Source organism: Camelina sativa, chromosome 15, assembly GCF_030686135.1.
Source record: "Camelina sativa cultivar CO46 ecotype springtype chromosome 15, ASM3068613v1".
NCBI classification, from domain to species: Eukaryota; Viridiplantae; Streptophyta; class Magnoliopsida; order Brassicales; family Brassicaceae; genus Camelina; species Camelina sativa.
In genome coordinates, this window is record NC_141894.1 from 28,394,626 (window position 1) to 28,504,223 (window position 109,598).

The 109,598-nt window shown below is 37.2% G+C and overlaps 11 protein-coding genes and 5 pseudogenes across 22 annotated transcripts; 9 read left to right on the forward strand and 7 right to left on the reverse strand.

Annotated features, from left to right (window-relative positions):
- Positions 1–8,129: 8,129 nt before the first annotated feature.
- LOC104747564 (putative E3 ubiquitin-protein ligase ATL44) lies at positions 8,130–9,246 on the reverse strand. Its single transcript, XM_010469215.3, has one exon. It carries the CDS (start codon positions 8,861–8,863, stop codon positions 8,291–8,293), a length of 573 nt encoding a protein of 190 aa, XP_010467517.1. The 5' UTR covers positions 8,864–9,246; the 3' UTR covers positions 8,130–8,290.
- Positions 9,247–13,381: 4,135 nt separating this feature from the next.
- On the reverse strand, positions 13,382–16,647 carry LOC104747565 (aluminum-activated malate transporter 6). The gene is made up of 6 exons (XM_019236918.2): positions 16,188–16,647; positions 15,175–15,312; positions 14,817–15,086; positions 14,525–14,661; positions 14,302–14,448; positions 13,382–14,182 (listed from the first exon to the last, which is right to left on the reverse strand). Exons 1-6 carry the CDS (start codon positions 16,444–16,446, stop codon positions 13,502–13,504), a joined length of 1,632 nt encoding a protein of 543 aa, XP_019092463.2. The 5' UTR covers positions 16,447–16,647; the 3' UTR covers positions 13,382–13,501.
- A 1,162-nt stretch (positions 16,648–17,809) lies between these two features.
- LOC104747566 (MLO-like protein 8) lies at positions 17,810–22,586 on the reverse strand. The gene is made up of 15 exons (XM_010469218.3): positions 21,767–22,586; positions 21,499–21,556; positions 21,095–21,324; positions 20,892–21,008; positions 20,747–20,807; positions 19,876–19,964; positions 19,665–19,739; positions 19,489–19,577; positions 19,348–19,397; positions 19,230–19,270; positions 18,973–19,146; positions 18,850–18,885; positions 18,692–18,759; positions 18,526–18,586; positions 17,810–18,453 (listed from the first exon to the last, which is right to left on the reverse strand). The coding sequence occupies exons 1-15, from the start codon at positions 21,983–21,985 to the stop codon at positions 18,025–18,027; spliced, it is 1,797 nt and encodes a 598-aa protein (XP_010467520.1). The 5' UTR covers positions 21,986–22,586; the 3' UTR covers positions 17,810–18,024.
- Positions 22,587–36,381: 13,795 nt separating this feature from the next.
- Positions 36,382–41,589, forward strand: LOC104747568 (protein PIN-LIKES 5). Of its 6 annotated transcripts, none has more exons than XM_087488995.1 (10): positions 36,382–36,571; positions 39,274–39,555; positions 39,637–39,716; positions 39,816–39,940; positions 40,060–40,181; positions 40,282–40,536; positions 40,619–40,719; positions 40,797–40,849; positions 40,938–41,123; positions 41,218–41,589. In XM_087488995.1, exons 2-10 carry the CDS (start codon positions 39,421–39,423, stop codon positions 41,340–41,342), a joined length of 1,182 nt encoding a protein of 393 aa, XP_087345121.1. In that variant the 5' UTR covers positions 36,382–36,571; positions 39,274–39,420; the 3' UTR covers positions 41,343–41,589. The 6 variants fall into 6 exon arrangements, with proteins under 6 accessions (XP_087345121.1, XP_087345124.1, XP_010467523.1 ...); XM_087488998.1 differs by having other exon boundaries at positions 36,452–36,571; positions 40,060–40,185; XM_010469221.3 differs by lacking the exon at positions 36,382–36,571 and adding an exon at positions 38,658–39,197.
- A 5-nt stretch (positions 41,590–41,594) lies between these two features.
- LOC104747567 (exosome complex exonuclease RRP44 homolog A) lies at positions 41,595–48,431 on the reverse strand. Its single transcript, XM_010469219.3, has 24 exons — positions 48,084–48,431; positions 47,843–47,974; positions 47,589–47,746; positions 47,363–47,418; positions 47,123–47,245; positions 46,899–47,029; positions 46,557–46,797; positions 46,300–46,459; positions 45,777–46,017; positions 45,458–45,614; positions 45,273–45,341; positions 44,893–45,018; positions 44,766–44,818; positions 44,573–44,679; positions 44,245–44,299; positions 44,045–44,144; positions 43,776–43,887; positions 43,275–43,395; positions 43,034–43,093; positions 42,839–42,944; positions 42,665–42,760; positions 42,355–42,436; positions 42,194–42,259; positions 41,595–41,959 (listed from the first exon to the last, which is right to left on the reverse strand). Exons 1-24 carry the CDS (start codon positions 48,135–48,137, stop codon positions 41,761–41,763), a joined length of 2,805 nt encoding a protein of 934 aa, XP_010467521.1. The 5' UTR covers positions 48,138–48,431; the 3' UTR covers positions 41,595–41,760.
- LOC104747571 (serine/threonine-protein kinase/endoribonuclease IRE1a) lies at positions 48,386–52,612 on the forward strand. Its single transcript, XM_010469222.3, has 8 exons — positions 48,386–48,767; positions 48,887–49,098; positions 49,290–49,569; positions 49,679–50,925; positions 51,131–51,297; positions 51,533–51,779; positions 51,868–52,171; positions 52,262–52,612. Exons 2-8 carry the CDS (start codon positions 48,947–48,949, stop codon positions 52,406–52,408), a joined length of 2,544 nt encoding a protein of 847 aa, XP_010467524.2. The 5' UTR covers positions 48,386–48,767; positions 48,887–48,946; the 3' UTR covers positions 52,409–52,612.
- Positions 52,613–52,656: 44 nt separating this feature from the next.
- Positions 52,657–53,483, reverse strand: LOC147927249 (eukaryotic initiation factor 4A-6 pseudogene; annotated as a pseudogene). The gene has a single exon (XR_015582499.1). The product of XR_015582499.1 is annotated as a eukaryotic initiation factor 4A-6 pseudogene (transcript).
- Positions 52,657–54,368, reverse strand: LOC104747569 (eukaryotic initiation factor 4A-2 pseudogene; annotated as a pseudogene). The gene is made up of 2 exons (XR_015582500.1): positions 53,680–54,368; positions 52,657–53,543 (listed from the first exon to the last, which is right to left on the reverse strand). The product of XR_015582500.1 is annotated as a eukaryotic initiation factor 4A-2 pseudogene (transcript).
- An 821-nt stretch (positions 54,369–55,189) lies between these two features.
- Positions 55,190–56,929, forward strand: LOC109129293 (uncharacterized; annotated as a pseudogene). Its single transcript, XR_015581670.1, has one exon. The product of XR_015581670.1 is annotated as an uncharacterized LOC109129293 (transcript).
- Positions 56,930–62,434: 5,505 nt separating this feature from the next.
- Positions 62,435–64,181, reverse strand: LOC104747572 (eukaryotic initiation factor 4A-6-like). The gene is made up of 2 exons (XM_087486997.1): positions 63,515–64,181; positions 62,435–63,238 (listed from the first exon to the last, which is right to left on the reverse strand). Exons 1-2 carry the CDS (start codon positions 63,737–63,739, stop codon positions 62,591–62,593), a joined length of 873 nt encoding a protein of 290 aa, XP_087343123.1. The 5' UTR covers positions 63,740–64,181; the 3' UTR covers positions 62,435–62,590.
- A 2,997-nt stretch (positions 64,182–67,178) lies between these two features.
- Positions 67,179–80,662, forward strand: LOC109129167 (uncharacterized; annotated as a pseudogene). The gene is made up of 3 exons (XR_015581671.1): positions 67,179–67,836; positions 73,169–74,354; positions 80,287–80,662. The product of XR_015581671.1 is annotated as an uncharacterized LOC109129167 (transcript).
- Positions 80,663–82,639: 1,977 nt separating this feature from the next.
- On the forward strand, positions 82,640–87,283 carry LOC104747573 (uncharacterized). The gene is made up of 4 exons (XM_010469223.3): positions 82,640–85,071; positions 85,731–86,522; positions 86,636–86,683; positions 86,763–87,283. Exons 1-4 carry the CDS (start codon positions 84,889–84,891, stop codon positions 87,051–87,053), a joined length of 1,314 nt encoding a protein of 437 aa, XP_010467525.1. The 5' UTR covers positions 82,640–84,888; the 3' UTR covers positions 87,054–87,283.
- On the forward strand, positions 82,642–84,833 carry LOC104767059 (pentatricopeptide repeat-containing protein At2g17525, mitochondrial). The gene has a single exon (XM_087488999.1). The coding sequence runs from the start codon at positions 82,642–82,644 to the stop codon at positions 84,544–84,546; it is 1,905 nt and encodes a 634-aa protein (XP_087345125.1). The 3' UTR covers positions 84,547–84,833.
- A 1,310-nt stretch (positions 87,284–88,593) lies between the features above and the next one.
- On the forward strand, positions 88,594–90,196 carry LOC147927250 (uncharacterized). 3 transcript variants are annotated; one of them, XM_087489000.1, is made up of 8 exons: positions 88,594–88,866; positions 88,961–89,018; positions 89,098–89,143; positions 89,229–89,292; positions 89,494–89,533; positions 89,626–89,672; positions 89,882–89,935; positions 90,024–90,196. In XM_087489000.1, the coding sequence occupies exons 1-5, from the start codon at positions 88,731–88,733 to the stop codon at positions 89,502–89,504; spliced, it is 315 nt and encodes a 104-aa protein (XP_087345126.1). In that variant the 5' UTR covers positions 88,594–88,730; the 3' UTR covers positions 89,505–89,533; positions 89,626–89,672; positions 89,882–89,935; positions 90,024–90,196. The 3 variants fall into 3 exon arrangements, with proteins under 3 accessions (XP_087345126.1, XP_087345127.1, XP_087345128.1); XM_087489001.1 differs by having other exon boundaries at positions 90,027–90,196; XM_087489002.1 differs by having other exon boundaries at positions 89,104–89,143.
- Positions 90,197–100,890: 10,694 nt separating this feature from the next.
- Positions 100,891–102,056, forward strand: LOC147927251 (uncharacterized; annotated as a pseudogene).
- Positions 102,057–102,490: 434 nt separating this feature from the next.
- LOC104748809 (uncharacterized) lies at positions 102,491–107,766 on the forward strand. The gene is made up of 4 exons (XM_087487370.1): positions 102,491–102,835; positions 103,450–105,835; positions 107,158–107,297; positions 107,704–107,766. Exons 1-4 carry the CDS (start codon positions 102,491–102,493, stop codon positions 107,764–107,766), a joined length of 2,934 nt encoding a protein of 977 aa, XP_087343496.1.
- The last annotated feature ends 1,832 nt before the right edge of the window (positions 107,767–109,598 follow it).

Consider the following 109,598-nt stretch of genomic DNA (forward strand, 5'->3'; position numbering starts at 1 on the left):
GGTCTTTCTCCATTAGTTTCGCTTGAAAGGAAAACATTGAGGTTTGAAAACGCTAGAAAAAGGTATATATATGATAAGAGTAGGGTTAAGAAAAAGAAGGTAAGAGGTAATAAAAACATATATTTACTGCAAAAATATCTACTGCAGTAGAAACAAAAAGATTAGGAGAAGTGAGATAAGATGAAAATAAGATAAGTGAAGGGAATCAGAGAAAGTCAACTCGTTAAAGGAAAAAAAACTGGGTAGATACAAAAAAACGTCTATCAGACCTCTTCCGAAAAATCAAGCTTATAACAAAGTCAAACGTATCAGTCAAAGAGGAACCTATGTATTTTCCCGTTCTTCTAAAGCAAAAAGAGAGTTAAGCCACCTTGGATGACCCATAGCTACATACGATTGGAAAAAACTTTGTTGAGTCGCACTATGGGCAATAAGGGTAGCTCTTTGGTTGGAATGAGAATGTGCATTCTCCATTGTCCACTCTTTTATGAAGCAGAGATCTCTTCTAATTTCTGATGCATAGAATTGGAAAGAAGGCCATTCTTGGGGACAGTTGATTGCATTGATCATTTCAAAGGATTCAGAAGAGAAGATCACCTAATTGATATGATGATTAACCATAATATCAATAGCCCACATGATACTTTGAAACTTGGCTTCTAACAAATTTGTAATGTTAGAAAATAAACGTCGACTATGCAACCTAACTTTGCCATTCCAATCTCTTAAAACCCAAAAAAAAACCCCTGTATTAGTAGTTTTGCACCAAACCATTCCAATATTACATTTCAACCATGATTTAGGAGGAGGAATCCAATCCAGTGAGCCCTTTCCTCGATCAAAAACTTTGGAAATAGCTTGTCGACTTTCTAAACCTTGAGCATTAATCCATAATGTTGCTTCCTCTCTTATTTTGAGAACCAAAACCAGAATATCTTTTGATTTTCCTTCGAAAAAGAACTCATTTCTATGTTTCCAGAGGTAACAAAGTATCCAGGGAGAACTTGTCCTAATATAATGAGGGATGTTCTGATTCTTATCTATAGAAAGCAAATAGGAGATATTAGCATATTTTGAGAACTTAGCAAAATTTTCTTCAGAAGTTGGAATCTCCGACAATGCCCATACTTGTCTGGCAATTGAGCAAGAGAAAAGAACATGATTAATAGATTCTTTTTCCTGTCCGCAAAATTGACATCTCATGTCTTTGCTCAATCCTCTACTTTCCAATCTGTCTGCAACAACAATAGCTCAACTTAAAGCTCTCCAGATGAAGTTTTTAATTTTTGGAGGAGCATGTAGAGAACACACCTGGTTCTTTAGATCATTGATAGAGGGATTCATTTCTGCTTCAGAGATCAGATTCGGTTTAAGCAGTTGACTTGCTAGAGTGTAACCTGTTTTTACTGAATAATCTCCACTCTTAGTATATATCCAACACCAAAAGTCTGACTTTGAAATCACTGGATTATTCTCTAAAATAATAGCCACGTCTCTGGGATAAAATAATTCCTCTAGTGAACTTTGATTCCATATTCTCGTGAACAAGTTAATTAGAGTAGCAACCTTCAAATCCAGATTAATGAAAATATTTTTCATTAAAGGAGTTCTTCTTCTTCCATCCTCTAAGAGCCACAGATCAGCCCAAACATAAGTATTTTGGCCATTGCCAATCATTCTTTTGATCCCTTTCAGAAGGAGTTCTCGGCCATGGAGGATACTTCTCCAAACGTATGATGGTCGGTATCCCATTACTGCTGTTAGAATTTGATAGTTATCAAAATATCTGTTTTTCATAACCCTCGCAAACAAGCACTCCGGGTTTTGTAAAATCCTCCAAGCTTGCATAGCTAATAATGCCTGATTGAAAGCCTGCAAATCCTTAAAGTCTAACCCTCCTTAAACTTTCATTAAGCATAGCTTATCCCAACTTATCCAATGAATCTTTTTCTTGTGTTCCATTGAGTTACACCAAAAAGCAGACATTGCAGAGGTAACTTTTTGACAAGTTGTAATGGGAAGTTTAAAACATGTCATTGCATAAACAGGCAAAGCCAGAGCTACTGCTTTCAAAAGTATTTCTTTGCCTCCTAAAGATAGAGTATGTTCAAACTATCCTGAGAGTCTAGATTTCAGCCGATCAAAGACATAGTCAGCATATCCACCTTTGAACTACTAAAGCATTCTGGAAGACCTAAATAGGATCCTGCTCCTCCTTCGTTGTGAATTCCAGTTAGTGACTTTATAGAGAGCTGAGTTTGCTGATCTACTTTAGAACCAAAAGTTATTGAAGATTTGTTAACATTGATCCGCTGACCAGACATATCACCATAAGACCGCAAGATACTTTGAAGGTTGTTAACTTGATAGATAGAAGCTTTACAGCTAAAGAGACTATCATCGGCAAAAAGGAGATGGTGGAGAGATGGTCCATAATTAGAAAACTTTATTCCTTGAATTGACCCTTCAGACTCAGCTCTATTCAACATGTGGGTAAGACCTTTAGTGCAAAGAACAAAGAGGAAGGGAGAAATAGGATCCCCCTGTCTCAATCCTCTCTGAGGGTTGTTTATGCCATAAGATTGATCGTTTAGCAGAACAGAATAAGTGACTGTGGAAACACAAAACATGATCCACTGAACCCACCTATGATGGAAGCCTAAAGCCAATAATAATCTTTGAAGCCTAAAGCCAACCTGTTGGTTTCTGGTTCGACCGGTTTGATTTAATTATCGATTTGGACCGGTTTGGTTTAGAGAAAACCACTAAACCGAGATATTTAAAGGATTTGTCGACCAGAAGGGTTTTGGGAAATGTTTTGTCGCCGTTTGTTTGTTTTGAGAAGAAAAGAGAGAAAACTTTGTCCTTGAGCTTTTGAGAGAGATTGGTGAGATTCCTTGCTGTTCTTGGGAGATCTAAGGCTAGGAAAGTGATAGAAGCTTGCTAGGAGTGAGGGAATTTGTTCTTATTGGTCAGAATCTTTCTGCAGAGAGGTGAGTGCATGACCATGGCTAATCTAAGCCTTTGATTCCCTTGTTCTTGCTTGTTTGTTGCTTGTTTGTGTGTTTTTCTTGCTGGGATTGGTTGATACAGGTTCCTACGGATGTATAAGGCTTGGGTTTCGAGTATTGGACGATTTGGAGGAGATTTGGGAGCGAGATTCGACTCTCGACTTCGCGCGGATCGCAGTTGCAGAGGGAGTGTCGATCGACACCACTTGGTGTCGGTCGACACCTGCAAATTGGGCATCGATCGACACTGTGGGGTAGTGTCGGTCGACACCAAGGCCAGTGTCGGTCGACACTCGGCTGGTGTCGGTCGACACCTCCCTTCCAGCGAGACGATGTTTGGTTTCCTGGTTTGTTTGTTTTGTTTGTTGTTTGTTTGGGACATTGGAATCACTGTTGCTTGTGTGTATAGCCCAGTAGATGGGAGGATTGCCTCATTGAGTGTTTATCAAATACTCATGCATCTCAATTTGTGTTGTGGTGCAGGTAAAGGCAAAGTGTGATCGTGGAATCAAGGTAATGAAGAGGAGGATGTTCTAGGGACTCGATTGGATGTTGTCTGGCATTGCTGGGTTGCTAGAGTTGAGTCATTAGAAACATTGCTAGGTTGCTGGTTCCTTGTTTCTTGTTGTTTGGTATTTGGATATTGCTTATGCTATGATATTGGATTGTTATTGGATTATTATTGGTTTATTAGTGGATATTGGTTTTGTTATTCCGCTGTTGATTGTGAATGTGGTTAGGTGGCTAGTGGGTATGAGACCACTAGTTGTAGTTTATTTATATATATATTATTTATTAAAATAAAAAAAAGGGTTGGTCCTTTCAGAAGATAAGTCCATTCTAGTATGTCGAAAGCTTTGGACATATCAAATTTTATTGCCAAGTACTCATAAGAAATTGAAGGATGAGTTCTTAACGCATGAACCATATCACGGGCGATTGAAATGTTGTCAGAAATTAGGCGTTTAGAAATAAAAGCTGACTGAGTCAGGGGATACTATTTCAGGTAAAGAGGGTTGCAGTCTTGAGGCTATAATCTTGGATATAATCTTATAAAGGACTGAGCACAAGCTAATTGGCCTAAGATCTGACATTAGATTGAAATTCATGACCTTAGGGATTAGACAGAGCTGAGTGTAGTTCCATTCAGATGGAAAGGATCCAGTTGTAAAAAAATTATGCACTTTCTCTGTAACCTGAGGACCAATGATTTCCCAATAATGTTGAAAGAACAAGCTTGTCATTCCTTCTGTTCCTGGAGTCTTAGTAGGGTTAATTGAAAAAACCGCTTTTTTAATCTCTCTACTAGTCACTTTGCTTATCAAGATTTCATTCATCTGAGCAGAAACTTTAGGTTGAAAATCATGGAATAACCAATCAAAGCTATCAGGACTAGATGATTGGAATAATTCCTTGAAGTAATTGATAGCTACCTCTCTTTTTGAAGCCTCTGATTTGTTCAACCATTAATGGTTGCTACTTGCTAGTTAGTTTGACTAATGGTTGCTACTTGCTAGTTAGTTTGATAGTAAGTAATAACACTACGACTTGTTCAACCATTAATGGTTGCTACTTGCTAGTTAGTTTGACTACCATGTTAGAGTTAGTAATCCTACCAATTGCCAAGCCAAAATCAGTTGTCACGTTATAAAACATTTTTAAAAGTTGATTTTTTCTCTTATATTTTATTTATTTATTTATAGTTACAGTTCACTATTTTAATTATTCAAAAAAAATTATTAGAATTTTAACTTCTTACTCAACACTCTTACCAAAGAGGGAGGAGAGGATCCATTTTATTTGGTTTATTTTACGTATTTGATTTTCTCAAGTTTTATGCATTATTTTATACAGTATTAAGTTACCCGGTTTTGTGACTATTTGACTTATGTAGTATATTTTTTATTGGTTTAATTTTTTTTATGAAAAAATATGTATTTCTATTCAAGAAAAAAAAAAGTGTATAAAATGGAAGAGATGGAGTACAATAATGATATCCTCAATAGTAATTGTTAAAATTATCAGGATGTCAGCACTAAAGAAACACACCTTTGTTCTTATGCAATTGATTGCAAAACCCAACAATTTTATTCAAAAGTAAGAAAGTAAGAAAGTAGAAAACAATCACTTATTTTCCCCTAAAAAGGATTAGTAGTAATTTCGGAGGGAACGAGGAGTGCATAGGTTTTGCCTCAGGTAAGGTCACATGGCCGACTATATTAGACCATGTTTATCGGCAGTCTTTTAGAGGGGTTCATATTGTTTTGGAGGAAAAAAATAATTCAGAACAAAAGAAAAATGCTAAGGGAGGTTGCTATATAATATACTCATCTTTGCTCTAAGAGGCGCTACGTGTCGTTTTTTTGTTGGCCAGAAAACAAATACACAAGAGAATTTTTTTTTTTTGGGAAGCTTGATTTTTATTTACTTTCGTCTCTCTCTCTTTCTCTGGCGATCACAATCCCGAAACGAGAAAAGATGGAATTTGAATGTGTTTGGAATCGAAGGAGAAGGTTCACTTCCTTTGTTTCGAAATTGTAAGGGTTACTTCGATTCACACTTTTCTTCTTCGTCTCCGTCTCCAGGTATGAAAAAATTGGGTTCCGATGTATTTTGATTCGATCTTTACTTTGGGATTTGAATTGGTTTTGTGCTTCCTTTCCTCTTTAGATTTCTTCAATAGGTTTCTTAGGCGTAATCTGATTAGGGATTTACATTATTTCCTCTCGGCATAATATGATTTGTGTTAATATGTATATGCGTCTGATATAATTATGGTGGAAAATTTTGCAGCTTGACAATGCCTCGCTATGATGACCGCTATGGAAACACTTGTCTCTATGTTGGCCGCTTATCATCTAGAACTCGTACCAGGGATCTTGAACATCTTTTTAGCAGATACGGAAGGTAAATTTCTCGATATCCTCCAGGATTTTCTCGGTTTTAACTTTAGTTTGGTTATGATCATGAGTTTTAAAAAGAATTTAAACTTTTTTACCAGTTTAGAGATGGATGTGCAATTACTTACTTATTGAAATGAAAAAAATTGTGTGTTGTGTTGTGTATAGGTGTTGTGTTGTGTTGTGTTGATGTGAACTTTATGTGTTGTACCAGTTTGAACTTTATGTGTTGTGTTGTGTATAGGTGTTGTGTTGTTCTGCAGCTTTGCTAGATGTTAGATATGAATTTTGATCTAATATTTGCTTTCACTTATTGTTCTGCAGCTTTGGAAGTCACATATCGTTTCAATTGATGTGCATCTATGCCATGATGTTTAAAGAAAGTCTTGAACTTGACCTTCGTTTAGGAGAGGTTTTATTTTGTTTGCATTGAGAGAGCCACTTTGACAAAGCTAGATGGTGCTGCTTTGAGTGGTTTAGTTAGTTCATGTATGCTTTTAAAGGATGAGAGAGGGATTTAGTTAGGGATGATTATAATTGGGGGGTGGTTTTAATTGATTGATTGAATGTGGTTTTGTTGTTGTGTTTGATTTTTTGCAGTTGGTGCTGATTACAAAGGACTCTCAGATTGAGCTTTTGTTGAAGGAAGTGAAAGGAAAAGACTTAACTGAGCTAATTGCTGGTGGAAGGGAGAAGCTTGCTTCAGTGCCGTCTGGTGGTCGTGGTGTTGCTATGGCTTCTGCTCCATCCGCTGGAGGAGGAGGCGGTGGTGCCCCTGCAGCTGAGTCCAAGAAAGAAGAGAAGAAGGAAGAAAAGGAAGAATCCGATGATGTAAGTTTTCTTTATATTTCTTTCTTATGAGCGAGCTAGCCTTATTAAAGGTCTCTTGAAATGAGATGAGATGGTGCTTACTTGTGTATATTTTCTTGTGTTTTAACCTTATTAAAGCTGGTAGCAAACGAGTTCCGGTTTTGTTGTACCCTTTTGAAATCTATATGTTGTTGTTTAGTTTTGTATTCCATTAGACCAATGCTGAGATTCTCAAGACGTTTTTGACTCCAAACGTCAGCACCTTATCGGTCTTGCTGAAACTGCTGTTAAGGTGTGTTTGTTACTTCAACCAGATTTGTTATCGGTCTTGTGATCGCCTTATATTATTAGCAAATGATGTTCTCTCTTTGGTGTTGTTGTTGATGGTTCTGTTCTGATATGGGTGTGTGTTAATGTTATGATCTCGTTGTTTTATTTTACTGGACTTACAAAAAGTTTTGATCTTGATGATCTGTTTTTTGTGATCTTATTGGCTAAACATGAACAGCATATTGTCTCGGGCAAAATTTAAACGTCTTCTTTAATCATCATCACCACTTAGCATTTCAAAGGTAGCTCTTTTTATTACTACAATAATGTAACGTCTTCTTTATTCTTTTCATCGTTTTGATTCTGTCTTTCATGTGTGTCGATGCTATCTGATTGATTTATCATCCTCAGGCCACATACTCTTTTAAACTCTTTGCTTATTCTGTTATCAAGTTTGCATATTCTCATTTGTATAAGTTAGAGAAAACAAAAAATGAGAGTAGTCAAAAAAACATAAATGGCCGCCCATACATCTCTCCACCAAAATTTACTTATTTCTTTCTTTACAACAATAGTCAAGAAATCCCAAATATTGCTAAACCATTGTCAATTCGTGGTTTTCTATAAACATTGTCAATGTTGCTGTAATGTTTTCTCACCATTTTGTGTAATATATGTGCTCCATGTTAGTTGCCTATATTTCTCATTTACAAATCTTTAACAAAACAGATGAAGAACCTCTGTTTTTAAAGTTTTTCAGAAACAGAAAATATAATTCTAGTTTTGTATGTTTGAAAATTAATTAAAATACAATATTTTTTAATTTTATAAAATCTTAAATGTTTACACATTTATACTACTTCTATTCTATTTAAAATTTTAAAATTTAAAAAACAATATTTTCAAAAATAAGATACCCAAAATAAGAACCTACCAATAAAAGAGAAAATTTTATCTAAGAGATCATGAGTTCTTATATTCTAAACAGTACACAATTAATTTATAAAAAATTTAAGAACTCCCCTTATATGAACCTCCCAATAAACTTGCTCTTAGCTGTCTAATCAATAATCTAATCTATTTCGATCTTCTTGTAAATTAGATTTTTGGAAGGAAAGAAAAAACAAACAAACCAACATGTTGAAACTTGAACTCCATCTGAGATTTGATTAAGTACAGTGGATTAACAACAACAAGAAAAAGAGATCTCTAATCCTAATCTTAACTCACTTTACACATACTTAATTATGCAACTAGTTATTACCATTATAACAAAAAAAAAAAAAACAAAAATTAGTGTTAAGGAAGAAACGTAGGGATGGTAGTAGAAGAAGAGTGTTGATGATGATGTTGATGTTGATGACGATGAGCTTGATCTTTCACCCCCGCGGTGGAAGCGTGGCCACACCGGTCACATCTCAACGGCGTAAGAATCCGGCGACAAGAAGGACACGAAGACCTAGAAACTAGCCATTTGTCTATACAAGCCACGTGGAAAGAATGACCACAAAGAGGAAGCACTCTTATCTCTTCGCCGTCGGCAAACTCAGTGAGACAAATAGCACATTCCGTCGTGTCTCCGTCGTCACCGCCGCCGGAGTTAGATTCCGCGGCGGTGAAAGTGGATCTTGGTAGTGACTGAAGAGCTTTCTTTTTCAAGCCTTTGTTCGGAGACGGCGAAGAATTTCCTCCACCGCCGGTGAACCTCCGGAGCCAAGCGCAACGCAAGACGGCGGCGAGGCCAGCTACGCATATAAGAGCGCAAAGAAGAGCTGACAAAATCACCACCATGTCGGATTCCGCTGCGATCATCTCCTGAGACGGTTGTGGTGGCGGCGGCGCCGTCTCGAGTAATCTTGACGGTCGAGTCATCTTTTTTGAGCTTTGGAGTTTTTTTTTTCCTTTTTCTTTGTGTGAGTTTGAAGACAAGAAAATGTGTGGAGTGATGAAGATAAGAAAGAATCTTGATCCACGTTATAATAGAGACACACATAAAGGATACATACATACATACATACATATATAATAATAATATATATGTATATAAAAATAAGATATTATTAATATTTAAATCAAAAACTATATGATAATATAATACATGCATGGTTTGGATGAAGAAAAACAAAATTAGTAAAGTACTAATTGTTTACTTGTTTTTTTTTCCTTCGAATTTAATGGCTGAATTAGTGTTTGTTTACATGCAATTTGTGTCTCCTAATTAATGAGAGTATTGTAGTTTCGTGTGGAAACAAATTCAGTTTAGAAACAAACATTTTGCTCTTAAAGGAGATGCATCTATCTATCTCCAACTTCTTAGATCACAAACCCTTTTTTTCTTTTTCTTCCTACACTTCAAAATTGTGTGTGTGTGTGTGTGTGTGTGCATGTTCATTTCTCTTACGACTAAGTCAATTGATGTTGATAGATCATCAAGACTTGTTTATTTTCATTATATGTATAAAAATAATTGTTTTTATATGGTTATGGTATTAAAAATCGGATAGAGAGAGAGGTGAAGGTGACTAATAATTATATTTATTGAAATCTGAAGGAGAATTTGAAGTAAATAGTACTTCTTCTGTTTCAAAATATAGAATATTTTAACTAAAATACGCGTATTAAGAAGTTTTTACTTTTAACAAGTTCAACCAATCAGAAACAATACTGCATAATGTAAAATATTAAACTAATCTAAAAGTTGTATAGAAACTTGAAAATATACTATATTATGAAACAAGAAACTTCTCTAAAACATCTTATATTTTGAAACGGAATGAATAATATATAACAATAAAAGATGGGTAGGTGGGTTGGCTTTATAGGTTCAGTTTTGACGAACACTATATCAAAAGGTATAAGGAAGCTCCTTTCTCACCTAAACGGCTAAACCTACCTTCGATTAGACCTTTTTTATTTTATTTTTAAATTATCTTACATTTAAATATATTTTTCATAATATGTTTTTGTTTCTGTCAAAACCCTAATTAATAAAAAAGGAGGACAAAGACAAATGAGAGATCAATATGTGGAATAGAACATGGCAATTGTAAATAACACCGGCCACTATTGGTTGGTATTTGGTTATTTATTTACTTATTGCATTGTACTTTTATTTTTGTAATAAGAATTTTAGCATCACAAACTTTTTAGTAATGTTTTTGCCAACCAATTAACCGACCATTTGTTTTTGGTACACGAGACAATTTTTGAAGCTCGAAATTCGCATTTTGTTTCTAACATAGTAATTTTTGTGTGTGTGTGTAAATTGTCTTCTACTAATAGATTTTGGATCTTGCAAGTTTTGTATAAGCCTAGGTGAGATCTGGATTTAAATCAATTATTATCGAAAACAGAATCTTTAAAAGTGGATCATCGTGTCAATAAATTTGGTAGGGATATACGCATATATAAATCGAAACAGGATACAATTTGACACGTAATGTGTTGGTGAAATTTTTATACTATGAATTAATAAATAAATAACCCGCAGGTACACGTCTATATACATTTGAGGTTCGTCATTTTATATTTGAAGTTCACACCTTGACCAATGACCACAATAGATAGAGAGTCTATTGTATCCAATATCCATGTAATTTACAACTTTGTTTTTTTCACGTCTAGCAAACCTCAAACCACTTGGACTCTTCTATAGCTGAATCAATCTCCAATTAAACCGTGTCTAAATTCTAAACCAGATATCAAACCAGTCTCAATTAAACCTTTTGTTTATCAAAAAAATTTGACTAGTTGGTCAGCAGAGTTGGGAAGCTCTCCATATCGACGCATGTTCCTTTCTAATCAAAGTGATAATGTCTTAAACTGATAATGTTTTTCTCTTCTTTTAGCATTTAGTGTAACTCATAACACCCAATAGCACAAAAGTAATACAACTTTAACCAACTTAAGTTTGTGACTCTAGCTTTCGATATAGAAACAGTAGAACTTGAAGTATAAAGACATCCGAAAATGGCATCTCTTTAGCTAACTTGCTTTTTATTTTATTTTTTAACGTCTCTTTACATGAATGCAAGACATGTGAATCTTACTAAAATACAAAGCAAAAGACAAATATAAAAGAAAAAGAAAATCAATTATGGATATAGAAAGAAGGGAATATGCACTAGATACCACAATTTTCAAAAGTATTTAAGAAACTACCATAGGACCCACAGTGCATTCTCTATCCTCATATACAATTACTTTTATACCCATTACATATATTACATGTTATTTGTTTAAATATCATGTAAATTTTGTTTTGTGAACGAAATTATATATCGATTTGGGTTCACAAATGAAATGATTAGGATTTAAATTTTACAATTAGAACGAAATTATATGTCGGTTTGGGTTCCTAAATGAGATGATTAGTGTTTAGATTTTACAATTAGAACGAAATTATATGTCGGTTTGGGTCCACAAATGAAATGGTTAGGGTTTATATTTTACAATTAGAACGAAATTATATGTCGGTTTGGATCCACAAATAAGATGGTTAGAGTTTAGATTTTACAATTAGAACGAAATTATATGTCGGTTTGGGTTCACAAATAAGATGGTTAGGGTTTAGATTTTACAATTAAAACGAAATTATATGTCGGTTTGGGTTCACAAATAAGATGGTTAGGGTTTAGATTTTACAATTAAAACAAAATTATATGTCGGTTTTGGTTCACAAATAAGATGGTTAGGGTTTAGATTTTACAATTAAAACGAAATTATATGTCGGTTTGGGTTCACAAATGAGATGGTTAGGGTTTAGATTTTACAATTAAAACGAAATTAGATGGTTATGATTTAGATTTTACAATTAAAACGAGATTATTTGTCGGTTTGGGTTTACAATTAAACGTTATTTAGTTCAATATAACATGTAAAATATAAATATTACATGCTATTTTAAAAAATCACACCAAATATTTCACTCTTTCTATCTAACACTAAAACAGAAAAGGGTGATTAAGTCTTTTCACTCCAAAAAAAACGTGGGCCCTATGGTATTTTCCAATGAAAAAATGTTGTTGTGGTATTCTCTTAAATAACTTTCAAAATTGTGGTATTCTCCTAATTAACCCTAGAAAGAAAGAAAAAACTGTTTAAAACTTTAACCAAAGTTATTGGTTTCAGCTTTGGTCTTGGATTAGTAGAGTTTAGGTAATGTTGTTCCCTTTTCTTATACTTTACAATTAACCTATAATTTTATCAGATTTAATCACGAGAAACACTATATATATCATATCGTTCTTTTTTTTTTTTGGGGGTAGTTTTCACCTTAAAATTAATTTTTAAAAATCGTAAAAGTGGGACTTTCCATTTAGGTGTTGTTTCGAATTCAGAACTTCATCAGTTAAACGCCTATTTTGGGATGGATTTTGAAGTCTAATCTGATACAGTTATAATTTATATCTCAACAAAAAGCCAACTGCAGTATTTGTCTGATGATCACTATAACTCCAAAAGTTATAGAAAACCTACTTATGAAAAATGGGGTGCACATGTGCTTGTCTGTCTCTTCGACTTTATCTTTTTTTGTTGTTCTGTTTAAAGTGAATATGCCTTTTAGTTTTTAAGTTATCTGTGAAGTACCGATCACAGGGATTTTGTAAGGAACCCTTTTATCATCTTTTAGATATGAAATGATATTTTATATCCCATGTGCTCCCCTCTGCGCATAGCTTATCCATCAACTCTCTCTATTATTTAGCATCATTATAATGGCCAGTCCAAAAACATATACAGATGATAAAGCAAACAAAAGCTTTTGTAGTCTTTTCCTATCATACCACTGGAGTTTGAAGTTTCTATATATTCGATAAAGAGTTATTCTGTTTCAATATATCTTATTTTCATGTTCCACCTTCAATTGTACAACTCCTCCCTGAGAATTTCAACAATTCCTAATCAGTGAAAGAAAACAAAATATAAAAGGCCTGCCCGCACTTGAACTCTAATTTTAATTCTAGCGACTACTCAATCATTTGGCCCATCAACTAAACATGTGATTTTTGTCAAACTTATAAAGCTTTGTCCTTTGGTTACACAGCTCCTTTTCAACTCGATTTTGGTTTAGCCGGTTTGGTGGAAAACCGTTGCTATAAAACAATGTGGCATGAGAGGGATTTTGAGTTTTAAACGAAGTTAGGTCTTACTATTTGTGCAACATGTTCTAATTAAGCCACTTCTCTAATGAAGTATCTGGAACAAAACAATTGAAATGGCAAACACAAAACCCTATAATTAATGTACTTAATACAAGGTATTCGATAATTAACTTCTTCACCACGGCATCGATTTATAAAAGCATTACACAAATAAACCCTAAGCTGAGTCTACAACTTTTTTGTTTTGTAATTTGTATTAGAATGGTAATGCTACTATGCACTTATCTATGAAAAAGAGCTGAAGATAACCATTAATTACCAGTCAGATGATCAAATGGAAGATGAAAACAGCAAATGAAATTATGAGAAGACAACATTTTTTACATGATCCTCTCAGGATTTAGTCTTAGCTTCTGCTAAAGTATCTCCTAAGTCTCCTGAGTCTCACGAGTCTGGTCCATAATCCCTCTTGATCAACTACGTTAAAAGGAACGGGGTCTTCGAAATATGCTTTTGTACTTAGCTCCTCAAAGGCGCTTACAAGGTTCTCTAGCCTTGCAACAAACTCTATGAGAAGGGAAGCAAACGTAGCCAAAGACAAAGAACTCGCGCTTTCGTATACTTTATATACGACTATATCATTCACCACAGAACCACCAATGAAGGAAACGCTTGGCCATGTCTCTCGGTTCCTTAGCATCATACTCTCTGTTGACATCCATGTCGGAGATCCATCATTACCACTGGCTGGATTCTGATTGTTGCTGCTGATGCTGTTAGTGTCCCAAATCTGACTTAAGGATTTAATCACTTTGGTCTCGTGAGCTTCTTCTTCTTCTTCTTCTTCTCCTGCTTCAGCTTGCTCTTTAGTAGCCGCCCAGCTTTCTGAGTTGACAAGAAGGTAGGATTTACTGTCTATCTTCATCTGTAGCTCCTCTGCTGCACGTTGAACGTCATTTAGAATCTCTTTGGGGCTTAGCTTCTCCATTTTCTCTACTTTTTCTCCAATCAAACGCATAACTTTTGCTCCCTCATTGCCAACTCTTTGAAGCTCATGACGAAAAGCTTGTCGTTTCTCTGGAGCTGCCTGCCAAATCAAAGAGGTATACGATGTTCTCATATATCATCGAGTTTGTAGCAACTTGTAAGCTATTAAACATCTTACATGGGTTTCATGAAATAGTAATATAATAAGGATTAAGGAACCTGTATCTCTGAAAGTATGCAACCATGTATTGCCATGATGGTGAAAGCACAATGCCTTAATGCACCACTTAGTTTGACATAGTTTTTCCATGGATGGTTAAAAGTTTTGTAAGGTCCATGTGGAGGCTCCCATATGGCAAATTCGAGCTGCATAGAGAAGCAAATTCTTAATGCTTAAAACATCCAAATGTTTATTAGTTGTCTCAACTTCAAACATACATACCAGTGATTCTTCTTGACTTGTAGATTGAATAGCGGACCTGTAGCCACTATATAATGGATCATCAGATGTTTGGTACGTTAAAATCTTCGAGGATACTCTCTCGTATTCCACACATTGCAAGTAGCCATTAACACATCCTAAATATTTTAAAATAAAACAAAACCTGAACTATCAGTTCAAAACCAAAAACTTTACAAGGAGACACTAACATAAATGATATAAAATGACCAACCAAATCATCTGAAAACTTTCATCTTTGTTTTGAAGGACCATTAAATTTATGTTTATTTACCTTCTAGGGAATTAGCCACATGCTTGAAATTATTGGCCACCAGTTTATGGAGATCTTCTCCGGCCCATATTGGAAATATGAATATATTCACAACCAAAGAAGTGGTCGCACCGACAACAATAAACAAAAACCTGTAGTAGGCAGTGCTGAAGAAATCTCCTGTATTGTTCCCCGAAACAAGAACAATACAATATGTCAACAAGAACACCCTGAATGCATATTCATATGGCTTCATGGCCGGGTGGAGTTTCGTATAACTAGCAATGAAACCTGATTGATCAAGGTCAAAAAGAGAATGTTACTAAATCAATCTTCAAAACCCTCATGTAGGAGGAGTACAAGGGAGATGCGGCAAAACCTGCAAGGAAAATGCAGATTATGATGATGGCTTCCTCGAAATCTCCTGATAAAACAGAGAGCTTCGCGATGCCAAGCGCAAGTCCTCCAGCTGATAATGTGCCTATCCCTCTGTTAAATCCTTTGACCAAAGTTGCTCCTACAAATAAACATTTGAATTATATTAGGCGTTAAACGGATAACAACTCATCGGTTATAGCCTAAACTCCATAATCAATGCTTAGTAAGCTGGTCTATTATAACATATGAAATAGCATGATTCTAAATAATAAAATTAAAATATTTCAAACTCATAATGATACTCAAACAACATTAAACATTCATTAATTTATATACATATATATATTATAAACATTGATATTTATATATGAGACTTTTACATATAACAATCATATGAAAAAAATGAAGGATGCTTAATTATGAAAAAAAATATATATATATCCAAAAATATTTAATTCAAAAAGTCAACTATTGAATATATTAATACTTTCAAGTTTCAATCAAGATTAAAAAAAATAAAGTCAAAATTTATAAATTTAATTCTATGTAACTAGAAAATACTCCCTCTGTTACATAATATAAGATGTTTAGAGAAATATTTTTGTTTCAAAATATAGGATGTTTCCAACTTTATATGCAACTTTTAGATTAAATTTATATTTTCTATTATGCAGACTTGTTTATGATTGGTTAAACTTTTTAAAAGTAATTATTTCTTAATATGCGTGTTTCAACTAAAACATCCTATATTTTGAAACGGAAGGAGTATAAAACTATGTTGAAATAAGGAAACAAAAAGTCAAGATAATTAATTAACCGTGGGATGGATTGAATCCAAAAAAAAAAGAAAGAATCAGTAAAGTTCCCGTTAAGCATTAGAATGAACCAACGGCTTAATCTTCCAACGACCGGCGAACATGTGCAAAAAAACTCAAAACCTAGAAGAATATATACAAACAACAAAAGCAAGCTTTCCCAAATCTAATCAAATATTCAAGAATGAAATTCAAATACCTACGGAGTACTCGAAAACCACGACGACAGTAAGGATGCCCCATACAGAGTATTTACTAGCATTATGCAGCGGCTCTTTGAGGAATATGACGACAGAGCAGAGAGAGAGCGCCATTCCCATCTTGACGGCGAAGAAGAGCTTCCGAGGATCAGAGTGTCCCATCTCGTACAACTTGGCGAACCCGCGGAAACACCAGTTGGATTCATTATTCTGCTGCGAGAGAAGCCTCTCTCTGCTTTGCTGATGAACTGGACCCATTTTGTTTCCCTATATTATTCCTAAGATGAACCTTGTTATGTTTAGTCTATATATTAGATAGAAAGAGATTTTTGTCATTACTTTGTATGTACGTTGCAAATGCTTATCTTTCCCATTTATTCCATTAATGCAAATACTTCAACACATCATCACTAACAAAATAACTTTATAAGTTTTTAAATTATACCTTGTTTTTCTTCCATATGTGGACCTGTGAATGGACCCTATTATGAAGCGGTTATTAATTACGCGCGTATCTTATACCTAAACATAGAGATAATTTTAGGAAAATGTCAAAAACAAAAGTTTGGATCTTTTATAGAAAAAAAAAAAGAAAAAAAAAAGTTTTTATGGTTTTGTGTCTCGTGAGTAACGTGACTTGTGACTTTGATATTGGGAAAGCGTCGCAATTTATTACATCTACCGCTCCCTCGCTCACCATTCTTCCTTCCAAGGTCAAAGCCTAGCTACCCGCCCTTCTCTACACTTGAGATGTTTTCTACTAGTTTTTTTTTTTTGTGTAATAAAAAATATATAATCATTTGAATTTTCGCGGAATTTATTTTTCTCTTTTCTTAAATTAGGTTTAGGTTTGATAGACAAGGGAATAAATTGATGTGCTCGTTTTTGCTTGATTAGTGAAATACTTCTCTGCAAGCCTAGCTTGTTTGATAGTGATCGGTATAAAAAGTAGTTGCTGTCTTGTTTAATCTTTCGTCTTATTTCTCTATTCATTCATGCTTTGGTTGCTTCCACATTTTGATTTAAATAAAAAAAATTGTGTCTAAGCAATTTTTCAATATATCAAAACCATTTAGACCGCTAATCAACAAAAAAAAGGTTGAAAGTTTATAGACACTATTGAGAGAAACGAATACATCAAAGCCTTGGAAACTCACTCTTAATGAGATGTGAAAAACTCGAGCCAATGCAGTGATGTTAATTAGACCAGTAGGACGATGAAGAGGCACCTTGTGAGATATATCATTTATGGGTTACAAAACAAAAACAAACCGTCCTCAATCATGTGTTACCACTCATATAACTAAATTGTGGCTCAAGTGTTACCACTCATCTCAACTCGACTTTGGTTTAATCAATTAATTAGAAAACTGAAAACCAAACCAACGTTATAGTTCAATTTGGTTATTTTGTAAGAGAACATCATAACGAAGATTGACAAATCATTAGATAAATAAACCAAGACTTTCTTCTTTGTGTTGTATGGTTTTTGTTTCGAATTAGCTTTGACAAAATTTGAGTAGGCTTTAATGAATTTTACTAAATTGGTTCTTCATATTTGTCCCTCATTTTCTTACGCCGAATCTCTAATTGGCAGAATCTGGACTGTTATAATTGGCAATGGAAGAAGGGCAAATCCTAATTTAATTACTATTGTCATCAATACATTACTTTTTCACCACGGCATTTGATTTACAAAGGTATTAGATTAATAAACCAAAAACAATGCTCCGGGGTGACAGATTCTGATTCTTTTACTGCGATGGTTCTTTACTCGGGGAAGGCTTAACTTTAAAAGAACTTTTTAGAATCAGATTTACCATCACGGCTAGTCTCTCACCGGTCTTGCGATAGTTCTTTACTCGGTGCAGGCTTGACAAAAGAGAACTCTTTAGAATCAGTTTCAGTGTCACGACTAGTCTCACCAGTCTTGATCTCTTTAGAATCTGGTTCAACCTTCACAACAAGCTCGAAGCTTTGAGGAGACCTGGGAGGAGTCAAAGCTTCGTTGTCTGTGTCTAGATCTGATGTTTCAGGGTCAAGTCCTACGTATCTCATCGAATGTGGTGTGGTCTTGAAACGTTGCAATGATCGTACAGATGAAGTAGACCTAACCGTTGATGATGTAGGGCTCGTGCTTCCCTCTCCACCAAGTCTCTTAGTGGTGGCTTTCACACCTTTCTTCTTCTTCACTGCCATTCTCCATTTCTTGAGTGCCTTTGATGTTTGTTCATCAAATACTGATTTTTTCATCCGCGAACCCATCTAAATCACCGAGATCTCTTAGTTTACAGACATGTCCAGTTTAAGTAGCATATATGAACAATGGAAAGTTACCTGAGTTACGAGTGCGTAAAGAGGAAGTGTGATGTAGCTGCAAAGACACAATACTGCTACACTGCAAGAGAAAGAAAAAAGGAAACAAGATTAGTAGTGGTATGATCATGATGTGCATACAAGTTCAATATCTTCTTTTCACACGTCTTTGAGATTAGATACTTACGCGATCCCTACTTTTAGAAGTGCAATCTTGAAATTAGGATGGTAGCATGAATTATCTCCAAATTCATACTGCATTTACATCGAGGGAACAGAGAATTATGTACTCTTGTCAAGAAAGAAAATGCATAAGAAAAGCAACGAAAAAAACGAAGCTGTTACCCATATCCAGAAGAAATACGTGATCTGAAACGCGTTCTGCAAAATGTAAAAGAAACGATTCAAGAAAGTAATGAAAAGGATCTGTGTTTTGCGTTGAGGGATTTCTCTGTTTCTTTTGAGTACCTGAAACAAGGCGAAATGTATGAGATGGAGAATCAAATGGGGACGACCGAACCAGAAATACTCATCGTTGCCTTGTACAAGCGGCATTCCTTGAACTACCGCATGTCTATCGGTGATTCCAAGAGCCATCCTTGTCATAATCGCTTGAAGCTTTGTCCCTACAGCTAAAATTATCTTGAAAAAAAAAAAAAAAAACCAAAACTGTGAGTCCTTAATAATTTGGAAGATCTCAACGAATTAAGTGAATGATATCTTACGATAACCGGCACTGCAGTTCCAATGAACATCATCTTGAAGCCTGAAATACCAAGCAAGAAGATTAGAACACGTCCATGGAACGATATTTTTGTACAGTTAGTGACTTTAGATACTCACCTTCAATATTTAGAAGGAGGAATAACACAAAAGATCCCCACAAGACAGGGCTGCAATAAGACACAATCTTTAGTTATAAACTTGTAACTTATAAGTTATAGGAATGAAAGCCAATGATCGTAGAAAGTGTTATAAGTTTACCTGACTCCAACGACCACCTTGAAATCATCCTCCAACGATCTTTTAATGTATTTTTGGAAGTTGAATTGACTACCCGGAGCTAGATGAACCTTCATAAACCACAACAGAGCGACTCAGCAAGATCAATAATACTACATACTAAATCGAAAATAGAAACCGTACGTCGAAAAACTCACAGAGATGAATCCATTTCTCAATGTCAAGTAGTCAGTTTTCCCAACGGATCTGAAAAACTGTCTGAAAAAGCATCCCTGAAACGCATTGTATTGGCGGCCGAAAGTGAGAATCATATCAAGAATAGTACCGAATAGTCAATTTGGTATGTGTGCTACATTATCTCTGAGCTGACTAAGAATAGAATAGAAGCAAGAGGATGATGGTTCTTACAATATAGAAAAAGATTGGAATCCGAGTCCAGAAACTTGTGTGTGCTCTTACAAAAGATGTTTCATGAGTTAGCCTGAATCTGGAAGTATCTATATAAAGCAAGAACAACAAATCAAAAAGTAACCAACCAGAGCTCAGGACACCGCAAGGATGAAGACAAGAAACTATAAGACTAGAATTGAGATAGAGTAGCCTCAAGTAGGCCTGGGCATTCGGTTAACCATTCGGTTTCGGTTCGGTTGTATTCGGTTTCGGTTATTTTGGATATAGTAATATAGTAACCATTTGGATATTTTTGAAATTTCGGTTCGGTTCGGTTCGGTTTCTTTCGGTTCGGTTTCGGTTTGGTTATTTAAATAAATAACCATAACTAACATAAATTATATTAACATTAACCAAATAAACCAAATATAACCAAAACTAACCGAATATAACCAAAATTAACCAAATATACAATAACAAAAATACAAAAAAGGGAAAAATATGGATTCAATTTTACAAAATAGTATTTAACTTTGTAAATTCAAAATAATAACATTTACATATATTGATTATTTAAAATATTTAATTGTTTTAAATCTAGAAATAATTTATATTTTAAGTTTATTTTATAGTTTTGCATAATATTAAGTATATAATATTTGATATCTTCTAGGTTTTCGGATATTTCGGTTAACCATTTAATTGTCGGTTCGGTTCGGTTCGGTTTCGGTTAGTTTGGATATAGATTTTTACTAACCATTCGGGTATTTGAAAAATTTCGGTTCGGTTCGGTTTGGTTTTTTTCGGTTCGGTTTCGGTCGGTTATTTGGTTATCGGTTATTTTGCCCAGCCCTAGCCTCAAGGTCAGAGAAAGTGCATAAGTGTGTACCTGTTGAAAACTCGTAATTATGGGATGATGTCTCTTTCTCCCAATGCTTCCATCCGCGAATCTGAAAAGACCAACAAATCTTTAATACAACCCAAAAACTTTCTGTAGACGAAACTGAGATGTTGCACGGTTTTCTCTTAAGTACCTTCAACCTTCCAAGCATCATAGTTAAAAAGCTGTACATAACATGGAAAATGGCTAAGAAGAATATAAGGATGTGCAATTGATGAAGTGCCTCAGCAGAGATAAGCTCTTCATGACCCTACACCATCATTTAACATTGACATCCATTAACAATCTTCAAATCAACAAGGCAAATATGTAATGAGATATTTAACACACTCTCACCTCCTTCTTGCATTTTTTGGGAGATGCTTCACCTCCTGATAGGACTCTGTGTGCAAACCACAAGAGTCTCCTGTGACTTTCACCATTATCGTCATCTTCCTCTTTTTTCAAGTGTTTAGGACCAGGACACGGGAGCATCGTATGAGCAACATGTGAAGGGATACAAATCGCCAAAATGTAGCTTTGTCCAAATGTCAGAAGCAATGAGATAAATCCAAGTACCATCAACTCTGCAACAATTCATATCAACAAGTTTATTTTGGAATGAATTTAGATAGAAACAACCAAGAATGTATCTAAAAAAAATCGAAAAATTCTTCCTTGGGGTAAGACTCAGACTTGCAAATTCCAAACAGAACATAACTTGACAAAAAGTAGTAAAAATAAACACTGCGATTTTAGACCTGATTTGATCTTCTCCAAGGCATCGAGAAGAGCTGTCTTGTGCCGATCCCATAGAACCTAAATCAAAATCAAAACAAAGTTCACTTCAAGACAAATTTGCCAATTTTCAAACACAAACATAAACCCAAAATCTCAGACAAAGACAGTTCCTTTTCACAAATCAAAGAGAACCCATCTCCACTAAACCCTCAAGGCTCAAATCTAACAAAAAGTACAAAGATTTAGCATAAACCCCCCAAAAGAAAAAAAAAAAAAGAAAAAACCAACCTTTCCAACTTTGTGAAGTACTTTTTCAAGAAGAACAGAAACAACGATGAAGAAAGTACAAACAGCAGCAACAGCCCAAGTAGGAGTCTGGTTAAGCTGTCTATCTTTCACTTTCCTCTCATCCTCCGCCACAACCACCGTGACTCCTCCATCGATAAGACACCAGAGGCTAAGAAGACAAATCAGCCGCCGAAGCAAAGAACCGTCGATAACTCTCATAACTCCGCGTTTTTTTTTGTTTTTCTTGTTTTTCAGACAAAGTATTTGGTCGTACCTGCTTCGTTAACTTAATATAACTAGTGTTAGAAGTTGTGAGAGTGATGAGCTGTCACATTTGCGGAAACGCTCGCTCGCTAGTAGGTTCACGCGGTTGCAAAGAAAGAAAAAGACTCAAGCTACCTATTTCGAGAAAACCCAAATCAATGAAAGATGCAAAAGTGAAAATTATAGATTCCCACTAGATCGAGCAAGTTTTTAGATTGACGACGGTGATGATGATTCAATCTTTTTTTTTTTTCTCTATTACTTTGTCAGAGTAAGAAAAAAAAATTGATAAGATTTGTTTTTATGTCATTAATGGTTTTTTCAGACAGAGAGAGAAGGGAAGAGAAGAGGAATGAATAAAGCGCGTGAGATGGTTTCTTTTTTTTAAAATAAAATAGGTAAGTTTGAAAGCAGTGAAAGGTGGCTTTGATTGAGAAACTGTGATTGCTCTTCTTGTCTTTGACTTAAGCAAGCAAAGATCAATTTTTTGGCAATTGTAAGAAAAATAAAAGGAGAAGTTTTTTGCGTTCGAATCAATATTTAAACTAAATAAGGTAACATTGGATTCTCAATACTTCCAGTAATTAATATTTTGAAAGAATTTCCTATATATTAATAGGGAAACACTCTCACAAAGAAAAAAAAAAAACTGAAATGTGGCGCTTACAGAGCTCCTATATTTTTTTTGATTAATACATTTTTTACTTGACAACAAAAGATTAGCTCATAAGAGCCAATAGGAAGAAAAATCATTTACAAATAAAACATGATGCGGAGTTGTACGCGCTTGGCGTGCCAAAGAATCCGCATCTACATTAGCATTTCTTGAAACTAAAGATAAAGAGAAAGAATAAAACTCCTCTCTGTCCATCTTGATATCGTCGAGGTAAATCTTGAACGCCAGCCAGTCCTTAGGAGAAGACACCATCTTCACCAAATCTGAGCAATCTGTGTAAAAAGCCAGTCTCGATAGTCATGTCCAATCATACATTTATTTCTTATTGTTATTTACATAAATATACCACTGAAATATTATGAGCTAATATTTTTTTCTATTAATTTATAAAAATGAAAGATTTAGTCAACTATTAAATCTGAAAATATATTTAGTTATCATTTTTATAACCTATTTAATTATTAAAAGTAAATTACATTTTACAAACAAGAAAAAAATCTCCTATATATTAATAGAGAAGCACTCTCACAAAAAAAAAACTGAGGTGTCGCGCTTACAGAGCTCCTATACTTTTTTTGATAAATGCATTTATTTCTTATTGTTATTTTTATAAATATGCCACTGAAATATTATGAGCTAAATTTTTTTTCTATTAGTTTTTTAAAATGAAAGATTTAGTCACCTATTAAATCTGAAAATGTATTTAATTATCATTTTAATAACCTATTTAATTATTAAAAATAAATTACATTTCACAAACAAGAAAAAAATCTCCTATATATTAATAGAAAAGCACTCTCATAAAAAAAAAAACTGAGCTGTCGCGCTTACAGAGCTCCTATACTTTTTTTTTGATAAATGCATTTATTTATTATTGTATTTACATAAATATACCACTGAAATATTATGAGCTAAGTTTATTTTCTATTAGTTATTTAAAATGAAAGATTTAGTCAACTATTAAATCTGAAAATGTATTTAATTATCATTTTTATAATCTATTTAATTATTTAAAATAAATTGCATTTCACAGAAAAAGGAAAAAAAATCTCATATATATTAATAGAGAAGCACTCTTACAAAAAAGTCTGAGGTGTCGCGCTTACATAACTCCTATAATTTTTTTGATAAATGCATTTATTTATTATTGTTATTTACATAAATATGCCACTGAAATATTATGAGCTAAAATTTTTTTCTATTAGGGGGGTGTATTGAACTTGACATTTTAGGAGATTTGTTGAGATTTTAATATTTTAGGATTTTGAGAGATTTGAGTATAATTTTAGGTGATTTGAGTGTAATTTTAGGAGATTTTGGTTTTTGAATTTAGGATTTTAGGGTGTTTGGTGAGATTTGAGATTTGATATTTGGTGAGATTTGGTTATTGAATTTTAGGTGATTTTAGGATATTTATATGGTTAAAAAAAAGAGAGATCATACGCAAAATCACATTAGTTGGCAAAGACAAAGAAAGTTGCACCTCACATTTGTTGGTGTTTCCAGAGCCATGCTGTGATTGCACTTCAGGAGGCTGCGGAAGCAAACCTTGTTGGTCTCTTTGAGGACACTAACCTTTGCCCCTTTCATGCCAAGCGTGGCAAAAGACATTCAACTTGCACGTATGATCAGAGGAGAGCGTGCTTAAGTGTGATGGAGAAGATGGTCGGATTATGTGAATGTAGTTTTTTCTAAATAGATAGTTGGAAATAGATAATGGCTTTAAAAGCTTTCGGTTGTAGGAGACTTGAATAAATACAATGGTGGTTGGCTATTTTTTCTTACTCTATTTCTTACCTTCTCGTTCTTATGATTTGGTGTGTTCTTACTTAGCCTACGTTTTTGGTGTGTGTATTGCTTTCTTCTTTGGCAATATTGAACTGAACACCTTTGTTGTTGAATTTAATCAAAAGGATTCACTTAATTGCAGAAACTCTGAAATAAGAAACCCATGCGTTGTAGAAGAGCGATGCACAAACCCAGATGTGGACATTCTTTGTCGGAGATAATGAGCCTACAACAACTTCTACAAAAGCTAAGTACATCTTTGAAAATAAAATGAAACCTGAGAGTTTTGAGTATGAGCTAGCTCAAACAAAAAGGAAACACTTAAGTACCCCACCCAGCGACTTATCAGACATCCTTGAACACAGGATCCATATTGTTTGTCACTAGTTCCCACTTGAGCACTCAAAGGTATTGACCGTCGCCGTTGACGAAAGCTCTGCTGCGTAGGTGGCTAAGAATACATCTTGAGTTGCTTCAATGATCAACTTGATGGACCGAGACAACATCTTGAGGTATGTATTTGCGAGTAAAGAGAGAGAGAGAAAGGGAGAGAGAGAGAGAGTAGGAGAAGACAAGTTGCAGAGATGGAGGATGTATTTTGAAAGAAAATTGCAATTGGTTTCGAAGAACACTTTTACATGGCTATACCATTCTACATGGGAGGTTACTTAACAATCGACATGTGTGTGGGAAGTCTCATATTGTTCATTTGGAGAAAGCTGTATACTCATCCACCATTGTTTCGGGTTTGTTCTGCGGTGAAGGCATTTGTTTTTATGTGAATTGTTTTTTAAACAATCCTTCTAAATCACACTACTTTCGGTGTGATTTTTTTAACAAGAATTCTATTACAAAAGTGTATACAAAGTCTCCCAAAATCTCTATTATGGTTTTCTTAAAAAAAAAGTTATATTTTGAATAACAGTGGATTGTATATGATTTTTACAAATTGTTAATTGAATAACAGAGATTGTGAGTGATTTATAATGACTTTTTACAAATCTCATATTCAATAACAGTTGATTCTAGAAGTGATTTAAAAATCACTAGTTGAATAACAGGTGATTTTAAAATAAATCACAAATCTTCTAAAATCCTCCAAAATTCTACTTTCAATACACCCCCCTTAGTTTTTTAAAATGAAAGATTTAGTCACCTATTAAATCTGAAAATGTATTTAATTATCATTTTCATAGCCTATTTAATTATTAAAAATAAATTACATTTCACAAACAAGAAAAAAATCTCCTATATATTAATAGAAAAGTACTCTCACAAGAAAAAGAACTGAGGTGTCGCGCTTACAGAGCTCCTATACTTTTTTTGATAAATGCATTTATTTTTTATTGTTATTTACATAAATATACTAATGAAATATTATGAGCTAAAAAATTTTTCTATTAGTTTTTTAAAATAAAAGATTTAGTCAACTATTAAATCTGAAAATATATTTAATTATCATTTTTATAACCTATTTAATTATCAAAAATAAATTACATTTCACAAACAAGAAAAAAATCTTCTATATATTAATAGAGAAGCACTCTTACAAAAAAAAATCTGAGGTGTCGCGCTTACATAGCTCCTATACTTTTTTGACAAATGCATTTATTTCTTATTTTTATTTACATAAATATGCCACTGAAATATTATGAGCTAAAACTTTTTTCTATTAGTTTTTTAAAATGAAAGATTTAGTCAACTATTAAATCTTAAAATGTATTTAATTATCATTTTCATAACCTATTTAATTATCAAAAATAAATTACATGTCACAAACAAGAAAAAAAAATATTCATTTATTTATCATTTTTCTCATTGCATTTTTAAACTTAAGATTAGTTTAAATTAAATCAATTAGTTTAAAAATATTGCTTTATCTATTTAATGGTATAGTGATATAGATAATAATGTGAAATATAAAATATGTGAATTTGATTTTTAGAAACACAAAAAGACATCAAAACATATTTTACTAGATAAAGCATATTTTACTAGAAAATAAACGCATATTTGAATAAACGGAAAAAATTTTACTTACATATTTTGTTTTATATTTTACTCATAATATTTTAGTGGCATATTTATGTAAATAACAATAAGAAATATGCCACTTACAAACGAATCTTGAATCTCAAATAATAATTTTACTCATAATATTTTATTTAAATTGATTTATCCCGAACATAGTGTGGGTTGATACCTAGTTATGATTTTATTTTTCTAGTGATTAGTCACTTTAGTTTATGTTAATTTTGTAGTAATTCTTTTTAGGGAAATAAAGTGTTAATAGTTTGAATTATTAATATTGTTTCCTCTGGTGGTAAAATATTTATATTCCAAAAACGAATTATATTCATTCTGATCTCCGGTGTCTAAATAAATAGAAATTTATTCTAAATTATTGTACATAGTAATTATTGAGAATAGTTAACGGCTATTAAACGTTGTATTTGTTGTAAATAATTTACGGCTACCATAGAAGACAAATCATCAAGATATGTGGACACTTCGTCAATTAGTACTGGATGCTTGGGAAAATCGAGAACACGTTTTTTAAAAGTTCTTCTAGACATATGAGACTAGCTAGCGCTTTGCTAGTCGTTACTGTTTTTGGAGAAGTGAATATGTTTATCATTTCTTCTAGAGTTTTCGAAAACAAGATATAATTTCTCATGCATTTAGATTTCAGGAACTTAGCTCTTAAATCCTCAAACTCTTATTCTAGGCATGCAAATGCAATTTCGTCCCATGCTGCAGGTCCGGCTTGAAATTGTCTCACTTTTGAGCATGCCCAATAACTGTATTTTCTTGCTACTCAAAATAAAAACTATTTGGCTACGTGCAGCATTACTGGCTTACTGCATAAAGGCCGTAGAGAGACTAGTGGTGTTTTCTTTTTAAAACCTTACTTTTGTTTTGCTTTCTATGCTTTAGTATAGTTTATTTTATAATCACTTTCTAATTTGATTTCACATTCTGTCCACAACATACAAATCTTTAGCATATTTTGGCTTTTCTTTATCTTAAACAAAACGTAAAGCCTCTTTATGACAGTAGCGGTTTCCTACTCCGTTTGAACCATATATTACAGAATGATTTTATTCTTAATATATAAATATAAAAGCAGTTACGTACGCATATATGATTATTTTTGCAGCTAGACAAAATTACTGATTCCAGTACACTTTTGGTTTGTCTATGCCGGGTGGATTTGTGGATGTCTTGCCTTTCTTCACCTAACCATATAAAAATAAAATAAAGCATTGCATGATGATAATTACGTCCTCATCATTCAATCAATAATAGTTCCTCATTTCTACCTGCATGCCTACTGATATATGAGAAATATTTATATAGCGTGGGAATTTGATTATTGTGTAAAGAAAACAAGCGAACGTTGAAAGAAGAATAGATAAATGACCAGACAGAAACTGGTAAGGTCCCAATTGGCGTTACACGAACACAACACAAGATATATGTTTGGTAGTTTAGACTACTTTTTTTTTTTGGGTTTTTCATTGATTTATAAAGAGTACTGAAGCAAAGATTCGGGACAATCCATCCCTTGATACATGGAAGCAAATGACGAAATGGAAAAACATAGAAGAAGTATATTCTCCTATTATTCAGCAACAGAAATAAATGAAGATCCTAGACTGTTCGCGAGATCAATCTAGATAACGAGGATTTGGTTTCCTCTGACGAACGGGCCGGACTGCTGTGGTCGAACCTCTCTCACATTCCCTCGGCCCATCTATACCCTCCCCTCAAACAGCAACCTTGTCCTCAAGGTTTGGAGCAAAGTCGAGAAAGCTCTCTGCAATTTGCCTCTCCTCCTCCCACGTAGCATCATCTGCAGACAATCCCCTCCACTTGATTAACAACTCCACCACGTCCTTCTTACCCGAGCGAACCTTACGCTGCTGGAGCACAGAATCCGGCTGCAAGATAAGGTACCCATTCTCCCTCAGCGGCGGCAGCTCCCCCTGCACCGGTGTCTCTCGGCCAATGTGAGGCTTTAGTAATGAGACATGAAAGACAGGGTGTATGCGGGAACTAGCGGGTAACGCCAAACGATATGCAACAGCCCAACACCTTCTCAATGACCTGAAAGGGCCCAAAAAACTTATGGGCAAGCTTCTGCAAAGTTCGACGAAGAACCGACCGTTGGCGATATGGCTGTAGCCTCAGATACACCCAACCTCCACACTCGAGCTCCACATCCCTGCGTTTTGCATCCGCCAGTTGTTTGGTGCGGTTGTTAGCCCGTTGGAGGTGTTGCTTTAGTTCATCGAGAAGTTGGTCACGGGAGGTCAACTGCTCATCCACTTCCGCAAGCATCGAAGAACCCGCTTCGTACAAAGGAATGGCAGGTGGTGCGCGTCCATAGAGTGCTTGGAAAGGAGTGGTGCCCGTTGAGGAGTGGAAAGTGGTGTTATACCAAAACTCTGCCCACGGCAACAAAGCGCTCCACTGCTTGGGTCGGTTCTGAACAAAGCATCTGAGGAATTGTTCAATGCACCGGTTGACCACCTCCGACTGACCGTCAGACTGGGGATGATAAGCCGTGGACATACGAAGCTTGGTACCAGAACTTCCAAAACTCCTTCCAAAAGAAACTGACAAAAATGGGATCACGGTCACTTACAATGGAACGCGGAATGCCGTGGAGCTTCACAATTGCAGCCACGAACTTTGCCGCCACCACCTTGGCAGTATACGGATGTGCCAATGGAACCAAGTGGGCGGACTTAGTTAGTCGATCCACCACCACCATGATTGAGGTATGACCGTCGGACCGTGGCAATCCATCAACAAAGTCCATAGAGACATCCTCCCAGACTTGGTTCGGGATAGGTAGTGGCTGAAACAAGCCGGCTGGTGCCAGCGACGACGACTTCGCCCGTTGATAAATGTCGCAAGCTGCCACATATTCCTTCACAATCCGATGCATGGCAGGCCAGTAAAAATGTCTTGCCAGTCGGCGGTACGTACGGAGTACGCCCGAATGTCTTCCCATTGGCGTGTCGTGATGCTCATGTAGAAGTTGGGTCACCAAAGGTGAGCTAGGGGGAATGATCACCCGGTTCTTGTAGCATAATAGGTCGTTCCTCCATGCATAAGGACACCCTGGTTTGGAGCGAGCTAGTCGTCCCACACGCTGCATATAGGCATCCTCCTTTGCCAATGCTCGTATGTCGTCCCATAATGACGTATGTTGCACCGAGATAGCATTTAAAACCGGACTCCCTGGAACACGTGATAAAGCATCAGCAACCACATTGGTTTTGCCTAGTTTGTACGTAATCTCATAGTCATAACCCACTAGTTTGCCCATCCACTTTTGTTGTTCAGGAGTTAGGATGCGCTGCTCAAAGAGATATCGTAGGCTGCTCTGGTCGGTTTGTATGAGGAACCTCCTCACAAGCAGGTACGGTCGCCATGTTCTTATTGCCACTACAATGGCCAGCATCTCCCTTGCGTAGGTGGACCACGATCGTTTTGCTACTCCCAGCGACCTGCTCATGAAAGCGATTGGCTTCTCGTTCTGTGACAAAACGGCACCAATAACATCTCTGGACGCATCGGTTTGTATCACAAACGGACTAGAAAAATCTGGCAGAGCCAGTGTCGGAGTAGTGGTGAGTGCCGTCTTGAGAGCCGCAAAAGCCACCTCTACCTCTTCTCCCCATTCGAACCCTCCCTTGTGAAGCAAGTTAGTCAGTGGTCTGGCGATTATCCCATAGTTCTATACGAACTTGCGGTAATACCCAATAAGGCCAAGGAATCCTCGTAACTCGGTGACATTTGTTGGTGTTGGCCAGTCAAGCATCGCTTGGATCTTGGTTTGGTCCACCTTCACACCTTCGTTGGAGATTATGTGTCCTAGGTATTCCAGTTCCCGTTGCCCAAACTCGCATTTCTTGAGCTTCACGGCTAGCCGATGCTTGCGTAAGATAGCAAAAATCTGCTCCACGTGATGCACATGTTCTTCCCATGTCGCACTGTAAACAAGGATATTGTCGAAAAACACTAGCACGAACTGGCGGAGGATATGCCTGAAGATATCGTTCATAAGCGCTTGAAAAGTCGATGGTGCATTGTAGAGCCCAAACGGCATGACTAGGTACTCATAGTGGCCGTTGTGGGTTCGAAATGCGGTCTTATGCACATCTCCAGGAAGTATTCGCACTTGGTGGTATCCCGTAGTCAAGTCCAGCTTAGTGAAGAAAGTAGCCCCATGGAGCTCATCGAGCATGTCATCAACAGTAGGGATTGGAAAACGGTCCTTAATGGTGACTGAATTGAGAGCCCGGTAGTCCGTACAGAACCGCCACGTCCCATCCTTTTTCTTGACTAAAAGCACTGGTGACGAGAAGGGGCTAAGACTTGTGCGAATGATACCAGCCCTCAGCATCTCGTTTACTTGTTTCTCAATCTCATTTTTCTGGAAATGGGCGTACCGATATGGCCTGACATTGACCAGATCCATTCCTTCTTTCAACGGAATGTGATGCTCAATGTCTCTCTGCGGTCGTAGCTGCGTTGGTGGTTGGAAAAGGTCGTCAAACTCTTGGATCAAGGGTCGAATGCCCTCTGGAATGATCCGCTCCTTCTCTGCCGCCTCAGCAATATGTACGGCGAACAGAGATTGCCCCTGACGAGCCTCTTTTTCCATCTCCTGTGGACCGCCGACTTGAAGTTTTGGTTGTATTCCTCTGAGTTTGAATGTCTCCCCTCCCCATTCGAACTCCATTGTTTGCTCTTTCCAGTCACAGACCGTTGGTGCTAGGCACCTCAACCACTGCACTCCTAAAACCATGTCTAATCCCAAAAGAGGTAGAGCGTATAGCGTCATGGTGAAGTCCACTGCTCTGAAACCCACCCTGACCGATTCGAACTTGCTTTGACACTGCAATGGCTTCCCATCTGCCACCTTCACTTCAAACGGTTTCACCAGTGTCGGATCAACCCTCAACTCCCTCGCCGTTCTTTCACTGATGAAATTGTGCGTGGACCCGCTATCGACCAATGCCGTGAGGTGATGTTTGCCGATGCAGGTTGACAAGCGGATTGTCTGTGGTCCACTCCAACCCGTCAGTGCATAGGTGGTGATCTCTGGAACTTCATCATATTTCGGCTCTCCTTCCACCTCTTTGTCTAAGTCACTGTCGTCATCTCCTTCTCCCTCCATGACAAACAGTTGCGGTTGCTTGCACCGATGACCTGGGATATACTTCTCGTCGCAGCTGAAGCATAAGCCTAAACTCCTCTTTTTCTTCAACTCATCCCAGCTCAAACGACGTGGTGCTGACGACGTTGATTCTTTGGTTTTAGAGTCGACTTCCCTGGACGATTCGACCCTGTTACCCGTCGTGGATTGATGGAACCGAGAAGTCGGCATGCCATAGCTCGTCGCTGACGGACCACCACCGAATCTCTTCCTCCCATGTTGCATTTGTTCGTCTTTAAGTCTAGCCAGATTCAGAACCTCCTTGAGCGTCTTTGGCCTAAACATTCGGACGATGTCTGCGATAGAAGAGTTGAACCCTCTAACATAGGTACCAATCAACGCCTTTTGAGTCCACCCCTCTACCTTGTTCTGGAGTCTCTCGAATTCCCTTTGGTAATCTTGCAGCGTCCCCTTCTGCTGAATCTTTGACAGTGCTTCGTCGAAGTCCTCCCCGTCGGTAGGCCCAAAACGGACCCACAACTCTTCTTCGAACACTTGCCAAGTCAAGGAAACCCCGTGTTGCAGCAACCCTTTCGCCGTTGCCTGCCACCACTCATTCGCTTCGTCCTCCAAGTGGTAAGAAGCGAACTGGACCCTCTGTTCTTCCACGGTACCATGGTAATCAAAGTATTGTTTAACTTTGCTCACCCATGACGTCGGATCACCTCCCTTGAATCGTGGAAACTCAAGCTTCACCGACCTCCCACCTGCGAATGGATTAGTGTTGTCCGTTCGAAACTACGCCCGATTGGTGTCTCCTCGTCGCTCTAAACGTTGAGCACTGCCTCGGTCTTCCTGGCTACTCATCACCGATTCTGCTAGACGGTTGACGGCGAGTTCCAATGACTGAAACTTTTCCGCCATGCCCTCTCGCATCTTGACGATCTCGTCCTGCATATCCCCAGGTTAGCCTCCAAGTCTTCGATTCTCTCCTTGTTACCCATGCTTGACACCACGCCAGTGGTCCGGATCAAGCCCCTCTGTTACACCGCTCTGATACCAATTGGTAAGGTCCCTATTGGCGTTACATGAACAAAACACAAGATATTTGTTTGGTAGTTTAGACTACCTTTCTTTTTGGGTTTTTCATTGATTTATTAAGAGTACTGAAGCAAAGATTCGGGACAATCCATCCCTTGATACATGGAAGCAAATGACGAAATGGAAAAACATAGAAGGAGTATATTCTCCTATTATTCAGCAACAAAAATAAATGAAGATCCTAGACTGTTCGTGAGATCAATCAAGATAACGAGGATTTGGTTTCCTCTGACGAACGGGCCGGACTGCTGTGGTCGAACCTCTCTCACATTCCCTTGGCCCATCAGAAACTGTATTTTTTCTCTTTTCAAAATAGATCTCTGTTCGAAACCTAACAAAAATTTGGTCATCTAGAAACTTAGAGAAGTTATTTGGAGAAAATTTGTGTACAGTTTTTATAAATTTTCCAAATTTGTTATTGATTTTTTTAATAAATATTTTATGATTATTATTGATTGTCATGGATTTACATTAACTTATTTTCCTTCAAAAATTTATTTTTAAAGATAAAATAATTTTAGAAAAATGTCAGTGGAAAGATTTTCTCGAAAAAAGTAATTGATGGAGAAATTTTTTAAAAATAATCTCACTTTGAAGAAAATGAGATGTAAGCATTCTTGAATCTCAACAAAGAGGAAAAAACTAAAAACTGAAGAAATATGATAGTAATACCGAGTATGTGGACATATGCAATGAGAACTGGAAGTCAATGACGATTTAAACATGTTAAGTAAACAATATTTTATGGTATCTTGCTCTTTCGTTTTTATAATTATCGCTTCCAAACTTTGTTGAGAATTATGAATGTTATGAAAAAAAAAACATTAAAACTATGAGTTAAATTAGAAAACCTAACAAACACACGCAATAACCTTTGACTTTAGAAAAAAAAAAAAAACGATATGTACTTTAACATTGGACTAATGTTAAAGACATAATTTGTATAATTGATATGACAATACCCAAGTACTTTAACAATACATAATATTTATCAATTTACGTGACATTATAAAAAAAACTAGGTGATAATTTGTAGTATAAATTAAAAAAAAAAATTGTTTATCAAGGTACGAAGAATAAAGTAAAATATTGTATGGGCTATACTTTTTATTTAGGATTATACCCGGTCGAATAAGGAAAAGTATTGTATGGGCTTGTCGCTTATGACATTTTCCTTCCATTTCAATATCGATATAGTTTGAGTGAGATAGTTTTGGGCTTCCACCTGATTTTTTTTAGTTTGGTCCAATAACAAAAAAAAGGATGCATAAATACAATTTTGAGTTAATTGAGGCAATTTTTCTAAAACTAAAATCACATTGAAAAATTATAAACAAAACATTGGTTGCCAGCTTATGACATAATGAGGGCAAGAATATTAGATCGAACTTGTAACATAATGAGGGCAAGAATATTAGATCGAACTTGTAAAAAGGATTTGGATTTTGTTAAAAAGAGGAGAAAAATAATGTTAAAACTATGAGTTAAATTACAAATAAGTTGAAAAACTAAGTAACAATAGACATTGTAGAAGTTGTTTAAGTTGGACTTTATTTATGAATGATGTGGTGAATATATATATCAACGTAGTTACCAACAATATGGCTCTTGAAAAACATTATATTTTGGGGAGTCTTTATAAATCTCTCGCCCCCTCCCCCCAACCCAATAGTTGGGAGGAGGGAGATGTCGATCGTCTCCCCAAATGGCCAAATCCGTATAACTTCGTCCACAAACTAAATTTTGTTCGAGAATACTGGAGAAGCTGAAAATTCTGGTCCCCATGTTTTCTAGTTACACTACAAAATATGACGTCGATGCACGTTTTGTAGCTATCGTACTAGTACATAATTCACTTTTGGTCACTCATGTCACCTCATGCACAGCCTTGGATTCATAAATTAAACTGGAGTTTGAAAAGTCAAAATGTACATGAGAATTAATCTTCTTCCTTTTTGTTTTTTTTTTCAAGTCAGTCAGTTATTATATTATTATTCGTCCACTGCATCGCGAGATAGCAAGAAAGATATGTAGGATGTGAATAATTTAGACGCATACAGGTGTTCTTTAATTTTTAGGATCACATGAATTGTGATGAAATCAAAGTTCGGTGCTCGCGGTGGATATTATAAAATATGAAAAACACTTCTGGTCAAACCTTTAATGAAAAAAAAAACAAAAACAAAAAGTCGAATATTGCTTTTAAAATTTTCAGGTATATGGAGTTTTCGATAACCAATATGTAGATTTAGCCTGGTTTGCTGGATTGATTGTCTTTGATCCTTTGTATGTTCCAGTTGTACTATCTTCAATATAATCTTTTCGTGAAAAAAAAGAAAGGAGTTTTCGATAACCAAAAACGCTTCAGGGTTAGGCATAAGGCAGTCATAAACTTAAGCTGTTAGTATTATTGTTTTAACGTACTACTTGCTGGTTCTTTTCTAGGACTGGCTATTGTTTTAACGTACTACTTGCTGGTTCTTTTCTGGGACTTGCTATTGTTTTAACGTACTTCTTGCTGGTTCTTTTATGGGACTGGCTATTGTTTAAACGTACCACTTGCTGGTTCTTCTCTGGGACTGGCTATTGTTTTTTTTTTCTTTTTTTGTTGTTGTTTAAGTTACCTTTACTAGCTATTACGGATACGAGATAGTAAGAAAAACACAATTTTAGTTGTGATATATGTAAAGCTGATTCTAAACGATATGATCTCAGTCCGAATGATTGGTCAATTTTAAATTCTTCTGTTGTTCAATTTACGTGACGTTAGGTTGTCCACTTCTATCCTCGAAGACTCCAGCTCTGCACAAAGACATACATACGCATATGCATGTGTCATGTATTTTTGTGTGTATATACGCACTAAAAAAATCAAAAATATACATACAGTATATATATGAGGTTTTTTTTTTTTTATAACTCAAGATAAATCTCTACACTTATGGAAGGGTCCGAGACTAATATTTGGAGGAGGTGCAGCCAATGGCGGACACATGTTGACCGTGGGTGTAGCACGTGCCCCACTCTAATTTTTGTTTTTCCTTGAATAAATAATACAATATTTATTTATATATCCCTTAATTTAGTTATTAATATTATTAGTGCCCCATACTAAATATATGTCTGCATCCGCTCCTAGATGCAGCTTACGGATAGATCCTCTTTCCGAGTATTCAAATGGCCCGTAAGCAAGGACCATATCCATGTAGCTACATAATAAATGAGTAGTAATTACACATCTAGGGAGAATTGATTCTTAGTCTGGACCAACAGGGCAACTCTTCCATCCAAATGGGAACCACTAGTCCACCACCACGTGGTTTATATATATATATGAGGTGATACAACTTTTTTTTGTTTCGAGATATACTGTATAGGGTAATTTCGTGAAATTTAAATACATCTTTTTAATAATACATCGAGTGATTTAAGAAAATAATGATCGTTCTATCCGTTTTTTCAAAAATTTAAATATAGTAAATCGATATCAGATAATCCACAAGGAGAGACGTCTTTCTTGCCAAGTTGCCAACTATAGATCACAAAAAATGCAACTGTCACCATATCGTAGAACCAGCTTATATCTCTATCTCTATTGGTCTTTTTTACTTTGTTTGGTAATTTTTGTTAAATTGTTTGGTAAATATAAAAACGCTTAAAACACGGAAACACAGAATAAATTTTTTGTTCAAAATTTTCTAATAATTTCCAAATTTTAATCTCCTATATCTCTGCGCAATTTTTCTTCTCCTAATGCATCGGAGAGATAGATATCCTTCTGAGTTCTTGCATTGTTCAGGTACTTTCTATCTATTTATTTATTAATCCGACAAAACAAATGTTACATGTTTTGGCATCAGTTTTCATGAGACTTTATAATTACGAATGAATCTGAATCACGTTATTAGTATTATTGCAAAAAATCAAATTTTAAAATTTTTGAGATGTTTGCGTATACGTGCTTAAGATTGAATAGCAATTATAAAGCTCAAGAATCTGATTAAGATGATCTTGAATTCTTGATGATGGTGATGATCTTTTTCGCTTTCGTAATATGAGTAGTTGTAGGAAAACTATCTTTACCAATTTAGATCCATTAAATACGCATCTATACATGTGTCATGTCTAATATGTGTACACATATATGTGTAGAAGAAATTCAATTCTGACGAATAGATAATTGATTAATGTTTGTTTTATATTTGCGTGTGTGTGTGTCATATACATTATATACGGGGAAAATGAAAAGGAAACGTCCAAATACCAAATAAATAGAATATGAAATTTAATCTAATTAAAAAAGTTTAATTATGAATCTAATCCTTTGACGGGGACACCATTGGTTTGTTTTTTCCTACTAGCTAGAACCAAAACATTTCGTCTCAGTGTTGTTTACCAATATTTATAAATGGTACACACTAATTGAATATACAATATTCAGAGAAAAAAAATCCGCAGTAACCAATTTTGACGACATAGAGTAGTTGTCAATTTTGAAGAATTAGAGGTTTGGAACTAGCTAGAGAAGAAGATTAATATGTTTTTGCTTCTGGTAGTCTATAATTTCGTTTGTAGGTTAGAGTTTTTGAGTTCGATTTGATTTTTGGTTTATGTCGATTGGTTGGATTGTAGATTTGTAGTTAAGGGTATTGTTATGTGGGGGGAGATGCTCTATTTAGTTCTAAACGATTTTGAGTTTGAAACCTATCGCATTATTCGGATTTATCCATATCTTTTGATTTTAAACCTGCAAAAAAAAATGGTCGCAAGATCCTACGAAAAACAAATTCTTAAACGCGGCTCTTAATTTGTATGCCATTTTTTAATTGTAAAATGGCAAATATGACTTAAACAATAGTGGTCGAATGTCAATATTTGAATAGATGGTCATTTAACTTTAACTAAAACGACAATATTTAATTTTTCAAAAAGTTAACAATACTATTGTAATTTAACAAAGAACTTTTTGAAAATGCTATTGTCCAAAATTAGATTAAAGAAATAAAGATTTTGAATTGAAAAGTCTTTCTGCAACTTTTTTAAATGTAGCTACAATATTTACGTTTTTCTACAAATTTCTTTTTGTTTGCTTCTTAATTTTAAAACATGTTGACCTAAATAAATACGTGTTTTTAACAAAAATAAAAATAAAAATAAATAAGTGTTGCGTATGAAGAAGGATCCAGTCATCAAGTCTATCTCCCAATCCCATACCTTAAATCTTTGATATTTAGGGTCCACCATTGATATCATGATATGCTTGAATTGTTAATTACGATCTAACTTTTCTTAACAAATGGTAAATTGCTTTTCAGCCATACTTAAAAACAATAAAACATACATGCATTTCATTTTCAGTAGTCAACATGTTCAATAATTTACTAAATGTACTATCCAGATAGTACCGGTCCTGATAAACTTTTTTTTTCTTTTCGGGATCTCATGATGATGTTATTGATGTATTTTTAAATCGTCCAAATATATTTACAAATATCATTTAAACCATCAAGTTGACAAAAGAAAACAAATATCATGAAAATGAAAGTAAATTTAAATTTTTAAAATGGAACAATAGTAAATATAACAGTCATATAAAATAATAAATTAGAAAACATAATTTCCTTTGATATGTTGTCTCCTTGTTACTCTTTCAATATTTGCTTTCCCATCTAAATAGTAGTTGTTTTACGTAGAGCCACTTAATAATATTAGGGGTCCATACATGTGCATTATAATAAACACGTGTAGAAACATAGCTAGCAATTAAGTCTGTTTCCAATTATTTTTACAACCACTTTTTTTTTTTTTAACAACAGCTTACAAGATTGACTCAAATTATCACAACCACTTTATAAACTGTGTTTTAAGATGTCTAAAAAATTAAGTTTTTTTTTTTTTTTTTTTGTAATACTAGGTTTAGCAGTAGTTGATTTTAATATCTGGAAGTTCAAAATGTTTATAACACATAATTAATTTCGTACAGTAAACCAAACAATTTTTTTAACAGGCGACACTATTTGGATAATTTATCTAACTTAACTCAAATCAGCAAATTCCAACAACAAATTAGAGTCGTCCTATAAAACGTTTTCATTTATCCAAAAATTAAAACAGAAAAAAAATATACATCACTAGTTATGTAGTAATTGTTTGTATTTTGATTGTTTCGTTAATTTCAATGTAAAGCATTTCTAGAATAAAAAACAAAAATAGATGTTGAATAATAAAAATAGTAGTATATTTTATTTTATTTTATGTGAGGTCAAACAACATTTACATATATATATGGAAAGAAAAGAAAGTATTATTGTAGTTGCAACGTGAAAAAACACAGCTTCTGTTCTCCAATGATACAGGTCTCAAAAGACTCAAAACTCTGTCATGTCTCAATTCCATGAATTATTTATTTAATCATTCTGCTTTCTGTAAGTTTATATATAAATATGTATTTTTGCTTAACGTAAACCTGTGCTTACCTCGTATTACTTGCTCTCTTCTCAGGCTTAATAGTTCTCTGCAGATAGCTGTAGAAGAATCAGAAGCCGAACAAGAAGAAGAAGAAGAAGAGATCGATAGAAACAAGATCCGAGGTTGAGCCATACTAGTCCCTTCATTGATCATCAGTCTATAGAATCACATAAAAAAAAGATGGGATTCTGGTCATTGTTGGAGGTGGCTTCTATGCCGGTTATTCAAGTTCTCATCATGAGTATTGTGGGAGCTTTCTTGGCCAGTGATCGTTGCAAGCTCTTCCCTATTGAAGCCCGCAACTCCATGAACAAGGTAATCCAATTGAATGGTTCTTTGGATCTCTGAAATAACTATCAAACAATCGAAGATTTGTTGACTTGGAAATATTGTTAGGTGGTGTTTGTACTATTTGCACCGGCTCTCATGTTTGCCAATCTAGCTCGGACGGTCACACTTGAAGACATCATCTCATGGTAATCATTTTTGTTTCTTACCTTTGTGGTAACTCAGTAAAAAAAAACGGTGAAAGATAAATCTTCAACTGTAATATTTTCTTGTGAGTGAATTTAAAGGTGGTTTATGCCGGTGAACATGGGACTTACATTCCTAATCGGAGGACTTCTTGGGTGGATAGTTGTAAAGATTCTGAAACCACCTCCTTATCTTGAAGGTCTTATTATTGCAACTTGTTCTTCAGGTAACACCACAAAATTATTTTGAGACAGTAAACGTCATCATCATCATCATTGTCAGTATGTGTCAGATATTTCTTTGCAATGTTCTGGTGGAGAAACAAAATTCTATTTTGGTTAATAGGAAACATGGGGAACCTACCAATCATCCTAGTCCCAGCAATCTGCGATGAGGACAAAAGTCCATTTGGTAACAGGAGTGTATGCAGAACCGTTGGTCTCTCTTACGCATCTTTCTCCATGGCAGTATGTAATGTTGACACTTTCTTTTTTTGTTACAAAGGTATTGGTATGAAATGAGGAGAAAAGAGAAGCAAAATTGAATTCTATATTGCTTATTGTGCAGCTAGGGGGTTTCTACATATGGACATACACATTCCGGCTGATAAAAGGGTCAGCAATGAAAATTCAAGCCATGGAAGAATCTGAGAAAGCAGTAATCAAATCATCCAATAATGACTTAGAGGCTGATCAAAAGACCCGTCTCCTTAATGCACCCGAAGACAAATTGGTAAAGAAAGGGACAGGGTTTTGGAGTAAAGGAGTAAACTTCCTCCATGAGATATTGGAGGAACTTCTCGCACCACCTACGCTCGGTGCAGTAAGTTCATTTTACTGACTAGCACTGAGGAATATACCAAGAGTGAATGAATTAACCAATGTGACATGTTTGATGCTTTCAGATTATCGGTTTCATCTTCGGTGCAGTTAGCTGGCTCAGAAACCTTATCATAGGTGATGATGCTCCTTTACGAATAATTCAAACCACTGCAAAACTTCTTGGGTAGTTACCAGAATCTTTGTCATTAATTACCTCCTAACCATTTGCATCTTAAGTTACTAACCTAACCGATTGTGCAGAGATGGTACCATTCCTTGTATGACTATTATACTAGGGGGCAACCTTATTCAAGGTAAATCCCTCAATATACAGCTCCTATTTCACTATCAGTTTAAACAAAAAACTAAACTTAGAAACTTACTGTGGTTCAAATCGAACAGGTTTACGTTCCTCGGCAGTCAAACCGGTGGTTGTAATTGGAATAGTCTGTGTTCGGTACATAATTCTCCCAATTATCGGTATAGGCGTTGTACTAACAGCTGCGAGTCTAGGATTACTTCCAGAGGATCCATTGTTTCAGTATGTTTTGATGCTTCAGTTCACTCTCCCACCTGCCATGAATATCGGTTAGTCATAAATCATCAAGTGAACTGAGTTCATGCAAATCTAGAAAAACTAAAAGAACAATATTAACAAGGAAAGACAAATTGAAACTTACAGGTACCATGACTCAGTTGTACAATGTTGCGCAAGACGAGTGCTCAGTTCTCATGCTATGGACATACTTGGTCGCTATACCGGCCCTCACCGTATGGTCCACCATCTTCCTTCACTTGTTAGTCTAGGGAACCTGCAACTCTGCGTGAGCACAAGAAGTTTCTATCTCTCTACTACTAGAAAGACCATGGGGAAAACAGATGCCCAAGCTCTGTCAAGGGATCTTACCATTCTGTATGATCATAGCTTGATAGATTCTTTTGGTTGCATTTGTACCTTTCTGCAAGTCTACATTTTTCCCCATCACCCCATTTGTAACGCAAATATTGTATCACGTATTACATCAATATAATGTAAAAGCATATGGTCAAGAAATCAGATGACCAAAATTGATGCACAGCCACTCACATCCATCTATAGATAACATAAATGATGATACAATGTCTTTGACTTCGATAATGAACACAAAGAGGTAACAAACGTAAAACCACCTAAACTCTTGACATTGGTACACAAGTGAAAGTAAAACTACACGGTTTGAGAGTTTTACAAGAGAGTGAGTTGGAGTTTTGGTCGATTAGGCTGAGGCTCTACTACCTCCATGTGAATCCTCACTGTTTGCAAGACACTGTAAGATAAACTTCCATCCATCTTAACAATCTTCTGCTTCTCCTCATCTACGTACCAGTCACCAGCACCTTTCTCACCCTTTGCTGTTAAATAAACAGGTCCTTCGATTCCATACCTGCATAAATTCATAACAAGTGTAAGAAAACAGAATGTGCTAATAGCCAATCCTTTGGTTGGTACACTTTGCACGTAAAATGCCAATTGCAAAGTTTTCCGTGTCTCGAGTTATAATCTTTAACGGCAAGACATAGTGGCTACGGAAGTAAGAGGAACAGCTGGAGAACATGGTAGATAGTTTATGAAGCTACACTTGATACAAATGCAGATAGGCAAAAAATGGAGAACGTACTTTGGGACGAATACTATAAAACCATTAGATCTTATCTTCACTACTCTTGCCTCTGCATCTGTGGGTCTGCAACATAAACAACACAGTTTCTCTTATCCTTTAGTCTACCGGTCCATGCCTTTAGACGCAAGTACGATTCATTAAAAAAAGACGATCCATACCGAGTTCTGAAGTAAATAAGAGTGTGCAGCTCTACTGAAGCTCGACTTGCCATTTGGGCATTCCTATGCCGATAGTTCAAATCTGAAGCAAGTCAATGAATTAGAATACTTAACTCTGATGCATTAGTAAAAGACAATTCATCCAAGATCTTTAAGAAAACAAAAATGGACAGTTGAGTTTTAGCATCTTCTCCTTATCGTCAAATCAGGAAGGGACAAAAGACTAAGTTTACAAATTTTGTCAGAGCACCCAAGGTGCTGGAAAATAATAAACCCTTCAATAATCCACAGAGGGTAAGTAGACTCTTACTATCAGCCACGCTAGTAAGTTGAGGTCTGTCTTGGAACACTGTTGGAAGCTTGTATATTCCTAATGATGCCGCAAGTAACCTATGCACAAAGACATCTAGAACCAGGGAAAGAAAAAAGTTTATAGCATCTAGCAGGTGAAAACAAAAGAAAGACAAGAGCAATTTTCACTTACCGGCATATCTCCGGATAGGGGATGTAAAATGAGTATACAGGGGTGCTGCAAGCCCATAATGATGATATTCGGGAGGAGTGAGATCCCCACTACAGAAGTACACAGCCTAAGAAGTACCATTTAAAATGTTCAATATGGCGACATCCTGTGAAAATCACCAGCAATATAACTACTCATTCATGACGGAAGCATTACCTGTGTCATGCACCTAGTTGCCAATATCCTGATCAGCTTATTGAAATATGGATCCTCACCCTGTAGAATTACGATTTTGTTAAGATTGAGCAAAGAGAAAGAAAGCAATTTGAAACAAGGAAGCAAGTACTTAGCCAAAACTGAAAATTGCATTTATTTATGAGTAGAATAGAACCCAAGAGGTGCTCAGAATAGCAAGAAGTGGCTGCAATAAAGACGGTGCAGAAAAAAATAAACTCACCACAGCTCGGTCCAATGAATCAGCTAGAGCTTTAGATGAAGAGACATCTAAAGTAAGCCCAATAGCTGCAGCAGTACGCAACAGTGGTTCAAGCATTTCTCTTGTTGGAGTAGGATGACGCCTGCATGAATAACCAAACCAGAGATACGACGAATTACTACTATTTATAACAGAAAATGCAACAAATGCCTGAAAGAACTAAACACATCCTCAACAGCTACTTGGGATCCCACAATTTTTATTTGCTAAATATGCACAACAGTACCCAGTCTAACAAAAAATTTCACACAAACACAATGGTAAACAATTTATGTAACCAGTAGAGCAGTATAAGCATCTTTAGCAATTGAAAGCTAAGTTGGTCACATCTACGGAAAAATTGAAATCAGTTTTATGCCGAGAAAACCTTCAACACAAACGGAATGATTGCTATCTTCGAGAAACAGACCACCAAATGTAAGAGAAAGCCATTAAACCTTCAAGAACAATAGCAAACTTTACCTTAATAGTGAACAAGAAGGGAATAATTTAAGGATTTGTCCAGCGACTGAAACATTTGCAGCAAGCATGAATTCCTCAACCATTTGGTTTGCTTCCCGAATCTGATACATGCCTGTGCAAAATACAGAGTCATGGTGACGAACAACAAACATATGAATAAATGGAATACATTAGAGGCGGTTGTACTTGGTGGGTTTTTGGGTAACAAAGACTAAGAAAATATCGTTCATATTCATCAAGAAGAAGCAAATTTTGCACAGAGAACATACCAATGTCAAGAGGATCATGAGTCTCGGTATCAATCTGAAATTTGACTTCAGCAGAAGCAAGAGTCAAGGCTCCCCTATCAATACGCCTTTGCCTCATTATCTACAGGTACAGGTTTCAAAAAGCAAAAAACAAGTCACAATATTGTGTTCTTTCTATGATTTCTGTAACATATAACAACATGTGCGAGTAGGTCTTAAACCTTTGCCAAAGTATTCATGTTCCTCAAATCTGTAGTCAGGGAGTCTGTCAATCGGCTGCCAGAAAGTAATTACATTTGTCAATCTTGGAACATAATGTAAAGATGGAATCTCAAACAACTCTACAGTTAACAACAATATAACATAAAATTCATAAATACATTATTAGACAGGTTATTTTTTCTGAGCAAGAAGAGCAATTATTTTTTAGCAATTATTGTTACCATTTTTCCCACTGTCAAACTAGAGGGTATGAAACGTAAGAATTTTATTGAGCAGAGGTAAGCTTCTAAGCAAACAAGGCAAATCTATAGTAAAAAAAGAATGTACCTGTCATCCATCCGAGCCTGAGCTTCAACATAGGACAATGCTGCAGAAGACTTGATTATACTCTTTGTGAATCTCGTTGAGATAATCTCGGCGTCAGGGCTCATTTCCTAAATATATGAATTATGCTTAAGCAAACAGTTTACCAACTAGCTAATATACCTCGCAGTGACAATTGAAAATATATAAAGCATACCCAAATAACCGAGAATGCAAGCCTTTCCACATCAGCTCTAAGCGAGCAAATATCTGCAAGCAAAACCGTGTTTCATGAGTGCATTAAATACCATACAAAGGGAATGTATTCTCTAAGCAGATATTACCTTCAGTTAAAGGCTTGGGAAGCATGTCAATACGACGCTCAACAAGGTAAACAGATGTGCCTCTTTTTGATGCCTCATCATCCAAAGGAGTACCAGGGTGAACAAAATTTGTTACATCAGCAATGTCTAAAATCACGGTTAAGGATATGCTATATAAATTCACTCCCAGGATTTGAAGAGAATACAACGGAACTAGCTAAAATTTATAAAAGAGACTGAATACTAAAAGACATTAAACAGATCACCTAAAATGCACTTTTGGCACTAGATATTATGATAATATCAAACTATGAAGCAAAACGGTAACAGAAGCCATTTCTTTGCATTTGTTAAATATACACCACAAAACGATTTGTAACTTTCTGTGGACTCTAGGATACGGACTCCAAGTTCAAAGTTCCCGTTTGGAAGTGATGTACAGTGTAGTGCATCATCAATATCCTTGCAACCTGTTAGCCCCACAAAAAAAAGTTAATCTGCTTATACACAACTACCGGAAAACTCTGGAAAATATTTAATTGGCAATCATATACTATCAAATGAGTAGAGAACTATAGGTATGTACCTGGAGGGTCCACACTAAAGACAAGCAAATGTCGTAAGTCTTGCCTAACAGGATTGGATATGTCTTCAGAAGATACAGACCAGGGTAAGGGTGGCAAGCATGCCAGAACTTGAGAAGAGAATGGCGAGTAGTCAACATCATTCTCTATCAACACAACCTGCAGCATCCACAAAGAAAAAGTATTGATGTTATGTCCAGTTATCAATAACAATTACTTCCCTGATAAAAAAGAAAACCAATATACTTGTCCTCCTACTCTTGCCCTCCTATCCTAACTCCAACTAGAACAGAACCCAGTAATTTAATATAATGTTGTTACCTCTGTTTCAGTTTCCCTGTCGCCTATCTTGCCGATTAGTCGTACATAATGACCAGAAGGATATCGAGATTGACGGTCCCAGGAATCAACTGCCACTACTATCCTCATATCCAAAAGGTTCTGCAGCTGTCGAGTATTAATGCGAATCTTGGGAATTCTGCGATCTTTTGAGACAAACAAAGCATGCACCGTTCCACCACTACCAGCCGGTAGTGACATCGGTTCAAGAGATCCACAATAGCTGCACAATATCATGCAAATTAGGAACCATTATCCAGAAATCACGGCTTGAATTAGACTCAAAGAGTACGATAAAAATAAGGAAATAATTGCACAGACAAAAGACACTGAATCAAGAGTATTAAAGATAATCGCCCTGTCACATATGTAGTCACCAGAAACAGGTACCTCTAAGAAGAACATATCAAGACGTCTGTTAACATGATCTCATACGGTATATTTTTTTGAGTCGTTAAGAAAAAATAAGCAAGAAAACCGGGTGATTATTAAGTAATGAACTTACGAGTGCCAATTTCTACGGATAACACCGACTACACGGCCTGATGGACGAGCAGGGGTAGCATTTTTATCCCCCAAAGTTTCCTGGGATAAATTTGAGCTTCTAGGAGCATCATCAGCACTGTTGGGAGCTAAATGAACAGTATCGTCCTCTTCTTCATCATCTGCATTTGAATTTGATAAGTGAAAGAAAGATAAGTTTAACACAACTTCATGCAAGCAGATTACTAGTCTTAAGTTCATGTAGATATTAAAAGAAACCTTCTTCAGCTATAGATAATGCCTTTTCCGCTTGCCATTGATCTCGAGGCAAGAGTTCGACCGCAACAATATCACCATCGAAAGCCCTATTCATGTTGCTGCGCCCATAGATAATTATCTCTTCGCCAATGCTCTCGCTTCCAACATAAGCTTCGAAAGGATTGAAACGATTGACTCGGAGTTTTCCTTGGTGATATATTCCACGATGTAAACCAGCAGTAATCTCAGACATGGGCTTATGCTGCAGGCAGGTGAAAAGAACAAAATTGGAGACAAAAGTTTGATGGCAGTATCTAGTTACCAAAATCTGAGACTGAGAAACAAGTATGTCATCTCCATTACCTCTTGGTATATAAGTTTCCTCTTCGAAGGTCTAGAATCATCTGCATCTTCCATAGTTACGTCTTCGTTGGTTGGTTGTGCAAGCAGATCCAGCAATTCAGGTTGTTCAAGTGATTTAACAAAAGCCTCAACTGATACAGACACATTCATTGATAAACTTCAGATTCAAATAGCAAAACCGAGCTTTGATATCTAGATTGAAAAAGTAAAAGTGATTTACATACTTGTCTCTGCAGATATGCCTTCTTCAGTAGCCTTGCGTTTATTTTCCCTGTCATTAGTTACAAGTAACACCTGAGATGTAACCCCTAGATGCTTCTGGTACCATAACGTAGCAACGCGAATAGCTGAATTCAAGATAAATTCCAAAGTTGTTAAACATTTTCTATGAATTGATACATCATCAAGGAAGCAACAAGATGTTAGCAAACAAAGAAGGTGATTAAATAAGTAAATAAAAAAACCTCTATCGTTGTGGTCATTGGCACTCTCTTTCTCCATAGCCTGGACATAAGTATCCCTGTGGAGAGTTTAGTAGAGGTCAGAAAAAAAAGTGTTTACAGCTTGGTAAGTTCCAGTGATCATAATGAGAGTATATAATCAAATATAACAAACAGCATTTTCCCTAATCATTGAATTCTTCAGTTCACCTAAATTCTGAGGAATCTAAAAGCTCTAAAACTGTCTTACTTGTGGACATGATTGGAGAAAACATAGAATTGCCTCGTTGGATTGCTGCAGAGAGCTCTGATTCTGTTGTAAACAGATCTGTTCCTGTTCTTAACCTCGTCCAACACCACAGATAGAACAACAACATTGTCTATAGCCGGATTCTCCAACAAATCAATCTACCAAAACAAAAGAACACATTAATTAACTAATACTATCCACAAAACAATACCCAAATGTGAAAGCTCAGAGATAATTAAAAAAAAAAAAATTACTTGGTGAAGAACGACGTTGGTATCAAGAACGAGTAACTTAGGGGAAGACAAACGAGCAGCTGAAGTATCACAAGACTTGCAAGAAAAAGCTCCACAGTATATGTCATCTCTTAGATAAACCTCTCTCACTTGCTGTCGCAGAGACACCACCAAAGAGACAACAAAAACAAGTTAAAATAACGAAACAAATAAAAAAACTAAAAAATCGGAAGGAAGAAGAAGAAAAAGCATAGAGAGAGACCTTTTGTATTTTGCCTCCTCTGGTTTTCTTATTGAAAACTTTGCTCTGCAGCATCTTCAATTCCGATTTCGCCGGTGAAAAATTTCAGTCGTCAGAACGAAACACGGAGACGGAGAAGCTTTTCAAAAAGCCTTTAAACCTAAAGCCAAAGCGACGACTCCTAAATTTTTTTCAATTTCAAGCTCCCCTTCAAGAAATGAAACGACGTCGGCTTAATCCGGTTTAGTTATCTTTTTTCCCAACCGGCTCAATTTGATTAAACCGGTTATTCTAAAAAAAACACAATGGTTATTCTAATAATTGTGTTAGAAGAAGAAGACCTAAAAGGTTAATAAACGCATTGGCTCGGCTCGGCCGTACGGGTTAGGGCAATGAAGAAAGATCCTTAAACCGCAGCAGCCTCAGACAAAAAAAGCTTAGCATTAAAATATTGACACAACTAGTGATTCTAGTAGATCACTGTGGTGTAGATTTTTTTCTCGAAAATAATAATTAATAAAAATTTGTTAGAAGAAGATTCAAAAGCAAAAACGCGTTATTGGACACAATAGGGGTGTAGTGTGACTTGTGAGGGCAAAGGGGGAGGAGGAGGAGGAGGAGGAGGAGAAACTCGCCGGACACGGGAGATCCCTAAACCGCAGCCTCAGACAAAAGCTTCGTATCCATCGTTGACTTCACCCTCAGGTTAATATTCTAAAACCCCTTCTCCTCTCTTATCTATTGATTCCTTATATTCGATGATTGATTTGATTGATTCGTCCTCCTCCTCCTCCTCCTCTGTTTTTTTTTTTTTTAATACACAGCTTGATCATCATCATCATCATCTCTGTCTCTGTTCGGATTCTCCTTAATTGATCCGGACCATGCCGCCGAGATGCTGTTTCCTCCGCCATCTATTCTTCTTACTACTGGTTCTCTCACCATGGACGCCTTCTTGCGGCGGCGCTGCCGACGAGTCGACGTATCCGCTCGCTGTAACTCGTGTCGACTTCAGAAGTTTACAAGAATTCATTAAGTGAGTTCCTTCCTTCCTCCCTCTACATCTTTAGAACTAAGACATATAGTATTTGATTCTGGTCACAGACAGTTTTAGGTATTTGAAAACGTGATGGAACTAGTGACTTAGGGGTTTGGTTACTTGTTTGATGTTTTGATTTCTTCTCTATGTGGGTTACTGGTTGTGATGTTATCTAATTTTCTACTCAGTGAACCTTCAAAGCCAACAACAAGTAGAGGACATACACAGCCAACAGAGCCAAATACCAACTTTGTTGTTGATCGTGATGGGAAAGTGTCTTTAAAGCAGCAAGCATCAAAGCAAACAATATGGTCCTTCTCAACAGGATCCCCATTGTATTCGTTATATCAGGCTCCTCTAGGTGCTAATAACAACACAGAAAATGCTACTGAGATAAGTCGTCCTTTGATAATAGTAGATTATGTGGACAGCTCTACGGCGGCTACGGTTGATGGCTATCATAATTGGGTATGAGAAAAACAAAAAAAAAAGACTTTGATAATTTTATGCATCTCTCATTTATACATTGCTGGCATTATGTTAATACATATGTGACATTTTCTCTGTTGAATTGCAGGCAGTTGGGGACTTTTTTAGGCAGAAGCCACTTGTAACGGATGGTGGTGTGACTCTTGGGTCAGAAACAACTACTGCCTATTTGGTTGATGGTGAATCAGGGAGGCTAATCCATGTTTACAAATCAACCCATTCTTCTGAAGATACTAAACTTAATAATGCTCTGGTGAAGCCCACTAGCAATGTAGATTTCCTGAAGCTACCTCTTCTTATCAGGCGAACAGATTCCAAACTAGAGCATTTTGGTAATGCCACTGGAAAGCTTGCGTGGAATTTTACGGTTTCTCACTTCAGAGCTGCTTTTCTATGTGACCCAGTTTTCAATTCAGGCTATGACCTCGGTCCTAGAATTCAAACTGGAATCTATATGCCATTGCCATGTGGATCACAAATTGACGTTCCTGGCCCAGAACTTGTTATTAGGGTCCCCTATGATGAGCCAATGAAAGTGAAAATGCTACACCTTGAGAGCGAAAACAGCATCATGCTTTCTGAAAGATCCATTGAAGCAAGGAAGTTACAAGAGCAACATGGGCAAGAACATGGATATGTGTTTGGAAAAGTTTTTGAATGGTCATTCGTTAAGTTATTGGTCCCTTTAGTGCTTCTGGGTGTTGTTGTCTCTGTTTTCATTAAAAGGTTTTCGTCGAGGGGTAGTGACTTTAGTTTGAAATCTGGACCTTCCAAAAAGAAAAAGAACCGTAGATCAGGGAATAGGCAGTCAGTTCCCCATGGCCAGGACCAGTTCGAGCTCATTGAAGGAGGTCAAATGTTACTAGGCTTCAATAACTTTCAAAGTGGTCCAACTCCTGGGCGAAAGATCGGTAAGTTGTTTGTGTCAAGTAAAGAAATCGCTAAAGGAAGTAACGGAACTGTGGTGTTTGAGGGTATTTACGAAGGCCGGCCTGTAGCTGTAAAACGCCTTGTTCGATCTCATCATGAGGTTGCTTTCAAAGAGATTCAAAACCTCATTGCATCCGACCAACACTCTAACATCATCCGGTGGTATGGTGTGGAGTATGATCAAGATTTTGTATACCTTTCTCTAGAGCGTTGCACCTGCAGTTTAGATGATCTTATCAAATCCTATTTAGAGTATTCTATGACCAAAATACTAGGAAACAACGAATCTACTGAAGCAGTAGCTTCATATAAGATCCAACTGGATTCGTTGGAGGGAGTTATCAAAGGAAACAATTTTTGGAATGTCGGGGGCCGCCCGTCACCTTTCATGCTTAACCTAATGAGGTTATTTGAATTCGTGCTTTTCTATATATGTCATAATAATATTTTTGGATTAAGAGATGTTTCATTTGAACATCAAAGTTAGCAACTATTTGGTTTTGATAAGTCTAGGCTATGTGATATAATAAAATGCTAGATTAGCTTAAACTTTGTTTGCTAATTTACTGTTTAAACTAGCATTCTTAAGATTGTTGGTGTTTTGATGCAGGGATATGGTGTATGGGGTTGTCCACTTACACAAATTGGGAATAGTTCATCGGGACTTGAAGCCACAAAATGTCTTAATTAGTAAAGAGATGACTGCTAAACTTTCTGATATGGGCATTAGCAAACGTATGTCTAGAGATATGTCATCATTGGGTCAACTTGCCACCGGTAAGTTCTTTTTTTTTCATTATCTTTCTTTGATGCTCATGTTGGATATGTAACACTTTCAAAAATATGACTGATTGATCTCGCAAAACAAAATTAACACTAGAGAAAAACTACATGATGGCATAAGTTGGTAACGACATGTTAGTGTATGATCCGTGGTTGAATATGTTGTGATTTTGTTTATGAAAAGAGTTTCAAACTACTTTTTGAAAATTATATTCTTTAAAAAATACAGGTTCTGGTAGTTCGGGTTGGCAAGCACCAGAGCAGCTTCTACAAGGTCGTCAAACTCGTGCACTGGACATGTTCAGTTTAGGTTGTGTCATCTTTTATACTATAACCGGTTGTAAGCATCCATTTGGAGATGATCTTGAACGAGATGTCAATATTGTGAAGAACAAAGTCGACCTATTTCTAGTAGAACACGTTCCAGAAGCTTCGGACCTCATATCTCGTTTGTTGGACCCAAATCCTGATTTACGGTAACTTTATTTTCCTCTCTGATAGTTTAAATGTAAAATTCACTCGACAAAACCTAATCTCTTATTATGTGTTGCTTGCAATTTGCAGTCCTAGTGCAACAGAAGTGGTGGTCCATCCTATGTTTTGGGACTCGGAGACGAGACTGTCTTTTCTTCGGGATGCCAGTGACCGAGTTGAGCTTGAAAATAGAGAAGCTGATTCTGAAATCTTGAAAGCAATGGAGAGTACAGCTCCAGTGGCTATAGGAGGGAAATGGGATGAAAAGCTAGAACCTGATTTCATCACAAACTTAGGGTCCTACCGACGTTACAAATACGACAGCATTCGCGATTTGTTACGAGTCATCAGGAACAAACTGAATCATTATCGTGAACTTCCACCAGAAATTCAGGTTCATCTTATAATTATTGAATCCCTCAAACACCGTTCGTTACACACACGAGCTTAGACTGATGATTTTTGAAATTCTTTCGTGTCTTAGGAACTTGTCGGAACAGTTCCAGAAGGATACGATGAGTACTTTGCCGTACGGTTTCCGAAATTGTTGATTGAAGTCTACAAAGTCATCTCTCTGCACTGCAAGGAAGAGGAAGTATTCAGAAAGTACTTTAAATGCAACATCATCTAAAAGACTGTTTGGCTTCCAGCACTCTATTTGTTTGTTAATTATTGTATTGTTTGTCCTCCTTGTAGTGTCACATAAATTAACTACTACTATCTAAATGTTTAGCGTATAGCTTAAACTGCAACATGTAGTAGTACTTATATATGTATATAGAGAGTATGTTCTAGTGACGTATTCAGCAACCAAATAAGATTTGTACAATCGAAATGTTTCTCTTTGTTCTTCTTCTCAGAATCTAGTTAAAGAGAGTATTTACAAAATGGTTAAAGATTAAATTATTAACAACTTCATTTTCCATTGTACTTGAGTTGGGTAATAAAAAACACTGCACTGAATATTACTTGGAGTCTTTTCTTTTGATCACTTTTGTCTTATAAAGCGTCAAAAACCATATCATCTACCCTTAACTCATACCTGCAAAATAAAGAAAAAGGGGAACAAATCTGACAAAACATAGCTAGTGATACAAACAAGTAACCTTTCTTCTTCTTCTTCACAGCAAATCGGCCACGTTTTCAGGCAGCTCCTCAATGTCCACATTGTACAACTTCTGAATATCAGACAGCATTGTTTCATCGTCAACAGTCACAAAGTTAATTGTAACACCCTTTCTCCCGATCTTTCCAGTACCTCTTCCGATACGGTGAAGGTAATTTTCCGGCTTAGTTGGGAGGTCATAATTTATGACCAGAGAGACTTTCTGGAGAACATCAATACAACGATCCAAGATATCGGTTGTGACGAGAATAGCAGATGAAAAAGACCTGAATTCTCTCATGATGATGTCTCTTGTGTTTTGGTCCATGTCTTTATGAGTTGCTGAGACTGTGTGGTCACGGCTTCTCAATCTGTCTGTGAGCCAGTCAACCTTTCGACGACTGTTGACGTAGCTGACAGCCTTAGTGACATCTAGAGTCTCACAAAGATCGAATAAAGTCTCGAGCTTCCACTCTTCTTTCTCCACGTTCACGTAGAATTGCTTGATACCTTCAAGTGTGATCAGCTCATCACGTTTCACCAAGATTGACACTGGTTTGCTCATGAACTTCCTTGTCATATTAAGAGCTTCTGGTGGCATCGTTTCTGAGAATACTCCAACCTGAGTCTTAGGTGGGAGAAACTGGAATATGTCATAGATCTGCAAATTCCACCAGAAAAACACAACATATATATAACCAAGTCAGATTGATCGATCACATGAGTACGTTTAATAACAACGTATAACCATACTATCTATACTATAATCAAACTTGGTAAAGGTAAAGATCACAAACCTGATCCCTGAGACCAAGGGAGAGCATTTCATCAGATCGTGATGTAGTCAGAAGGAAGAGATTCTCTTCGAAACAGGTCAAACACACGACCAGGAGTTCCAATTACAACATGAACACCAGCCTTGACGATGTGCAGATCCTCACGTTGTCTAGCTCCACCAAGACAGACGTGAACCTTGACGCCAAGGTAATCACCGAGGGCACGCATGACCTTGTCAATCTGCTGAGCATGCCCTCTGGTGGGAGCCAAAACGAGAGCCTGGCACTGGACAAGGGTATAATCAAGCTGCTGCAAGATGCCAGAGCAGAAAGTGGCGGTTCTTTCAGTTCCAGACTCTGCCTGGTGGATCACATCAAGACCCTTGCAAAAGGGTACAATTCCTCTTTGCTGAACAGCACAAGGCTTTTCGAAACCGTAAGCATAGATACCCTTAAGAAGATTCTCTTGCAAGCCCATGGCATCAAAGCTCTCATGGTCCTCATCATATGAGGTGAAGAACTCATCATCCTGTCCCTCGACTGCTTCATTCAGCCTCTGGTCAAACTGACGCGTATCGTCAAGTTGTCTACCTTCTGGAGCAGATCTTGCCATACTGGAGCAGCTTAAGTAGATGTCTCTCTCTTTTTTTTTTACCACGACTATTTCTAGACATTTTTTTGATCAATTCATTTCTGACCGAGTTTATGCTCAAAATTGGACGATTACTTCTAGTAGTGGTATGCCATTTAATAATATATAGTTTAAGATTGACTCAATCATAATTTGGAATCTAATCAGGCCAAGATGAGAATGAGGTTGTTCATGTAGAACCGAAATCTGGATTAGGATTTTGTAACTTTTGATGAAAGCAAGATTTAAAAATGCAGTTGAATCTGATATTTTAATGAATGAAACGTTCTGTGTGCAGTGTGCTGGATCTTTACACGAAATGATCCAGTCGATGTTTGGTGGTTACACGGCTATGATGGGAACCAAACATCGACCAAGTCAAAGATGATGGGTTAATTAATGGTTAGAAAACTTCATTATCTTCAACGTGGATATATCCGTCCTTGTAAATTGATTACAGCTTCGTTTTCAAGTATATTAATTTTTCAAAATTATAGTTGTAAACTTGTAATCTATAAATACTGTACAATCGAAACAGCCTGTAAACTTTTTTTGTCTTATTGTACAAAATATATTTCAATTCACTAACAGCCTGTTTAATTGTTGTATTTGGAGTACATAATTTAGTTTAGGGATAAGTCAGCCATAACTTTTAATCACTTATTTCTTTGGGTCATTGTAAAATATATAAATTGAGAATATCGTGGCCTCGTGGGTCTGTTCACATATACTCATATAGACAGTCTGGAGACATGTTTTGGAGGAAAACTTATTATTTTGTCACACCAGTTGCATATAAAATAAAATTATATTTGGGTCATTCTTAAGAATATAAACTGTTACTTGTGTTTGCCCGCAACCATATAAATATACACTCAAATTTGTATCAATAGCAATCAAAAATCAAAAGAAGAAAAAACAAAAAAAAAAAACAATCCAAAAGAAGCTAGAGAGAAAAAAAAAAAATAATCATGTCTGATGGCCAAGAGGAAGAGGTGGTATGCCATATGTCTCATCCAGCTCATCCTCACGCCCTCTCTCCCCGATACGGTCATGCGGCTTGTTTTAGGTGTGAAAGAGATGAGTATAGTCGTGTTTTCTATTATTGTACCACATGTAAAGTGGAGATCCACAGTGGTTGTAATCATGGAAGATGAGACATCCTTATCACCCACAACATCCTCTTATCAAGAGTATAGAACGTAGAACCGGAATCATGCGTAGCTCCCGCTCCCATTGCGATGACAACGATGAAGATAATTCCTTCGCCCGCTCTGGTGTCATACCACCCTGCACTTGGTGTGGAGAAGAATTGTTTGAAAAAACTTCTTTCTACGGATCTGATTTCTACCAATGTTCTCTCTGTGACTTTGGTTTGTGTACCACTTGTGCCAAAAAGTACCCACTTCCTACTATCTCTAATCCAAAAAGCCATCACCACTCACTAACTTTCCTTCCTCGACCACTTTTGCTTCCATGTGATGCTTGTGGGTTGGTAGAAAGATCAGACCCAAGTTATGCTTGTTATCAATGTAACTATGTGGTCCATAAGAGTTGTATAAACTTACCACGCGTCATAAAACTCACCCGTCACCCTCATCGTCTTTTTTACACTCCTTTTCTCCCACCCAAAATTATATATTCGTGTCGTCTTTGCTACAAAACAATTGACAACATGTATGGGCAATATTCTTGCAACGATGATTGTTGTTCTTATGTAGTCCATTCAAAATGTGCAACTCATCGGACGATATGGGATGGGAGAGAACTCGAATGGGAGCCGGAAGAACTTGACGAAACTGAAGATGTTGCGCCATTCAAGATTGTTGGTGATGATATTTTTGTCATGAACATAATCTAAAGCTTGAGAAGTACAATGCTGTTCGAGACAAGGACAAACAATGTCAAGCGTGCATCCTTCATATTGACTCCCGCAATTTCTACAACTGCACGCAATGCGATTTTTTTCTACACGAGGCATGCGCAAATCTTCCTCGAAAGTTAGATCATGCATTGCATCAACACCCTCTTTTTCTTGACCAGCTTCCTCCAACAAAGTCCAATTTCTTGAAATGTGTGGCGTGTTCTCGAGCGTTCGCTGGTTTTAGTTACAAGTGCGCTTGTAAGGGTAGCTGCAGAAGGTTTCAGGTAGATGTTAGATGCATCTTAGTTACTGGCTCTTTCACCCACAAAAGCCATGAACATCCCTTATTTATCCCCATTTCTACTGTGGTAAAAAAGGCTTTATGTGGGGGCTGCAAGACCAAAGGTGCTGATTTCTATCTACAGTGTACTCTATGTGATTTTTCTTTATGTTATAAGTGCGCCACCGTTCCAGATAAGCTACACTACAAATACGATGCACTTCCACTCTCTCTTTGCTATGGAGAAGACTCAAATGAAACATATTGGTGCGAAGTATGTGAGGGAAAACTAGATCCAAGCAACTGGTTCTATACATGCAACAAATCTTACATCAATATCCACCTTAATTGTGTATTTGGATCCGCTGCTTACATGAAGTCAGGCTACACATTTTATAACTACCATGTGACGGTGAAAGTTCTATACAATAACTGTAACATGCTCGACCGATTTGCGGTCGATGTGACGGTCGTTGCTCGAGTTATGTATTCTTAAAATTGTCTGATGGGACGAATTTTTGTTCTAATGATTGTTTAGGACTTTTTATTTGGTAACCTTGTTAACTTCTTTTGTGCAGTATTGGACATGTGTATGTGTGTGTCTGAGACATTGTGTGTTTTCCTGTGAAATGTTGGTTAAGCTTCTAGAATGTTCTAGAATAGATACCCTTAAAGGAATTAGGAATCTACTTAGAAAAGGAAAAGTTGTAATACTAAACTAAAAAGGAAGTTAGTAGGTTTTAGAAAAGGAAGACTAGAACCCTATAAATATAGATCATAAGAAGGATGTATGATCACAAGGAAAAACAGAGCTTGTGTTTAGTTTTGAGAAGATTTTCTAAACATTAACAAAGGAAGGATTCTTTGTTCAAGCTTTAAGGTTTTGTGCTATTGATTCTTTATTTGGTATCATAGCAAATCCTAGGGTAAGGAGAGCTCATACGAATCATGGCTGAGACGAAACCATCAGAGAAGACGCCGACGTCAACCTCCGCAGTTCAATGTCCGATGTTGAACTCAACCAATTACACCGTCTGGACATTGAAGATGAAGGCGACGTTAAGAGTTCACAAAGCTTGGATTGCAATCGAGCCTGGAACGGACAATGAAGAGAAGAATGACGTTGCAACAGCTTTGTTATACCAATCTATACCAGACAGCCTGACTCTGCAAATTGGTGAACAAGACTCACCAAAAGATATTTGGGAAGCCATCAAATCGATAAATCAAGGAGTAGAACGCGTCAAAGAAACTCGTCTTCAAACCTTAATGTCTGAATTCGAGAATCTGAAGATGAAAGACTCAGATACTATCGATACCTTCTCAGGTAAGTTATCAGAGTTAGCCTCGACATCAGCCTCTCTAGGTCAACCTCTTGATGCACCAAAGTTGGTGAAGAAGTTTCTAAATAGCCTGCCCGCCAATAAATTCATACACCTCATTGCTTCTCTTGAACAAGTCTTAGATCTAAACAAGACTAGTTTTGAAGACATTATTGGGAGATTTAAAGCTTTTGAGGCTCGTATAAACGGGCAAGCAGCACAAGAAACTCAACAAAACCTCTTGTTCTCAAATATGGACGGAGACAGCGGTAGAGGTAGAGGATGCGGCAGAGGCAGAGGGCGTGGTCGAGGAAACAGAGGCAGAGGACGAGGAAGAGGAAATTTTCAAGATCGAGATCAAAAGGACAGATCTCAAATTATATGCTTCCGATGCGAGAAACCAGGACACTTTGCCTCTGTTTGTCCAGTGAAGTTCGTAAAGGAACGAGAACTCAACAAAAACGAGACAGAGGAAGTAGATACAGCCTTATATATGCATGAAATTGTGTACTTAAATGAGGAGATGGTGATTCCAAAGAAGTACGAAGTAAACAAGAGAGAAGATGGAATTTGGTATTTGGATAATGGTGCAAGCAACCATATGACAGGAGAGAAAGGATATTTTTCTGAGTTAAACGAGAATATCAAAGGAACTGTAAAATTTGGTGATGGATCTTGTGTCAGCATTGGAGGAAAAGGATCGATCCTCTTTGAAGGAAAAAACGGAGAACAGAGACTTTTAACAGACATCTACTACATTCCGGTGTTGAAGAGCAATATTCTTAGCTTAGGACAAGCTACAAAATATGGCTGCGATGTGAGAATGAGGGCGGATTATCTCACTTTACGTGATCCTAATGGATGCTTGTTAGTCAAAGTAACTCGTTCTCCCAATAGACTGTATAAGATCAGCCTAAAGATAGGCAAACCAACTTGTTTACACTCGAGGATTGAAGATGATTTATGGAAGTGGCATGCGAGGCTTGGTCATATCAGTTTCACAACGTTGAACTCTATGTCCACACAAGAGATGGTTCGAGGCATGCCTAAAATCACAGGTAAGAAAGAGTTGTGTGAATCATGTTTGGTAGGAAAGCAAACGAGACTTGTTTTTCCGAATGCAACTCAATATAGGTCTACTCGAGCATTGGAGTTGTTACACGCTGATCTGTGTGGACCTATATCACCAGCCACACTTGCTAGAAATCAGTATATCTTTGTAATAGTGGATGATTACACTAGATATATGTGGACAATCTTGCTCAAAGAGAAGAGTCAAGCCTTTGAGAAGTTCCAATCATTTAAAGCACTTGTCGAGAGGGAATGTGACAAGAAGATTGTAACTCTACGCACAGACAGAGGTGGAGAGTTTACATTAAGAGACTTCCAAGATTTTTGTAATGCAAATGGAATCAGAAGGCACCTTACAGCACCCTACACACCTCAACAAAACGGAGTAGTTGAGAGGAGAAACCGGACATTGATGGAGATGACTCGGAGCATTCTTAAGGCAATGAATGTTCCAAATTATTTGTGGGGAGAAGCTGTAAGACATTCAACATACTTGATCAATAGAGTTCCTACTCGAGCTCTAAAGAATCAAACTCCATATGAATGCCTTAGAGAAAGAAAGCCGGGTATCGAGCATCTTAGGATCTTTGGCTGCATTGCTTATGCAAAGGTAGAAGCTGAGCATCTAAAGAAGCTTGATGATCGATCACAAACACTTGTCCATCTCGGCATAGAACCAGGAACTAAGGCATATCGACTTTACAACCCAACAATGAGAAGAGTGGTAGTTAGTCGTGATGTGGTGTTTAATGAGAAGGAATTTTGGACTTGGAAGGGAGCAGACAACGAAGGATATCAACCAGGGATGTTTCGAATGACACGGGGAGAAACTATAGACGGTGGACAAGGACCATTCACTGACAACAGTTCTCAACCCACAGAAGATCAAGAAACTGCAGAAGAAGAGGAAGTGCAGGATCATGAAAATGTCGAAACAGAGCCAGTTCCGGTTAGAAGATCCAGTCGACAACACAACCCTCCTAGTTATCTTGCTGACTACGTTCTTCTAGCTGATCTAGAAAGTGAAATGCTCCTCCTGTCGCTAAATGATGAACCTATAAGTTATCATGAAGCAAAAGAATCAGTCGAATGGACAAAGGCTTGTCAAGAAGAGATCGACTCGATTAACAAAAACAATACATGGGATCTAGGTGAGAAACCATTTGGTGTTAAAGTAATTGGTCTTAAGTGGGTTTTTAAGATTAAAAGGAATGCTGATGGAACAATCAACAAGTTCAAAGCTAGACTTGTTGCTAAAGGATATGCACAAAGAGAAGGGATTGACTTTGATGAGGTTTTTGCACCGGTTGCAAGACTCAAAACAATTAGAATGTTGATTGGTTTAGCAGCTTCACATGGATGGGAAATCCATCATCTCGACGTTAAGACCGCTTTCTTACATGGTGAACTAACAGAGGATGTTTATGTTTCACAACCTGAAGGGTTTGAAAAGAAGGGAGAAGAACACAAGGTTTTCAAACTCAAGAAAGCTCTTTATGGACTACGTCAAGCTCCTCGCGCATGGAACACAAAACTCAATCAAATTCTTAAGAGCATGAAGTTTAACAAGTGCCAGAAAGAAAGTTCTGTGTATCGCAAGGAAGAAGGAACTAAGATTTTGATCGTGGCCGTGTATGTTGATGATCTTTTTGTCACAGGAAGTACACTAGAGATCATCATGGAGTTTAAGGCTGGAATGTCTACTAAGTTCGAGATGAGCGACCTTGGTAAGCTTACTTACTATCTTGGTATTGAAGTAAGTCAAGGAATCAACAGAATAGAAATCAAGCAAGAAGCCTATGCTCGTCGAATCCTTAAGGAAGCTGGTTTAGACTCCTGTAACTCGACGCTAATACCAATGGAGTTCGGATTGCAATTGTCAAAAGGACTTGATGAACCAGAGATTGACGCAACCAAGTATCGAAGAAGGATTGGATGCTTGAGATATTTGTTACATACTCGACCGGATCTTGCTTTCACAGTAGGGATTTTGAGCAGGTACATGCATAATCCAAGAAAATCACATGGCATTGTACTGAAACAGATCCTAAGGTATTTGAGAGGAATAGTGAGCTATGGAGTCTCATACAAGAGAGGAGCACCACACATTATAGGCTATAGTGATAGTAGTCACAACACGGATCCTGATGACGGAAGAAGCACCACAGGTCATGTGTTTTATCTCGGAGGAGCTCCTATAACCTGGTGTTCACAAAAACAGGAGATAGTTGTTTTGTCCTCATGTGAAGCAGAGTTCACTGCAGCAACGGAAGCAGCAAAGCAAGCTATATGGATTCAAGATTTGCTAAGTGAGATCACCGGGAAAAAGTATGAGAAGACTATGATCCGCATTGACAATGAGTCGGCCATAGAACTTACGAAGAACCCAGTTTTTCACAAAAGGAGTAAACACATTCACAAACGTTTCCATTTCATTCGTGAGTGTGTGGAGAATGGACTACTTGAAGTGGAGCATGTACCTGGAGAAGAGCAGCGTGCAGACATTCTTACCAAAGCCTTGGCGAAGAACAAGTTTTCTGAAATGAGAGAGATGATCGGAGTTCAAGATCTCATGAAGAACAACTTGAAGCTTAAGGGGGTAAATGTTGGTTAAGCTTCTAGAATGTTCTAGAATAGATATCCTTAAAGGAATTAGGAATCTAGGAAAAGTTGTAATACTAAACTAAAAAGGAAGTTAGTAGGTTTTAGAAAAGGAAGACTAGAACCCTATAAATATAGATCATAAAAAGGATGTATGATCACAAGGAAAAACAGAGCTTATGTTTAGTTTTGAGAAGATTTTCTAAACATTAACAAAGGAAGGATTCTTTGTTCAAGCTTTAAGGTTTTGTGCTATTGATTCTTTATGAAACTTGTATTCCCACCACTCTCGTCAAGAAAAAATCCTTTTCAAGTTGATAATTATCGTTGATATCTTATATAATAAAGTATAGTACCACACTAAAATTTTCTCTCAGGGAATGCCACGGAAGCAATTGAGAGTGCCATCTATCAAAGTCTATGTTATCTTGACACTTTCAGTGACATGAAAACAGATGCGATTAGATGGAAGTTTGCTACATTTACCACGTTGATCAGAGGGCTTTCAGTAAGAGGGAGGACAGACGATGGTTTAAAGATATTAGACTGATGCAGGACAGCGAAGTTTTGGGGTTACTTTTTAACAAAAAGATTAGATATTGACGAAACTATGAATATTTTTCAACTCCTCTACGACCACTCTTGTCCTTCAAGGATATATCAAAGGTAGATCCTAATGTGTTGTAATCAGTTAGTTATTGACTCACCTCAAAACCAATACACACAAAGCTATACATTGAATTGAAGGCCGTACATTGAATCAACGTCTCAAAGGAGAGAGATTCTCGTAAGCCTGTTCGTTTGGTCGCCGCAAGTACCTACGGCTGCGGCAACCGCATGTATCGTTGTTCGTTTGGTTGCCGCAGGTGCTTGCGGCAAGACGCTGCGGCGAACGCTGATTCTAATTTTGGACGTCGATTAGTTGCGGTGATCAAAAAGGTTGCGCTGCCGCAGCCGCATGCATCAACCAAACGAACACGGCCCTTGTTAAATTCGAAAGTCCAACATGGTAGTCCTCTCATGGATTGTATATAAAAAGTCAAATTAAAACCATATCATCTACCCTTAACTCATACCTGGAAAAAATGAAAAGAAAAAGGGGAGCAAATGTGACAAAACATAGCTAGAGATACAAACAAGTAACCTTTCTTCTTCTTCTTCTTTCACAGGAAATCATTCACGTTGTCTGGCAGCTCCTCAACGTACACATTGTAGAATTTCTGAATATCAGACAGCATTGTTTCATCGTCACGAGTCACAAAGCTAATTGCAACAGTACCCTTTCTCCCGAACTTTTCACTTCTTCCGATACGGTTAAGGTAATCCTTCGGCTCAGTTGGGAGGTCATAATTTATGACCAGAGAGACTTTCTGGAGCACATCAATACCACGATCCAAGATATCGGTTGTGACGAGAATAGCAGATGAAAAAGACCTGAATTCTCTCATGATGATGTCTCTTGTGTTTTGGTCCATGTCTCCACGAGTTGCTGAGACTTTTTGGTCACGGTTTCTCATTTTCTCTGTGAGCCAGTCAACCTTACGACGAGTGTTGACGAAGATGACACTCTGATCAGTGATAGCTAGAAACTCATAAAGATCGCAGAGAGTGTCGAGCTTCCACTCTTCTTTCTCCACGTTCACGTAGAATTGCTTGATACCTTCAAGTGTGATCAGCTCATCACGTTTCACCAAGATTTTCACTGCTTTGCTCATGAATTTCCTTGTGATATTAAGAACTTCTGGTGGCATCGTTTCTGAGTATACCCCAACCTGAGTCTTAGGTGGGAGATACTGGAATATGGTATAGATCTGCAAATTCCAACCCGAAAGTACAACATATATAACAAAGTCATATTGATCACATGAGTATAGTAATAACAACGTAATAACCATATAATACTATCTGTATATTCTAGTAGGGATACATATAATCAAACTTGGTAAAGGTAAAGATCACCAAGCGTCGATAGCTCAAGACGGCGCTTGGGAGGAGACCATATAAATTGCTCTGGTCCCTGGCCCGAGAGGATGTACGGCCCGGGCTTCTTAGTAATTCAAAAAAAAAAAAAAGTGAAGATCACAAACCTGATCCCTGAAACCACGGGAGAGCATTTCATCAGTTTCATCAAGGACCAACATCTTGACGAAGTCAGTATTAAGATATTGTCTTCGAAACATGTCCATAACATGACCAGGAGTTCCAATCAAAACATGAGTACCAGCCTTGAGAACGGGATGATCCTGACGGCCTCTACGTCCACCAATACAGGCGTGAACCCTGACGCCAAGGTATTCACCGAGGCCATCCATGAGCGTCTCAATCTGCTGAGCAAGGTCCTTGGTGGGAGCCAAAACGAGAGCCTGGCACTGAGCAAGGCTATAATCAAGCTGCTGCAAGACGCCAGAGCAGAAAATGGCGATTTTTTAATACCTGCAGGCTGTGCCTGGTGGATCACATCAAGACCCTTGCAAAAGGGTACAATTCCTCTTTGCTGAACAGGACAAGGCTTTGCGAAACCGTAAGCATAGATACCCTTAAGAAGATTCTCTTGCAAGCCCATGGCATCAAAGCTCTCATGGACCTCATCATATGAGGTGAAGAACTCATCATCATCCTCTCCCTCATCAAATTGTGTACCTTCAGGAGCCATACTGGAGCTTGTGTCAGAACCTGGAGGCCGCCGGAGAGAAAGAAACCCACGATGAATTTCTTCAGTCTCCTCTTTGTTTTTTCTTTTTCTTTTTTCGTTTTGTGTGGAGAAAGTCGTTTGATTAATTTATGAATATATATATATATATATATATATCATTTTTACATTTATTTTAATGAGACCATCATAGCATACTATTACAAATTTATATATGTGCATCACTGATGCAGCATCAGTGCATACATGTATAGTACATTATTATTTACAAAAATAAATGAAGAGATATTCTTGGGATTTTGGCTAATAAGCTGAGTTTACATGATCGGTAAAATCCAAAAGAGAACGGAAAAATCGAGACCAGTGATAACTGAGATTGCATGCAGGTACTATCAAAATGGATTAATTAATGGTTAGAAAACTTCATTATCTTCAACGTGGATCCGTCCTTGTTAATCGATTACATTTAACCCCTAAGTGATATCCATGTTACAGCACGTAATGATATATTCGTTTCCAAGTATTGTTAAAAATGGATTAATTAATGGTTAGAAAACTTCATTATCTTCAACGTGGATCCGCTTTGTTTATTTTACATTAACTTGTATTTTTTTTTTCAACCTAACATTAATTAAAATAAAACTTCTAGATTGGTTGCCCAAACTGGAGGAAAGTTGTTTACAAAAATCGTTTTCGACAAAAGCAATCTAGAAGAACGAGCTAAACAATCAGCCTTCACATTGGACGTCCTTAGGATTTTGGAAAGAGTGAAAAGAGGCAAGGAGGCACTAAGCACCTGGAACTCATCAAGAAGCGTAGAGAAAGCCGGCCACTCCTTAGGAGCTTGCACCATTGAAATTAACTCTACAGAATCCGTCTCGAATCTCTAACAATCAATGCCTCTGGAAAGGATACACTCCATCACTCCATTAACTTATATCTTATATATATGACAAATCGTTTTCTAATTTTGCCTAACAATGTAATATTTGACGTTTTATTCATGTGACACATGTCCTTTTCATTCATTTTAAACATTTATATATATATTTTTCTCTTTTTTCCATTGTATATGTATCTTAAATAATGTATTGTGTATGTAGTTTGTCTTTTGAAAAAAAAATTACATTGTTACAAGAATATATTCTTTCTGTCTTCTAGTTTTAACATCTAATATATTTTCTAATGAAATAATATACCATATAATTTAGAAATAAAAAACACAAATTAAACCAATTTAAAGATATATAAAATGTTCTCATATAATTTTACATTGTTACAAGAATATATTTTTCTGTCTATTATTATAACATCTATTTTTAAAGGAAACACTAGATTAGGACCCGCGGTATACCACGGGGCAAATTATTTATAATTAAAACATTTAAATTATAATTTTTATTTCTTAGTTAAATAATTGTTAATTTTATAGGTTAAACCATATAATACTGTAATATAATTTATTTTTTACATAATATTTATTTAATCAATTTAATTAGATATGTCTATTCTCTGATACCAATAGTGTTAACAAAATAATGAAATGATGTTTTACCCGTGTAACACCAAAATAATGATATTTTCAATTTATATAAATATCGACAAAACCCTTTCCGCTATATAACCCCGTCCCGAGATATTTTAATTTGCACTATATCATCTTAATTTTTAATATTTATTATTTTGTATTATAAATATTAGATTGAGTTGATATGTTATTTATTAAGATTGTAACTATTTACATTTTATAAGATTGACACTTCTAATAAAATTGAAATATTTATAATACTTAGAATTCTTAAAACGGTTGAGTATTTCTCATATTTGAAGTTTCGTAAGAGTTTAAATATTTTATTAATATTTTAAAAGTCTTCTAACTTTTTTAAAAGTTGAAATATTTATAATATTTAAACTTTATAAATATTTATAAGATTTGAAAGTTCATAAACTTTTAAATATTGTTAATATTTTATAAAGTTTAACTTTCTAAAAATATTAATATTTATAATATTTAACTTTTAAAAATATTTAAAATAAAGAACTGGAATAAACCAAATAAAAGTTTTTTTAACTTTGAATGCCTGGTAAATTAAGCTTTCTACGCATTTGTATTCTGAATCATTTTGGTCTCTTTTATAGTATGACTCTGAACTATTGCTCAATTTTTTAGGGGATGTGGGATATTGTATCCATATTTTTTTTATTCATCTATTGAGTAATATATGTCTGTTTTTAAAAATTTTTACTACATCATATGCAAGAAAAAAATCACAATTTTTATTAACTAAATGTATTATAGAATAATTCAAGATAATTTAAATATAAATTCAAATAAAAATAAAAGAGAATCATATATTTATGTTTAAATGAGGTAGACAAATTTCCGTATTTTTTAAGTCTTATCTATAATTAATTTTGAAATTTTTGGTAACTAATATTAAATTCAATGCATTAAATGCAAAAACTTTCCAAAAAGTATTTTTGAGCAAAAACTGCTGCAAAAATACTAGTATAGATATAACCTAAAAATAATAACAAATAAAATTAAAGATATATAAAATGTTCTCATATTGTTAAAATAAAAATTTAAACCAAATTAATTTATAATAGACTAATTTAAAAATATATAATATGTATATGTGATTAATTATAGTTATACAATAATCCGGGCATGTAGGCTAATATCTAATAGTGATAATGTAGATAGGGGATCACAACAGTTACAACTTACAACATAGCTGGCATCGAATTCTTGAGTTAGTAACGTAATTGTAGCTTCCTACCATCTACAGCCAAGATAAAGAAAAAGGAAAAGAAAGACTTTTTCTATAAGTAGATCGAAACAGCCTGGAGACAAAATACTGTACGTATATATTTCAGTTCATTAACAGCCTGTTTAGTTGTTGTCATATCATATAGTATTAGTATCACACAATTATTTCATATACGGACAACCTAGAGACATGTTGTTAAGGGAGAAAGTCAGCCATAATTTTGAATAACAAGTTGCAGATAAAAACTGATTTTTTGGGTCATTCTAAAATATATAAATTGAACATCGTGGTTTGTTTACATATGGACAGTCTGGAGACATGTTTGGAGGGAAAAATAAGTCATAACTTTTATTACTTGTGTTTGCCCGCACCCATATAAATGCACTCATATTGTATCAATAACAATCAAAAGAAGAAGAAACAAAAAAAAAAAAACTCAAAAAGAAGCTAGAGAGAGAAAGAAATTCAAAGAATCATGTCTTATGGTCAAGAGGAAGAGGTGGTATGCCGTATGTCTCATCCAGCTCATCCTCACACCCTCTCTCCCCGATTCGGTCATCCGGCTTGTTTTGCATGTAAAGCCGATAAAGGAGAAGTGTATAATATTCCTTTCTATTATTGTACGACATGTAAAGTGGAGATCCACAGTGATTGTAATCTGTGGCAATGGAAGATGAGACATCCTTATCATCCACAACATCCGCTCATCGAGAGTGATGACAGCGATGAAGATAATTCCCGTGTCATACCACCGTGCACTTGGTGTGGAGAAGAATTGTATGAAAAAACTACTTATTACGACGGATCTACGTTCTACCGATGTTCTCTCTGTAACTTTGGTTTGTGTACCACTTGTGCCGAAAAATATCCACTTCCTACTATCTCTAATCCAAAAAGCCATCACCACCCACTAACTTTCCTTCCTCGACCACTTTTGCTTCCATGTGATGCTTGTGGTTTGGTAGAAAGATCGGACCCAAGTTATGTTTTTTTTTTTTTTTTTGAATCTAATGTTAAATTATATTCAAAGAAAAATAGCGTTTTTACAACTAGTGCATCGGATTTTTGAACAAACTTTTAGAGATTACATTAGATAAAGTAGAAGCTATTCTTAGATTCTAGTTTGAAACCAAGCCTGAAGCCCATTGTCGAACCGCCTATCCCCTTGTCGTTGGATAGCCAAAAGCTGATCTCTAACTTGACGATCAATCCACTTGATTAACTGCTCGGGTGTATTTGGATGCTGACCATGGCGCCTTCCATTCCGTTCCCGCCAGATGGTGTATACCGCTAGTTGAAAGGTGTAGCGAGTGAAAAATCTGGCCAAAGGGTCTCGGTGATTGGCTGCTAAAATGGTGAGGAGCTGGTGCCAGTCGGTAGTATAGCGTGTACGAAGCACCCCCTTAGCCGTCGCTTCCCACACGTCTGAAGTAAAACTGCAGGTAAAGAACAGATGCGACCTGGTTTCAAGACTTTGTTGACAAAGCACACAGGTTCCCAAAGCTCCGATATTCCACCGCAACATGCGTTCCCCTGTTGCCAGCTTGTCGTGAACTGCTAACCAGGTACAAAAAGTATACTTCGGAGTAGCGTGAGGAAACCAAACCACATGGTACCAGGCAACCTCTGCAGAAGTACGACGTATATGATTCCAAGTGTGTGCTGTAGAGAAATCCGCTTTGTAGTCATCCGCCTTGCCTTTCCATAGAAACAAATCAGCCTCTCTGTTCTGTGTTGGTACTGCGAGCGTAATGCATCCTCAATAGAGAGGAGGATTGGAAGACGAGGTCTCCGCCTACGCCTAACCGACCATGCCTCTGCTACTGTCATTGTGCGCTGAATCCCCAACTCGACAGCACCCCTGTCGCCTACCACATCTGCTAACCGGCCTAAGGGCGACCAAGTATCAAACCAGAAAGAGGTCAACTGGCCATTCCCCACCTCCACCTTACACAAAGTTGTAGCCAACGCTCTATATTTAAGGATCTTTCTCCAAATCCAAGAGCCCACTCCTGTGGTTTCATTAACCGACCATAACGATCGCCCCTTTAATAAATAACGATCAACCCATTTTACCCATAAGGAGTCACCACGAGAGAGAATCCTCCATACCAACTTAAGACAACACACATCGTTCGCCTCCTTTAAGCTACGAAGCCCAAGCCCTCCTTCTCGCCTTGGCTTGCATACATCATCCCACGGCAACTTAGCTTTTTTAGGATTCAAATCAGCCCCAGACCACAAAAAAGCAGAGCAAATTTTCTCCACTTCCCTAAGACAAGCACGAGGTAAGCGAAATGCACTTAACCAGAAGTTGCATACACTCCATATAACCGAACTAACCAAATTAAAACGGCCTGCAAAGGAGAGATATCGAGACGTCCAAGAGCCAATACGTTTGCGTATCTGTTCAAGGAGCGGGGTGTAATCAGCCGTAGTAAAACCTTTAGTGAGCAGAGGCAAACCCAAGTATCTAACAGGCAGCTCTCCCACCACAAAAGCAAACTGGTTCTCTATTATCTGACGGTCCGCAGCAGCCACACCCGCTAGATAAACTGTCGATTTTTCCATACTAATCTTGAGACCCGATATCTTAGCAAAGTGATCAAAAACGGTCACAATCCCCTCAATGGATCGTGGTTTCCCATCAGAAAGTACCATCAGGTCATCAGCAAAGCTCAGGTGTGTCAGATTAATGGCTTGACACTGCGGGTGGTAACCGAATTGGCCTGCACCAGCAGCGGAGTCTAAAAGCTTTGACAAAACATCCATACAAATAACAAACAAATAGGGAGATAGAGAGCAACCTTGCCGTAGACCCCTATTACTTTGAAAATACCCCGCTAGCTCACCATTCACTTAAACAGAAAAGATGCAGTTGTTATACATAATTTGATCCAATGAATAAACTCCGGTGGCAACTGTAAAGCTGATAGGACATTCAAGAGGAAAGGCCATTGAACTGAGTCGAAAGCTTTGGAAATATCTATCTTTATAGCACAACGCTCCGATATTGTCTCCTTATGATAGTTCTTAACCAACTCTGTTGCTAACAACACGTTTTCGATCAACAACCGATCTTTAACAAAAGCTGATTGATTTCCTGCAATGAAATTAGGCAACACCATCTTCAACCGATTCGCAAGGATTTTAGAAATAACCTTGTATAAAACATTGCAACAAGAAATAGGTCTGTAATCCCTCATTTCCATCGCCTCCAGTTTCTTTGGTATGAGGGCTAAGATAGTAGAATTTATCCCTTTTGGCAAGAAACCTTTGACAAAAAAAGATTGAACTGCCATTGAGAATTCATTACCAATGATATCCCATGTAGCCTTGTAGAACTCAGAAGTAAAGCCATCCGGGCCAGGAGACTTATCATTAGGCATAGCAAATAGTACTTGTTTGATCTCCGCAGTGGTGACAGGCGCAATCAATCGAGCTTGCTCACCCTCGGTACAACGATACGACAAAAGGTCTTGGAGCATAGCAACCTCAGCCCCCTCGAAATCTGTTGGTATCAATTGCAGGAATTCTTTAAAATATCTCTCAGCCTCTAGCTTAATATCCTCTCCCTTAGCCACCACGCCATTTGGACAGGTTACTTCACTCATAGTATTCACTGTCTTCCTTGTTTCAGCAGCCCTATGAAACGCTTTGTTGTTTTTATCTCCAACCTGCAACCAATGAAGCTTGGACCTCTGCTTAAGAAACTTTTCTTCCAGAGAGGCAACATGATCCCATCGCAAATAAGCTTCATTCTCCTCCTCAATTGTCACCGCAGTTGGATTGGTCAAGTTCTGTGTCTGCTTTACACAAAGATCCTCAAACGCAGCCTGAGTCCTTTTCTCCAAATTACTCAACCGGTCTCTCGCCAAACGCCGAACCAATGGCTTCAAACCCTTAAATTTTTTGTGGAAACGAAACAGTGTCGAGGTAGATAAAAACAGAGACTGAGTGGTCTTCCAATAATCATCAACCAATGGCCTGAACTCATCCATTTCCGTGAGAACATTTGCAAATTTGAACGGTCTATGTTTCCTGATAGTTTCACCCGGCTGCATGTGCAAACGACTACGCAAATGATCTGAACAACCCCCCGCTTTGAACACATTATAAGCCTGCGGAAACCGTTGCAACCATACATCATTGATCAAAATCCGATCCAACTTCTTCATTATAGGATCCTCGTCCTGCTTATTCCACCAAGTAAACAACGGACCATTAGAAGCAATGTCCGTAAGAGAACAGTAACCCACAGCCTCCTGGAAATCCCTCATACCCCTCGTTACCATGGGATGATCATCCACCCGGGAATGTTCTGACATGTCCAGAGTTTCATTAAAGTCTCCCATAAGCATCCACGGTTTTGTACTAATAATGGGAGAGTCCGCATGGTCCTTCAACTCCTGCCATAGAACCTTGCGTTGCTCTGCAGTATTCAAAGCATACACGAAAGAGCAGAAAAACTCTTCTGGTTGGCCCTCCAACTTAACCGAGCAAGTGATCAATTGTTCACTTTTATAAAAAGGAGTCATTCGAACCTTATCACTCCAAACTATCCATATACGACCTCTGCCATTAAATTCATAATTCGTCAACACCGACCAATCCTTAAACACTTTTTCTCCTATACGTTTTGCATTCTTCTCTCTGATACGAGTCTCTAACAAGCAACCGAACTGAAAATTACTCTCCCTTAACCACTTCTGAATGACGGAATGTTTTGATGTTTTATTGAAGCCCCGAACATTCTAGAAGAACCCTGACATTAAAAGTGTTTGTGGGAAGGCTTCCTACTCTGATTTCTAGAGTAAACTCTAGAAGACTGATTAGAAGCTGTTGAGACCGTTTTATGAGTTGATTTGGATTCGCGAGGCAGAGAGGGGCGAATTGTCACTGCTTTCCCTCCTCGATCCTTCTCCGTTCCTCCATTCCCAGCAGGATCCGGAATCTCCTTAGATGCCACTGCAGGGCCCTGAACCTTCTTAACCAACGAGAGCGGTACATGTTCCACCTGTTCTGACTCCACAACCTCTTCCTCTTCCCCCAATACCGAGTAGGTGTTAGACAGGAGGGTACCCTCCCTCGGCTTAGGCTCCTCTGAAACCTTCCCCGGACTGCGACTTGTTTTTGAAGGAGTAATCCAGACCTGCTCAGAAACTACTGGCGCCTGAACCTGAACCGGAACCCCTGATATGTCTTCAGCACTAGGCTGAGAATCAACACTGATGGTCGTTACAGGAGCCTCAGCACCAGCCCCTACCATCGAGTCTGACCCCAGATGAGCGTCCACCGAGGTAGAAGGAGGCAAAATGACCTCATCAACGACAGCTTCACTATTAGAAGAGATAGACGATAAGCAACTGGCAGTAGGATGCCCCCATTTATGACAACTAGTACAACGTGGAGGCAACCACGGGTAACTATATTTGATGGTGGTTTCGATTTCACCATCTTCCTCCCCTCCATAGACATACTCCCGCAGCAAAACTTTTGTCAAATCAGCTTCAACCAACATCCGTGCTTCATCAAAACTGACACAATCCTCTGTTTGTTGATGGAACTGGATCGGTTTTCCCACTGCACTGAATAAATATTCCAACCCCTTATCCGTGAACATAGACCGAGGTACATGTTTCAAAGTAACCCACAGAGGAATGGATTTCATTGCCGGTTGCGAGTCCTCTGCATACGGCGACCACTTGGACACAATCATGGGGATATCCATAATGTTCCACATTCCTCTATGCAACACCCTACGCCTCATGCTATCATTACGGATCCGAAACTTAACCGTGGTGTCGTTAACCGCAATGACATCGATCAAAGTAGATTTATCACCCAACCTCCAAATCTTATTGACAATCATGTGGATCTTTCCCACATGCGGAGCTTTCTGATGCAGGAATTTACCAATGATAAAATCCTCCCACAAGGGCTTAGCTCCCGTAAAAACATCCTTGGGAACCACCACCTTCTCCTTTCCTTCAACCTCCACAATTTTAAAACTCTTCTGAGTGAAAACATGTTTCTTCGCCACCTTAAGCCAGTTTCGTTTCTCCCTCACATCACCCTCGCCCTTCGCTAGAGAAGAGTCCCCTTGACTCAAGAGCGGAGCTTGGCTATCCTTCACCACCGCTTGCAACCCATCACCAGCCTCCAGAGAAGCCCCCCCTCCCGGAGAAGCCTCCGGCGGCTCCATACGTGCCCTAAAAGCGAGAAAACCCTAGTCGCCAAAAAAATCGCCTCAAAAACTATTTAAGGAAACTCTCCGGAGGATTTTCGCCTCTATGAACGTATTGAATACCGAAAAGACATATTGGTTTGTTTGTTTTCAATGTAACTATGTGGTCCATAAGACTTGTATAAACTTACCACGCGTCATAAAACTCACCCGTCACCCTCATCGTCTTTTTTCACTCCTTTTCTCTCACCCCAAATTATAAATTCGTGTCGTCTTTGCTACAAAACAATTGACAACAACTATGGGCATTATTCTTGCAATGATGATTGTTGCTCTTATGTGGTCCATTCCAAATGTGCAACTCATGAGACAATATGGGACCGGAGAGAACTCGAATGGGAGCCCGAAGAACTTGACGAAACTGAAGATGTTGCGCCATTCAAGATTGTTAGTGATGATTTGATAAAGTATTTTTGTCATGAACATAATCTAAAGCTTGAGAAGTACAATGTTGTTCGAGACAAGGACAAACAATGTCAAGCGTGCATCCTTCATATCGACTCCCACAATTTCTACAACTGCACGCAATGCGATTTTTTTCTACACGAGGTATGCGCAAATCTTCCTCGAAAGTTAGATCATGCATTGCACCAACACCCTCTTTTCCTTGACCCGGTTCCTCCAAAGAAGTCCAATTTCTTGAAATGTGTGGTTTGTTCTCGAGCGTTCGCTGGTTTCAGTTACAAGTGCGCTAAGGGTAGCTGCAGAAGGTTTCAGGTAGATGTTAGATGCATCTTAGTTGCTGACAGTTTCACCCACAAAAGTCATGAACATCCCTTATTTATTCCCATTTCTACTGTGGACAAAATGGCTTTTTGTGGAGGTTGCAAGACCAAAGGTGCTGATTTCTATCTACAATGTACTCTATGTGATTTTTCTCTATGTTATAAGTGCGCCACCATTCCAGATAAGCTACACTACAAATATGATGCATTTCCACTCTCTCTTTGCTATGGAGAAGACTCAAATGAAACATATTGGTGCGAAGTATGTGAGGGAAAACTAGATCCAAGCAAATGGTTCTATACATGCAACAAATCTTACATCAATATCCACCTTAATTGTGTATTTGGATTCGCTGCTTATATGAAGTCAGGCTACAGGTTTTATCACTACTATGAGATGGTGAAAGTTCTATACAATAACTGTAACACTCGACCGATTTGCCGTCGATGTGACGGTCGTTGCTCGAGTGATGTATCTTTCAAGGTGTCTGATGGGACGAATTTTTGTTCTAGTGAGTGTTTAGAAATTTTTATTCCGTAACCTTATTAATTTCTTTTGTGCAGTAGTATGTGTACTGTGAAACTTGTATTCCCACTACTCTTAAAGAATAAGAACCTTTTCATGTTGACAATTGTAACCACCCGTCCCGTAGACCCCACTAGCTTTACTGCTAGCCCACTAGACTGCTAGCCGCCCCAACGGACTCCAAGCTAGCCCTGCAGGGCATCGATCCTAACCCCTCATCGTGGAATGGAAATCACATCCAAATCCACCAGTAGGTTATTGGTGCGCCAGGCGTTCGTCGAACCGTGGTCCTCACCCTTTAACAACCTTCCCACAGGACAAGTTGCCAGATCAATTAGTGGCAACTTGTCCTGTGGGAAGGTTGTTAAAGGGTGGGGACTAGGGTTCAAGGAATGCCTGGTGCACCAATAACCTACTGTGGATTTGGATGAATAGTTCCATTTGCCCAGTGAGGGGTTAGGATCGATGCCCTTCGGGCCTATGGGGGCAAGCTAGCGGTGGGCTAGTGAGATCAATGGGACGGGTTGTCACAACAGTTATTGATATATCATAGTTGTTATTATCATATGATTGAGCATGGCATGCTATGCAATATCATGACAAGATCTTGTGTTGATGAGAAGAAACTGAATAGGGATTGGTCATGATTATATTATTATTGTTGTGTATTATCAAATGGAATGATACAAGTTATATATAAGCACAAACCATAATCAAAAGACATAATTAAAGGGGTTACATAGAATAATATAATTAATGTATATTAGAGTAATATATGGAATTTGAGTAATCATAGGTGATATGATGATACTCTTTCCTTAATACGCCCCCTCAATTTCAAGGGGTGATGAAGCGAAAATAACGGCTTGAGATTGACATGTCCAAGTGTTGAGAAGGAGATTCGCGCGGTTATGAATTGAGAAGATGAGTTGTTATTGTTGAGCAAGATTTGCTAAAGACCTGATCCGGTGACGAGTTGTGTGATGTTGAGGTGGTCGGCATCAACGATGGTTAGAGAAGTATATATGGACCATACTGTGATGGTGGTTAGGGAGATGGCACGGTGAAGGTCATACATGTGATGAAGCGTAATTTTGAGATGAAGATGAAATATATGGCTATTTTTTTTCTTTCTCTAAAGAAGCACTATGGCTTGATTCAAAACCTCATAAAAACATGAATGATGAAAACATCTTTTTCTTTTTTTCATTCAAAAAAAAAATTCGGTTTGATTCAGAGGCTTATAACAAGCTTGAATGATAGAAGCACTTTTGGCTGGAAAATAAATATTATAAAAGAAGAAGCACTTGACTTAAATTCAGAGGTCTAAGATGGTAAACTTGAATAAAAAGAAGCTCGATGGCTTAGATTCAGAGGTTCATGATGAACTTGAATGTGGAAGCACTTGGCTTAAAAACAAAAATAAACAAAAGAAGCACATACCTTAAAAATAGGAACGAAGCCGATCGTTAGATCATTGTGGCTCTGATACCATGTGAATAGAGAGAATATGATTGTATTATTATTGTTGTGTATTATCAAATGGAATGATACAGTCCCTTATATATTAAAAGAGAAGCATTCTCACACAAAATGCTGATGTATCGCACTCACAGAGCTTAATACATTATTTCCTTTATTTGTCATTAGTTTTTAATAATACTTACATCAGTTTTCCAAAAATATAATTAACACTCAAAATTATATATTTCTATTCTCTTTTTAACTTAATTATATATTTTAATTATATTTTTTATAAAATCTTTAAAATAGAATTTAAGAACTTTTCGTTCATATTATATGATAATATAAAATTGATATTATAATAATTCTCACTTGTTAAATTTTAATTATTATAAAATTTTTTATATATATTTTAAAAATATATATATATATACTACACAATCAAATTTTAGATTCCAATTACCGATAAATATTATAGATTTTGTAAATAAAAATTACATTAAAAACATTTAATAATTATTTTATACCGCACATAGTGCGGGTTATTACCTAGTTTATATATAAGCACAAACCATAATAAAAAGACATAATTAAAAGGGTTACATAGAATAATAAAATTAATATATATTAGAGTATGATAGCTGTGACCTCGTCGTATCACAACCTTAGTACCAAGAGTAAGAATACGATATGAATAACAAAACAAGACTCGATAATTGGGCAATTGATATTGCCTTTTTTTGGCTTTTCTATTTCTTAAATAAGGAAGCAAATACAAATTGATGGAGGATTCACCCTCCTACAATACAGGAAATCATGGAAAGATGAGAAGTGGATCCTAACAAATAGGATGACCACTTCTAATTATTTGCAGAACAGATAAAACAGATACCTTATCTCCTCAATTCAAATACTTCTTGTTGGGCTTACTAATCCTTGTGGACTTCCTTCTTGGCCCATCAACATGCCCAACAACTTCATCGTCGAGCTCATCACTTTGGTACTCATCAATACCCCTGTCAGGGTTGAGAACCTTGTCCTCAAGGTTCAGAGTCGGAAAACTCCGCTTCAGCTGTGAAAGGTCCTCCCAAGTGGCCTCCTCGACCGGCAACCCTTTCCACTGAATGAGAGCCTCCTGGAGCAAGTGCTGACCTTCGGTAGACTGACGATGACGAAGCACACGATCAGGTTGGAGCTTTAAGATGCAATTGTTGTGGAGTGGTGGTAAAGTGCCAGCCACCAGAGTATCAGCACCGATGTGCTGCTTGAGCAAGGACACGTAAAAAACAGGATGAATGTGGGACCCCTCAGGCAACAAAAGACGATACGCTACCGGTCCGACTTTGTCAGTGATTTCAAACAGACCATAGTACCGAGTAGCAAGCTTCTGTGAAGTGCAACGGAACACGGATTGTTGCCGGTGCGGTTGTAGACACAGATAAACCCAATCACCTTGTTGAAGTGGACGTCGCGACACTTGCCATCAGCAACCTGCTTCATTTTATTAACCGACTTGGCCAGATAAGCCTTCAAATCATTGATTACTTCATCACGAGACATGAGTTGCTCCGCCAATTCATCCACGATAGTGGCCCCAACCTCATAAGCCGGAAAGACTAGTGGCGGTTGGCCATAAAGCGCCTGAAACGGGGTAATACCTGTGGAGATGTGGTAGGTGGTGTTGTATCAATACTCAGCCCAAGGTAAGAGAGAACTCCATTGTCGAGGTCGGTGATGAGTGAAGCAACGAAGAAACTGCTCGATGCAACGATTCACGATTTCGGTCTGGCCATCCGTTTGAGGGTGGTAGGCGGTCGACATTCGTAGTTTAGTGCCTGCTAAATGCCAAAACTCCTGCCAGAGTTTGCTCACAAAAACTGGGTCACGATCACTTACGATAGAACGTGGAAAGCCATGAAGCTTGACGATGTGTGTAACGAACTTAGCGGCCACTGTGGCTGCTGTGTATGGGTGAGCTAGTGGCACCAGGTGGGCGGATTTGCTGAGACGGTTTACAACCACCATAATAGAAGTGTGATGATCAGAACGTTGCAAACCGTCGATGAAATCCATCGAGATGTCCTCCCACACACGATCCGGAATTAGAAGCGGTTGAAGCAAACCCGCTGGGGAAAGCGTTGCAGTTTTTGTACGCTGACACGTATCACATGCCGCGACATAGTCTTGAATTGTGCGGTACATACGCGGCGAATTATATTGTTGAGCAAGACATTTGAAAGTCCGTAAGGCTCCCAAATGACTCCCAGCGTGAGAGTCATGGAACTCCTGTAATAACAACGGAATGAAAGAAGACTTTGGAGGAATAACTACCCGGTTGTTATAGCAAAGAAGACCCGACTTCCATGCGAATGGTCTGCAGGGATGAAGATCTGCTGCTTTACCACTTTTGATCATGTACGGATCAGACTTAGCAACCAGGCATAGGTCATCCCAAAGACCAGAAGTCTGAACAAAGACCGCGTTCAAACTTGGGCTGTCAGTACGTCGGGAAAGTGCATCTGCAACGGCATTAGCAGACCCTGTTTTGTACGTGATTTCGTAATCATAGCCAGCCAGTTTACTAACTCATTTCTGCTGTTCGGAAGTGAGAATCCGTTGTTCCAAGAGAAAACGCAGGCTTTGCTGGTCCGTTTGAATGATGAAGTGTCGTCCCATGATATATGGTTGCCAACAGCGAATGGCGATGATGATAGCGAGCGCGAGCATAGGTAGACCAACTCTGTTTTGCAATGCCAAGAGAACGACTCATATAAGCGATAGGTTTACCGTTTTGTGAGAGGACAGCGCCAATACCATCACCGGAGGCGTTAGTTTGGATGACGAAGGTCGCTTCAAAATCTGGCAAGGCGAGAGTGGGTGTTGTGGTCATCGAGGTTTGGAGAGCTGCGAATGCTCGTCCGGCGTCTTCGTCCCAACAAAATTTGCCTTTCTTGAGGAGATTTGTGAGTGGTTTGGCGATAATGCCATAATCCTTAACGAACTTGCGATAGTAGTCTATGAGACCAAGAAACCCACGAAGCTCACTGAGTGTAGTTGGTGGTGGCCAGTCAAGCATTGCTTGGATCTTGGTCTGATCTACTCGAATGCCTTCGCCAGAGATGATGTGACCCAGATATTCAAGCTCCAGCTTCCCAAATTCGCACTTCTTGTGTTTCACAAACAAACTGTGTTGTCGGAGGAGTTGGAACACAAAACGGATATGCTGCAAGTGTTCATCCCATGTGCGACTATAAATAAGTATATCATTGAAGAAGATCAGGACAAACTTACGTAGATGGCTGCGAAAAACCGAATTCATCAGTGCTTGAAAGTAGACGGTGCGTTGCAGAGACCAAAGGGCATTACAAGATACTCGTAGTGGCCGTTGTGAGTACGAAACACGTTTTTAGGGACGTCGGGAGGGTGAACACGAACCTGGTGGTAACCCGCTGTAAGGTCGAGCTTAGTGAAAACCTTGGCACCATGGAGTTCGTCGAACATGTCGTCAGCCGTTGGAATGGGAAAGCGATCTTTAACAGTGGCAGCATTAAGGGCTCGGTAATCTGTGCAAAAATGCCACGATCCGTCTTTCTTTTTAATGAGCAACACGGGTGAAGAAAAGGGGCTCGAACTCGTCTGTATCAACCCGGACTGAAGCATCTGGTCCACCTGTTTCTCAATCTCCGCCTTTTGAAAATGAGCGTAGCGTTAAGGCCGGACGTTGATAGGGTTTTATCCTTCTTTCAAAACGATGTGATGTGAGATTTCTCTCGTTGGCGGTAACGACATTGGTAGCTGAAAAATGGAGGCAAAATCGTGAAGGAGGCACTGCATCTGATCGGGGACAGTGGTGGTGGTGTCTGCGGTGTCGTCGATGGTGAGAGCAAACAACGGTTGTCCCAAACAGGCTTCCTTGGCCACCTCGAACCAGTGGGCCTGTTGAATGTTCGGTCCGTGAAGCCCATGTAGAATGTGGGACTTCCCCGCCATTGTGAATGTCATCGTCCGGGCCTTCCAATCACACAAAGTCGGCCCAAGAGTCTCAAGCCATTGAATGCCTAAAACGACGTCGAGCCCTGTCAAAGGAAGAGCATAGAGATCAACGACAAACGTTGACTCACCTAGTTGCATAGCGACCTTGCGATAGACGCGGCGGCAACGGAGAGGGTGACCATTGGCGACCTTGACGTTGAAGGGTTTTGTGGTCGTCGATCTCAAATTAAGCCGATTAGCTGCTCGTTCGTTGATGAAATTGTGCGTAGAGCCGCTGTCGATTAACGCCACCATGTGCTGACGATTGATGATTGTGAACACGCAGATTATCTTCGAAGAATCCCACCCTGTAAGATCTTGGAGCGTGATTTCAGGTTCTACCAGGTCATGAAATTTGTCCTCTTCGTCCGCCTCATCGGCATCTTCTCCGAGCATAAGTAAGAGTTGCGAGGTCTTGCATTTGTGACCGGGGCTATAGCGTTCATCACAGCTAAAACAAAGCCCAAGGCTCCGTTTGCGTTTCATTTCCTCCCAACTGAGCCGTTTAGGAGTCTGTGTGGGTTGCTCACGATTCTCGGACAGACGTGGAGAATGGCCAGATGTGAGGGATCGCGATGGCGGTGTAGCAGTGACCGCCATAGGTGAATATGGTCGAGGAGTAAACGTCTGTTTTTGTGCTTGCAAGTGGTCGTCACTTAGTTGTGCCAGATTAAAAACCTCCTGCAGCGTTGTGGGCGAGAACATGCGAACATGGGCAGCAATTTTCTTGTGCAAGCCGCCAAGAAAAGTCCCGACCAGGGCGTCCTCTGACCAATTAGTGACCTTATTCTGCAATCGTTCGAACTCGCGTATGTAGTCTCGAAGTGATCCGGTTTGTTGAATTTTGGACAACGCTTCATGGAAATGGGAACCCCACATAGGCCCAAAACTAGCCCTGGGCATTTGGATTTTCGGTTCGGATCGGATCGGATTATTCGGGTTTTGGATTTTTCGGATTGGGCTGTATATAATCCGTTTACAATCCGAATATATTTTGGATCGGATCGGTTCGGATTCGTTCGGATTCGGATCGGTTTTCCATTTTTTTTAAAAATCCAAAGTTAAACCGAACCTTATATATTTCACTCGGAAATTATAATTACAAAGTTGAGATAGCTCAGATGGTTTCAGCGTGTCTCCCTTAACCTTCACTTCTTAGGTTTGATACCCCTCTCCAGCGAATTAAAATTAAAAATTTTTATATTTAACGGGCTCATACAGAAGCCCAAATATAGACCCAAAAGAAATATAATGTCTACAGTCTACACCCATAGAAATTAATTGTGTATTAGGTTTAACGGATAACCGATCAGATTTCGATTCGGATCGGTTTAAACCGAAATCCGAATTACAATCAAGGTAACAACCGATCGGTTTTTCTGTTAAAGCCTAATCCGATTTAAATCAGTTTTTTCGGATCGGTTCGGTTTCGGATAATATGCCCAGGGCTACCCAAAATGCTTCTAAAGTTCAGCTTCAAACACTTCCCATGGTGTATTGTAAGCATTTGTGCCGAGGCGTGCAGACGCCGCTTGCCACCACTCGTTTGCTTCTCCGTTGAGACGATAGGACGCCAGCATGACCTGTTGGTTGATGGGTATCTCCTGGTAAGCAAAGTATTGTTTAGCTTTGGTGATCCACTCAGAGGCACTGGCCCCTGTAAAGCGTGGGAGGTCGAGTTTAACCTGGCGAGCGAGTGCTGGAGGATTCTTATCCACTCGACGCAGCTCATGGTTGCCATGTGCCATGCCGTCATGGTTTTGGTGTACCAAAGCTACGAGACGATTAATGGCCTCTCTGTTCTCCTATGCTACCCGACGGTTATCCTCCATGATGCGATGTAACGAGGCCTCCATGGTGTGAAACTTGTCAGCCACATTGGCGGTGACCTACACATCGTCCAGCCGTTCCTTTGTCGCAGCCATTGGCTCCTCCAGAGGCAAAGCTACGACCCCCTTCTTTTTGTTCCCTCGTGTATCTGAAATGATTGCGATGTAAAAAAAATTTGGTATAACAAGTAACCTGCTCTGAATACCAATTGATAGCTGTGACTTCGTCGTATCACAACCTTAGTACCAAGAGTAAGAATACGATATGAATAACAGAACAAGACTCGATATTTGGGCAATTGATATTGCCTCTTTTTGGCTTTTTCTATTTCTTAAATAAGGAAGCAAATACAAAGTAATGGAGGATTCACCCTCCTACAATACAGGAAATCATGGAAAGATGGGAAATGGATCCTAACAAATAGGATGACCACTTCTAATTATTTGCAGAACAGATAAAACAGAGACCTCGTCTCCTCAATTCAAATACTTTTTGTTGGACTTACTAATCCTTGTGGACTTTCTTTTTGGCCCATCAACATGCCCAACAACTTCATCGTCGAACTCATCACTTTGGTACTCATCAAAGTAATATATGAGATTTGAGTAATGATAGGTGATATGATGATACTCTTTCTTTATATGGTCTAAATGAATTGTTTTAAGATAGTAGAATTAATAAGAAACAATAACAAAGATGGGTACATTAGAATGTGTTTCCAATCGCTTCATAATATGATATGAAGCCGGCTGAGTTTGAGGCACTTTCAAAAATGTTACCCATCATCGTATACCATAAAGAAGGCACTTTCACACCCTATAATTTGTCACATTGTCATCATTATTTGTTCCACGTCCAAAGTCTTTAACTCTTAAGAACAGGGCAGCTTGCTAAGAACCTAACGAAACCACAAAGTAAATTTGAAGTACAAAGTAAACCACAAATGTAAAGGCGGCTCCAGTTGCGATGCTGAAAATCTCGAAGCTTTTAACATCTTCTCGAGATGTGTGGCCAGTGAAAAGATTATGGCCTTTTCAACTGCGCTGTCTCTGCTCATCTTCGCCATCGTCATCATCATCATCGTCTTCTTCTTTGCTTTCTTCTGTGCCAAGCGATGATCACATTGTCCGTCTCATTCTAGACCAGAAATCAGCTTCAGGAGCTATGGAAACTTTTCGATGGGCTTCGACTTTTCCTGGGTTTATCCATTCTCGTTCCACTTACCGTGCTCTGTTTCATAAGCTTTGTGTTTTCCGACGTTTCGATACTGTCTACCACCTGCTCGACGAAATGCCTGAGTCGATTGGTTTGCCTCCGGATGATGCTATCTTCGTAACTATCATTAGAGGGTTCGGGCGTGCTCGGTTGACCAAACGTGTGATTAGTGTCGTTAATCTGGTTTCGAGATTTGGGATCAAACCATCTCTGAAAGTTTTCAACTCGATTCTGGATGTTTTGGTCAAGGAAGACATTGACATAGCTAGAGAGTTTTTCAGAAGGAAGATGATGGCTAGTGGGATTCAAGGTGATGAGTACACATATGGGATTTTGATGAAAGGGCTTTGTTTAACAAATAGGATTGGTGATGGTTTCAAGCTCCTTCAGATCATGAAGACAAGCGGTGTGGCTCCAAACGCTGTGGTTTATAACTCCTTGCTTCATGCTCTTTGTAAGAACGGGAAAGTTGGGAGAGCCAGGAGTTTGATGAGTGAGATGAAGGAACCAAATGATGTAACTTTCAACATCTTGATTTCTGCTTACTGCAACGAGCAGAAGTTGGTTCAGTCAATGGTGTTGCTGGAGAAGTGTTTTAGTTTGGGTCTTGTTCCTGATGTTGTGACGGTAACTAAGGTGATGGAAGTTCTCTGCAATGAAGGCCGTGTGTCTGAGGCACTCGAGGTTTTGGAGAGAGTGGAAAGCAAAGGAGGTAAAGTCGATGTTGTAGCTTGTAACACCTTGGTTAAAGGGTATTGTGCGCTTGGGAAAATGAGAGTTGCTCAACGGTTCTTTAAAGAGATGGAGAGAAAAGGTTACTTGCCCAATGTGGAAACTTACAACTTGTTGATTGCTGGGTTTTATGGTGTTGGAATGTTGGATTCAGCTCTGGACACTTTCAATGACATGAAAACAGATGCGATTAGATGGAACTTTGTTACATTTAACACGTTGATCAGAGGGCTTTCAGTAGGAGGGAGGACAGACGATGGTTTAAAGATATTAGAACTGATGCAGGACAGCGAAAACGTTCATGGGGCAAGAATTGATCCATACAATAGTGTTATCTATGGCTTTTACAAGGAAAACCGTTGGGAGGAAGCTCTGGAATTCCTGTTAAAGATGGAGAAACTGTTTCCTAGGGCTGTTGACAGGAGCTTCAAGGTGATAAGTTTATGTGAGAAAGGTTGTGTGGATGATGTAAAGACGGAGTATGATCAAATGATTGGAGAAGGAGGAGTTCCAAATGTTATCGTATCCCATTGTTTGATTCATAGATACAGCCAAGAAGGTAACATGGAAGACACACTTGAGCTTATAAACGACATGGTGACCAGAGGCTATTTGCCTCAATCATCAACATTCAATGCTGTGATTATTGGGTTCTGTAAGCAAGATAAAGTCATGAACGGTATTAAATTTGTGGAGGACATGGCTGAGAGAGGTTGCGTCCCTGATAGAGAAAGCTACAATCCGTTGCTCGAAGAATTGTGCGTGGAGGGTGATATTCAGAAGGCTTGGTTGACTTTCTCACGAATGGTGGAGAAGAGTATTGTCCCTGATTCTTCTATGTGGGGTTCACTCATGTTTTGTCTCAGCCAGAAAACAGAGTTCCACATAAACACCTTATTGTTGCAGGACGTAATCGAAAGTTAAAGCTAGATCAAGATGGTTTGTTTTGCTTCTTTTGAAAATCTGTTAAAAGCTTTCGGAGAAGATTTTAAAGAGACCATGAGAAGACGAGAAGGGCAAAATGGAGAATTGGACAACGTCAAAATGGGAAATGTTTGAAGCACCCATCAATAAAAAAAGGACAAGAGGAGCAAAAGGTGGAGAGAGTCTTACGTTTCGTGCAATTCCTCTCTTTCTCTCTCCTTGTTCGAGAGAAAATTAAAAGAAAAGGTAGCTCTTTTATTCAAAGATCCAAACTTTGACAATAAAAATCCACACACAGAACACGGATCAAGCGGTGGAATTCAGACAAGGGAAAGAAGAAATATGTCGTGTTCATCCTCATCTGGATCAGATGAAGACGATGAGGGCTTCGATGCTTACCGTAAAGGTGGATATCACGCCGTTAGAATCGGAGACCAGTTTTCCGGTGGCCGCTACATTGCTCAGAGAAAGCTTGGTTGGGGACAATTCTCAACAGTTTGGCTTGCCTATGATACTCGCACTTCTGTACGCATCTCTCTTTCCTTATATATATCTCTGTGTTGCTCTCGCTTTACTATGCCAACAAGATCTTAAATGCAGAATTTGACTTCGTAAATTTGTTTTAAGAATGTACCCATTAGTCTTCTCGAAATCCTGTCACATGGGTTCTGATCTGTTTTGGTGCAAGATCTTGGCTTATTACAACACCATTTTGTGAATTAACCTTTCACAAAAGCAGGGTTCTGATCTGTTTTGGTGCACTCTGTAGTTGACCAACCATAGCAGTTTATTTAAATAGCTGAGAATAGGAGATCAGTGCGTATTAAATGGCGCTATTTCTTAAATGCCATTGTTACTGTATGGGTATTTCAGTAACTCTAGACTTAAATTTAATGTTTTATTTTCTTTTGAGCTCTTTCTTTGGAGTCTTGTACCTTGTCTGAAGCAGGGAAACACTTGTACGCTCTCTCTCTTAGATTCTTTCATTATGAGAAATACAATTCTGATGTTTTGCTTTTAGAATGTAAGAAGTACATGACTTTAGATTAAGGAATGCCTCTGAAAATTTTCTAATAGTTTGAATTGAAATTGAATTATACAAGCTCGGTGTCACATGTATCCTTCTTTTTGGCTTTATTCCCATTAGTTTTATAATAAAGTATGTGTTTATGTCTATTTTGTAGAATTATGTTGCTTTGAAGATTCAGAAGAGCTCCTTACAGTTTGCTCAAGCTGCACTTCACGAAATCGAACTACTTCAAGCTGCTGCTGATGGGGATCCAGAAAACACCAAATGTGTTGTTCGTCTTATTGATGACTTCAAGCACGCAGGTCCCAACGGGCAGCATTTATGCATGGTGCTTGAGTTTCTTGGCGATAGCTTGCTCCGTTTGATCAAATACAACCGTTATAAAGGGATGGAGTTGAGTAAAGTACGGGAGATATGCAAATATATACTGACTGGTCTAGATTATTTGCACCGTGAACTCGGTATGATTCACTCCGACTTAAAACCTGAAAACATTCTTCTTTGTTCCACCATTGATCCTGCCAAAGATCCCATCAGATCCGGACTAACACCAATACTAGAAAAGCCCGAGGGGAACCAAAACGGTACATCAACAATGAATCTGATTGAGAAGAAATTGAAGAGGAGAGCAAAAAAAGCGGCTGCTAAAATATCGGGAAGAAGAGTTTCCATAGTAGGTTTAAGTGAAACACCGACAAAGACCAAGAGAAATTTGGATGGGATTGATATGAGATGCAAAGTTGTCGACTTTGGTAACGGATGTTGGGCTGATAAGAAATTTGCAGAAGAAATACAAACGAGACAGTACAGAGCTCCTGAAGTAATACTTCAGTCAGGTTACTCTTACTCTGTTGATATGTGGTCTTTCGCTTGTACTGCTTTCGAGCTTGCCACAGGCGATATGCTTTTTGCTCCAAAAGAGGGGAATGGTTTTGGAGAAGACGAGGTAAAGATGGTTTATAAGAAAGTACAAATCGATTTTTAACCAAAAAAGTTCTTTTTATTTTGTTTATCAGCCTGTTTAACACATTCTTCTCCTTCTCTGGTATGGCTCTCCAGGACCACCTTGCTCTTATGATGGAACTCCTAGGAAAAATGCCTCGGAAGGTACCCGGAAAAACACTTGGTTTTCTTCTGTCTCTTTATTGCTCGGTTATAGTCTTTTTGATACTTCTGATTGGAATAGATTGCCATTGGAGGTGCAAGATCAAAAGATTACTTTGACAGACACGGCGACTTGAAGAGGATCCGGAGATTGAAATATTGGCCACTCGAGCGTTTACTGATCGATAAATACAAGCTACCAGAAGCAGAAGCACGGGAGTTTTCGGATTTTCTCTGCCCGATTATGGATTTTGCGCCTGAGAAACGACCAACTGCTCAACAGTGTCTGCAGCATCCATGGTTGAATCTCAGTACACAGAACAATGAAGATCAGATAGAAGGTAAGATGAGTAACATGCAGATCAAAGGTTGAAGAACCTCTCTTGTTCTTGATTTTCTTTTGCTTACAAATGATATAGAAACTGCTCTCTCTCTCTCTCTCTCTCTCTCTTTTTTGGGTTCATTCTTTGGTTCGTTTCAAATTTTGAAAATTTTTGAAGGAAAATTTGTTTGTTTGTTTTTGTTTGTCCTTGTGTTGGGAGATATGATTAGTGACTACTGTATAACAATCAGTTTCATATAATATCATCATATTGCGATGCATTAAGTGATTTGATTTAACTAACGAGTTCTGGCAAAGCTCATGTGGAATGTTCTCTTCCTCGGGCAATTCCGAGTGTTCTTTATTGATTGTTCTATTCTTAAGAACATAAACATAATATATACTGCTCCCTCTGTTTCAAAATATTGGATGTTTTAGTTAAAACATGCATATTAAGAAATAGTTACTTTTAAAAAGTTTAATCAATCATAAACAAGATTGTATGATATAAAATATAAAATTAATCTAAAAGTTGAATAGAAAATTGTAAACATCCTATATTATGAAACAAATATATTTCTCTAAACATCTTATATTATGAAACGGAGGGAATATTAAATTATAAGAACGTCAAGAATAAACGTTATTGGTTTAAGATTTGAATAGAGTTTTAAAGATTTTAAATGTTATGTAGAATCTGTTGTTATTAGATCAAGATTTTGTTAAACTCTGTTAAAGTTTAGTGTTATTAGTTTGTGATTTATAAAAAGTCATTTAAAATCTTAACAAATCTGGGTTATTGGATTCAGACTTTTATAAAGTCATTAAAAGTTTTGTGTTATTCAATTAAAATAAAAGAATCTAGGATTGTTAGTGAGTTCAATTATTATGTTATTGGTTCATGATTTTAGACACTTTCTTTACAAAATAAAGTCATGGAAAGTATCATAAAAATACAGAGATTGTTTGGAGGACTTTACAAGATTTTAGAAAACTAATCAACAAAACTCTCTAGCAATCTTTAACAATCTTTCACTTATTCATTTTTTATGATTTTGTTGAACTCTTCAAAAATCTTCATAAATCTCAAACCAATACCACCCAAGTGTTTACAATCTAAAATAGTACCAGTCTTTGTAGTAAAGAAAACTGTAAAACATCATCTAAAATGAAATAATTTTTCTTTTACTAAAACAACGCTCATTATATAGTACAGAGGGAATATTAGTTTTCTTTAGTTTTTTTTTTTTGTGAGGAAAAGACTTATATCTAATATATTATAGGAGTAGTCGAAAGAGCTCACAGTCAATTTCACAAAAAATGACTGCCTTTGCCTCTAATGGAAATTGCCCTTAAATTATTTTCGGACAAGCTTTTCTCGCCTATTTAGATTGCTGAAACGCACCACATTCATCCTCAGACTTAAGATTACTAATTTGCCATTAATGAGATTCAAAACTGGACCTTTTTGCCCTTTTGATTAATTTATAAATTTATAAAAGATTAGTTTTCTTAATTATATGATCTAAAAAATCGTCAAACGTGATTTATAAATTTAAAAAACCCTAAAACCTAAAATAATGGGCTTTATAGAAAACCCAATCAAAATATACCGACCTATTCGAAACCCTAAAATTATAGGTTGTTAACTAATATAAATAGGTACAACCCTAACCATTCTTCATAATTCGAAATCTTAAAAAGAGAAAAAAACCCTAAATTACTCTCATGTTCTCAAATTTATATTTGTATTATAGTCTTGATGATCTTTTATATGGTTCTTCGTATTTGTGTTCTAATTATTCATATCCTCTTTCTGTAGTATTTGTTTGGAACGCAAGATCAAGCATTACCAAAACTTTGTGTATGGTTTCTTTACTTCTTATATTATATTGCATATGTTTCTTGATCTTTTTATAGTTTTGTATAAACAAATTATACTAATTCTTATGTTTCAGGTGTGTTAGTAGATAGTCATGATCTTAGTTCTATAGATCTGCATGGGGAGAAAAATAGGTATTTTATTTTTCTGTATACATAAAACTTATTTCCTTTATACCTTGATGATGCTAAATTAGAAGGCTCATGTTTATAGTTGCAGGAAAACTTCTGAAGATACTAATATTAATGAGAGATGTTTGGTAATTTTCATAGTAATCTATTCTATCATTGTTATCGAATTTTATTGATTGTTTGTTGCTCTAATAAATAAATATAAATCAATAGGTAGAGGTGGCGAGGTCTATCAAACATTTTTATTTGATTTCTGCCTCCTCATCGTTGCTAAGAGGTATGTTGCTAAATTTAAAATTCTTTTGATAATATTATAAATATTTACTAATGATTTAAATTAAAACATTATTTAGATGAATCTACCGATGATCGTATGGTGAAAAACATGTATTGTTTAAAATTATATAAGAAAGATTAAAATTATATATTTGAATCAGAAAATCATACTAATATTTGTAGTTTCTGATTGTTGTTGCAGAAAGGCTATGATTGATGCTAACAATATCCCAACATCTATGGTATATTCTAAAATAAATGATTTTGCTAATGTTTAAAATTAACTACTCTTATTTTCTCGGATATAACATAATTCGGTTTGATTAATCAACAGATGAATGATGCAGAGTCAGCAATACAACGTCTTTCGGCTATTGCTCGGTAGTAGTTCATGTTAAAAAGCAGTCTTAACCCTAATTCTTTGATAAAATAATGTTTTAATGTTTGTTACTAATTCCTTAGTTTGGTATTAACACGGTAACAATTTGTGTTTGAAAGTAACCCTAATACTAATTCTTTTATAAAAACATGTTACTAACGTTTATTCGTAATTTTTAACCCTAACCCTAGTTCTTTGTTGTTATCTGCAGGGAAGCTATTAATCGAAAAGAAGCTAAATCGTTCCTTTTCATTTAAGACACACGGTAATTACCTAAAATATATTCTCATTAAAATTCTATTAAATCTAATATATGACATTTTTATTATTTTAAAATAAACTGCATATGGAAGAAGAAATGATTGGTGTCATAGCAACTATTCTGGCGTGAAGAGAGGAGAGCAACAAAATTTAGAGAATAGTAGAATGAATGTTCTAAGATCTTATAATTGCTGTTTTTTGGATATTGTTTTAGATAAATGAATATTTATGAAATAAGAATATTTCTATAAAGTTTGATTATTTTTTATTTGAAATTTACGGTACTTTATAATGTCGATCTATAAATAAATGAAACGAGACGTGTAAACAATGATAAATGTGCGTCGTGAAATACAATTATTAACAATACAATCGACCACCATATATTAAAGTTCAAGATCATTATGTCAATTTCAATATGTCGTGATATTGTATATTTTAAATGCCGAAATTTTACATATGAATGATGGAAAAAAATGAGATAATTACCGTATTAAGTTTATGAAAATGATATAGATATTAACGTTTTCAGGTTATATTTTTAAAAATTGTGATATATATTATTTTCTAAATTTTGTAGATTATTGTTCAGTTAATGTAAGGTTGTTAATTTAAACTAAGATTTACAAATATTATGATGAAATCTAATAAATTATTAATTTTACATTATGTAAAGTAGGGTAGATAAACTTAATAAGTTTTCCATATTCAAAACAATATAGAATACGGTGTATCATCACGATTAATATAAAAATAGAAAATGTAAAATACACTTTAAAAGCCGTAATGATAAACATTAAGAAGTTTACTATCATCTCTAAAATAAAGGGAAGTGTAAAATATTTATGTCTGGAGATATATACAAATTATATTTAAATGATTTGCTAAAGATATATTCTTAAATATCACTTACAAAAAATGTATATTATATATATTAAATTACATATATATATATATATATAAGTATATCCGACTTTTTAGACTTTCAACCTAAATTAAACAAGAAAACAAAAAACAAAAAACTATGGTTAGGTATAGTCTTTCCGATGATGTTTCGCGTTTGAATCCTTCAAAATATGAATGGAAAAATTCGTGTGAAGATCTTGTTTTTGTGGGAAGAAAAAGGTCTAAGTTTGGAGATGGTTTTATCTGATATTAAGGTATTTAGTTTATTCTAATCATAAGCTCATTATAGATTTCAAAAATAAAGCGTATATGCATGTATACTTGAAAGTTATAAATTAAAATCGTTGAGTATATTCTTTGAGATATAAAATAATTATGTGACAATTATTAATTCTATGATTTATTAGGGTGTAAAGGTCCAAAGTTCCTTTCGTGGAGACGTTTATGATCGTTTTATCTCCAAGTTTAACGTTGGGGATTGGCTTGATTTCTGAAAGGACCGACCTTTTAAAAAAAATATATATAATTAATAATAAATAAACTACAACTAGTGGTCCCATATCCACTAGCCACCTAACCACAATCACATTCAACAGCGGAAATAACCAATACCAATATCAATAAATAACCAATAATAACCAATATTATAATCATAATCAATAACCAAATACCAAACAGTAAGAATCATAGAACCAGCAACCTAGCAATGTTTCTAATAACTCAACTCTAACCTAACAATGCCAGACAACATCCAACCGAGTCCCTAGAACATCCTCCTCTTCATTGCCTTGATTCCACGATCACACTTTGCCTTTACCTGCACCACAAACACAAATCGCAATGCATGAGTAATTTATAAACACTCAGTAAGGCAATCCTCCCATCTACTGAGCTATACACACAAGCAATAGAGACATCTCTAACCATCAACCAACAATCAACAATAGACAAACCACGACTCTGCATCGACCGACACCAACATGCATCGACTGATACCAGTTGGAGGTTGCGTCGACCAACGCAAGATCTGCATCGACCGATGCAAAGATAACTTGCATCGACCGATGCTCCCATTGCATCGACCGACGCATGCTCGACATAGCATGAAAACCCTAGAGTTTATGCGTCGTCCTCGCATCTGCATCGACCGACGCACAAAGTGCATCGACCGATGCAATGCCGAGCATCGCTTTCCTCCGAAGCTTCTCGCCGGATCTTCGTTCCTACAACCTTAAAACTCGATCCCAAGCCACAAGAAAGCTTCCTAAAGTCCCAAATACCAATCTAACAAGCCTAACAACACATAACAAGCAAATCAGAGAGACATATAGCTTAGATTAGCCATGGTCACGCACTTACCTTTGCCAATACGATTCTGAACCTCAATCAAGCAAGAAAACACTTCTAGAAGCCTCCTACAACGTCCTAAGCCTCAGATCTCACCAGAAAACTCCACCAATCCACAGAAATCACCAAGAACACCAAGAACACTCTTTCTCTCTTTTGTTTCTCTCAAAAGCGGCCAAAGTCGACTAATGAGACAAAAGAAACAATTTTAGAGTTTTCCTTTTCCCTTTGCCCAAAACGCAGCGTTTAACTTAAACTCGTCCGCATAAAATTGAACATGCATCGACCGATGCACTAATTGCATCGACCGATGCAACCCCTAAACCGGGATTTTGGTTCGCGGATGTTACAATTCTCCCCCACCAATCTAGATTCGTCCTCGAATCTCAAACAACCATCAGCCAAGGACTCCCGTGCAACCGTTTGCACGGCCCACACTCCTCCGACCGATCTACGGAAGGTCACCTCTAGGCGATAGACTCACGCTCCAGGTATTATTTGCTCTCGACTTTTGGACTTTCCTTTATTCATAGGCCTAAACCTTGAGTTTTATTGGCTCCTCATCAGACCTAAGTCTGCATGCCATAATGTTGGCTCCTCATCGGGCCTAAGCCCGCATGCCATAATATATAAGGAAAATCCAATACTTGTCTCTCGGGTTGCCACCCTACAGTGCACCCCCGGATTGTCATCCTAAGTCGATATACCAACCATACTCCCAAGCCACAAAGTCTCTGAATATGGCAGTACTAGGAGAACCTAAGTCCCCCAAGACTCGCGAGCAAACAATTCTGAACACGTCTGAGTCCTATCCCTATCAATGTCCTACCAACCACATATCCCTTCACTGGAATACTTCATGACCACACAAGGAACATATACATGCCACAAGGCCAACAAATGTCTTAAACAGGACCGTCACAAAGACCAAACAATCTGTCCTAAACAGGATCGTCACAAAGACCAAACAATCTGTCCTAAACAGGACCGTCACAAAGACCAAACAATATGTCCTAAACAGGACCGTCATAAAGACCATCTATCCCGAAGGACCGTCACAAAGACTAAACAATCTGTCCTAAACATGACCGTCACAAAGACCAAACAATCTGTCCTAAACAGGACCGTCACAAAGACCATCTGTCCCGAAGGACCGCCTAAACAGGCACTCTGGCTAAACATCCTGCCACAAAGGCCACACATCTGGCTAAACAGCCCGCCACAAAGGCCATACATATGGCTAAACAGCCCGCCACAAAGGTCACACATCTGGCTAAACAGCCCGCCACAAAGGCCACACAATGTCTCAAAAGACTGCCACACACGGCACAATGACTAAAAAGTCCGCCACTAAGGCCACACAAGCCTCTCCAAGACTCTCCACCTCTAAAATGGACAAATTCCAACTCACATAAAACTTTCCATTTTTAGCACTTTCCACTTTTGGAAACTTCTATTTCCGGAAACTTTCCTCAAATACCCTGCTTCACGGAAACTTTATACCCCGAGCACCACCTCATCTTGTTACTGAGTCGCACAACCGACCACCCCAAGCGACCAAGTAAACAAGAGAGATGGGCTGGAATACTCCATTCCCGCTCCAACCACGGATTGCAGATAGGACTAGGCTAGACAAGCTCAAGTCGCGGCTTGCTTCTCATACCACTTCTTAAACCTTGCCTTCATCCTCGCCTCTGGCTCCCAAGTCTGCTCCTCAACACCATCACAGTCCCAAAGGACTCTCATCAAAGGAATCTTCTTCTTCCGAAGTTCCTTGATCCTCCTCTCGAGAACCCTCACTGGTCTCGCCTCCAAAGTCATGTTAGATTGAAGATCTTCAAAAATCTTAGCCAACAACTGATCATCCTCACGGAGACACTTCCGCAACATAGACACATGGAAAACCTTGTGGAATGCACGCATAACCTCAGGTTACTCCAGTCTATATGCCACTGGTCCAACCCGCTCAATCACTCTGAACGGACCCATATACCTCGGACTCAACTTAGTCTCAGTCAATGACCTGTTCGGACTCTGCAACATGGCCATCTTGAGGTACACTCTGTATCCTACCTGAAACTCAAGATCTCCCCTCCTCCTATCAGCATAACTCCTCTGCCTATCCTGAGCCTCCTTCATGTTCAGCTTGAGAACCCGAATCTTCTCTGAGGTCTCCTGAACAAAATCTGCCCCAAACATACTCCTCTCCCCCACCTAAGTCCAGCATAACGGTGTACGACACGGCTTCCCAGACAAAGCCTCATAAGGAGCCATCCCAATACTCGCCTGATAACTGTTGTTGTAAGCAAACTCTACCAGGTTCATGTGATCTGCCCAAAGGCCACCACAATCCAGCACCTACATCCTCAGCAAATCCTCCAGCGTCTGGGTCGTCCTTTCTGACAGCTTACTGTTTGGCATGATAAGCTGTACTCATATGCACATTAGTGCCCATCTCTACCTGAAATGCCTTTCAGAACACTGAAGTGAACTTAGAATCCCTATCAGAAACGATACTCGCTGGCACCCCATGCAATCTGACTATCTCTCTCACATACTTCTTAGCCAAGACCGCTGCTCCATCAGTCTTCTTAATGGCCAGAAAATGTGTTGACTTAGTCAACCGGTCCACAATGACCCAAATAGCATCAAAAGTCTGATACCAAACTGAAAGGACCGACCTTTTTAAAAAAAATAATAATAATAATAAATAATAAATTAACTACTACTAGTGGTCCCATATCCACTAGCCACATAACCACAATCACATTCAACAGTAGAAATAACCAATACCAATATCAATAAATAACCAATAATAACCAATATTATAATCATAATCAATAACCAAATACCAAACAACAAGAATCATAAAACCAGCAACCTAGCAATGTTTCTAATGACTCAACTCTAACAACCTAGCAATGCCAGACAACATCCAATCGAGTCCCTAGAACATCCTCCTCTTCATTGCCTTGATTCCACGATCACACTTTGCCTTTACCTGCACCACAAACACAAATTGCAATGCATGAGTATTTTATAAACACTCAGTAAGGCAATCCTCCCATCTACTAGGCTATACAAATGAGCAATAGAGACATCTCTAACCATCAACCAACAATCAACAATAGACAAACCAGGACTCTGCATCGACCGACACCAACATGCATCGACCGACACTAGTTGGAGGTGCGTCGACCGACGCAAGATCTGCATCGACCAATGCCAGTTTAACTTGCATCGACCGACGCTCCCATTTCATCGACTGACGCATGCTCGACATAGCACAAGAACCCTAGAGTTTACGTGCCGTCCTTGCATCTGCATCAACCGACGCACAAAGTGCATCGACCGATGCAATGCCGAGCATCGCTTTCCTCCGAAGCTTCTCGCCGGATCTTCGTTCCTACAACCACAAAACTCGATCCCAAGCCACAAGAAAGCTTCCTAACGTCCCAAATACCAATCTAACAAGCCTAACAACACATAACAAGCAAATCAGAGAGAGCTCTAGCTTAGATAAGCCATGGTCACGCACTTACCTTTGCTAAGACGATTCTGAACCTCAATCAAGCAAGAAAACACTTCTAGAAGCCTCCTACAACGTCCTAAGCGTCAGATCTCATCAGAAAACGCCACCAAACCACAAAAATCACCAAGAACACCAAGAACACTCTTTCTCTCTTCTGTTTCTCTCAAAAGCGCCCCAAAGTCGACTAATGAGACAAAAGAAACGATTTTAGGGTTTTCCTTTTCCTTTTGCCCAAAACGCAGCGTTTAACTTAAACTCGTCCGCACAAAACTGAACATGCATCGACCGATGCAACCCCTAAACCAGGATTTCGGTTCGCGGATGTTACAATTTCGAAGACTTTAAAGTTGTTGAGCAGTATGGTTCATGTTTAACTACCACACATCGTTTCAAATTTGTTATTTTGTATCAAACCAAGATTAAAGAGAATTCATTTGTTGGAGGGGAAGATTTCTATGATTTCGTCGACTTCAAACTCATTAATGATGGTACCCGATGTGAAGATTACTTAGTGGAGGAGGATTTATTTTTGTTATTTAAAAGATTAAATTGAAGTTATAACATTATTTCAATTATTATTAATAGTTCTTTTTATTTGAAATAACTTTATTTTTATACAGATGTCATCAGTGAGGTTGTCAATGTTGGAGAATTCAGCTGTAATTTCAGTAAATTACAACAAAAAGAGGAAAATAAGGAGTCGGAAAATCATGAGAAACATGTGGACGTATCAAAAACTGATAATATTTGTATGTTGTTTAAGTATTGTACTCGATTTGGTTTAGACAAAAAGAAAAAACTTCTTATCATGATCACTCCGAATCGGATTGTACGATCTTTGAAGAATCTGATGATGACAGTGATGTTGGAGATCAAGCCGATGATGATTATATACAAGAAGGAAGCGATGAAGAAGATGATGTTTGTTATGATACAATGGATGAAGAAGATGTTGATACTCAAGAAGAAACCCATGATGAGGGCGAATACCAATCAGATAATAGTGATAACGATGATCATAATGAGGATAAATATGTCCAAGATTTAGAGGAGGATGAAGAGGACGATGAGATGCAAAGTACTGAAGGAAATCTTGAAATAAATAAAAGAGCAGAGGATAATTCAATTAACCACAAAATCTCTTTTGATCTTCGCGATTTCAGGTAAATTATAGTACTCATAAATAAATAAATATATATATATATATATATATTGTATAATTATGATCTTGAATTGTATTGAAACATAAAGTTTTAATTCTTCATGTTTTAGTGGAACCCTAATAAGGTGTAAATTATTCGAAACATCGGCCGCAAAATTCTACGATACTTATAAATCTTTCCGAGGTGATCGCTTAATTTGTGTTATTCGATGGGGTGTTAATGAAGTTTTCCAGGGTATACATTCAATTTGATGATATTTATAGATCATTTTTGTTAATCAGTGAGTAAAAGAATTATTTATGTTATAATTTTGCAGGAAAAAGAAGCATATCTTCTACAGTTTGTACGCAAATAAAAGAAGTTTATCATCTTTTATGAGGTGACAAAAATGATGGAATTGTAAGTTTATCATCTTTGTTCATCATATATATTAGATGAAAACATTCTAGAATTTCATTTAAAAACTTATTTTCATGTATTAACTAATTTATAGGAGACCAAGGAAGAGGACTCGCAAATAGAAGACTGGCTTCCTTCTTTTGTTTTGGCTCATTAAGGATTTTAGGGGGTTCTAACTATTTTATATTTAAATAATAGATGGATTATAATTATTTGTTTTAAAATAAATGCCAGTTTTATTTTACAGAGATATCGATTTATGGTTAAATTAACCATAAGATTATTCTTTTAAAAATACTTTGATAAAAATATCTACATATAAAATATTTACAAAAAAATGTAAAGACAAAGACTTTGAAGTTTCCAATAAAGTTTCAACAAAAATCGTAATAAAGATACGATAGCCCAATGCATGATAATAAAAAGATGTCAGCATGCAAGTTGAAAAATGCTAAGATAGACCTGCAATTTGAAATTTAAGGTTTTAACCGTCCAGTCAAGTTTTTAAAAATAAAGTATTTTAAAAAACGAAAACATTGTTCATTCTTATCGAACAAAGTCTCATGCAGCTTTCCCTGTGTAGACCACAGGTTTTTATACAATCCACACAAATCTAGAACTCTGATTCTTATAATCCTTATCTTCTTTGTTCTATAAATATATGAACTACAAGAAAATTATTGTAATATTTGAAACTTCTCTCTGAATCTTCTCCTTGCTTCTAAATACACAGAAAAAAAAGGAACCCAAAAAAGATGGTGTTGTACTTAAAAGATCTGAATCCTACGTTATGTAACCCGAAAGTTGCTGTGAAATTTTTTGAGAATGGCCACCTCATTTTATTCAAGGACAGCATTTTTATCAAAGTTTGATTTTGGTAGACGAGAGGATAATTCTCCTTCCTCTTCCCATTTTGCCGTAATTATTTTCAAATATCAAATGAGATGTACAACAAAAAATAATTAAATAAAATAATATATTGTGTTTCTATTATAAGGAAATAGGATTGATGCCAAGATAGATGCGGATCTTTATGTAGAAAGTTACTATGGAAACATCAAGGAAGGAGACTGTTACGAGATTTCTGGATTTTTAGTCATTGAAGGTCAACAATCATTCAGAAACTCAAACCATCCGTTTGAGATCCAGGATAAAACAAAAATGATTCCAACATATCCGCGAAGCACTGGCAATTTTATCCTTCTATATGATGCATAAAAAATGCATAATTCCACGCCTGACGAGAAGAACCGTTATGTAGGTAAGTTTTTATATTTAAGTAATCTTAATAAATCCGTCCTTCTGTGATGATAAATTAATTTGAAGATGATGACTTTGTTTTGATTTTTTTTTCCATTGGAATAAAATTTTATGTTATTCCAATAGGAATGGTGTTACATGTAAGCGAGCCTCGGACAATAGATTTCCTTGAACGTCAAAATGGCTACATTTTAGAGAATCAAATTGTGACATTCACTATCCTTGAATACAAGTAAGAGAATATTTAAAACTTTCGATAATATAGAAAATACAATCTATTATTATTTAAAACAATTCTTTATTAACTAATACACAATCAAATTATTTTTGAAAGTGGCCAAGAGATTGAATGTGTTGTTGTTGGTTCGGTTTGTGTACCCTACATATGCTAATCAACCAGTAATGTGTACTCTTCTGTTTTGGAGGATCTCTGTTTACGAAGGTATTGTTTAATAGTCTTATATACGACTCAAAACTATCATTTTTTTAACTTAAATTCTACTTTCCTAGGTATCCAATGTCTGATGTCTCAGCTACGATGTTCAAATATCATACTTGAAGATGAAGTGGCTGGATTTAATACTGGTGATATGCTGTAATGTCATTAATTTAATAAAATTGAATAAATTTAGTATAAACAAAATTATGCAGATATTTTAAACCTGAATTATTTAATTTTTATAGACGCTGGCTAGACGTCGATTCCAGTGATGAAGACTATGAAGATTGAGTCTGTGGTTCGAGCAGCTAGCTATAGATTCACTTCTCAATGTTTCTTATTAAGTTCACTTTACTACTATTGTTTTAGACTTTTAAATAAGATTTTGTTGAAACTTTGGAGATTAATATTCGTGTTTAATTATGTTTGGAATTATTATTATTATTATTTTCACTACAAGTTAAATCTAATATCACTATTTTACTAATATATATCTTTAAAAGTATGAGTTTTACTCTAATTAAATTAAACTATATCTTAAAAAGTATGAGTTTTACCCTAATTAAATCAAACAATATCTTAAAAAGTATGAGTTTTACCCTAATTAAATTAAACTTTACTCTTAATTTCGACAAAGACGATCGAAGGTTATTCTTGGTTAACTTAGATGGGTCTGGCCTTAATAGACGCCAATATGAAAGCCTTCGCGGCTCTATAAACTAATATTTAAGTATTCTACGTCTCTCTAATATTGTGACCTTTTGCTATCCCCTCACAATAAAGGAAAAAAAAAGGTTTATTATCATCCATATCCTTGTGGTGAGATCTCAATGGATATTTACTTAATTTTTTCATTTTTTGAATTCTTGGCTTGGAAGTTTATAATCTTTCAGTATTATTTTTTTCAGAATTTGTGATGGAAGGTGGAAGTTCTAGGAAACGCAAAGAGCTCATGTCAGATTTCGAATGGGAGGATGGAACAATCGAGAAAGTTAAACAAGCCTTTCAAAAATCAAGAGATGTGGTACTAAAGAAAACGACGAGACGTTTCACTACGATTTTTGATATGTTGAAATATTATATCAACATTAGTTTTAAAAGTCATTTTTGTTGAAAAATATAGTAAATGATTTTGACTCCATTTTAGGTAAATAATTTTGTGGTTAATTTCAAATTTATTATAAATTTCACACATAATTTAGATAAACAACATATTCCTTATGTTTGTAATTAACCTATTTTTAGTTTTTTCACACATATCAAGAAAATATATTGAAAATGATTATAAATGCATTATTTTTGATTATTTTTGATGTGATCTACAATTTTCTATAACTCTAAACGACTAAACCAATAGTTTCAATTACAAAGAATAATTGTGACTTTTGTGGAATCTCCACCGAAACTGAACCATATATATTTAAAAAAAATCTTCATTTTACCTATGATGGAAAAAAATCCTCACTATCCCGTTGTGATTTTAGGTGTAGGTAATATTATTTACACTATCCTCATTGTAAATACTTGTTAACATATAGTCATATCATGTGTAAGCTCTTAAGTATTATTGTTTGGTTAATGAACAAATCTTTTCGAAATCTCTTATGGTACTATAACAAAAAAATGAAGGCAATTTTTTGTGCGATTGACAGTTATTGCCCGGAGTTTCTTGTCTCCTTGCTGGAGTGTGCTTTTCCGGACGAATTGGTAGTGTTGAGTCTATGAATTCGTTCGGTTTCTCTCTGTCCAAACGGTTTTTTGGCAGTTTTCGATTTCCGTTTATCCCGTTGGATAACCGTTTAAAGAAACCGCCATGGCCAATACAGTATAAAACCCTCTTTCCCGGCAATCTTTCTCTTCTGTTTCTATCTTCACTTTTCCCGACTCTCTTCTGTGAATTCTACTTATTCACAATGAGTGATTACATACGAAAGTCTCTTCAAGATCTGGATTTGGGAATTACGGATACACCTGTTCCGTTACCCCCTCAATTTCTCGCCAATGCGGTGGCTGCGAATCGTTTCTCTCTGGTGGTCCAAACCGTTAATCCCCAAAAACAAAATCTGAGGGCACTGATTGGACATATGCCACGGATTTGGGGTTTCGAGGGTTCGGTTGTGGGACGCATTCTGGGGGCTGGTAAGGCTCTGTTCGTGTTTCAATCTGAAGAATCCCTGAACATGGTGCTTCGAAGAGGACCTTGGTCTTTTAATGAGTGGATGCTGACGGTTCATCGCTGGCACCCACACATCACTGATGAAACTTTGAAGATAATCCCCTTTTGGGTACAAATCAGAGGTATCCCTCTCCTCTATCTCTCGAATGCCATGGCCAGGTATGTTGGGGATCAGTTAGGGCCTGTGGATACTGTTGATTTTGATGAAAATGCTCATTTGGTAGAGTTTGTAAGGGTTAGCATAGATTGGAATGTAGATTGGCCTTTACGCTTTCAACGAAATTTCCAGTTTACTGCGGGTGATAATACTATCATCAAGTACCGTTTTGAGCGATTGAGGAAATTATGTTCCAACTGTGGGTCTCTTAAACATGATGTGTCTGAATGTGGTCTTAACAATGAGGAGGAAGATATTCACCCTGCTGTACCTCCAAACGATGAAAACCAGGGCGATGAACCCCCTGTGGACCAAGAGGATGTTTCTGATACCAACACCTTGCAGACCATTGATCCATTTGAGACAATACCAGGCCTGAAATGTCATTACTTTACACCGGGGCGGGTCCAAGTACTACTCCTAGTTCCTCTCCAAGTGTCTTTGAGGACACTGACTTGACTGCTGAACGCCTTCGATACCTGCACGCAAAGTTTTCCAAGGAGTTTGTTGACAACTTCTCACCCATCCAGGAGAGTGCAAGCTCGCTTAGATCTATGGATGCAGGAGGAGCAAAGCGTAAACGTGTGGAAGTTGAAGCTTTCTATCAACAATGGGAGGCGGCTGAAGATCAGGCGGTCCTGTGCCAGATCAAGAAGAAAGAGAAGGTAGAGTCTGCAGGGTCGTGCTCTGCACCAAACGAAATAGACAGAGGCGCGGGGGGCCCGGTACCCCCACTGTTTCCATGACGATCATCTCTTGGAATTGCCAGGGTCTTTGTTCAACTTCAACTCAAAACCGATTACATAGGCTCTGTTGTATTTATAAACCTAATATGATATTTTTAGTAGAAACTCTAAATAAGTGTGATAAAGTGTGTGACTTTGCTCTTTCTTTAGGCTTTCCCAATGTAGTTACTGTACCCCCTGTTGGTAGGAGTGGTGGGATTGCTTTGCTTTGGAAAAACAATGTTTCAGTGTCCTTAAACTGTAAGGATCCTAGAATCATTGATGTAAACGTTAAGTATTATAACTTTTCTTTTTACTTGTCTTGTGTGTATGGTCATCCAAGCCATGATCAACGACACCATCTTTGGGATCATCTCAAACAAATATCTTTAACAAGAGATGGTCCTTGGGTTTTAGTTGGAGATTTTAACGAAATTCTCTCTAACAATGAAAAAATGGGAGGTCCGGTCAGAGCTGAGTGGACTTTTCGAAACTTTCGACACCTTATGTCCTTCTGCGATCTCACGGATATAAGGAGTACAGGTGATAGATTCTCTTGGGTCAGGGAAAGACATAACTATACGGTTAAGTGCTGCCTCGATAGAGTCCTTATTAACTCTGAATGGAGTGCTACTTTCCCTCATAGTGAATCAGCTTTTCTAGACTTTAATGGATCTGACCACAGACCGGTTCTTCTCTGGTTTGGGGTTCATGAGCCAAAATATCGAAAACCTTTTCGTTTTGATAAACGACTTTTAGATGTAGCCAGTTTTAAAAGTTATGTCAAGAAAGGGTGGAATGTTTGTAAAACGCAAAGAGACCATACCATTGTCGACCAAATCAGACATTGCCGAACATTCATGGCGCGCTGTAAGTGAAAGAATAACCTAAACTCTGCAAAACAGATTGATGTTCTCCAATTTCGTCTCAATAAAGCTATGTCTAGCCTTCATCGTTCTGATAGAGACCTTATACCACGCCTACGACAAGACTTAGCTGTTGCATATAAGAATGAAGAAATCTATTGGAAACAGAAAAGTAGAAATTTGTGGTTACAAGTTGGAGATCGAAACACAAAATTTTTTCATGCTTCCACAAAAAATCGATTTGCACAAAACTATATAACGACCATACAAGATGCTCAGGGCAACACTTTCTGTGGTGATACATCTATCGGCAACCATGCTGCAGAGTTTTTTCAAAAACTATATACATCAAATAGTCATCCGATCACAACACTAGAATTTGCAGACTTTCAACCAACTGTTACTCAATCGATCAATGACGAACTAACAAAAGAATTCACTTCAGAGGAAATTTTCAAAGCTCTCTCTATGATTGGTGATGACAAGGCGCCGGTCCGGATGGATTAACGGCCAGATTTTATAAACAATGTTGGGATGTCGTAGGACAGGATATAACTAAGGAGGTAAAAGAATTCTTTGCTACATCTTCTATGAAACCAGGACTGAATAATACCAATATATGTATGATACCAAAAATTCCTGAGCCGGTTACACTATCAGACTACCGCCCAATAGGTCTTTGTAATGTTATTTACAAGATCATTTCTAAGTGTTTGGTAAATCGGTTAAAGAGACATTTAGATACAATTGTATCGACTTCCCAAGCTGCTTTTATCCCTGGGTGTATGGTCACGGATAACATACTCATAGCACACGAACTAATGCATTCACTCAAGGCCAGAAAACGAGTCTCTCAAACATATATGGCTGTCAAAACCGATGTTAGCAAAGCCTATGACCGTGTAGAGTGGAATTTTTTGGAAACTATAATGAAAGTTTTTGGGTTCTCAGCTACATGGATATCTTGGATCATGGAAACAGTTCGTTCAGTGGAGTATGCAGTTCTTATCAATGGCACCCCATATGGAAAAGTATTACCAAGTTGCGGAATAAGGCAAGGCGATCCTCTTTCACCGTATCTATTTATACTCTGTGCAGATATCCTCAGTCATCTTATAAACTCTCAAGTTGCATCGGGGCACCTACAAGGAATAAAAATTGGTAATGGAGTTCCTCCCATCACTCATTTACAATTTGCAGATGACAGCTTATTTTTCTGTCGAGCAAATAAACGTAACTGCCAGGCTTTAAAGGATGCTTTCGACGTTTATGAGTATTATTCGGGCCAAATCATTAACACATCGAAATCTCTTATTACGTTTGGTTCTCGAGTACATGGTTCGCGTCAAAATGCATTGCAGCAGATTTTGAATATTTCAAACAAAGGTGGTGGAGGGAAGTATCTTGGCCTGCCAGAGCAATTTGGCAGAAAAAAAAAGGAGATGTTCGAGTATATTGTTGAACGAGTTCGACAGCGTACAGCAAACTGGAGTGGAAAGTTCTTATCACCAGCCGGGAAAGAAGTCCTTTTGAAATCTGTGGCAGCTGCTATGCCCGTTTATGCAATGTCTTGCTTTAAACTGCCATTGGGTCTAATTTCTGAGTTGGAATCTATACTAATGAATTTCTGGTGGAAGAAGAATGCATCTTCAAGAGGTATTTCCTGGATCGCTTGGAAAAGACTGCAGTACTCCAAGAAGGAAGGTGGTCTAGGTTTTAGAAATTTGGCAAAATTTAATGATGCGTTACTAGCGAAACAAGCGTGGAGAATTATTCAGTATCCAAACAGCTTGTTTGCAAAAGTTATGAAGGCTAGATATTTTCCGGATAACTCAGTCACAGATGCTTCAGCCAAGAAAAACCAATCTTATGGTTGGTCCTCTATTCTTGTGGGTCTTGATTTACTTAAAAAAGGCCTACGTGTTGCAGTTGGTGATGGTTCAACTATTCGTGTCAACATTGATAATGTCATTGCTGATCACCCTCCTCGACCAATCTGTTCTATGGATCCTCATACTCAATGTACTCTGTCTGCATTTATTCAGTCACATGGTTCGGTTAAATCATGGAACAACCACACTGCAGCAAACATTCTTGAACCAACAGATTTCGATGCCTTAATGCAAATATATATTCCCCAAACTCCCGTGATGGATAAAATCATATGGCATTATAACCCCTCTGGAGTTTACACTGTCCGTTCTGGTTATTGGTTAGCTACGCATGATCCTTCTGACATGACCCCTGCTCCTAATATACCTCATGGTTCAGTTGAATCAAAAAATCAAATTTGGAAGTTAAAGATTCTACCAAAGATCAAACATTTCCTCTGGAATGTGCTGTCTAAATCATTAGGTACTGCAACAAGACTGGTAACACGGGGTGTAGTCATTGAAACAATCTGCAAACGATGTAAACAGTCGGACGAAACAATTAACCATACACTCTTTACTTGTCCATCGTCTCAGACTATTTGGAATTTGGCAAATTTACCACTACAGAATTCGTTTGACATAACTGACCATGAGTTAAATATATCATATTTGTTAAGCTTATACAAGGACAGCTCTTTATCATTGGAACAAAAACTTTTACCCTTTTGGCTTATATGGAATATTTGGAAAGGTCGCAACAACTTTGTTTTTAATAACAAAGAAGAGGATCATCAACAAACTCTCTCACAAGCAAAAGCAGATGTCTCTGAATGGACAAGGACTCTGGAAATGGAGACGAGACGGATGACTATTTCATCTCACTCGGTGACTAACATTAACTGGACTAGACCGGCTGAATCAATGGTTAAATGCAACTTCGATGTCAGTTATACAGTTGGCACTAAGAAGACAATCGGGGGATGGATGGTTCGAAATCATTTAGGTACTGAACTGTTTTGGGGATCAAGTTTACTGAGAGCTGCAAACAGTCCTCTAGAGGGTGAGGCACAGGCTTTATTATTATCAATGCAACAAACCTTACACATGGGCTATACACAAGTCTGTTTTGAAGGAGATTGTAAAACCTTAATAGATTGTTTAAATGGATCTTTGATAGATGTTTCTATATATAGTCTAATTCAAGACATTAGATTTTGGTCCAATCAGTTTACGAAGGTGCAATTTTCCTTTGTCTATAGATCAAACAATGAGGTGGCTCATTTGTTAGCAAAGCAGGGCTGTAATTATTTAGACTACTATTCAGATTGTATTAATCCTCCCTCATGGTTGATGGAAACTTTGTATCTTGACAAATTTTATTCTCAATAAATTACTTTTGCTGAAAAAAAAAAAAATAAATAACAAAAAAATTTCATGACTTCTTTTCTTTTCTCAAACTAAATTTAAAGCTAAATTGCAGTTTTATCGAATCATCAGAGACTTAGAGTGAACAAGAAATTTCTTGTAAGTTTTCGGCTTTTGAATATGTTTCATTTTCATTTTAAATCATTTATTCATAAATTTGAATTATGAATCTTGTTTGCATAAGTGAACAAAATTTGTGTTTAACATTGATATTACCAATCAAAAATGATCAAATAGATTTTGACATGTACCATTCAAAATTTATTAGCATGGATATTAACCAATAAAAATAAAAGGGGCATTCTCAAAAATGCCCCTTTTTCCATATCTCTTTTTAAAAATTTTGTAAGAGATATGGAAATTTCCATATCAAAAATTTTCATTTTCCATATCGGAAATTTTTTGGCGGAAAAATTTTGTTTTTCTTTTTATTGAATAAAATAATTTTCATCTAAGGGTAAAATGGTCATTAAAAATTAAATGAGGACATAAATAAAAATGGCCAAAAAAGAGGGTATTTTTGAAAATGGGTATATCAAAAGGGGCATTTTTAACAAATTCTCAAAATAAAATTTAAAGTTCAGAATAATAATATAAGTGATTTCATATCAATTGAATTGGATAAAAATTTTATATATCATTGTAATAATTTTTTTTTTATTCGTAAGTTAAAACTTTAAAATGGCCTTTACTAATATAAATTTTTGATTAATTTATGAGAATATAATTATAATTTTACTTATATTTTGCTTATTTTGTGCATGTCTTTTGCTTATTTTGTTCTTATGTTTAACTTTGTAATTTTGTACGGATGTAACTATAAGTGAACACACAAAACAAATTGAGAAAATGAGCACACAAATTTTTTGTGTCACAAATATAATTTTTATTATATATCTCTAAATATCTTGTTATCTTCTCACACTATATATGGGAATATCTTGCCGATATTTGCAGCTATTATGCTTCAAATTGTGTTGTCAAGCATGGTCATACTTGCTGAGTTGTCCATGAACTTCAATTGGATGAGTCTTAGTTGCCGAGCGAATGGATGTGGCTTCTGCCATTCTCACACCGTTGGTCCTTATTTTCGAGAGGTAAGAAGTTCTATTTTTTTTTTTTTTGTCTTATCTATTTTTTTTTTGGTCTTATTTGTCTTTGAATGTGTGATTAACAAGCACACACGACCTCCGATGACATTCAAAGTGTTCACTTTGATAACTATAATGAGTGTATTCGAGTAAGTGTGGTCTTTATAAAAAAAAAAGAACAAAAAAACAAAAAAAAATTGTGGTATTTATGAGTTTTTTTTAACAACAAATAAAAAAAAATTAATTCAAACGAACTAATTTGGGAAGAAATTGTTCACATAAGTAACCATATGCGGTTGAGTAAGAACTTGTCGTACCAATCGATCCACAAACACATTTGCATTTTTTAAAATGAAAGTCAACGAAAAACTTGGGAATTCCTTCATATCCACTTTGATGTCTTTGAGATTAGCTGAGAAGACCGGCCAGTCTGACAGTGAAGACATCATCTTCACCAAATCTGAACAGTCTGTGAGAAAAGCGACATCCCATATATTATGGCCTATCATACATCGCAACGCCCAAACAAAGTCTTTGACCTAAGCGTGAAGTGGTGAGAGGTTACATCGAAAATTAGAAGAGCCCATGAGCGGAGAAGAACCTTGGAACGACGGACACACCCAGCCTGCACCTGCAAATTTGTCTGTGTCCTTCCAAGAACCATAAACAAAACAACATAAACCGGTATAAACAGTAGAGAGAGAAACACTTCCTCTCGCCAACCGAGGACCAGGATTCATAGGAAGAGTAAAAACCTCCTCCTCCTCAACCTGAGCCCAGGCCGTCGCCTCACTGGCTGCCAACCGTGCCACCTCTTCCGGCTGCTCCACCTCACTCGAACACCTTCGCATTTCTCGCTTTCCAAATATACCACATAATCCAAGAAAAGGAAAAAAACCTGAGACCCAGGATTTTCTGACCCTAGGAAATAATCCACATTCGCAAATACCGAATCTGTGGGAAAACCAATTGTGCCCGTCGGAACATTGGAAAGAGCCCAGGCCTGCCGCACGAACATACATTCAAAAAAAACATGATTGATAGTTTCCACCGGAGCACCACACCAAGCACACATCAAATCACACGAAATACACCGGCAACATAAATTCGCTGTAACCAAGAAACATCCAGAAAATACCTGCCACAGAAAATGAATTTTTGGGAGACACTTGACTTTCCAGATACTAGCTTTCGATGGAATTATATCGTGATGTGGTATTTATGAATCTATTGGAGTAAGTGTGTTATTTATGAGTCATTTCAAATTATAATAACTTAGGATGAGGCTCGCGCGTTGCGCGGGGTTGTTTGCTATTGTTAATCTTTTTACCGTTCACTATTTTTAATTATATTTTATAGATTGTTGATTGTATGTGCATTTTCGTATTAGTTTGGGTATATTTTATTGTTTTCCTTATTCTAATCTTATATTTTGCTTATTCATCTGTATCATTTTGTGTGGCATTTGGGAAAATCCAAAAACTACTTTTCCAACTCTTTAGATGATATGTTAGCTATATTATAAAGATAAACTTATACTTTTGTTTGTAGTAGAAACACTTGTCCATGTCTTTGAGGTGCGAATAGCTTGTTGGTTTCATATGTTTAAGTGAGATGAAATAATATCGCTTTCTTGCCACTCTAATCCCATGTAATGGGGTTTTGATGTTTTTCCAGCAAGTGTAAACCATGAAGTGTCTTCAGTCCACTTAAGATTGTTGAGATAGATTTTTCCTTCTACGATTAATGGCATACAAGTAGAATGCTTCTAGCTTCCCTGCATTTGCTGCGAAGCTCAAATGGTGGAGACCTGTGACATAGACTCATATAGTCATAGTCATTAAGGAGGAAGTACATGTACCGTATTATACCTTTAATATAGTTGACATCTGAGTTGTTGTTTGCAAGACATTTTTTCATGATCATGAGGGCAATGTATTGGATTGATAGTAATGGTTTCTTCACCAACAGAGGCTCCGAATTTTTGGAGCGAGACTGAGTTTTTGGAGCACACGTTCGTCATTTTCTGATGCGCCGAATTCTTTGCATGAAAGCGGATGCAGTTATGGAAAATCTTCGGCGGAGGTAGCAGCAACTTTTGAAACTATTATTCCCAGATTGAGGATGTGATTCCAGTTGACTTATTTCAGTGTTTTTCGGATCCACTGTTGTAAGTGTAAAAATTGTGAAGTATCTTTATTCTAAAAATTTAAATAGATTTATCACAACTGTGATGGATCGTTCCTCTTCCTGAACGTCCTAATTACACATATTAATGATCCATTGTGTATTATTTAATTTTGTATG

Excerpts from the sequence above, each read along its gene's own strand:
- LOC104747564 (XM_010469215.3), bottom strand. The coding sequence starts at position 8,863 with ATGACTCGACCGTCAAGATTACTCGAGACGGCGCCGCCGCCACCACAA.
- LOC104747565 (XM_019236918.2), bottom strand. The coding sequence starts at position 16,446 with ATGGGTCCAGTTCATCAGCAAAGCAGAGAGAGGCTTCTCTCGCAGCAG. Across the intron at positions 15,313-16,187 it reads GGTTTTCGAGTACTCCGTAG|GAGCAACTTTGGTCAAAGGA; the intron begins GTATTTGAATTT and ends GTTTATTTGTAG. Across the intron at positions 14,662-14,816 it reads TGTGGCTAATTCCCTAGAAG|GATGTGTTAATGGCTACTTG; the intron begins GTAAATAAACAT and ends TAAAATATTTAG.
- LOC104747566 (XM_010469218.3), bottom strand. The coding sequence starts at position 21,985 with ATGAGAGTTATCGACGGTTCTTTGCTTCGGCGGCTGATTTGTCTTCTT. Across the intron at positions 19,398-19,488 it reads AAGGTGGTCGTTGGAGTCAG|CCCTGTCTTGTGGGGATCTT; the intron begins GTAAACTTATAA and ends GTCTTATTGCAG. Across the intron at positions 18,760-18,849 it reads CGTATTTCTTCTGGATATGG|TATGAATTTGGAGATAATTC; the intron begins GTAACAGCTTCG and ends ATGTAAATGCAG.
- LOC104747568 (XM_087488995.1), top strand. The coding sequence starts at position 39,421 with ATGGGATTCTGGTCATTGTTGGAGGTGGCTTCTATGCCGGTTATTCAA. Across the intron at positions 40,182-40,281 it reads ACGCATCTTTCTCCATGGCA|CTAGGGGGTTTCTACATATG; the intron begins GTATGTAATGTT and ends CTTATTGTGCAG. Across the intron at positions 40,720-40,796 it reads ACCACTGCAAAACTTCTTGG|AGATGGTACCATTCCTTGTA; the intron begins GTAGTTACCAGA and ends CCGATTGTGCAG.
- LOC104747567 (XM_010469219.3), bottom strand. The coding sequence starts at position 48,137 with ATGCTGCAGAGCAAAGTTTTCAATAAGAAAACCAGAGGAGGCAAAATA. Across the intron at positions 46,018-46,299 it reads ATCCGTAGAAATTGGCACTC|CTATTGTGGATCTCTTGAAC; the intron begins GTAAGTTCATTA and ends GATATTGTGCAG. Across the intron at positions 43,888-44,044 it reads TCATGATCCTCTTGACATTG|GCATGTATCAGATTCGGGAA; the intron begins GTATGTTCTCTG and ends TATTTTGCACAG.
- LOC104747571 (XM_010469222.3), top strand. The coding sequence starts at position 48,947 with ATGCCGCCGAGATGCTGTTTCCTCCGCCATCTATTCTTCTTACTACTG. Across the intron at positions 49,570-49,678 it reads TTGATGGCTATCATAATTGG|GCAGTTGGGGACTTTTTTAG; the intron begins GTATGAGAAAAA and ends GTTGAATTGCAG. Across the intron at positions 52,172-52,261 it reads AACTTCCACCAGAAATTCAG|GAACTTGTCGGAACAGTTCC; the intron begins GTTCATCTTATA and ends TTCGTGTCTTAG.
- LOC104747572 (XM_087486997.1), bottom strand. The coding sequence starts at position 63,739 with ATGGATGGCCTCGGTGAATACCTTGGCGTCAGGGTTCACGCCTGTATT. Across the intron at positions 63,239-63,514 it reads CCCGTGGTTTCAGGGATCAG|ATCTATACCATATTCCAGTA; the intron begins GTTTGTGATCTT and ends TGGAATTTGCAG.
- LOC104767059 (XM_087488999.1), top strand. The coding sequence starts at position 82,642 with ATGCTGAAAATCTCGAAGCTTTTAACATCTTCTCGAGATGTGTGGCCA.
- LOC104747573 (XM_010469223.3), top strand. The coding sequence starts at position 84,889 with ATGTCGTGTTCATCCTCATCTGGATCAGATGAAGACGATGAGGGCTTC. Across the intron at positions 85,072-85,730 it reads CCTATGATACTCGCACTTCT|AATTATGTTGCTTTGAAGAT; the intron begins GTACGCATCTCT and ends TCTATTTTGTAG. Across the intron at positions 86,684-86,762 it reads TAGGAAAAATGCCTCGGAAG|ATTGCCATTGGAGGTGCAAG; the intron begins GTACCCGGAAAA and ends TGATTGGAATAG.
- LOC147927250 (XM_087489000.1), top strand. The coding sequence starts at position 88,731 with ATGTTCTCAAATTTATATTTGTATTATAGTCTTGATGATCTTTTATAT. Across the intron at positions 88,867-88,960 it reads AAGCATTACCAAAACTTTGT|GTGTGTTAGTAGATAGTCAT; the intron begins GTATGGTTTCTT and ends CTTATGTTTCAG. Across the intron at positions 89,144-89,228 it reads ATATTAATGAGAGATGTTTG|GTAGAGGTGGCGAGGTCTAT; the intron begins GTAATTTTCATA and ends ATAAATCAATAG.
- LOC104748809 (XM_087487370.1), top strand. The coding sequence starts at position 102,491 with ATGGGAGGTCCGGTCAGAGCTGAGTGGACTTTTCGAAACTTTCGACAC. Across the intron at positions 102,836-103,449 it reads ATGTCAAGAAAGGGTGGAAT|GATATAACTAAGGAGGTAAA; the intron begins GTTTGTAAAACG and ends GTCGTAGGACAG. Across the intron at positions 107,298-107,703 it reads TTGGTCCTTATTTTCGAGAG|CTGAGAAGACCGGCCAGTCT; the intron begins GTAAGAAGTTCT and ends CTTTGAGATTAG.